The 143,005-nt window shown below is 48.3% G+C and overlaps 4 protein-coding genes across 9 annotated transcripts; 2 read left to right on the top strand and 2 right to left on the bottom strand.

Annotated features, from left to right (window-relative positions):
- The first annotated feature begins 7,761 nt into the window (after positions 1 to 7,761).
- LOC121833525 (translation initiation factor eIF-2B subunit beta-like) lies at positions 7,762 to 13,761 on the top strand. The gene has a single exon (XM_042286911.1). It carries the CDS (start codon positions 8,160 to 8,162, stop codon positions 9,213 to 9,215), a length of 1,056 nt encoding a protein of 351 aa, XP_042142845.1. The 5' UTR covers positions 7,762 to 8,159; the 3' UTR covers positions 9,216 to 13,761.
- On the bottom strand, positions 9,239 to 64,740 carry LOC8031046 (serine/threonine-protein kinase ICK-like). 5 transcript variants are annotated; one of them, XM_040502145.1, is made up of 13 exons: positions 64,310 to 64,740; positions 63,748 to 63,921; positions 59,192 to 59,359; positions 53,459 to 53,513; positions 52,897 to 53,018; positions 51,780 to 51,992; positions 48,806 to 48,977; positions 47,824 to 47,991; positions 44,271 to 44,417; positions 32,450 to 32,556; positions 21,703 to 21,848; positions 16,116 to 16,276; positions 9,239 to 9,328 (listed from the first exon to the last, which is right to left on the bottom strand). In XM_040502145.1, exons 3-12 carry the CDS (start codon positions 59,311 to 59,313, stop codon positions 16,158 to 16,160), a joined length of 1,371 nt encoding a protein of 456 aa, XP_040358079.1. In that variant the 5' UTR covers positions 59,314 to 59,359; positions 63,748 to 63,921; positions 64,310 to 64,740; the 3' UTR covers positions 9,239 to 9,328; positions 16,116 to 16,157. The 5 variants fall into 5 exon arrangements, with proteins under 5 accessions (XP_040358079.1, XP_040069651.1, XP_029822234.2 ...); XM_040213717.2 differs by having other exon boundaries at positions 16,162 to 16,276; XM_029966374.3 differs by having other exon boundaries at positions 64,213 to 64,331.
- Positions 64,741 to 78,346: 13,606 nt separating this feature from the next.
- LOC8031044 (zinc finger protein 358) lies at positions 78,347 to 95,053 on the bottom strand. The gene is made up of 3 exons (XM_029966388.4): positions 94,835 to 95,053; positions 88,553 to 88,868; positions 78,347 to 84,388 (listed from the first exon to the last, which is right to left on the bottom strand). Exons 2-3 carry the CDS (start codon positions 88,745 to 88,747, stop codon positions 83,081 to 83,083), a joined length of 1,503 nt encoding a protein of 500 aa, XP_029822248.2. The 5' UTR covers positions 88,748 to 88,868; positions 94,835 to 95,053; the 3' UTR covers positions 78,347 to 83,080.
- Positions 95,054 to 95,280: 227 nt separating this feature from the next.
- Positions 95,281 to 128,598, top strand: LOC115308443 (carbonyl reductase family member 4). 2 transcript variants are annotated; one of them, XM_029966367.4, is made up of 7 exons: positions 95,281 to 95,446; positions 101,863 to 102,088; positions 110,464 to 110,584; positions 111,093 to 111,239; positions 118,075 to 118,209; positions 128,153 to 128,292; positions 128,350 to 128,598. In XM_029966367.4, the coding sequence occupies exons 2-7, from the start codon at positions 101,939 to 101,941 to the stop codon at positions 128,386 to 128,388; spliced, it is 732 nt and encodes a 243-aa protein (XP_029822227.1). In that variant the 5' UTR covers positions 95,281 to 95,446; positions 101,863 to 101,938; the 3' UTR covers positions 128,389 to 128,598. The 2 variants fall into 2 exon arrangements, with proteins under 2 accessions (XP_029822227.1, XP_029822228.1); XM_029966368.4 differs by lacking the exon at positions 101,863 to 102,088.
- Positions 128,599 to 143,005: the final 14,407 nt, after the last annotated feature.

Raw genomic sequence — 143,005 nt, 5'->3', positions numbered from 1 at the left:
CAATTGATTGAAATATTGAATCCGCATCATGGGAGAAGGTGCGATGTGACAACTGTAGACATCAAGGACTTACGTTACTCTATGGATAAGTCGAATTCTGTTAATAAGGGTCAGGAGGTGGTGTGATGATAATCTAGTGAAGCTGCAGTCTGCCAATGGGATTGATGTAGATAGTTTTATCAGCATTCTGGAGTTTCATTTAGAGTCCACTGCCGTAGACTTTGATGGTTCTCTTTTTATTCAAAAACAGGGTGTGTGTGTCGGGTCGTGAATTGCTCCAGTGTTGTCCGAGATTTTTTTTAAACGAGACTTATGTACACGTTGACACGGTTGTGCGGTCCTTGTCGATTGGACCGCAAAACCCTGCCATCGCAACAGTCAAATTAAATACTTATAGACCTACTGTTGCACACGGAAAAGGGCCTGTGCTGGATGTACGGCAAGGAATCAGCCAAGCTTCTGTTGGCAGCTGAGAGCTGTCACTTGAAAATAGTTAAGAGTGGTGTAATTGCGTCTGCGATGGATAACGCTTGTAAAGAATCCCGTATGTTTTGGGTTGGTGAGGTAGTTGAGTTGCAAAAGATGCGTCGTTTGGAAGCGGGCCATCAAAATGATGTAATTGTCAGAGTTGTGCTCAAGGTGCTGAAGGTTTAATCCGGCTCCCGTGGAAAAACCGGCTGTGAAGAATGTCGTGTGTGTGCCTTACTACCATGGAATCTCTCATAACTTTATATCAGTGGCGATCGGTGTAAATTTAGTTTTCAAAGCTCAGCACAAATTAGAAAGGTCAACCCCCTTTCTGGTGGTCTTCAGGGGCGCCAGAAAAAAAACATAAGAACCCAGATGTAACTTTTCAGGCAGGAGTGGTGTAGGGACCCTCTCATTTCGTCGAAACTCGTTTCGTGGAATTAATTATCGCAGACAACATTTCATGGGCACACGTTTCACGGACGCACGTTTTGGCGAATTGCACGCTGTAGGGACATCTCGTCACGCGTGTATCATATATTAGTAAGGGTTCTGATGGAGTTGCCTGTTATCGCATATATGGCTGGTCAGTCATCAAGCGGGGTCGTCTGGGTGGCAGGTTAGTGTGACCATGAATCTTTTGGATCTGCCTGAATGTCCGGCTTTCAGTGACCTACACTCTAAAAAAAGGGTGTATTCTTACACCTTTTGTCCCATATAAGACACCCTAAAACTTCAGACGTCGATATGACGGTACTAACTTTCACGAGAGGCTTGATAGCCGTGTGGTACAACTTATTAAAATAGCTAATGTACGTTTTACTGACTACAAAAAAAAAATAATAATCGGGGCTGCGAAACATCAGTGTTTTCTTTCTGTGGTCTTTGATACGTACTTTAGCTATTTAATCAGTTATATCGCTCCGTTATCAAGCCCCTTGTAAAACGTGTCGCCGTCTGTGCGCTGTGCGTCAAACTAAAGTTTTGGGGTGCGTTATATGGGACAAAAGGGTGTATGGTGATACCCTTTTTTTTAAAGAGTTCTTTTTTGGTTGTGAGGGCCTTGACGTATATATAAGAGCGTTAATTCCTTATTCAAATAAACTGTTTATTATTTTATTTATTTATCAAAGTACCCTCAGGGCCCGAAGGCATTACAGAGGGGGAGAGCACATACATGAAACAAAGATGTTCGTATACGCGACGCGAAGTCTTACGAGATTTGGTTGTCGGAGAAAAAAGCGATGATTTTGGCACTGGAACGTGTACGTCTTGATAACATATATATAGTAGAATCCAGCTACATATATCTTAATTCTCCACACAAAGGTGGAAATTAGTAATGGTTCGCAAGGAGTCGGACTCTCTTTACTAGAGTTCTTGATGTGAAAACGGGTATAAAACCTGTGTTTGAGACTTGTTGTCTTGTGCGTTATTTTTATCGTTTCGTGTCTCCCGTTACTATGGAAGTTCTTCACCAGCTCGCCTGTGTTTTTAAAGTGTTATAACGGAATGAACGGTTTTGTAGACCGCAAAACGATTTAAATGAAATTTTTGTGAAATAATTTGATACAAAAGGGCTATATTCGCGTCCGTTTTTCAGGCTTCTTTCAAACGTATTTTATTTTGATCCACACGCCTGGCTTGTTCCTGTCACATCGTGTTTCTGGGGGTCCTTCTTTCTCGTTTCCACGCCGGGATCCAGCATCGGGGGTCGAAGTCGAGCCCTCATCCGGTCGAGTCGGGGAGGCTCTCCTTACCGGTCTTTGCCGCCAAAGTATTTGCTTACACTCCCGAGCTCAAAATCCTTGCACCCTCGCACATTTTGTAGATGCTAATACTTCGCAGCGCACAACAGACAACACACCATCAAAACAGATACACACAAAGAAACAACACTCACACAGCGCTGACTGTCAACTCTCGGATATATTAATCTTCGTTCTTATCTTTCACCCTTACGCACTAAAAAAGAAGAAGAAATAAATGTTAACCACGGAAGAACAGCGAAAGAAAAAAATAAAAAGAAAGGGGAAAGATTAATATAGGAAAGAAAGATGGAAAGAAATGGAAGAAAATAAGATCTAGTCCTACTACAGTAAAATTACTGAGGAGGTTTTCCTAAATAATATAACTCTTTTCTTGATAAGCTAATCGACGGGGTACTAACGCATACTCCGTCTAGCAGGTCTATGCTCGCGGCTTCGATGATTTCTCGAGTTAGTTTGTTGTTGCTTCGTCCCAGTACTGTGCAATTGCCCAGAAGGGGGGAACATATCCACAATCTCTACAATGAATGCCCAGATGGCCTGAGTTAGCGTTAATGGCGTTGCAGTTATGTTCCCGGAGCCTGTCATTGAGACAGCGCCCCGTCTGCCCAACGTAACACTTCCCGCACGTAAGAGGGAACGAATATATCACTCCCTCTGCACAGGAAACGAACTTGGTCTTGTGATTTTTCGTGCAGCACTCTGTTCGAATAGGCGGCCCATTCACCCGCTTGCACAGGCTGGAAAGTCTCTGCGGAGCTGAGAAAACCACGTCGACGTTGACTCTGCTAGCTACTTTTTTAAGCTTGTGTGACATGTTGTGAATATAGGGCACTATAACAGGCCTTGTAGTGCGTTCTCTTTTTCGGTAGTTAGAAGCTTCGGCTTGCTTGACCTCCTTAAGTAGGCATTCAGAGACTGAAATTAATATCGACAAAGGGTATCCTGCTGAAACCAAGCGAGTTGTTTGCGTTTTGAAGCTCATGTCGGTCATGTGCACGCAGGATTTCTTGAGGGAGTTTTTTAGGCAAAGTTTTGCAATGCCTCGTTTAACAAGTTTCGAGTGTGCGGAACTATGATGAAGTAGTGGCTTTTTTGCCCTCGGTTCATAAGACCAGCAGATGTGACAGTTTTTAAGGAATAATCGAAGGTCTAAGAATCTTATGGAATGCTCGACCGGAAGTTCGTGGGTAAGTTTTAACGGATCAAGGTATTTCTGGAAGGTAGAAAGAACATCGGCCACCAAGGTGGGGAAGGTGCGACTGTTACTGTCAAGAAAAACCAAGTAGTCATCCACGTAACGAAAAACACGCACTATTTTAGAACTGTCTAAGTTTTGCTGTAAGATTCTGTTGTGGAATGCCAGAAAGAGGTCGCTGAGCACAGGAGCTATACAGGACCCTATACATATTCCTGTTTTTTGTAAATATGTTGATCCATTCCAGGTGGCAAAGGTAGAATGCAAATAGGTCGATATTAGGTCCAGGAAACCCTTAATGGACACCCCTGCTGCATTTTGGAAGGCTATTACACCAAAGGACGTCTGTCCTTTGGTTCTTCAAGAACCAAAGGACAGACGACTCATGGCTTTTTCTATTGATGTAAAGGATCTCTATTATGCCCTACCTCAAGATCGGCTCCTGATGTGCATGGAGGACAGTGTTGACTCCTTTGGTGTAATAGCCTTCCAAAATGCAGCAGGGGTGTCCATTAAGGGTTTCCTGGACCTAATATCGACCTATTTGCATTCTACCTTTGCCACCTGGAATGGATCAACATATTTACAAAAAACAGGAATATGTATAGGGTCCTGTATAGCTCCTGTGCTCAGCGACCTCTTTCTGGCATTCCACAACAGAATCTTACAGCAAAACTTAGACAGTTCTAAAATAGTGCGTGTTTTTCGTTACGTGGATGACTACTTGGTTTTTCTTGACAGTAACAGTCGCACCTTCCCCACCTTGGTGGCCGATGTTCTTTCTACCTTCCAGAAATACCTTGATCCGTTAAAACTTACCCACGAACTTCCGGTCGAGCATTCCATAAGATTCTTAGACCTTCGATTATTCCTTAAAAACTGTCACATCTGCTGGTCTTATGAACCGAGGGCAAAAAAGCCACTACTTCATCATAGTTCCGCACACTCGAAACTTGTTAAACGAGGCATTGCAAAACTTTGCCTAAAAAACTCCCTCAAGAAATCCTGCGTGCACATGACCGACATGAGCTTCAAAACGCAAACAACTCGCTTGGTTTCAGCAGGATACCCTTTGTCGATATTAATTTCAGTCTCTGAATGCCTACTTAAGGAGGTCAAGCAAGCCGAAGCTTCTAACTACCGAAAAAGAGAACGCACTACAAGGCCTGTTATAGTGCCCTATATTCACAACATGTCACACAAGCTTAAAAAAGTAGCTAGCAGAGTCAACGTCGACGTGGTTTTCTCAGCTCCGCAGAGACTTTCCAGCCTGTGCAAGCGGGTGAATGGGCCGCCTATTCGAACAGAGTGCTGCACGAAAAATCACAAGACCAAGTTCGTTTCCTGTGCAGAGGGAGTGATATATTCGTTCCCTCTTACGTGCGGGAAGTGTTACGTTGGGCAGACGGGGCGCTGTCTCAATGACAGGCTCCGGGAACATAACTGCAACGCCATTAACGCTAACTCAGGCCATCTGGGCATTCATTGTAGAGATTGTGGATGTTCCCCCCTTCTGGGCAATTGCACAGTACTGGGACGAAGCAACAACAAACTAACTCGAGAAATCATCGAAGCCGCGAGCATAGACCTGCTAGACGGAGTATGCGTTAGTACCCCGTCGATTAGCTTATCAAGAAAAGAGTTATATTATTTAGGAAAACCTCCTCAGTAATTTTACTGTAGTAGGACTAGATCTTATTTTCTTCCATTTCTTTCCATCTTTCTTTCCTATATTAATCTTTCCCCTTTCTTTTTATTTTTTTCTTTCGCTGTTCTTCCGTGGTTAACATTTATTTCTTCTTCTTTTTTAGTGCGTAAGGGTGAAAGATAAGAACGAAGATTAATATATCCGAGAGTTGACAGTCAGCGCTGTGTGAGTGTTGTTTCTTTGTGTGTATCTGTTTTGATGGTGTGTTGTCTGTTGTGCGCTGCGAAGTATTAGCATGTTTAACCAACTCGCCCAAGCTGAAGTATTGATTTTGTAGATGTTGTCATGATCCTCTGTTATGCGTCTATCCATCGTGGAGGGCAGCGTCGGCGTGATGCGCTTGTAATCGGAAGATCTGCTGCGGAGCAAGGCGAGTTGGTTGAAATCGACGTCAATCGCTGCAGGTTGTTCGTGAAACAAAAAAATAAAAAAAAGAAAGAAAAGAGCTATCGTGCGGCAGCTTGGCGGCAATCCGGTGTGCCTTGCGGGGTAAACCCGGAAATGGTGTAGGTTTGATTGTTCACGTTGGTGATGAATTAAGTGTCCATGGAAAAGCAGGCCAAGTTTCGAGGAAGGAACGCCGTTCGTGTACCATACCCTGTCCCTGACCCTGTATGGAGCATGGTCGATATTTTGCATCGTAGGAACGCTTCATGCTGTGAAGGTAAGCGAGGTTCGCGTTTGCAGCGTCGCAGTTCGCGCGGGACGTCGCCGACCTCGTCGGGAAGCGGGGAAAATTCCATTGCTCGACGTGGGACAAAGTTGAACAGGAGTTCGAACGGTGATGTCTGGAGTCCGGCGTACGGCTGCTGGTTCACTTGAAAGCTGGTTGCCTGGAGATAATCGCTCCAATGGTCGATGTCGCCGTTGACGTTCTTTCGCGCAGACATGGAAGGATTTTTCCGTTGACGCGTTCGACAAAGCCGTTAGCTTCGGGGACGTAAAGTACTGTTAGGGATGCTCTGAATGTGCCTGTCGACGAAGTACCGCGAAGCCGAACGAGAGGTTAGGACCCTGTCGTTGTCGGTGATGACTGCTTGCGGCGTATCAAATGAGAGTACGAGTTCTATAAATCGAAAAACGTGCTCGGTCGACTTGTTAGGCACGGGGCGTGCGACAAGCGCGTGGTGGGGTGGAACGCGGTGATAAAATACCTGTTGTCGTCGGTCATCATCTTGCGAAATATCTTGCGCCGCGGCTGCCAGCCGGTGACATATTCTCTTACAATCTAACAAACGCACTCCTCAAAAAAAAAAAAAAAAAAGCGTGTTCCTTTTTATGGTTATTTGCATCTTGTTTTCCAAATTCAAACGACTCCTTTCTCTCTCTCCTCCTCACTCTCTAATTTACACACCCCTCCTCCCCTCTCTCTTCCACGCCGCGCCGCCGCCGGTCCGTTGATCCCCGCGCCGTCAACACGCCGCCGCCGGAGGTACAAACACCGGCGCGCCGCCGCCGGCGATTTCTGACCGGCGCACAGGTCTAATCAGTGGTCAAACGCGATCCAGCAAATAGACATAGAGATCATGGATGGATGGATGGATGGATAGATGGATATTGGCCTCTGATATTGGCTGTTCCCTTTATATCGGGCGGTAGCTTGCGCCACCTAGCCTTAAAATTTTTAATTAAGAAATTTGTTCTTCCTTTTTTTTTTTTCCCTTCACCTCTCTGCAACTATCACCGGGCGGGTAGAGTACTTCCCAGGAAGACCTTTGGGGGATCGGGCAAAAAAAAATTAAACACCGCCCCCCGCCTCCTCCCCCGGGCGAGGGAGTCGCCAATTTTCCTCTGGTCAACCTCGTCGGTGTTCCTCCTTAAACCACACCCACTGGGGGACAGGTGTGGGACTTTGTGCCGGAGCCACGCGGGAGGGAGTCCCAATATTCCTCTGTCCCTCCTGACCCCCAGCTGTGCTAATTGTTCGTCCTTGTTTCATTTTCCCTAGACTGTATCCACCAGTTTTCCAATCTCCTTTTTGTGATGGTAACCCTTTTTTTCTCCATTCCTCCATCCTCGTGACAACAAACAATGTTGCTATGATTTTTAGGAAGACCGTGAAATCTAGCGGCTGAGGCTAGTTGGTAACCATGTGTGGGACCCAGAAGGTCGTCTGCCTGCATGCTCCGCCGCTTGCGGCAGCCAGAATGCATGGGAAGATGGCGGACCTTTTCCTCTAGAGTTAGTGTATGTACGATCTCAATGGAGATGGTGGACGTCGAAAGTCATAATTGAAACGTTATTGCTCTATTTTATGAACATGGTTTTTGTTCCTTGTTTTAGTTTTGCAATCTATTGATAGAACAATTTGTCGCCAATTCGTTGCAGTAATGAGCGCCTCCAACCACGGAAGCGCTGCTTAGCGTCCAGTTTGCTCAGAAATCGATTTTAATGGCAGTAGCCGGGCACTGGTAGTACGGGTAGTAGTACGTCTCCGACTGGTGTGTTTACCGCCTCCAAAAAAGTGGTCCCTCGATTTCCGCCTGATGACGTCATTAAAATGTCATGTTATCACTGATTGCGAACCTGGCGGCGTCTCAACAGTTGTGCTGGGTATAGCAGACGCCTGTTTTGCTGTAGGTCTCTCTCCACTTTGACAGTCCACAGAAGCTAAAACAGCTGGACGATGGGACGCCGTGACGACAGCAACACTCGCGTTCACTCGTGCTTTTCGCCAGCATTTCTGCGACCAACCGCCAGGATCGCGACAGGCAACAACATGACACTCAAGTTTCTGTGACGTCATTTGTTGCCACTTTGGGACCACTTTTGATGTATGGGCGGGATGGGACGCTCAACACACCAGTCGAAGACGCGCTCCGGGCACCATAGTAGTACACTTGGTACGCTTGGTACACTGTCGACAGACCTTTGCCTTCGCTGTCTGAACGTCGCAGTATTGTAGTAATCACTAATCACAGCGTGCTGCAAGAAATCTGACACCGAGGTAAGCGTCCACGGTTCATTTTGTACGTTCTGCTGGTATGGCCTAGCTGCTGACGTGCGTGAAGACACCATGAGCGACATCTCCGACGTGCAACAGCTGGGCGACCTGCTGAAACAGGACGGCGCCGACCACAGCCTGCTGGACACGTCCAGCCGGGTGGCCCAGTTCACTTTAGCAGTCATGGTGAAGCTAGTCAAAGAACGACCCTGGCAAGTGGCCGAGCAACTCCTCGACCTGCTGCGGCAGGAAGGCAGGGCCCTGATGCAGGTGGACCCCACCGAGACCGCCGTGGGAAACGTGGTCCGCCGCGTGCTCAAGCTGGTTCGTGACGACTACGCGAGCATGTGCTGCGGCCGACAGGTCGAAGGGGACAACAGCGAGTCGTTGCAGAAGCTCGTGTCGGCCAAGGGCGACTCCGTGGACGACTACAGCCGGCCCCAGCCCGAACTTAGGGAGCGGCTGCTCGAGAGCCTGGACGAACTCGAGCGCGAGCTCGCCCTGAGCCGCGAGAACATCGCAGCCCAAGCCCTCGAGCACATCCACTCGGGACAGGTGATCATGACCACGGGGCGCTCCCGGACCGTCGAAGCCTTCCTCCGCCGGGCGGCGGCCCAACGCACCTTCCAGGTCATGGTCGCAGAGTCTGCGCCGTCCTTCTCGGGCCTGGAGCTGGCTAGGGTACTGTCTCGAGCTGGCATCCGGGTCACCGTGGTGCCGGACTCGGCGGTCCTCGCCATCATGCCCCGCGTCAGCAAGGTCATCATCGGCACCCATAGCGTGATGGCCGACGGAGGGCTCAAGGCGCCTTGCGGCGCCCATGCGCTCGCCCTGGCCGCCCGCCAATGTGCCGTGCCGCTCATTGTGGTCGCGCCCGCCTTCAAGCTCACGCCGCAGTACCTGTGCTCCGAGGACCAGGAGGCCTTCCAGCGGTTCGGGTCGCCCGAGCGCGTGGCACCCTTCGAGACGGCCAGCAGCGCCGTGCAGCTCGTGGCGCCGGCCTTCGACTACGTGCCTCCAGACCTGGTACCCCTGCTGGTACTAAACTCCGGCGGCAACGCGCCCTCGTACGTGTACCGGCTCCTCAGCGAGATGTACCACCCCGACGACTTTAAGCTCGGTGCTTGATGTTGGCCAAACATGAGACACCATTTGATAACGACGCTTTATTCTTCTTTTTCTCCACGACCCGGTTCCGTATCCTGCGGACGACGTGGGGCCTGCCCGGTCACTTGAGGTACCTGCACGGAAAGCCCCGGTTAACAAACCCACTTTAACGCAAAAGCACTCTACCAGTATGGCACAGTGGTGTAGCCGGGAATTTTTTTGGGAGGGGTCGAGGTGGCTCGGACGTCCCACTTTTAGGTGCGGGGGGGGGGGGGGTCGGGTCAAAATGCACACATATTTTATGAGGTCGGCTGAATTTTCAAGAGGGGGCCGAAACCCCATAGACTCTCCCCCTGGCCACGCCACTGGAATGGTGCCTGGAGCACATCCCCGACTGGTGTTCACCGCGTGGTCGCCCCGATTTGCACCTTTTTACGTCGCATTGTTCTCCGCCACGGCACTGGCACATGCGTCAGACGCCCGTTCTGCCGCGGGCCCCTTCGCAGCTCGACACTCCCTCGAAAGCTTCGGTAACACGCACATTCTCTCCCGCTTTTTTGTGGGAACTTGTAAGACAAACCGCCAAGATAGATAGATCTCGCCGGCCGTTGGGTGCACGCGTGAAGCCGCCGTAACTTTAGTTTGCAGGAGGCTCCGCGCGTGCCTTCTCACACGGTGAGGTTGTCGCGCGTACGGAGAGACATTCCCTCGATGCGGTGCTGGCATAGGCAAAGTAGCTGGCGAGATATTGGGGCGTCCACCAGAGTGACGCTCCGACTTCTGCAACATCTCTCGTTTTTCCTTTGGGTCAACACTTGGGACGTGCGCCAGTCGGAGACGCCTTCCAAGCAGCCTGGTGTCCCCGGAAAGGGAGCATTTCTTTAACCAAGCTGGGACATCCTCAGCAGTTTGCTCCTTCTCCTCAAGCTTCCCGCCTCCCTAGTCCTCCCGAATGGTCGTCGAGATGCATGTGCCTTCCCGACGTGAAAGTAGCAGTAAGGCTCTTTGCCCGTGTTTAACGATTACTTCAGACCAAGCCCCGTACTGTTGTTCTACGATCTGGACGGGTGGACGGTAGTAGCTATACCCTTTGTAATGGGTGCAGCTTGGGCCACCTAGCCTAACATATTGTAATCTTTTCTCTTTTAAAATTTGTATAAATTTTGTTTTACTCCTCCCCCCCCCCCCCCCCCCCCCTCTTTTTAAAGGGAAACTGAAGCGGTTCTCTATTTGAGAAAAAACATTTCAATGGCCTTCATTCTACCTCCAGGATCAGGAATATCAAGATTATTTTTCAATTTGGTGCACGGAGGCTTCAGAAATTAATTTTTAAAGTACCGCCGAAGCCCCTCCTTCCCGGGGCGTGACGTCACACTAGGAGCGTTCGGAATATCTGCTCTCGCGCATCTTCAGCGCCTGTCAAAGCTATGCACGCGCACTCTTGCTATTTTCAGAAAGGTCAGAAAGAGACGTCACGACTGGTGTCAGTGCGGGGAAATATACCTGGCAAGCTTGCCGTTGCACGCGCTGAACACACGAGCGACACGCGCTTGGCGGCCCGAAGATCCTAGTATGACGTCACGACTGGTCGAATGTTTTTCGCTTTTTCTCGCTTTTAGTTGCATCTTCAGGGAAAACAAAAGTGATATTCAGATCCACGGGATAAAAATACGCCAGAATTCACCTCTAACTTGTTTTTTTCAAGAAGTGTTTCAGCTTCCCTTTAAAGTGTTACTATTGCTTATTTTTATCTGCATTTTTACCCCTCCCTAGATTTTTTCCACCCATCTTCCAATCTCCTACCGCAATTCTTTCCCTATCCATTCGTCCATCCATGTCTGCGAATCCCAGTGCCCCTTCCAGATCCATAGTCATCCCCACGTCCAAGAGGGTGGGACGACGCCCCGTGCACCTCAAAATTGCATGTTTTCTATTTCCTGGAATTTAGCCCTATATGTTTTCGTTCTTAGCACCCTGGTTCTAGCTTCAAACAGCCTCCAACGAGCTCTCCACTGAATTATCATACAAATGTTCCTTCTTTATTTCTTGTTTTTGTGCCCTGTATATTGTTAAGGCTGATTTCCCCTGCATTCTCTCTTCCCACAATTTCCTCACCGTTTCCTTTACTCGCTTCTCTACTTATACGCTCTGATCTTCCCCATCTCGTTGAATATATTTAGATCTCGGCTCGCGGGTTCGGCTTTTCCACTTAGTAGTATTTAGACTTTTCACATATAGATGTACACTTTCGCTGCCCACCGTATATCCTCAATTTCAGCTAGTCTTTGTTCAAAGTTTACTGATCACTTCTCTACTCTCGAAAGATACCCAACCCATATCCCCCTGTACTCCCTCATTTGGTGTCTTCTCATGTGCCCCCAACGCCAACCTGCCCACACTCCTTTGCTGTATCTCTAAACTTGCCTAGATTTATGACCTGATGCACAATACAGCATTCCTAAATGACAGTCCTGGCACCATGACTCCCTTCCATACACCCCTAACGACTTCATACCTATTATAGATTGAAGCCCTGTGTTTCATAACAGCTGAATCTCGTTTCCCCTTCTTTATTAGAAAATCTTCATGTTCTTTTAGACACTTTCTTCCCTCACTTAGCCATACTCCCAGACTTTGTATGTTTCTATGTGTTCTATCACCATGTCCCGTATCTCCAGGGGTTCCCCCTTCTCGTCATTGAAAATTATTATACCCGATTAGCCCCTATTGAATTTTAGGCCTTAACTGTCCCCTTCCCTGCTGCAAATCCTAATCAGCTCCTGCATTGTCTCACGACTTTCTGATACAAGTACAATGTCGTCTGCATACATTAAACCTGGCAATACTTGGTTTACTTTATGTCCTTCCTCCATGTAATCCAGGTGAAAACCTAGGTTGTACTGTTCTAAGCTTTTTTCAATCCCACTGATGTTTATCATAAAGAGCAGGGGAGACAATGGGCAACCCTGTCTAACTCCTCTTTTTATTGCTGCCGGTCTTGTAGTTTCGGCTTCCCATGTTATAACCATGTATTCTCCATATAAACTCGTTTAGAAACTTAACCAACCATGGTTCCCCCTAGCGCATATCCCTTCATTTGGTCCCAGAGTTTTTCCTGATCCGTTGTTATATGCCCCTTTGATGTCCAAAATGCTACCCATAATGGCCCTTGACTTGTCATTGCTATCTCTATGCACTGAGTGATTACGAATAAGTTATCATCTAGTCGTCTACCCGTTCTGAAACCGTTTTGAAGCTCCCCCAGAATCTAATCATCCAGTTGATGGCCATTTTGTTAGGTGCCAGTGCATCCCCTATAGATCGTCATAGCTGCAAAGAGGACTTCTGAAGAGTGCCAGGAGTGACTGGTCCAGATACGTCCATTATATTTAGGGTTCCGCGTTTTCGGTTTCTATTGTTCCGAAATTCGGCATACTTTTTTCGGTGTTTATTATAAAATTCAATTTTCGGTTTCTTTCGGCGTATATTCATGCCCACAAAAGTTAATCGTCTTTTTTCGGTTAATATAAAATAAACACCAACGGACACCGGAGCAGATGATCCTTGCACATCCGCCGAAAGAGACACGGTGCGACGTTTTGAAGCACAACACAAGATGCAGAGCTTGCATCAAGTTAGTCTTCCTTGCAACGAGTTTGAAAACACGCTCGTACATGGCAAAGTCATGGCGCATTTCGGACTTCAGGTTCCGATCGATGATGCGCACAATAAACCAAAACGTCGTGATGGCACCCGTGTATCCAATACGTTCGAACACGTTTCGATAGACACTGTCGTTCCACTTTTTCGCCACGGCTCTGCGGTACTACTGGAAGGTCAAAGTGACCTTTTCCTGTTAAAACTGAATTTAAAAAAAAATGGATTCGACGAAATTTTATCTGTTTTTATCGGTTTAAATAAAAATGCCAAACCTAAAAACTGACCTTTTTCGGTTAAAACCGAATTTCCAAAAATGGATTCGGCGTACTTTTATCGGTTTAAACCGAAAACTCCGAACCCTAACTATATTGTTGAAAGCTCGTGTACTATATGTATTCAAAGTTGGCCAAATAGCAGACCATTTTTTCTGCTAAACTGAGATGTCGGCGGCCTCTGGCATGACATTAGACCCTGCCGCTTCCTCACACAGACCACACCGCAGGTTTGACTTTAAATGGGGTTAGACAGGAACACTGGGCAGCACTCCAATTGGCATTGTTCGGCATCCTCTTCTTCTTGCGCAGATCGTTTTCCTTTTTGCCTGCCCCTACCCCCACTTTGTGACTTGCTGTCCGCCCCCACTGCGTCGACTTCGTGATGACGCGGCCCGCCGCAGCAAAAGGTTTCCGACTCCCGTTTTAGGGTATTGCCCGGGAAACACATATACTGTTTTGTGCACTGCAAGAATAAACGGTGCATTGCAGAAGAAATTCCGGACCCCCAGAATGTTGCACTAAGGGTTTGAATAAGATATGAAAGTTTTGTGACTACACATTACTATTAGAATCAAAAGTTATAAGCAAGTTTTGGAAACCGTCAATAAAAAAATGTTGGGTGGGGCCCACAAGTACACGAAGGTGAATTGAGACGAGTAGCATCTGCCGCCGACAACAGGCCTCGTTTTATCGTCTGGACATTCCAGATATTGTCTGGATGGGAGAGCCTTCAGCAATGTATAGAACACACAAACTGCGTTAACCTGGAGGCAGCCGAAGAGCCGCTCCACGACGTAGCATTCGCTGGAATAGTCCGAGGGAGGAGGCGCTCGAGACCAATATCGAGGCTAGACCGGGGACAATGCACAAATGTTTCCTGCCGGCAATCTACGCTTTTCACCACCCCGTCGCAATATGGTGCATTGGAGGCCGTCGAAATTGAGGTGCCCACGGTCAAGCGTCGATTTTGGCCTCGATCGAGCAGCCTCCCTTGCTTCCACCGAGTGCCACTTCACCGAGCCATTCTTCGACTGGCGCCAGGGTAGCCCCCCCCCCCCCCCCCCCCCCCTTCCCCCCCCCCGAGATAAGACGTGCGGGTTCCATTTACATTTGATGAGCAGTCTACCATTTGGCCAATTCGTCACAGGACGACTCGCACAACACTTCGTCGAAGAGGCCATTTCACAAAACGGAGGGCTGGTTCGAGTCTTGATACCAGCTGCCATGTGGCCTTTACTCCCGCCCTCATCAATTTCACGAATGCGTAAGCCAGATTCAAGGAGTCTGCTTTGGGTACCCCCCCCCCCCTGCAAAGGAGGAGGTCCTTCCGGATTACCCCGAAAGCCGACGTGAACTGCAGAGACAGACTGCGAAATGACCTCCTTTAGGAACACCTGGGAGGGCAGGCAAACGGAAGCATTTTGGACGCAAGGACCACATTCAAGAAGTGCTTTGAATGCGGTGCTTAGTATCAAAACTTTACAAAGTGTTACCGAGCGCCATTCGGTTTAAAAAAAAGGTAGTAAATAAGCGTGTGTGCAATGAAACACAAAGATGTCTTTAGGTGGTGCAGTGATTGTGCTCTTCGTTCATCCGTAGATTTCCGGTAAAATAAAAAGCGAGCAAAATGGGCTACTGGGGGAGAAACAAGGAAGCAAAGCGTCTGGTTGACGCTGCTACTCCTAGATGGCAGCACGTAAAACGCAGGAAAGCTTCTTTGAAACTCGCGACCCCCGACAAGACCTACCACGAAGAAGGCAGGTCACAAACTCGCTCCCTGACACATGAAATCTCGCCACCCCATCCCACCTCCCATCCAAGCCAGATGACTCTAGTCAAGCTAGCTTGGTCTCCTTTCCTCACCTTGGTTGTAGCGTTGGACTACTATTTCAGCTTCTCCGAGAAAACCCTAAAACATATCCAGCAAACCTGAGCGTGCGTTGTGCCATTGTTTCAACACACTGTGTGTTTTATCAGCCATATTCTACCACAAAAACCGTCGCAAACAATTTGTGTCGGTTCTTCGTGATGGACTAGACAGCGCGAGGTCAAGCGATTCCATTAAGCCGCGTATGTCACGAGGTCACGTCGTGCGACCTCGTGATGCAACGCACCGTGTGCTCGACTCATTCGCAACATATTTTGTGCTCCCCGGTCTTTCGGCACGATCGAGTTAGTGGAAAGTTTTTCTCTCTGCATAACACGTTTTCAACGAAGAAACCTATAGTCACTACATTTGAGCACCACTCAAATTCATGGCCCGAATTGAAGCATGCACGCGTTCGTGTCACCTCCTTCCTACCCTTCTCTGCTTCCGCTTCCCCAGATGCTCCGTCCTATATACTGAAGATGTCTCCTGCCATGAGACAAAAGATTTAATGGAACCGTTTATACCGTCGAGACGAGCCGTTTTTCTTCCTTTTAACTTTTACCGCGTGTTTACCTGGCTTTTGAGTTTTTTTTTTTTTTTCCTCGTCCACCAACTAGCACGAGTCTTATTAAACAAATTCGAACAATCGGCCCCTTAAATTCTGCATTCCACGTATTATAGGTAGGATTCCGCGTTACCGGTGTTTGTTTACTGAGGCGCTTATTTTTTCCCTCGGACTGGGTATTTTTGGGCGTCTATTTTGGGTACTGGACAGGCACGTGTGACCACTTTGAACCTTGAAAGAAGGAAGCAGGATGAGGGTTCACCAAGCCTCGCAAAGAGTTGGGTGCAGGCCGAGTTGCCAACGAACACCGAAGAAAGCTCGCGATAAATTTCTTTCCCAAGACCTCGTGTCTTTCTCTGACAGCTTTGATTCAGGGTTTTTTCTATTTTTGATACAACTGGCTCGGGGGTTCGGGGTTTACCGTTAGATACCGGAACCCTAATTATGAAACATTAGAGACAAAGGTCGTCGGCAACGTTTTGTACGACCGAAGGGCGCTCGGTAACGCCCCGTAGAGCGCCGCGTGAGAGCGCCCCTTGCGAGGGCTCAACTGGAAAGCAGCCGGTAGTGAGACGGGGTAGGGAAGCGAGGCTTCACTTGGCGGCCCAGTCGGTGTGCCCCGGCAGGCCGGAGGTGAGCCGCAGGGCGGAGGGGCGCCTCGCCGCCTCGTGGGCCGCCTTGGCCGAGTCCATGCCCAGGTAGGTGTGCGAACCTGCAAAGTGGTGGCCGCCGTTGGTGCGTGTCGCGGGGGGGCCAATTTTGGTCCTTTGTAAAAGCGAGCCTTCTCGGCAGACCTTTCCAGAAAATTCTGCAAGGCCTCTCGTCGACCCCAGGGGCGGTTTGCTCATCTCGCGGCTGCGGTTGCGGCCAACAGGAAAATTTTTACGTCGCGAGACGAGCTCCATGGGGACATGGGAGGTACCTAGCATCCCTGTCTAATGGCAGAGAAATCTGTGTCCCTTCGAGTAGAAAAGTTTAATTTTGCTCGCAGAAACTGACCGCAGAGGCTTTCAACTCGAGTGTAATTAACTGCCCCTTTATACTTTAAAAGTGGCAGGCACCGATCTCAATTTTAGGGAGCTGGATGGCGCATTCAGAAAACGGGTATGAAGCCACCGGAAGTAAGCGGCTTGTCCCCGAAGTAAGCGCCTTGGCAGGCTTTGTCACCCTTCCGAGTAGGGTGCCTACATGCTTCCGAACATGTAGGCCCCCTACTTCCGAGCGCTGATTTGAAAAGCATCAAACTTCCGGAGGCTTCACTTGTGCCCTGTTTGGAGAGCGGCCATGCGCTATCCAGCCCCCTACAATAGAGATCGGTGGTGGCAGGTAAAGTTACGGCCAGAGAAGGTAAATGTGAGCGAAAATAAAAGATTGCGCTAAATAAAAGAGGTGGCAGTTTATTTATATGGATGCAGCAGCGATCCGGCTCGAGACGGGTCGCAGTTAAGAAAGTCAAGTTAAGAAAGCCGCGACTTGTTGTCGCTGTGCAAAACTTTCAAATTCAAAATACCTCTTTTTTTTTATAAATTTTTTATTTTGCACATGTGTCTTTCTTTTTAACTGTGATCCTTTTTACAAATCATACACTTGCTTCGACTGTGCCTTACATGGCTTTTGTTGTTTGTCCCACGTGTTGAATCGATGCGTAAAAAACCAAGATGACAGCATCGCTATGACTTGCTTGCAAACGGGGCCAAAACAAGCATCCATGTTGAATTAACCCCAGACTGGGGTGGAGAAGAAACATCAAAACGCAGGAGAGACAGAAAATAGACAGGACGTCGTCTCTTTTCTGTCTCTTCTACGTTTTGATGTTTCTTTACCCCAGTCTCAGGTTAATTCAACATAGTTATAATATTCCTCGGCCCGCCTGCACCCTTGCCATATTTTCTCAAAGCATCCTTTCCCCAGCAACTACAATTTCATGTTTTTAAATATACAACCCGCTTGGTACAATTCTCTTCAGTCACAGGAGGCGCCTATTTAGTACTGATACACACTGAAGTTGAGTCGATTAGAAAATAAACTTGCACAAAATAAACACAAAAAAAATATAAATTCATAAAGAAAAAAAAAAGCCATGCAATTTGAACTTTGAACTTTCGCCTTGCGACAACAAGTCCCGGCTCTCTTACTTCTCGACTATAGCCGACGGTCTGAGTCAAGTCCCTGGCACAGATATATCAATACACTGCCACCGCTTTTATCTCGTGTGGTTTTTTCTTTATTTTGGCTCCTATTTACCCTCCCTGGCCGTAACTTTGCCTGCCGCTCCTACAGTATAAAGGGGTGGTTAAATGGACTCCAGTTAAAAGCCTCTGTGGTCAGCTTCTGTGAGCAAAATATATACTTTTGTACTCGAAGTGACACAAATTTTTATGCCATTAGGAAGGGACGCTGTCCCCATGTCCCCATGGAGTTTGTAATGTGACATAAAAATCCCTCTCAATCGCAACCCCGGCCGCGAGATGAGCAAACTGCCCCAGATAGCACCGCGCATGGAATTGTACGGCTGTTCTGATGTATGCTCCAGCCAGCTCGTACACTCACAAAGCCTATACGTACACTGTTTTGTTATCCTGCTTTCTTTGCATCCTGAAATTATAAAATGCTGGCACGAACCTCCCATTCATGGGTACTGCTTCATGCGTCAATGTACCAGATGGTCGTAGTGTGCCCATCTCCAGAATGGTCTATTGGACGTTGCAGCTTCCTGCTGGGTGACCGTTACTGACCAATGAAGAATTTTGGCCGGTTATCGCGTCCATGATTGGGTGTCACTTTGGTGAGAACATATCACCTACGCACACATGGCAAAAGACGCCCAACGCACTTGTCCCGAATGCTCCTTCGTTCACCGGTGTATAGTTGCCATACAAATTTGTAAAGGAAGCGCGGGTTGCAGATCGCTTCCAGCGTGAAATAGCCTCACGATTTCGGCATGTCCGACACCGCTGTGCCACGCCACTTCATTTGTGGCAGACAATCAGCATTTTTCTTTTCTTGGTAGACAACAATGTTTTCTAGTTTGCTTTCACCCGCATATTAATTTGGTAGCAGACAAATTGCAATCTTCGCTCGCTTTAGCAGATAAACTGTCCGCAGACGATTATTAAGCTCGATATGTGAAAAGCCGATTGGATCTCGCAGCGACCCACATGGAACCCCAGTCATCGAATCTCGATCGGTGAGAAAGAAACATCTAATTTGCCTCTCACAAAGAGAGGCGACGTTATCAGACTGTCAACTGAGCAAAGAACGCAGGTTTGTCTCCACAAACGAGAAAAACTTAGCAGTTGGACGTCGATCCCCACTGGAGTCCTGATGACAGAGTCTCAAATGGTGTCATTCTCATGATCCTGCACCTCACAGCTTTCCCTGCAATCAACGGCCATCTCAAAACAAGCGCTCTCGTCAAGCTTCGGAGCGTCTGCTGCTCGGGGCGCCTCGGGAATTTACTAACGGCGCAGATGTGCTGTCTCCTATTCTTCTAGGTGGATGGACGGCTGAGCTCTTTCAATCGGGCGACACCTAGCTTTTAATTTCAACAATTGATTCCCATTAAATTTGAAACAAATTAAGAATGACAAAAGTTTCTGTCGCAGCAACTGTGGCCATCTAGCGGGCACTACACAAAACTCGTAAGCGCATGTTTGTTCTGCATCTCTTGCGTCGCCACACTCGATTATTGAAGCACGATAAAGTCCCGGCCAATCTATTAGGTGTGTGGAAAAGACGTCCGAGCTCCACGGTGTTCTGGCTCGAACTGTTCGCTTTTATTCTCGCGCCTCAGGAAGCTCGCGCAGCGAGCTTAGAAAAAGAAGAAAAATTATTTCATATCTCGGAGCTGGCTCCTATAGGGCTCCCCCCTGGCAGCATGGAGCACGGAAATACAAATAAAATTGTAGTTGATCCAATGGTGGCAGCAAGAAGAAGAAGGGTTTTGGGAGTTATGTGGCCCATGAAACAGTTCTTGGTTTCTTGGTTTCCTGGGGTGTTACAAGTTGCTCCGAGTATGAAAGATGAGAATTTGAGTCCTGAAATGCGGGTTTGATTCGGTCCATGGCGACGATTTCTCGATGTCCATGAATGTCAAGAGTCATGGTCTTGTCGGTGCGCTCGAGTATCTTAAAGGGTCCCTCGTAAGGTGGCATGAGACTTTTCTTCTTGACTTCCTTTCGGACGAAGGCGTGGGTGGCAGTTTTCAATTCTTGACTTACGAAGATCTTCTGAGAATGGGGCATCCGAGGTTGTGTGGGCTTAAGTTCTTGCATGAAGTGCCTCAAGTCGTCTAGGTACACTTGGTGTGGAATTGTTGGAGTGCACTTGGTGATATCGAAAAATTCTCCAGGGAGTCGGAGCGGCGATCCATAAACCAATTCAGCCGAGGTGCATTCCAGGTCTTCTTTGAAGGCGGATCGAATGCCGAGAAGGACGTATGGGAGATGGTCAACCCAGTTGAGACGTCCATCTCGTGCTGTGATTGCGGCCTTGAGCTGTCGGTGTAACCTCTCCACCATGCCATTGGCTGACGGGTGGTATGAGGTAGTGTGCACGTGGTGCGTGCCGAGGAGCTGGGCTAAAGCAGCAAACAGCGAGCATTCGAATTGCCGTCCCCGGTCCGTAGTGACGGTGGATGGACATCCGAAGCGGGATATCCAGATGTCGATAAAGTTCTTGGCGACTGTCTCGGCAGTGATGTCGACCAGGGGAGTGGCTTCGGATGTCCATCCACCGTCACTACGGACCGGGGACGGCAATTCGAATGCTCGCGTTCCATGTTGTGGACGGAATAGATGGTGCGACCGACTCCGAGCTTAGGTGAAAACGTTCTGTTTAATCCCCGTGCCGTTGGGCTCGCGCCAAGGAGTTGATTCGTTGTCTTCCTTGGTGGCGACGCTGGACGTATTGACTGCTACAAGGTGTTCAACGTGTTTCTCTGGCAGGTTCAAGCAACGGCCATTTTGAATTCCAGGCGGTCTCCAGCGGGTCGCTCCAAAAATGCGACTCCATCTTCCATTCATCAATTTGGAGCGGGCACCGTGGAGCGGTTTTTCTCGTCCCTCGCAGATTTTGGAAATCGATTTGGATCTATTAGTGGAATTCGCCATAAGCGTTCATCTCGGGGTTAGCCAGCTGTTTACGTTTCTCACCGAGCGCCTTTGCACGGCAGGGAAACATTACCCGCAAAGTTTGCGGCCTCGCGGGTATTGCTTCCCTGCCGCACGCAGGTGGTCTGTGACAAGCACATTTACGGAGATTACTGCGTTCATCATTCATGTTTCTTTTTTTTTTTTTTCTTTTAATTGAAAAATTAATATTTTGTTATAGTAGTAAGCAGATTTATAAGTCCCCTCAATTAGGAAAGCTGCAATAAATTTTTCTTTTAGATGCCACAGTTCATAAATATACTATTGTAATATCCCAAAAGATGCACCACCCCCAAAAGGTAACCCACCCTTATTTCTAAAAAAATACTGAAAGATAGCCCACTTCTAGTAATTGCAGGGCCTTGTCCAATGGTGACCTCGGTAGAAATGGTGTTACTTAGCCACGGCAGCATTTAAGCGAACATTGCTGAGTGGTGAGGACATCCGTCTTTGGTACCTCCCTACAATCGCAAGTCTCGCAGGTAACAAAATGTTAAACTAGCATGTTTTATACTTTGTTTATCGCATACCTCAAGTTAGCACGCTCCTCATTTTCGCCCGATTTGCTTTCGACTTCAGGAGGGCTATCTCTCAAGGTATTACGGTAGTTATAGTAAAATTAATTGAGCTTAGAAGTACACAAGTGCAAGGTTGGGAACAACTTTTAGGAGTTCAGCTCAACTTTCGTTTAGTTAAGCATGGGGCATGGTAGTGAAAGGCTTGGAGACACTATTCAATATTTGATTAAAAAAATATTCGGCCAAAACTACCTACTATTCCCTTTGCATTCCCTTGAAACTCAAAATTCACTATTTGAGCACACATGCCTAAAGTCTTGTATAAGTTAGATACCAAGTTCCATACAGCTCAAGTTAAATCAGGTTACGGTAAGTTAGGGAAGTTTAGTATCGGTTATTTATTTCTTTAGGTTAGGATAGGTCAGACCAGCTTAGGCAAGGTTTGGAGAGTGAATAGAAATGGCACACACCCACGGCCCTGGTGTAGCTGCTCCCGTCTGCACGCAGCAGCAGCTGTGGCTTGTGGCTGGCCAGCATGTAGCGACCCCTGGGCTGGGTGCCGCCCGGCAGCGCGTGGACTCCCTGCGAGGCCTGCAGGCCCCAGCCACGAGCCTTCCTGCACAGCGCAGGCACCTTGCTGTGCACCTCTGCATGGCTGCCACGGTGCCCCAGGGGTCCCATTTCGGGAACCGCGAGAGCAAAGTCTAATCGAGCTCGCATGCAGCAAAACCGTTAGAAGATGGTCTGTCTGCTAATGCGAGCAAAGCAAGCGGAATTGTCTACTACAATGCGTCATTTGCCGACAAAAATAAAATGTGGAAACATTGTATGTCGTTTGCTAACGAAACTGAAAAAAGTTGGATTGTCTGCTACAAAGCAAGTCCCAATGCGAAGTGAGAATGGATGCAGGCTGAAATTGTGATCGTCCACTATTTCGCATTGAAAGTGATTGACAAACCACATTTCCTTGGCAATGTTGAGTTGTTTTGCTGACGTACACAAACTGATATCGACCAGGGGATGAAGGAGCACTCGGGACAAGCTCATCAGAAACCGCGAGACCTCTCTTGCCATTTGTACATTAGTGAGAAGTTCTCAGCAAAATACTCCGCCGATTGTAAACTCATGAACAGGTCGAGCATTTCTCATTGGTCGATTAAGCACGCCCAGCAGAAAGCTGCAATGCCACGTTCAATCGGTGGCCCAGAATGCTCTCATTCTGACCTTAACCAGACCCCAAGGATCCGATGCTCGTCGCCTTGAGAGTCAAATCTAATTTGGCTCTCATGGAGCGAGTTTTATTAGCAGACCCTTCACCTGCTAATCCGAGCAAAGGGTTTGTCTGCTGTCAGGTAAAATATCATTTTTTAACACAACCAAAAATGGGTGGACCGTCTGCTAGGAGCCGAACGATGTGGCAAATTAATATTGTAAAAAGCTGAAATTGGCAGTCTCCTAGTTCTCGCTGCCTCCTTTGCAAATATTAAATCATTTTGCTGCCATATAAACGCTGAAATTCATAGATGAACAAATAAACGCTGGAGACAGACACACCAGAGGCTGTGACACCTCTCTCCCCACCAGGGTGCAGGCGAGAACTTTTCACCAAGGTATTACCCAATCGTGTAGCCTCAAATGGATAAGTTCTCGCTGGTCAGAACGGCGTGAAGTAATGTCCCATTCAATTCGTCAATGGAATGCGCCACGCACGCAGCATTCACTGCCGCGTGCATGGCGGAGTTCGCAATGCACGCGGCTGATATGCGGAGGAGCGGGGTTCGAATTCCGCTTGTCCCGGCGCTTTTATTTCATCGATCAATGGTCTTCCGGAAAGTTCCAGCTCATTCTTGGTTGTCGGCGAGCATTCTGGTTCAGAACATTCCCGAACGTACTGAGTGTACGAGAGCAGCGGTAATGCGCCGCTTTGAGCCAGTCGCCCAGATGCGTGGTACTTTCTTCGCTTGTCATTAAACATTCCTTTTCAGTTTTACATTCGTCATTTTCGCCCCGTGGGGCTGGCTCCTAGAGGATTCCTGTAACGCCAGCTCCAGTGCCAACTCACCTGCTCGCCCGCAGGTGCCTGCACCGTGCCAAAAGCGCACGTATCATTATCTTTCGCGGCCGTCAAGTTGCACTCTGCCGTAGTGACCTCGAAAAAAAAGAGCCACCGCTAAAAGGAGAGGCGTAGAACCTTGTTGATAGATTCTTTGGGGTCCGGGGAAAGCAAACATGCAATCCAGGAAAATCTAAGGAACGAGAACGCCCTTCAGGGGGCGCTAGAGGGGAGACAAAGAGTAACTGTTGCAAAACAATTTACTTTATGCGAACATTCGTAGGTGTAAACTTAAATAAACGTATTGAAAAATTTTGTAAGCCTTCATTGGCATGAACTTGGGTACTTTCAGGAAAAATAAAGATCCATTTCGCCCATGCCATATTGTGTACTCCATAGCCTGCCCGATGGTTGATTGATTACGGGCTTTATGGCGCAAAGCTACTATGGCCATACTGCGCCAAGCTTGTTTAGTTGGGCCATACTCAGGTCTTTTTTATATGAATTATCAAAAAGAGGTTCATATGACAAGGTTAAAATTCATAGAGTTAAAATTACAACTCTAGTAGGAAGCCGGTTTTTCTTAAGTAATTTATGATACGATCAAATGGTACTATAGGAGTCTCGCCAATTAGCAGCGCTGGGTGAAAAGGAATCTGGTGGGAAAAAAACTCGGGGAAATGTGTACGTCGTTCTTGCTCAAGCCCTGGGCACAGCCACAAAATGTGTAAAATTGTCAAACGCTCCCCACATTCATCACACAGGGGTGGGGCTTCCCCCCTGAGCAGATGTTTGTGGGTGAGGAAGGAATGTCCAATTCTAAGACGACACAAAAGAACTTCAAGGCGGCGGGTTTTGTGGGATGCACTCTCCCATATACCAAGAGCTGGTTTAATCCTGTGAAGTTTGTTTTCGCATTCCAGACTCCACTCCGATTGCCATAGCCGGAAAACTGATGATTTCACCAAGGGCTTCATGTCTTGAAATGGAATCTGTGAGGTGGTTGGCAGTAGGTGCTTAGAGCTCGTGGCCAATTCGTCTGCTCTTTCATTACCTAGGATCCCCACATGGCTAGGCACCCAGCAGAATTTTATGTCTCGGCCAAGCCGCAGACCACATTGCACCTTAGATCGGACAAGTTGTGCCAGTCTATTTTTACTTCCCCTTATTGAGCAAAGTGTGGTGAGCACACTTTGAGAGTCCACGAATAAAATAGATTTCATCGTCTTGCTGATGAGGATATATTCCAAGGCCATCAACACTGCATAGAGCTCTGCCGTGTAAATACTTGCACATTCCTTGAGACGCTGAACCTTACTGAATCCTTCAGAGTAAACTGCTGATCCTACAAAATGCAATGATTTAGCACCATCGGTATAAAATTGGGAGTAGTCATCATACTTCTTCTGCACCTCAAGAAATTCTTGTTGAATCACCACAGGGGGGACGTTATGTTTATTAAATCTAGTAAAATACCAATCACAAAAGACGGGCAACGTACTCCACGGAGCTTCATTTTCACCCTTCTGCAAAAGGTCGGTCTCGTCAAGGGTGAGGTCAAGAGATGTACATATGCCCTCAAGGCGAAGACTTAAAGGCGGTACAACCCTGGGCTTATGTTCGAAAAGACGAGCAAACCGAGAATGTTGCAAGGCACCATAAGTTGGGTGATTTGGATAGGACAAAATTCTGGAAGCATAAGTCACAGCAAGATAACGTCGTCTGTGCCTAAGTGACATCTGATTAGATTCAGCGTACAAGCTAGGAATGGGCGATGTGCGGAAGGCACCTGTAGCGAGCCTTAAACCGAGATGATGCACAGGATCCAACATTTTAAGTGCAGAAGGCCTTGCTGAGTCGTAAACTATAGCACCATAGTCCAGACGTGACCGGATAAGGGAGTTGTACAGGCGTAGCAGACATATTCTGTCGGATCCCCATGACTTGTGCGCTAAGACTTTAAGAATATTAGCTGATTTAAGGCACTTCTTCTTCAGGTTCTTCAGGTGGGAAACGAAGTTTAACTTTTTATCAAACGTTATGCCCAAAAATTTATGCTCCGTTTTTACACTAATAGGGACCCTGTTTAGTGTCAGTTCTGGATCTAGAAACAGCCCCCGACGCAGAGAAAATGGCACGCAGATAGTCTTCTCAGCTGAAAACTTAAACCCATTTTGGTCAGCCCACTTACTAATTCTGTTGATGGTAAGCTGCAGTTGCCGCTCACAGCTAGACAAATTACAAGAAGAGGCCGAGATGTGAATATCATCCACATAGAGGGAGTATGAAACGGAAGGTGGAATTACCTTTGACAACGAGTTTATCTTTACGGCAAACAAGGAGACACTCAGTACACCTCCTTGCGGAACACCATTTTCCTGGACATACTGGTCGGATAGTGTGGTGCCGAGTCGAACTTGAAAGGAGCGACCTGTCAGAAAACTGCTTATACACCGCAACATGCGACCACGCACCCCAGAGGCATATAAATCATGAAGGATACCATAGCGCCATGTCGTATCATATGCTTTCTCCAGGTCGAAGAAAACAGAGACACAATGTTGCCTATTTATGAAAGCTTCACGTATTGTTGTTTCCAGGCGGACTATGTGGTCCAAAGTAGAGTGCCCTTCTCGAAAACCACATTGGTTATTAGCAAAGAAGTGGTTATGCTCCAAAATATAAATTAACTGCCTATTAATGAGGCGTTCAAAGGTTTTGCCAAGGCAACTCGTTAACGCGATTGGACGATAACTACGGGGGTCCGAAGGGTCCTTCCCAGCTTTCAGCAAAGGAATTACATGCGCCTGTTTCCACATTTGAGGAAAGTAGCCTGCTTCCCACAGATAGTTAAAAAAATCTAGTAGTGTGTTGAGCGATCCTCGAGACAGTTGACGGAGCATTTCATAGTGGATTCCATCAGGGCCCGGAGCCGACCTCTTCTTGGAGCCCAGAGCCACCTCTAGTTCTTGCATTGTAAAAGGAGTGTTGAATGGCTCAGAGCTACAACCGGACATGGGTATACGGTGACATTCTGCATTTGCTTTAAAACGTTTAAATTCCATCCGATAATTTCGGGAGCTGGAAACATTTTCGAAGTGCTGTCCAAGCACATTAGCAACATCTTTCAGCGAGTTAGCAGGGGAGCTAAATAGAGGAACAACAAAGCAACGGTAATCCCCTTTGATTTTTTTGTACCTATCCCAAACTTCCTTCTCTGAGACAAAACTATTTAGGGAAGAAATATACCTGGTCCAGGACTTCCACTTAGCTTTTCTCATAGTCCATCGGGCCTTTGCTTTTAGTCTTTTAAATTCTATCTTATTTGAAGGAGTAGGGTACCTCCGAAAGGTGTCTCATGCCCTATGCTGCTTTTTCCTTGCGGTGGCACAGTCTTCATTCCACCAAGGCCTACACCTCTTGGGTAAATTTTCGGAGGTGCGAGGAATGGCGTCTTGGGCGGCACTTATGATTTGCTCCGTAACATACACTGTCGCTTCTTCAGGTGACAAATTTGCTAGAACTGACGGGTCAAGCACTGCATCAAGTTTAAAGAGTGCCCAGTCGGCTTTGTCCAGTTTCCACCTAGGGGTTCGTTTTAAAATAGACGGCAGAGGAACGAGGCTTTCAATTACAACCGGGAAATGATCACTCCCAAAAGGGTTCTTTAAAACCTTAAAAGAAAAGCAGGGAAGTAATGAAGGTGATGAAATGGAGAGGTCGATGGATGTGAAGCAATTATGAGTGGAACTATAAAACGTTGGTTCTTTCTTATTTAAAAGACATACGTCTGAGGACAATAAAAATCTTTCTACAACAGTGCCACGAGAGTCAAGGCGCTTACTGCCCCACATGGGACTGTGAGCATTAAAATCACCACAAATTAAAAAAGGCGTTGGGAGTTGCTGAACCAATCCTTGAAGTTCATGAAGATGCAGTTGACGATGAGGTGGCAAATACAAGGACACAACCGTAATGAGACGATCAGCAAGAACACGTACCGCAACAGCTTCTAGTGATGTACGCAAAGGAACTTCCACACATGCTATGCCACTCCGTACAACAATGGCAACACCACCTGAAGAGTGGTCTGAATCCCGATCCTTTCTAAAAACGCGGTGACGATTAAAAACATTTGTATGGGTGTTGTTAAGATATGTCTCCTGCAAGCACACAGCAATGGGCTGTAGCTCATCCAGAAAGAAATGAATGTCATCAATATTTTGCAGAAGACTTCTACAGTTCCACTGTATAAAACTATATGAGTTCATGTTAAAAACGGTTTAAAGTAACAACACAAGAAAAAAGGAAACCTGCCCTAAGTGCCCTGGGGCGGTTTGGGTGGGGTTACTCGCGGATTGAGCTTTTTCTGGGATGACTTTGTAATAAGCCTTGCGTCATCAGGTGGGACCGAACAAGGGGGAGGAGGTTCACCAAGTTCCATCCGCTCCTCCTCAGGCGGAACGGCTGAGGGAGCAGCTGGTACGGGCACCTCCTTACGTGTCGAGGCCTCTCCTAAAGCCTTAAAACGAAAACTACCCTCCTTCTTCTTGGGAGGGGTCCGAGTGACCAAGGCAGGCACATCGTTCGATGGCCCGTCCTTTAGAATGGAAGAGGCACTAGTGCCTTCTCCCTGAGGCTGGTGTTGCCGCCTCTCCTCTTGTCTCCCATCCATTGGCACAGAGGCATCTCTTGCCTCTGCACCATCTGGAGGCCCCTGTGGTTTCTTCGGTTCCAACGACAAACGGAGTCGTGGAGCGAATCTTTGTGAGGCAGGGGGAGGTGGTGGAATCACCAGGTCATTAGGACAGACCTGGATTCCTACCGAAGACTTTGATGGCACACCCCCTGCACGTGCCACCAAAGAGTAAGAACCCTTCTGCAGGAAGGAGAATCGCTTCCTGGCTTCGGGGAATGAGATGTTCTCTTTCACTTTGAGTGTTATAATTTCTTTTTCTTGTTTCCATTTTTTGCACGATCGGGAATAAGCAGGGTGAGGTTCACCACAGTTGATACAGCAAGGTGCATTAGAGTAATTCTCTGCAGGGTGATCATTTTTGCCACACTTGGCACATGTTGTCTTCCCACGGCAGCTCTGGGCGCTATGGCCATATCTCTGGCAATGAAAGCAACGCTGAGGGTTTGGCACATATGGCCGTACTCTACAGTTCAGATATCCGGCTTTCACTGATTCCGGAAGTGCCCTCAGCTCAAAAGTCAGAATGACATGCTTTGTCTTCACCTCTTGGCCGTCCCGTCGAAAAGAAATTCGTTTGGCAGCAATGACTCCTTGGTCACGAAGGCCATCGACAATTTCATCTTTGGGGGATTCTAGCAGGTCATCTTCTGATATTACGCCTTTTATAGTGTTCAAAGTGCGGTGGGGTGATACAGTAACCCTGTAGTCAGACACCACGTTGAGTGCCAGCAGGTCTAAGCTTTGTTGAGCGGTTACAACTTCAACGAGGAGATCTCCAGATGGCATTTTTTTTGCTTTAAAATTTTTTCCGATTACAGATTCAAGAGTCTTAGAGACCAGGAACGGGGATAACTTGGATAAAGGTTTTTCCGTTTCGGAATGCATGACGAGAAATCGGGGAAACTTTTCCACGGGTGCAAATGCTTCTCTGACGTGTACTTCGGTCCGGACCCTTTTCAGGGCCCGATCAGGTTTTTGGTTTAGTTTAGAACCCATAAGAAATGGGAAGGCGTTCGGCATCTGTAGCGCACCACCCACCACGGAGCCCAACATGGGGATAGGTAATGCGCCATAGCAATAAGGGTTTTGCTGACGACATTACGCTATTAGTGCTACCAAGACACTATAACCTAGTGTGGGTCCAGACAAGAGGTCTATTGCCACCCAAGGTTAGCCCTTACCGCCAAAGAGGGAAGAAAAAGGAGCAAGAGAAATGAGAAGGAAAAGAAGGAAACAGGACAGGTAAAAGTGAAAGATCGGAGGGGATAGTAGAAGAAAAGGCGACTAGACTGAATCATCCTGGCCGGGCCTTACCAGGACTCCCGTCTACGAGAAGCAGGGGCCGAAGTGGTGTATTGCCTCACCCGGGGGGCCCCGAAGGGTCCAAACCTACCCCGGGCTCGGCTCAACCACCAGGATGCCCTTTTCCTCGGACACGGGAAAGCCACGCACAGCCAGACATGGGCGGGCGAACCCGCATGGCTCGGGGTCCGTGGAGACGCCACTCTCCAAACACCTGCTTTCACAGGTGCCCCCTGCGGGGAGCCTGCCCGATGGTTCATTTGGTCCTGCGATTCTTGGTCCTGCACACGAGAGAAGCTGCAAGAATTGTTCCCAGCTGAAACGCTGCAGGTTCCTGTCTTCCTCCGGGTCCCTGTCAAGAAGCTTCTGTCAAAGCTCGTCTAGCATGCAGCAATCTTTCCTGCAATTCATCCAGTCTTTCATCAGGCAAGACTAAGGCCCGACAAGGTTTGGCAAGACCTTTTGGTGCCTGTGGTGTACCGAAGTGTTTTGCGCGGGGATGAGGACACCGACAAACACCCCTCCGCAGGCCCAGGACTCCGTTGCTTGTACGCTGAGCCTCCTTGAGCAGGACCATACTTCTGTTAAGCCTCGGGATGGTAAAGCTAGTGGCGCTTCGCACTAAGCCTCTCACAGTGTTCCATCTCGCTCGCTACTTAACATCAGCTCACAACGACTCTTTTTCGTTGTAATGCAGTAGCGCCACGGCCGTAGTGACAAATGCTGCACTCAGTCTCGAACAATAATACCACTAACAACAATACCACTGTATGCTGTTGGCATCTCGCAGAACGATTTGGTCGATCCTAGCTGTCGTCTGCTTGTTTCCTCCTCTGTGTGAATGCGCTTGGCAGGCGAACAATCCGCGAACGTGTCGTCACGTGAACAATCCGTCTGCGGATCGGTCCGCCGTGCTTTCATAAATTGTGAGGCGACGTGACTCTGTCAAAAATCTTGAAAGGTGAAGCGTCCGGCAGTACGATGTCTGTTTGGACACCACCCAACCAACATCACGATTTTCCTCCTTGCTTCCTCCGCTTTTCCGTGACCTCAGTGCTCGTGAGACCTGACGTCACACGCCACTTGCCAACGCTCTCCATTTGTTCTGCCGGGCCCTCGTATCCTTGAACGCGTTCCAAAATTTACTCGATCTTGTACTTTTGCATTCGAAAACCTAACTGCATCCAGCGTTGCTCTATCTGCGTTATCACGTGGCACGACCCGCCGGAGAGTTCGGATCTGGGTAAGATTTTGAACACAGCCCTTCCCTTTCCCGTTTTTAGGACCTGAAGAGGAGTGGAGGACTCGAGCGATTGACCAACAGCCAACAAAGCTTGCGAGTGGCTGGCTGGACCCTCGTGATGAGAGTGCTCAAGGCCCCCGTGGAGGACACCGGCAAAATTTGACAAAAAAAAACTTTCCCCTTGGCAAAAAAAAAAATGGACGGAAGCGGAGTGCCGTATGATTTAAGCCGGAGTCGTATCGCCTCACAATTTTTGCAGTATCCCGTATGGATGGGCCTTGAATAGGCTTGCGCCGTCGACGCTATGTCAGCAACTTTTTGGACGTAAGAAACGGGAGAGAAAATGCACTAAGCAGCAAATTAATAGTTCATTCCTACGTGAGCTAAAATTCCAAAAGTAGCTAAATTCGGAGCTGGATTTAAAAAAAAAGAGACAAATAATTTGGGGGCAGTCACAAATTGGCCACCCCAAACTTCTACTGCCTACTGGGCTTTAAGTCTGCCCCCAAAAATAGTAATTTTTTTTTTTTTTTTTTAAGGGCATCAAGTTTTGTTTTTACGTTAATTCGTGGTTGCGTTACATTCGTGCAAATAAAGTAACATCTCGCATCAACATATAGGTACAGTGCCCCTCAAACTTAACGCCGCCACTCGGTTTCGCAAATATTGATCCATTCAATTTTATTGCATGCTACCCAAACATGAATTGATCGCGGCAGCTGCTGGAATACCTTCTCCTGGTTAAGTTTTCATCGGGGACGCAAATCTTCACCAACCATTTTGACTGCTATGTTCAGGGAAGGGAAGAAAAGGGAAGAAACCGAAGCATCTCGTGGCGGCGTTAAGTTTGAGGCGCACTGTACCTCCTGGCAGGTATTTGGAGCCATAATGGAGCACCAACCTTTTTCATTTTTTTTTCCAAGAGCCATAACAGGCTCGAATTGCTTCGAAAAGGACACTTGACGGCCCAAGACCCAACATGTTGTGTGCAAAGTTCAGATTATTTCCCTTATTTCAATGTGGCGTAGTTTCGCGGGCGTCCGCAAAATTAAATAACTAATGGAATAAGCATTTTCCGACGTGTGGCCAGCTTCGTCTAGCCCTCGTGCCAGATTGCCTCGGTCATCTGTCAAATGCAGCCAAGGTGAGGCGGGACTTGGGGTTTTTAAAGGGATACTGAACTGAAGAATTTAGTATCCATAATAAGTGGCGCACATTCTTTCCACGAGCCAGGAGCTGCCGGTGTGTGCAAGCAACGAAATTGACGTCATAGTCCCCCATTCGCGCTTAAGATGATAGCGAAATGTAAGGGCCTTGGGCCAAAGGAGAATAAAGACAGGCTTTTCATCTCCACAATTGAAAGCTACGTGCTTGCTAGACCAATTGATCGCTTACCTTTCAGAAGAGACTCCACTGTGGAGATGAAAAGCTGGTCTTTATTCTCCTTTACCTCGGAGCCCACACATTTCAGTGTCACCTTAAGTGTGGATGGGGGACTATGACGTCAATTTCGGTGAGTGTGCTCGCTCACATCGGTGGCTGCTAGCTCAAGGAAAGATAGCGCGTCACTTACTATAGACACTGAAATGTTTGGTTCAGGATCCCTTTAATGAACAGCATCCACTTTCTACAGAGAAGATATTTCCCCACTAAATATAGCGAACAACTTGCAACGTGCCGCACATTGGCGTCACGCGACGCCATGACGCGACGTAACAATGTGACGTCACGCGACACGCTGTCGTGCGATATAGTGACAAAATGCGGTTAGGTCAAAGCAAGCAAAAATGGTGCTTGGAAAGTTCCCGTACAAAGCTTCAAAAGTGAACGGAGGTCGCAGGTGGTCTCGTAGGCAGGCATCCCGAAGACGTGTCCCCGGCGCTATAGCGTGCAAAACCAAGAGCGCAGCCAGGGACGCACCTGTCCAGGGAGTCTTCCACCTCGAAGCTGTCGTCCAAGAGTGCGTCACTGTCCTTGTCCCAGAGGGGAGCTCTCGCCCATCGGTGTCCTGCCAGCGCCTTGATGTCCTGTTGGCAGACCCAGAAGTGCCCAATGGTGCCCCTTTAAAACCGGGAGTCTTACGGGTGCTGCAAACGGGGCTCGGGTAACGGCTAAATATCCCGTCAAGAGTCGCTCGAGGATTTGCTAGGCCTTGTCACAGTCCTTAGATGCCTCTCGTCCGGAAGCCTTCCTTCCCACTGCAAGAGAGCTTTCCCTAGGGACGTGCCGAACCGCCGGAGGCACGCTCTCGGCGTTGCGGGCGAACCCGTTGAATAGAACGAGGAGCCTACCGGGGAAGAGCCGTCCGTGCTCCCCTCAAAAACTCGCATTTTAAAGGCCGGCATTCGAAGAGACGGCGTCGAGAGCTTGCACTTAGGCTGGCGCAGTTAGAAATGTGTCTCGGGCTAGCAACGCGCGCGAGATGCCGCCGCTGGGCGAAGCTGTCCAAAGACGGCGAGGCGGGTGTCGGTACTTGCGGCATCGTCCGTCGTCGATCTATAATCATTATTTTGATTTAAATACTTTTTGCCCTAATGCGCGAGTAAAATGCGTTCCAACTGCCACCGACATTGGCATTTAAGGACCGCGATAGTAGTTTACATTCTGCGCATTTTTTATTTATTTTGCGAAGCATGTGTACAGAGCAGAGTTCAGTGCACGAAAGAAGTTGAGTTATTATTTTTCTACGAGAGTAAGATTAAGATTGTTGGAAGATATCAATTTTGTGGGTGTCAAGCTTTATGAAACGCATTTCATGGATTTTTGTGGCAAGGGTTATCTTTCCAATGTTTCAAGCTCCTGGCAGACGCTCACGAAGTGCCAAAAAGACGAGACAGGGACACGGCGCTAACTATCAGCTGGGTGCCTTCAGATAAGATCAAACAACCACATCCAATCAACATTTTGAATTCTTACGAAAAAAATATGTTGTTTGTGTACCCGGAAAAACATATTCAAACTTTTTTTGTGAAAAATAAAATTCATGTTTTGGAACAAAAATTACGAAGTCGCTGTTGGTTAAGTGTGCGTTTTGCAACTTGCGCGAAGTCGGCATTTTGGAAAGTTACAAAACAAAAACTGTTCTTGCTGTAGACTTAATATATTTAGTGCAGAGTGTGGACACACTGTGAAATTAGTAAAAGATTTCTCGTTGTTACGAAGCATTTTAATGTTGTAATAAAAAATTACAAATATGGCACATACGCGAAATTGTCCAAATTCCGAGCTTTGTAGCCCCGCATAAACAAATTCCGGAAACTTTTTTATTACTATTGGGACGCAAGTGTTCGGCATTCGTACAAGTTTTCTTTCAAATTGAAAGCGTGCATTCTTTCCAAAAGATTACTCAAATGTAGGCTGGTTACTCCTTTTGTGAGATTTTGAAAATCACTTAAAAAAAAAGGCCATCTTTTGTTCCACAAATCAGGTCCTTTAAAAACATATGGCAATATTTACGTATTTTTTCAAATTTACGATACCCCCAATACAATTGCATTAGCAGAACTGCCGTTATTGGAGTAGAGAAAGATATTGTATGTGCGTATATATTGTCTTTATTGTAAAAAATAAAATAAATTATACAGAAAGGTGCGGAGCGAGACGCCCATGGTCTTGGAGGAATGGGGAGACAAAGAGGTGTGTGTGTAGGAATTAGGAGGTGGGGATCTAATATTCTACGTACGAGTCAGTGATCTGATGGGGGCACTAGGTCGTATCCCCCGTCGGTCTATATCCCGGCCCGTCATAGAGTGTAGTGTGGGGTTGAGCTATTGACAACTTCAGTTATACAGATGGGCTATGCAAGGTCAGAGCCTGGGTGTGCGATCTGTTGCCTCCAGAAAGTCGATCAGGGCCTTAAGTATGTTAGTCTCTTTCGGCCACTAGCGCGTCGGGAAAAGTGGCGCGTTGGAATCTCCTGGGGATGTGGTAGTTCACGTAGCTCGTCTTATATCTAGCGCGTCGCGGTCCCGGATGATGTGTTGCCTACGTTCGGTCGAGTCGCACGAATTGCATTGTGGTGATTTAAGTTTTCCGATGAGACGGAGTCGCCTGTTTGTAGACAAACAGTTGACTCGTAACCGGTGTAGCGGGGCTCGTTGTTTTCCAGAGAATTTGTTTCATGGAATCGGGAGTGGGACTGGTGCTGCGTTGTATTCAAAATACGGAGGTATGCTTCCTATTGCTGTTGAGATTAGAGATTCTGCTGCATCGTATGGATGAAGTGTGACAAGTATGTAGCGCCCCCCTCCAGTCCGCCCGTCTGCGGCCGCCTGGCTCGGCGGGCAACATTGTTCACCTCGCCCAATAAACGCCGTTGAGCGCACGCGCTCCGGCCAGTCATCGTCCACCTTCACAACCAGGCTGCGTGTCGTCTCTCCTCGGCGGGTGCTTCGGCCCCCTTCGTCCACGTTCGAGAAAGATCGTGACACTGGCGACGAGGATGGGATGGGACTCTGGCGACGAGGAACCGTGGCACTGGAGGCTACCAACGTGCACGGTTCGACCCACGCCGCCGAGAGAGTCGCAACACCGCCGCCCGCTCCTGTCGCCATGCCGCTGTACGGGAGGCTCGAGCCGTTCAAGGGAGATGGGTCCGCCTGGCCGGTCTACGAAGAACAGGTCCACGTGTTCTTCCGGGCGAACGACACGCCCGAGGCGAAACAACGGGACATTTTCCTGGCCAGCTGCGGGACCCGCGTCTTCAGCCTCCTGTTCGACCTCCTCAAGCCGGCCACGCCGCACGTCAAATCGCTGGGTGAGCTGCTCGCCACGCTGCGCTCGCACTTCAGCCCGGCGCCGTCCACGCTTATGGAGCGGTTCCGCTTCAACAACCGGAGCCGCCGGGACGGGGAGACCCTCGGGCAGTTCGTCGCTGCGCTACGAGGGTTAGCGAGCACCTGCGCCTTCGGCGACCAGTTGGACTCATTACTCCGGGACCGGTTCGTCTGCGGCATCAACAACCCCACCATGCAGACGAGACTCCTGGAGCTCCCCGACCCCTCGCTGGACGACGCAGTGAAGGCAGCGCTGGCAATGGAAGCAGCAGCGAAGGACGCCGGCGAGATAGCGCGTACGGCCGGCTCACCGTCGACGGAAGCGGCGGTGAACAAGATGGCGGCAAGGAGCGGTGCCTGCAGCCGCTGCGGTGCTGCCCACTCCCCCTCACAGTGCCAGTTCGTCCAAGCACAATGCTTTACGTGCGGGAGAACTGGGCACCTCGCACGTGTCTGCCGAGGGGGGAGGACGAGTGGCGGCCAGCAGCAGCGGCGGCAGCCTGGTTCAAGCCCGGGTTCCAGCCAAGCCCGCGGCCAGGGTGGTCGTCGCAAGCGAACGCGGCGGGGATGAGCGGCACCAGGTCCGGGTACCTCTTCAGCCAGGGTCCACGTCGTGGCCGAGGACCCGCAGATTTTCGACGTGTGGCACACCAGGAGAATTTCATCGTCTGTGCCACCATACATGGTGTCTGTCGAAATCTGCGGCCACCCCATCACCATGGAGCTGGACACGGGGGCCAGCGTGTCGGTCATGCCCGGGAAGCTGTTCAAGCGGACCTTCCCCGGCGTGTCCATGTCTGACGTCATGCTGCGCAGCTACTCCGGGCAGCTTTCCCAGGTCCAGAATCGGGCCCAAGTCAGCGTTCGCCTTGGCGACAGGGAGGCAATCCTTCCTCTTTACTTAACCAAGGGGTCGTCGCCGACGCTGCTGGGCCGGAACTGGATTCACTCGCTGGGTGTTCGGCTGCCGGAGTACCAAGAAGCTGCGCTGCACGTGGTGAAGGACGTCCCGAGCCTCCTGACCGACTTCCAGTCCCTGTTCCAGCCGGGGGTGGGCACCTTCGCCGGCACGACGGTCGGCATCCACGTTCCCGAGGGAGCCCGGCCTCGGTTCTTCAAGCCGCGTCCGCTGCCATTCGCCCTGAAGGACGGGGTCACCCAGGAGCTGCAACGGCTGCAGCGAGAGGGAATCTTGGTGCCCGTCAAGTCTTCCGAGTGGGCTGCACCGATCGTTCCAGTCCTCAAGCAAGACGGCCGCGTCAGGATCTGCGGGGACTTCAAGGTCACCATCAACCCCGTCGCTACCGTCGAGAAGTACCCGCTGCCTCGGGTAGAAGATCTCTGGTCGGCTCTGTCCGGGGGACAGAAGTTCACCAAGCTCGACCTTCGAGATGCCTACCAGCAGCTGGTGCTCCAGGATGCCGCCCGGAAGTATGTCACCATTTCGACAACCATGGGACTCTTCCAGTACACGCGCCTACCGTTTGGCGTGGCCTCAGCCCCAGCCATCTTTCAGAGAGAGATGGACAACCTCTTCAGGGGCATGAGGCACGTGGCGGTGTACTTGGACGACATCCTGGTTACCGGTACCGACGACGGGGACCACCTGCAGAACCTGCGCAAAGTCCTGACAAGACTACAGGACGCCGGTCTCAAGCTGAGGCTGGACAAGTGCATGTTCCTGAACCCCAGCGTGGAGTACCTGGGACACATCATCTCCCAGGCTGGCCTGGCCCCGGCACCCCGCAAGATTGAGGCCGTGCTCAAGGCGCCGAAGCCCAAGAGCAAGAAGGAGCTTCAGAGCTACCTCGGCCTCATCAACTTCTACAGGAGGTTCCTGCCCAACCTGTCGACGCATCTGGAGCCGCTGCATCGCCTGCTTCGTGACGGGCAGCAGTGGGCCTGGAAGAAGGAGCAGGACTTGGCCTTCCAGCGCAGCAAGGAGCTCGTTGTTAAGGCTCCAGTGCTGGTGCACTTCGATCCGGCCAAGCCTGTAGTCCTCACCATGGATGCGTCGCCGTACGGGGTAGGAGCCGTCCTGTCACACCGGGGTCAGGATGGTCAGGAACGCCCTGTGGCGTTTGCTTCTCGTCGGCTTCATGCGGCGGAGCAACGCTACAGCCAGCTCGACAAGGAAGGCTTGGCCCTCATCTTCGGGGTCCAGCGCTTCCATCAGTACCTGTGGGGCCGGCAGTTCGAGGCAGTCACGGACCACAAGCCGCTGCTGGGGCTGCTGGGACCTGACAAGGCAGTCCCAGTGCAAGCATCGCCTCGTGTGGTACGCTGGGCCTTGACGCTGGCAGCCTACAGGTACAAGCTGGTCTACCGCCCTGGGAAGGACCTGGGACCTGGGACCTGCTGACGCCCTGAGCCGCCTGCGCCTGCCGGAGGTGCCTGCTGCCGTTCCAGAGCCAGCTGACTTGTTCCTGCTGGAGCGGGCCTACCCGGGGGTGCTCACCAGGACTGCGGTGGCGCAGGCGACCAGCCGGGACCCGGTGCTGTCCCAGGTGGTCAAGGCTGACTGGAGGGGGGCGCTACATACTTGTCACATGAAGAAAAATGGTGGGGCAGGGATCCAAGTGGACGAATTCCTTTGCCAGCGAATCTGCGCTCTCGTTTCCAGGTATGCGCATGCGCGATGGAATCCACCGGAATTGTATAGTCGCTCTCTCGGCCGAGGTACGTCTCGTCGGCTGTGCAATAGACTTGGCTAGTGGACAGACTTTCTCGAAATGGATGAGTTGTTGTAAGGCACCACGCGGGTCTGTGAAGATGGCAATTTTCGACGAATGCCGAAAATTGCTGTCTTCACATGGCATATTTAAGTTCAGAGAAGGTGAAATCGTTGTCTATGTTGATTTTGGGGTAGGAAAAAATTGGGGGAATTTTGCTGCACAGCTTTCCTTGAGGAGAGTTTATTGGTCATGAAACTCATCTGAGAAGCAGTCAGCCAGTTCCTGAAGTGATGTCCGATTTTTTAGTGCGATGGTTGCGTAAGGACATTGAGGAGCCACTGGCTCCAGAAAGCATCGTACAGTGGTTCAAGGTCGTCTCAACCCTGTATCTGCGGAGAGACCCTAGCTGTGCTGGTCCCATTGCTGTCTTCCTGGCTTTATGGCGTATCGGCCAAGTGCAGCGTCGACACGTCGGGATTTGATCCCATCTTCGTCTTAATTGTCAGTGCGCCGTGCAATTGAGTGGGCAAGTCTTGCATTGGCACATATTTTTAGGTATGTGAGCTCAGGTACAGGTTTGCTTATTGGAAAGATGATTTGTTTTTTTGCCATATTCGAGGACATGGTTATGGCATTTTCTAGACAGGGAGGCCGTGGGTTATTCATTATTTTGGAGAAGGTGGCTCTGTATAAGTGTCAGTTAGTAATATTGTGAATTCGGGTTCTGGTTCAATGAACCTTTGCCTCGGAAGAATTCATTCTTCCGAGGCAAAGGCGAGGTTAAGAACGCTCGCCTTTTGTAGGTGTGCACGAACGAGTGTCGGAGCTCCGGAATTGAGACAGTGCTGACTGAAGTCTCTGTGACTGCAGTCTCTGGTGGCTTCATGTACTCCAGTTCCTCTTTGAGTTGCGGTATCACTTCCCCATGCGTAGTGATTAGCATTGAAATCTCCGCACCAGATTATAGGGCCTGGGCATCAATCTCGTATCACTCTCATCTGGTCCGGGTCCCAATGTTGAGCTGGTCGAATGTAGATGATAAAATTGTTACAGCTTGTTGAGCGATTCCCAGCTTTATGGCTACATGTTCATTGGCAGTAGTGTTTCGATCCGATAGATCTATTTCTTCCTGCGTAATATGTCTGTTTACTAAAAGGGAAACCCTCGATTTTCTATATGCGTGAGCAGTGATACTACGGTACTCCACGTTTGGGGCAATGCGCTGGGAACCTTTCTGCGAGTACATCTCATGCAAAGCAAGTACGCCTGGTTGGAGTTCAAGGAGTCTGCGACGGAGCTTTGGCAAGCGAGGACGTAACGAGTTTGTGTTTCATTGAATAACAGATGGAAGTTCTTTAAAGGTGTTCTGGTGGTGATTTTTGTTTTCTGGGAGTAGTCTGGACGTTGGACATAGTAGTAGCCGGTATTTAAGTAGCTCAAGTTATCGTAATTGCTTGAGCCTAGCTGACACAAGAGCGGATGAGCGGCTACGTACCCAATGTCAATGATGGTCATGATTGCCCGTGCAATCGGGTGCTTCTGCGTGATAAGGAAGGTACGGAGTAGCGTCGCAAGTGTGCACAGAGCGCTTCCTAATCACTGATATTGGGGATTGTTTGAATCTTGGGCATGAGGTTTCCGGGATTCCTTCCAGTTCAGTCGAGTTTGTCACACTCGAAGAATCGCCCTTTTGTTTATTTGGCGACGCTCCGGATGTGGACGTAGTTGGTGCAGACTCATACCCGAAGGAACTGACTGGAAAGGGGAGGAAAGTTCTCATCATCTAGAAGGGGCACCATAGCCTTCCGTCTTCTTGCTTTGACCTGTCTTGAGAGGTGTATTCTCACTTTCAGCAATTATGGTATGGTTGTCTGCGAGAATAGCGGAGTTCTCTAACAGGTAGCTGACCTTGTGGACTTGTCGGTAGGTTGATATTGGTGTTTCAGTTTTGTAGGAGGGACAGCTTCGTGAAATCGCCCCATGCCTTTTCTTGCAGATGACGCACCAAGGTTGATCGACTTGGCAGTCGGCGCACTTGTGGGAGCCTCCACAAAGGCTGCAGCATTATTTTTTTAACATGCAGTCTCGACATGTCCAAACTGTCGACATTTGGGGCACTGTCGTAACGTCTCGTTGTATGGGAGACAACTCTAAATCGAGTCTGTCCCGCAGAGACGTGTTTGGGCATTGTTTCGGTCGCAGAGACAAGCTTCCCAACCTTGAAGGAGCCGAGCCTCCCAACTTGGACGATTGGCACACTTGTGCCGATAGCTGATCTGAGGTCGGCATCTGTGATCTCCTTATATACGCCGCAGGTAACTCTAACAGCAGAAGCTTGGGGGTTGAGGTTCATAGGTATGTACCTTGATTCCCACTAGACTTGTTCGTGCCACGATGGCCTTTTTTGGAGTCAGAGTCTCGCGTGACAGTGGCAACGAAACTCAACCAGTAATTTGTTCAAATTTGCGCAACGCCACGAGATTTGACGATGTAAAGCTTTTCAGATACAGCCAGAGGATTCATTTTTGTGATGAGTTTGGTTGGATTTTCAGGCTCATTGATAACTGTTAGATCATGATGAGGTGCGTTTATGAGGGTGGATTGGCTCAAAAACGAGGTTCCGGAGGTGTGACATTGTTCCATATTTGGCGTTATCCAACCGGTGACATCAGTCTGAACGCCATTCATCCCGTTGTCGTCGCAGCTGTTTGGTCCGGGTGTGGAGTTGCCCCTAATCATACCTCCTGAACTGTGGGCTTTGTTCAGGGTGACAGCCTTCAAGTTTATGCGAAAACTTCTTAAGTGTTGTCGTCTAAACAGCTATAATGTTAAAAAGAAACTGAATTCACTTTTGAAAGCAAGATTGAGCATACATACAAGAACCCCAAAAACATCACTCATACAGCGGTGTCTCTAGCAGATGGCCATAATTTTAGAAAAGAAGCGTGCGATTCAACATGGCCGACGAGGCCGACGAGACTTCTGACGTCGCAATTCTCATTCCAGTGATGTGATTGGCCTAAGCCGTTTTGGAGCACCTTTTGGAGCAGCCAAAACAGTGTTTTGGAGCAGCAAAAGTGGCCTTTGGAGCAGCCAAAACAGTGTTTTGGAGCAGCAAAAGTGGCTTTTGGAGCAGCCAAAACAGTGTTTCGGAGCAGCAAAAAGTGGTTTTTGGAGCAGATTTTTTTATAAAAACAAAATATTTGTTTTAAGTGCTGGACAAAGGAAGGCACTTTGCTCGACACAATAACCAAATAATGGTCAAGTTAGACGACCTGGGAGTCTTTCAAGTTGTTAACTGAAATGCCAATGACACAACATATTTTGCAATGCTTCAGTTAAATGACATCTATATATGTACCTGCTATATATTAAATTTATTTGAAAATGACCAGTTTAGCAGTAAATATGAAAGCATAAACTTCATTAGTTATATAATATAATAAATTGAAGCAGTATCCAACTGATGAAACACGTAACTACTGCAATACAATACGAAACTGTACACGTGAAAAAGGTGAAGTACGACTGGTGGGTGCTTTTTCTTTTGCTTGTTGCAACTTTCTGCAAGGCTGCTGCAAGCCTCGCTTAGCTTTCGGCAAGTAATGAATGTCCACTTTCAATGTCTCCAAAGAGACGTTGAGACATCCCACAAGTGCACAGTGCTGTAGGCGTTGCCGAGCAATACCAAAACGTCTCCCACCGTTTTACTGGTTCCCGACATGCCAGATTTTTGTCAGAAGCGAGCAAATGTAAAGCAATGGATTGCAAGCGTCCCGGCTGGTACCTCTGTCGTGCAATCATGTTCGCATGCACGTGAGGGCAACTTCGGCAGCTTGCAGTTGCAGGCGCTTCGTTATGCGAGCGGAGACGGCTGTTCGATCGAAACCGAAACTCTGCCACTCCGCTCCGTCGCCATCCCCAAAATTGTATGCAAAATGTAACAATCCAGCATCAAAGAAAAAAAAAGAAAAACAGTCCAGCGGCGCGTGCTTGCCAGGCCAGTATGCGAGGCACAAGCTAATTTAAAAAGTTAAAAAGCGCAAACAAAACAAGGACAATAAAGCTAATCAAAGAAAAAAAAACCTGAGCGCATCAATGCAAGACATCGCGAGTCAGGGTCAAAAAGTTCTTGGAGCGCTTTGTGCAACAACTGAACTCAAAATAAACAAGCGCGCTGTGCGGGTTCAGCGTGCAGACATTGCCATTTTTTTGCTTTAGCTAACTTGTCTTAAACTTTCTTTTGCGACAGACTTTTCACGTACCGGGGTCCCTTTCAGAAGAAATCCCACCTCGAGAAACCTAGGTAAACAGTACTTCGACACAAGAGAGTTTGAGCTAGAGGGATTTTTGTAGTAACGTCTAATTTAAACAAGGACAGGATTGCTGATTACACTGCAGCGGTCCTTACGTTTCATTTTAGAAAGCGCCATATCTGCAGCAATGTGTGGACGGGAACACCCGACGTCATAACCACGGTGACTGGTAGGCAGGGACCAAAAATAGTTTTGCCACGGCCGTTTCTTTCAGAAGCGAGTGCTTCAGATCACAAGTAACTCCCAATGCGCAGAAACGTGGTTTCATTTTACAACATGACGGCATGGCTGGTACCCGGCAAGCTAGCGTCGAGGCGTCGATATACGCTTGCACCTATCGTTAAAATATTTTCAAGAGGATGCGAGACGAGACCCACGAGAGCGCGAAATGAGGAACGGCGGGAAAAGCCATGCGAGACCGGATGGACGATTGATGCAGCATACTTTCTGTCGGGCGGTCGCTTGCGCCCCCTAGCTCACGCATGCTCAATTACGGTACTTAGTTTAGTTTCGGTCTTGAAAGGCGACCAAAATTGCTCCTTTGGCGCAGGCTTGGCGCAGATTACCCATATTTCGGCGAAATGTAGCAGGATGTAGCAGGGTTAGCCCCTTGGCGCAGTTTGGCGCAATTGGCGCAGCAATCACATCACTGTCATTCCCTCTCCTCTTCGCTTTCTCCCCTCGAGCAGCTGAACCAAAGCAAAAAGGAGAGAACAAAATCGCTTCCCCTCATTCTCGACTGTTCCAGGAGAATCATGACGTCAAATTCCTTCCTTGGTCGCGCCCTTTTCCAAAAAATACGGACATTCATTTGAGATATTGATGTATGAGTTATGTTTTGGAGTTCGTAGTGTCCCATGCAATGGTTCCGCGACCTCATTTTGCGAAATCAAAATTTTCGGTTCGGCATTCTTTTAAGCTTGATAGCTGGGCTAGTTGGCGATCACTGAACATACGAGGTAAAATAGCACAAACACAAAAACAAAGATATTTTACCTCGGTATGGTCACATTTTAATTCCTCGAGTCATGCCTAGCAAATGTCTAGTTCTTGCTCACCGTGCAAAGTACTTCCAGAGAGCACCACACTGTGCAGTGAGCCAGAGCAATAGCTCACATTTTCAAAATGCTTCGCAAGGAATTGAGTATATAGCTGGTGCCAAATCGTACGAAACAAGTTCTACCATCCTGTTTGTAATGTTATGTGTTCATGTGAGTCTGTCTCACTTCAATCGTAGCTTTCACTCTTGTCAGTGTCTAACACTGGACTGGTCGTAAGCAAAATAAATGAGCTAAAGCTTAAGAGACAACTTGTAGATTTGTATTCCAAAATGAACGATGTTCGAGCTACAGTAAGTCTTGGTGGGTAAGGGGAGTCTACTCCCCCTTTGCAAGAGTCTCTCAATAAAACCTACGCTTCACATTTATCGCAAGTACCTACGACTATGGCGAGTCACGTACCGCAGGCGAATGCTCCGCCGCCACTTGCCTCCAAGGGTCGCTCATTTCAGTGCTGTGCCGGCACTAGCTTTTAACGGCCACGTGTGCCTCATGCATTGGCGCATTCGGGTAAGACAAACACAAAGACATTGAGGGGCTTTCGAAGAGCCTAAATCTCCTCGATAAAATCCACGCTTAGCAGTTCTCACAAGTACAGACAACCATTGTTGTGCAAATGCACGAAACGCGAGCCACGAGCGAGTGCTCCGCCGCCATTCGCTTCCAAAGTCTGCTCATTTTAGCACCGCGCCACCGTTCATTTTTGAGGGTTACACGAGGGGAAGCCATCGTGCATTGGTGCATCTGATGCTTCCTGCTAGATGAACACAAACGCATCGAGGGAATTAACCGGAGCCAGCTTTCCAGCGCCATCTGGGGAGGGCACGGCCAACCAGGCTCGCCCCTCCCAGCTGGGAGAAGCTGGCCATTACAGAGAGAGTCCAGCCCCCATCCGAGGCAGGCATTGGAGGGCATACCTGGAGGTCGTAGGGTGGCGGAGGACCGGATGGCTCCTTGCCCAGGAACTGGGACTGGAATCCCCGGCCGCTGTCCCCGCGCACGCTGGGGATCGGGGGACCCGCCGTGGCACGCTGGTCGGCCGTGAAGTACGGGTAGCGCAGGGCCTGCACGTGGTGGCCAGAACCACTCGCCCAACGTACTACTGCACTCCATGATAATAAAGATGACGATAACGGCGGCGCTGCTGCCACTAAGGACAATGCTATGGTCTTTAGAAAGACTGGCTAGTCTCCCAATCACACGGCCCTCTCCACGCAGCCAGGAGGCAACACCGTGGATGAAAGGGGGCACTGCACGCAATAGGCGTGCTGTCGTGCGCAGTCGGTTCTCTTAAATGTTACTGGATCTGTTGACAAGCTTCCTAGAATGTCTGGCACATATTCGGGGCGCCCCTTTTTGGTGACGCTCACTACACTATCGGATCGCCTTATGGACACAAGCAGCAGAACAGGTGGAAGGTTAAATGCACATTGCCTGCGGTGCAAAGTCATTCAATTGCGGTTTTTATGGTAAACAAAGTTTGCGCGAAAAGGGTGTCGTTCCAAGACGGTTCTTCTCCGTTGCCCGTGGAGGCGTTGTCACTGATGGCATGGGAATGCCATCCAGTCGTGCCCGCTCATGTGCAGGAAACAGAGAAGAACCGTTTTCAAACAAAGCTCTTCCATGGGGCTTGTCACTGTTCAACTGATAGCTCTAAGAATGTTGGCTTTCCTTGTGTGGCTGCTGCTAGTGGCGCTGTGAATGGGCATGCTCCTTTCAAGTTGGGCTTTTTTTTAGGTCTCGGTTAATAATTCTTTTCGATAAGATAATGGTTGGTTCTGAAACTTTGGGTTCGGAATGCTAGCGCTACACTGGACGGAAACTGAGATAGCCGCATTGCATAGTTTATGCAACAATGCATTAAGTATGCATTGTTGCATAGTTTATTTTTGCATGGCAATTAAACTATGCAACAATGCAGTTTATTTTTGCCATACAAAAAATTACTACTTTTTTTTCTATTTTGGAAACACGCTGCACAGCTGAATGTATGGCGAGGAAAGCCTTGAAAAAGACTCTGGATTGTGCATACTCTTTGGCAACTGAAAGATGTATTGGACGTGGGAGTGACCAAGCTACATTATCCAGGGCACACTTCAATGATGGTTGTTTGATCCACTCATAAAAATCCCTTAGAAAAAAAAAAAACAGTTACTATGCTTGAGGAGTCCACGTTTCTCAGTCTCAATAAAGTTAGTGAGAAGAGTGTTGTGGACGTTTCTGCTTTCTCAGCAAGGGCAAATTTCCTTTGTTAGGCTGTGAGACACATGCCACGGCAATCCCAACAAGCATACTCCAGTCCTCCACCCTCCTTCGTTTCCGGTTTTACACCAAAGCAATGAACAGCGAGAGGGCAGGAAAGCAGCAACAGCTTCTGAAGATGAGGTGAAAGCTATTCAGCTGAAAATTAGGCACTCATTTGTGTCCTCTAGATTTCTTTTCATGGCTTGGTAACTGCCCCGTAAATTGCATACTATGAACGGACAATTACTATTTCTTACGATGTTATGCGTTGCGTGTCCTGTGACTTTGCATATCTTTTTGAAAGTTTGTGCAATGAGTGATGTTAAGCATGCATCATGTGCAGAACCCTTTCACTCATTGTTTGTATCGAATAAAAGCTTGAAAATTGCGGGAGTTGGGATTGCTGCGTAAACAATTCATAGACTGCATGCCAAAGATAGCCAACGGAAATGCTACGTTGATCCGAGGTTACGACTGTCAACATTTGCACACTTTTATACAAATATTTTTTAGAATATATAAAAAATGAAAGAAAACACTGTATACATAACTGCTTATTTTACTAAATCACGTAATATGGGTCTTGGCAGGTTTTCTATCAAGTTTTTAAATGCTGACATATAGCCCTGGTGCAAGAGAAAAAGAGACGGACAAATGCAAAACTCTCGCGTGTGCCTGTCCTTTTTTCCTCTTGCTAAAGGGTTGCTATGTCAGCCCCTAAACTAGGTCACCAGCACTCTCAGTCATTTCAACGTATCATTCCGTCCCGGAAAGTGGTAAGTGCACAGCAGCCCAAGCATAAAGCGAGAAACAATCAGCAAGCGCGTATGGGCAGTGCGCCTGGGACGCTGACTGCTTGCAATGCCGTATGTCTTCATTCCAGGCACCACAGTGACTGGAGAGACTAGCCAGTCTTTCTAGGGACCATAATGACGCTAACGTGGTAGTGGGGTGATGATGATCATGATGGTCATGATGAGAGGGCACCAGAACTTCCTACCGCAGGTGCGAGATGGATCTAACCCACTTCGAATAAATCATCAAAATGAGCTTCCCACGTTGGAACACTGGGTGGTGGATTTTTCATGGAATTTTGAAGGAAACGCTCGCTTCAATATGAAAAGCAAAATTTTTCTAATGGCTCAGTGAGAAGTTAGGCGTTTCTTGAGCGTAGGTGAAAAGATGCTCCTTACAGGTGGCTTCATTGGACAAAAGATCATAAGAGGAAACTCTGACCAATTTTCCACCCTTTTTGTTTTCAGCCATATGTCCTAATGGCCCGCAAGCAATTCCCGGCAATGGATTGGCTGGGATTGCTGAACATGTCCGCTGCAATCCATCGTGAGGAGAGATGAATGGTCACGAGGCTGTTTGTCACCTACTGGCACAGGGCAGATTGCACATGCATCGCGTCAGCACTCACTAAGCAAGTCCCAGCCAAGTGCTGTTGCAGCAGTCACACAATTTAACAACATGACACCGGGATGGTCAATAAAAAAAGCATGGCTGAGCCACTCGGTGCATTTTTTGGTCTTCATCAATCTGATACACTCTTTTGCTTGATAGTTTATGCAGCAATGCTAAGCACACTTGGGCCGCATTTTATGTTTAGAGCAAGCACAGAAGAAATGCGCATTTATTTCCTCAGCCCAAGCAATGTGGGCAAAGCAAAGCGAGCCGCCTGGATCCGCCTTGTCAAGTGGGTGTTTCATATTGTTGGAGACTGTACGGCCACACCATGGCTCGTCAGTTTATTTGGGTGCAACGATCTGCGCCGAGCACCCAGCGAGAAATCGACGAGCCACGGCGAGGATGTACAATTGGCTCAGTCATGCTTTCGTCGACCTAAAGCCCCTCAATAAAGGCATTTTTGACAAGTGCCACCAACAATTGTTGTGGAAATGTGCGAGACATGTGCCACGAGCGCGTGCTCCACCACCATTCGCTTCCAAGGGCCGCTCGAGACATGGGTATTGTGCACTGGCGCATTTGACGCTGCTTGCTAGACAAATGCAAACACATCGAGGGGCTTTATGTCAACCATCCAAGTGGCACCTTCGTGCAGTCACTCGTCTTATTGCATCCACTTTGTGGCCCGCAGCGGCCTCCAGTGGAAGACATAGAAAATCTAGCGCGACGGCCTCTCTCTCTACGAGGTGTCGGACGAGTGCGCGTTTACTTGTCGAGGCCGTGGACGCGCGCTCGAGCCAAAGCCAGCGTCCGTACCAAGAGTGCCATGGGCCGCCGAGCGGGGTTCCAGCGCAGCAGGTCCCTGAGCAGGACCAGGGCATCCCTGCCCGCGTTGGGCACCACGTTGCCCAGGGGCATCTCCGAAAACTGGGGGAAGCGGAAGTTCATGGCCGCCGCCAGCTGATGACCCTCGGACCAGTCCCGCTGTGGGAAAGCCTGCCGTCAGTGATGACGCCCTCCGTCCATCCGTACTAGAGTGCCCGGAATATACGTTCCAAACAGCGGTCCCTTCATTTGCGCTTGTTGCAAAAGTGCCTGCCGCAATCCCGGCAGCGGCACGGCAGCGGGGTGGATGCGGCAGACGTCTGCTGCGGGTAGCTCTCCGGCTCGACAATTAACCCGAGCGATCGGGAGCCGAGACAACGACCACCACCCTCGCGTTCGATTTTTGCCGGAGCCTCAGAGACCAACTGCCTGGACATTCGACAACATGACACACCGGCTGCTGCGACGTAATTTGTTGGGGACTGCTTTTGATGCACGGACGGCGAGGAGTGCTCCATAGCCTCCCCTATACTTACGAAGCCTGGCAGTTCGATGACGGAGCCATAAAGTGCCCAGTTGCAGATTTAGAGCACGAGTATCTGGTAGCACAGAGCATTTTTCGGGGAGTCTGGTATTCAGCGCACAGATTTTGCACCGGCGAGGACCCGAAACATGGCTTTCAAACCTGACGAGAGAAGAAGCGGTAGCCCAAGGAACGCGAGAAGCATGAGCAGACATTCCATCGCTTGGGACAAGAGTGTTTCGGCGTCTCGCCGCAACAGGGTGCCCATTACATGAGTCTTGTCTGCTGCTCTACCTTTTCACTTTCGCCGGCTGCGTCTCATGGCGATCTGCCAGGCTTTGTCAGTATAGAGGAGGCTATGGCTCCACAGACCGAAGAAGCATTCTAGGCACCGTACGCGTATTATGGGCGCCCGAATCGGGGAGCTCGTCCCGGAAGCGGAGGACAGACCTTGTCGGGGGTGCCGAGCACGGAGCAGATGCGGAAGATCTGGTCAACCTCGCTGCGCCCGGGGAAGAGTGGCTGGAGGGAGTACAGCTCGGCCAGGATGCAGCCCACAGCCCACAGGTCAATGGGAGAGCTGTAGCTCGTCGAGCGCAGCAGGATCTCGGGGGCGCGGTACCTGCCAACAGGGACCACGCTGCTGATCGCCGGACGCTCCCGGGGCATCCGGGCACTAGACCCTTTTGTGGAAACGCCATTTAACAGCTGTTGCGCAGTCGAGTCTGCCATTGTTTGGGTGTGTTACCCTGAGGCGTATTGAACTAGAGAGCCATGTCGGCGTTTGGCAGGGACTTGGGTCCCTGCTGAAAAATGATGACCACCAATCTTGCTCGATGGGGTTTTGCGGAGGGCCTATTGCGTTGTTCCTTAAGACGGCGGTCGTCTCCACCGTAGACGAGACATTCGGCCGGTGCAGCGTGACTGCTTGCCCGGGGCGTCTAGCAGGCACTGTAGGGACACACGACTGCAACCGGATCAAAATGGGCGGGAGTGGTGACCGAGTCCGAGATTCCTGGCCCGTGGGGCATAGGCACGCTCGACCACCGATACCCCCAGGAGTTAGAAAAATGCCGAAGACAGCCTCCCACGACATCCTCACTACTGGACTCGCCCCACAGCTCGTGCCTTCATTTGCACTACGCCTGCTGGCTGGCACCGCCTGCCAACAGGCGGCGATGCCAGAAGCGCATGTCTGCCGTTTGGCCACATACTCTGGTCAAGCTTGGGCGTGTCTGTACCTCGGGGATCTACTAACAACCACCTAATGGACAGGCCTGGTAATCTAGACCGGGACACGACAGCCACTCTCCACCAGAATCCACCATTCTATCAGTTACTGCTTTGTAGGAGAGGGTGTTTTCAATAGCAGTGCACGAGCACAGCCGAAAATGAGTTTGCCGCACGACGCGCCACCGACAATCCGGGCACCAGACTGTTCTTGTGCTTTGTTTAGGGCTACTTATCGCTGCCCCCTTTGGTGGCTGGGAACTTTGGCAAGGATGCAAAAGGTGCCACGCCATAATGGCGCTCATCTATACTCCACGTCAACTATTTTGTGCTACATTGTCGAGGCTAGCGTAGCTTCTACTGTGCAACAGCTCCGCACTGCTCCGAGAGCCAAGGCTCTGCCCTTTCCACCTCATTCGCATGCGCAACTAGCTTTGTCAGTGTTCAAGCAGCGAGAAAGCTAAGCTAGCTTTGACGACGTAGCAGAAAATAGCTGACACCGAGTATAGTGCTAGCTAAAAGCCTCTATGTCCCGTAGAAGACAGACGAACCTCGGGTGATGATGCCAATAAACTTTGCGTGACATCTTTGAATTACAAGAACGTTCGTCGGAGGAATCCACTAGAAACCATCTATAAAACACATTCTGTGTTAAACAGATTGACAGTTGTAATTCAGTCTATCCATTAAAGGGATACTTCAACGAAATTTGAAATATTCCCGTCGTGTTCAAAAATAGGTTAAATATGATCCACAATATCCGTAAATGACAATCGCACGTTTGTATTTTGATCCTGTTGGCTGTATTTTTCGTTATAAACGGCCCACTCTGGCAAGCGCTCGGAGAAGGCCCAGCGGAGACCACGTGACATCCAACGCAATCGTGACGTAGGTCGTCTCTAGACGAGCAAAGCTACGGCGAGGCTGACGTCGAGAGGATGGCCTAGTCGTTCCAGCCACCGAAGCGGCTGCTTTTGTACGAATTTTGAGTGACGGCTTAATCTTCTGTAATCTTGTAGGGGGACAATAGCGACTTCTGCGACACACAAAAGGCATTCTCAGGAAGAGGGGAGCTCCTCCTGCCCCTCTTCTCTCGTCGTGGCCGGAGACGAGACAACCTCCGTCTCTAGCTGTCAAGGTTCCTTGACGGGCATTACAAGCGAGGCGTTAGCGACATCCATCAGGTGCTCTTCGCTAATCGTTTAATTGGTTTTAAAATTCCTTTTCGTGACTTTTTTTAACAATATATTGGTATGTTCGATGTGATGCTGCTTTTTTGAACACATATAGACTAAAAAATGAGCGCCGAAATTTCGTTGTAGTATCCCTTTAAATCGTCATATGCATAATAACAAAATACACGAGAAACATTTTTTTTTTATTACATTTTTACGGGCAACTCCGATCAATCGAGCAATATAACGTCAAGCAACCTGATTGCATAACATCACGTTACACCACAATTCAACACCCAATGACCAGATCTATAACGTTGACAGCTTGGCGTCACGTGACACTGCAGCTTCGCACCCTGAACCAACGTTACGTGGCATCAGGCTGCGTGACACGGCACACATGCCACAGACAAACACAAAAACTGAGTTGGGTTTTGTCGGAATGCAGATGCCTTCGAAAGAATTTTGCCTTCAAAAGAATTTGTGGGTCGTATTTTTTACATAGTTGATTCAAGCACTAGTGAGAGACAATGCGCCACCTTCCCCCAAAACACTGCAATTCTGCCGCATAATTGCGAAGGAAAAAAAGCATTATTTCTCGATCTGCAGAGTGTGTGGCGGTCACGGGGCAACACGTCACGGGGAGTGCGCAAGTTTTCGTGCCGCCATTTTATGAAATGAACAAAACCATTCCCTCTCTGCGGCATCTTTCCTCTCGATCGCTCGCCGCAACCTTCGTTAATGTTAAGCAGGTGCTCTATCGTAGCCAGACGTTGATACGTCGACAACCGTGGGCCTCGAGGATAAAATCCAACAAGAAACCACGTGGTACCGACATCCCTGAACTTGACTTGACGAGTACCCTCAGATTTGTTTCATTTTTTAAAATAAAACCTAGTGCACGTGAAAACAAATGATGTTCCTGGTTCTATGGGCGGCACAGATTACTTCCCGCAATTAACCGGCCGAAGTCAGAAAATGGTTGTCCCTTTAAAAGAGGGCAAAGGAGGGGGACCCACCAGCGTGTGGACACGTAGTCCGTGTAGGGTGGCTGGGAGCGGATCTCCCTGGCGAGGCCGAAGTCTGCAATCTTGACCAGCTCGGGTCCCGTGCAGAGCAGGTTCTCGGGCTTGATGTCCCGGTGGAAGAAGCCGTGCTTGTGCATGAACGACAGCCCCTGCAGGATCTGCTGCAGGATGCTGCGGATCACGGGCTCCGCAAATGGCTTCTCCCTGCGTGCCCCCGGGGGATGCCCGTTCTGTAGGGCCGCCACCCGCTCACTGGTCCGCATTAAACTCGCCCTAGCCTAGGGCCAATTCACCCCTTTTCCTCGTGACTCCTATTTGACCTTCTTGTCGACTCGCAATTGCGTTGGTCCAGGAGCGATAGTGACGTGCCTGGGGTCGGCCACCCTCTTTTAAGGCCGTCGGTGATTATGCACCAACATGCGGCTCTGACGTCAAGCGCTGCTGTCGGAACAACGCATGCGCGGACCTGTCGCTCGACGCGCACCTGGTTCGTGTGAATGCGCACTGCCCACACCCGGTGATGCGGGTCTATAGGTAGCTGCGCTCAGCCTTTCATTGTCGACACGACGGCCATTCGTCCATTTCTACCCCGTTTGTCGACGTGCCAGCAGCTCGTGGGTGCCATCACCTAGGTACTTAGAGCCACACGCGCGTCGACACTTTCTCGACTGAAACCTTTAGAGCAGGGGGTGAGAAAATCATTGTTTTGCTCGCAACTGTTTTAACGAACGGGACGGAAAGCACTTCCTGGATTTTTCGTCGTCGACAAAAGCGGCGACTGGCAGCGTTAATTCTAAGCAACGAAATTGTCCTCTAAAGCGTCGCTTATTAACTGGCCCTAGCCTGCAGCGTAAAGTTCATATTAGAACAAGGGGTCTGCGTTTTTTCTCCCACCTTTACTCTCCTGGTGCGGCCCGCGGCAGAGCGGGCATCTGCCACTGCCGCTGGGGTCACGTTGGGCAAGAGCAAGACTTTTACGGTGGCATCGGGCGGGAACGGAGGAACCACATTTGAGGGCGCGGTAAACTCGAAGACGCGTTTCGGGCACCCTACTTTATGCGCATAAAAATGGGTAGAAGATTGGAAAGCAAGGGAAGGCCCAAAGCACCTGTCTTTGATGAGCTGGTACAGGTTCTCCCGCATGTACTCGAAGACGAAGTAGAGGGTGTTGTCCTCTCGGATGACCTCCTTCAGCTTCACCAGGTTGGCGTGGCTCAGCTTCTGAAGGGACTGCACAGGCACGCACACGTCACTCTACGCCCAGTGTAGCCACGATCCATTCCCTGAGCAGGGCCGCAATTTTGTTGCCCAATGCACCTCGACCTTGGGATAGGGTGACGGGAGGCTCAGACAATGTCGTTTTTTGCTCTGTCGTACAGTAAAATATTAAGAGGGCTAGTTGGATAAGCATTTTGTAAATAGTGCAAAGGTCAAGCACACACTGACGAAATAGTGCTTGTTTGTCAGTGTGTACCTAACCTAAGCGGCACTACTTGTAAAAAACTGTCATACACTGTTTCAACGTTTTTGGAAAATGAAAAAAGCATTTCCAGCGATATCGGATCAGTGGTAAGATTGATTATGAGGAACAAGATGGCAGTCGCTACTCTCAGGTGATTTACTGACTTTAGCCCACGCAGCTGGGCTAAGAGTCACCGACTTCTGCTTACCTTCACCTCTCGCAGGTTCATGCACTCGTCCCAGGAGTAGTACTTCTTCTTCATCCTGCAAACGGACATCACATTTAAGGCTTCCTGTTTTGGGGGTTTCTTTTTCTTCTCATTCCTTTTTTTGGGGCCTATTCTTTCCCACATATTGGGGGCTTGCATTTATCGAAGTCTATGTTGAAAAAAAAAGAACCATGGGCACGTCTGTTAACGTCCGTGAAGGACGGTGTCTGTCTGCTACGAGGTGTCGATCCCAGTAAAAAAATAAAATGAGAAGGCGCTAACATTGTCTGCTCACGAAAAAGGGGGAAAAAGGAAAAGTACAGCGTTGGCTAGCGTTGTCTGCTTTTAAAAACAGGAAAAAAAAAATAAAGTGGATTGCTGGTAACAAATTGAGTCCAGCAGACAGAATCAAAAGAGAGCTTAAATTGTGACCGTCCACTGTTTCACGAAGAAAACAATCAACTACGTGTGCTTCCTTTACAAATGACGAGTTGTTTTGTGCCTGTACGGGTGCTAAAAGCTACTGACAGATAAAAGAAATTCTCGAGACGAGCATTTCTTCGGACTCAATCTTGGCCTGAAGAATCTATCTCCGATCTGGAAGTTTTCTCGCTGCATTTCCCTGTATATCGTAAGGATAGAAATGGTTTCGGTGGTGGTGACTTTTTGCTCAATCATGAAAGTTTAAAATGTTGCAAGATAGATTTCAGTCGCTTATCTTGTGAAACTGTCTGGTTCCGCGTCTATCTTAAAATACCGATTATCTTACTAGAGGCTGTTTTTATAGACCTCCGGCAAGTGACGCTAACACAATTTTTTCTGTGAGTAATGCTTTATCTATTATCGGTGATGGTTTTGTTGTGGTTGGAGGCGACTTTAATTTGCACGATGTTCAGTGGTTGGATCGTCAACCCTTGACTGTTAACTCTTTGGGTGTATATTCAGCAGTTCTTAATCTTATTAACGACTAAGATCTGAAGCAGTTTGTTAAGAGCCCATAAGGATTTGTGCCAGTCGATCGAGCATCCTTGACCTTCTTTTTAGCAATCATGATTCGGTGATCTCTGCTGTAATGGTCATTCCCGGTACAAGTGACCATAAGGCAGTGGTTGCGAAGTTGACTTGTTCATTCGAAAGCAATATTTTGCTTCGTCCAAAGAAAGTGTATTTTTTTGATAGAGGTAATTATGCTGGCTTATCTGATAACCTCAGTTCATTCCTTCCTGTTTCTGAAGAAATCAGTATATCGGGTAATGGTAATTTATTGTGGAAGGTTTTTAAAGGTAGGTTATTAACTTTCATTAAAATTTTTGTTTGATCAAGAATGCTTACGTTCAAGTGACGTGAAAACCATGGTTTAATTCTGAGCTACGCAAGCTTACGAATAAAAATAAATGTGCACTGAAACAATATTGCATACGCAATGACTATGTCATATAATAAACAACAAAGGTAGGAGCTATTCTCAAACGTGCAATAGCTTTGTCCCGAGCAAATGATTTCGCGACGCTGAATACCAAGCTAAAACAGAACTCCAAGGAGTTAAGGAAGTTCATTCGGTCTAATCGCAAGGATACTGTGGATGTTCCATCTCTGATCGTAGATAGTAACCTTGTCTCTGAGTACAATTTAAAGGCTGTCACCTTTAATGATTACTTCTTCGGACGTCACTATGTGTAACTACATTTAGTCGGACGTTGCACCTAATCTTATGGTTTGCTTGCCTGAAATTCAATTTAATGTGCAAGGTATCTTTAAACTGCTAACCAAAGTAAAACAGGGTTCAGCGACTGGTCCCGATGATATTCCAAATACTGTGTTAAAGTCTTGCGCTGATATTGTTACTTGTGACTTGGTCATTTTATTTACTGTATCCTTAAAATATGGTTCTTTACCACTTGACTGGAAGTATGCGATTGTTGTGCTGATCTATAAGTCTGGTCCCAAAAGGCTGGTTGAGAATTATAGGCCTACCTCCCTCACGAGCGAATCCCGTAAAACAATGGAGCGCACAATTAACACCAATCTTATGAATCACCTAGCCCTAATTAATTTTTTTTTACTCCAACTCTGCATGGTTTTCGATCCGGGTCATCCTGCACCACGCAACTAGCGAAATTCTATTATGATATAGCACTGTCATTCAATAAAAGTAAGCGGGTCGATTGGATTTTTCTGGACTCTAAAAAAGTGTTTAATATGGTTCCTCATGCTCAAACTTCAGAAACTTAAATTTGATTTTAACATTTTTTTTTGTTGGACAGGTGAGTATTTGAATCCTCGGAAACAGTCCATGGTAATTAAGGGAATCCGGTCCCCGTATGTAAAAAGTTATTTCCGGTGTCCTGCAGGGATCGGTGCTAGGACCACTCCTGCTTTTAATTTATATTATTGATATAGTTGAAAATGTTTTTTCTAGCATAATATAATATGCCAACGACTGTGTTTTATACAGTGACGCCTCTTGTAACACTGATATGTTTGCTCTCCAAAGCTATACTTAGATAAGATTGAAGCTTGGTGTTTTCAATGGAGCATGTCTTGAAATCTATCAAAATGTGTTCACATCAAGTTCACCAGAAAATCAAACTTTTTTCCCCTCATCATGCACTATTTGGTGGGTCGCCGGTTGGACTTTTAACAGAGGCAACAGACATATTGACTATATCACTGCAAAGGCTGGTCGGTCACTAGGTTTCATTAAAAGTAATCTTAGGTTGGCCTCATCGTCACTAAAAGAAACCTTGTATTTCTCGCATGTACGATACATTTGCCTGTACGATCTGGAACCCATATAGGCTTAATCTGGAAGATCATATTGAAAAAATACAGAATCGTGCTTGCAAGTTTGTTACGGGAATAATTTCAGAGTAAGTGTAACTGAACCTCTGGGCTGTCAATGCCTCCGTTTGAAACTTTTAACATTTTTCCTGACAGTAGTTGTATCTGTAAATCAACATATCTCCTGCAGCCTGCTTGCGTGTCTCTTACAATAGATAATTCAAGGAAGATTCATCCATATAAACGTAAAACTGATGTTTTTAAATGTTCTTTTTTTCCATGGTCTATCGATGTCTGGAATAAATTACACAATGACGTTGTAGAAATTACAATGCCGGAGTTGTTCTTTGACAAAATCCAGTTCTTCGTTTAAGTTTATTATATTCTAGTGTCACTGAGTCTTGAATTGTTGTTTTTATGTCTGTATAACAGCGTTTCATTTTGTTTTGTTATAATCTTTTGATCATATATACTGTTTTTTTTTGTGCCCCCCTACAGTCATGCCTTTTTAGGCGATGTAAGGGTTCAAATAAATAAATAAATTTGGTAACCGCAAGGTCTTTCTCATCGTCCGTGTGCGGGCGAAAAAGTTATTGCCAAAACCCTGCTCAATCGTAGACAACTTTAACCAATTGAACTCGTACGATTCCTTCTATAACGAGAATGAAGATTAAAGAAAAAAATTATCGCAAATTTATGAGTTTCAATTACATTTAAATAAAAAAAAGTAAAACCACCTCCATGTCCACTTGATTTTTTTCGCCTTGTAGCGCCGTGATCATTGGCGATTGCAGCCGTGTGAGAGGCCGTTTCCGCAGTGCTGTGGCATTAGCACCTGTCAGATTGTCTCATGAACTGTTCCCGAAGTGCTCGCTATTCTGGTGGAAGGAAATGTTGCTGTGGTGAACGTTCATCCAAAGATGGTTGGTTTCGGAGCAGACGACTCTTGGCTAGCAGACAACAGCCGGTTCCTCTGGGCATCGCACTTCGCAGTTGGCGTGGTGACACAAATGCTCCCGTCACGTCAAGTCACGCCCCTCGCTCCGACGCTCTTATAGGGTCACAGGCCCTAGCCTTCACAGTTCGCCAAGTTATCATGAAACGAAGTAGAGTATAGCGCATAAAAAGCGACGAAAATTAACCGATACTACGGCACAATGTGAACGTGTTCCGACGAGGGAAAGCATGCCATTCCTAGTTCACGGAACACCCTCCGGATGACACTCATTCCTCGAAAAAGCTCCATTAGAGCAACAGAGAGAGGCACATTACAGCTCGAGCGGGGGAAGAGTGTATTTTGAGGGCATACTATCACGCACCTTGCTTCGACGCCCCTCCAACATAATTTCTTTGTGGAGCAACGCCGACAGTGGCCATTTCTTGGGCACAAAGCGCGCCATTAGATCGGAGTCCTCGCCGAGCCCCGACTCAACATTCGTTCTCTGCTCGAGCAAAGTCGAGCACGTTTTTGCGGGGAGCCACCCGAAGAGGCCATGCTTCTGGGATGCAGCTTGGTGACGCAAGCATTGCAGCGGAAGGAATGCTCGGAGAGTACGAGCAATCCCGGTTTGGAGGCAGGTCGAACTACTTCCAAGGATGTTTTGTCATCAAAGCCTGTCGTGTCGATTGCAGAAACAGTTAAATGTGACCACCAATGCCCCTTTGACCGTGTGAACGATGGCGGAGGGAGCTGCCAACATGATGCATGTCCCTCTGCGTACGTTTCCTTTGTGCAAATACTGGTTCAGCGAAGAGGCTCTTAGGAGGACGCCAATCTTCCCAAAAACATGCTAACTTTATCTCTGAATGGTGTAGCTGTTGGTGCATGAAATACTGCTAAATGTAAATACATGCGTGTGTCTCGTCTTAACACAACACGTCCTGTTTATTCCGTTGATAACATTCCTCTTGAATGTGTGCCACCCTACAAGTATCTGGGAGTGCACGTAACAAGTATCCGGGAGTGCACGTAACAAGTATCTGGGAGTGCACGTGCACGTTACCTTTAAAAGAAACATTTTCTCACGCATACGCCATTGAAACTCATCCTTTACAAAACCCTTGTTCGCGATAAGCTTGAATATGCTGCATCTATCTGGGACCATGGTCTTGAATCGCTCATTTCTGAATTGAAGTCTGTCCAAAATCGTTCTTCCCACTCAATCCTTTCGAATTACCATCGTACCACCAGCATAACTGCAATGAAAACCAGCTTATCCTTGCCAAATCTTTCTTTGCGCAGAGAAGTTTCCCGCTTGTGTTTGCTCCATAAAAAATATCACATTAATTCACCTCTCAAGCAAAGGCTTCTAACACAACCCCATTATCTATCAGTACGGAACAATCATATATTCAAAGTTAGTGCTGCAGGCATTCCATCCTGCAGGACTAGCACATATTATCATTCCTTTCTTTCCAGCACCTCTTTATATTGGAATCACCTTCCCATGGATGTTGCCAAAATTGTGGACTGTAAGAGTTTTAGAAATACCTTGACTAACATGTATTGCTTCACAGTGCCACTTTTATAGAGTCCTCCAGCCGTTTTGCTGTTGTGTATTTTTTTCTATGTGTATTTTTTAAAATCCACTCCCCTCTGTATTGCCTCTGGCACCGAAAGTAAAATAAATAAATAAATAAAGTGCCTCGATAGGATGCGAGAAAATAAACCTTCCCCGGAAAAGATAAAAAGCAATAGCGCAACATTTATGTTCTCAGACTCATTTGAGTAATCCCAACACATGCTTTTGTTTTGAGGTCGACGAAATAGAAGGTTTCCAAATCCCTTTCAACTCAATAACTCAACTTTTGCAACGCAAGTATTGCTCTAAAATATATTTTGTTTTCTGACAAAGTTAATTTTGTGGCACATGTTCTTTATCCAGGGACGTAACAAAATGCTTTCTGTGATAAGGTGAGGTGACACACGGGGGGGTGCGGGGCAGGGTGTACCTCTTGACGGCCACCTTCTCGCCCGTGTCGAGGGAGCGTGCCAGCACGACGCTGCCAAAGGTGCCGTCGCCCAGCTGGTGCAGCAGCTGGTACCGCTTCATCGGGGAGTGCCGCCGCTGCATGCCGGGGAGGTGCCGCAGGGGGGGCTCTCAGGGTGCCCTGGCAGGGCTGCCGTGCACAGAGGGTGCCGCCGTTCACTCAGGGGCCACGTGCTGCACTACATTCACGAGCCCCTGCCCCCTCCTCTCCAGCACTCTACTATAAAAAGTCCTGGGAGGATCCTGTACCGCTTGACCCACAACAGAAACAGTGCTCATCCAGTGTGGACTTGACCATAACTTACCGCATTTTCCGGACTATAAATCACACTTCGGTATATCGAGCCATTTTCGGGGAAAAGTTGGTATATAAGTCGCATCTTTGTATAAGTTGCACCTCCTTGCACGGTTCACGCGACGAGCTTTTTTGCGCATCGGTATCGCAAAATCAGAGTTTCGCACAATCGGCTAGATTCTATGTACCATTTGACACGCAACTGAGACGTTTTGACTCGCAAGAAATGCCCATAGCACGGCGCTACCTGGCGGGACAATCGAATGTTTCGCAGCAAAAGGATGTAAAACGCGCAAAATGAGAGGGTTGTGGGCTTTACTCCAGTGTACACATAGTGAGCGAATGAAAGTTTAACGTGCCAGACACTCGTAAACGAAGTTTTGGACCACCAGGCCTAGCCTAGGCCAAGTCAAGGCGACGAAGCGAGTGTCGACGCGCAGGCAGATAGATAAATCTTGACACATTTCTTTCGGTGCCGCTGAAACATCAGCTAGCCGCAATCCTCACTTTTACATGTAGAAACACGGTTCTTTCAGTGTTACTGGACTGAAGCAAGAAAATACAGAACCATGGCTGAATTAGGCAATGTTAATCACATGCTGCAGAAGCTATATTCTCACTGCCTTGCCTATTCACATTGAGCCACTTAACCGTAAAATTTCCCGCTTTCCGAGTCAGTTCTGAAAAGTGAAGAAGAGTGCGGTAACAACATTGCCTCCAGGAAGGGGCAATACCACCTATGGCTACGTAATTACAGGGCGCTACAAAAGATAGCGTGCGGTGCATAAAACAAAATGTGTCGCACCCTAAATTTAAAAAAAAAGAAATGCGTATAAGTCACATTATAGTATAAAATGCACCAAGATAAATGTTATATAAAAAAAGCGACTTATACATCGGAAAACACGGTACCACCGATACAGCACTGTGTTGGCACTGTATAACAAATTTGGGTGAGAAGCCAGTGCCACATCAGCAAGGTCAGTGCTATTTCCAGTGCAGAATTATAGTGCTGATGTAGTACAGTGGTGTATGTATCAACTCCCCTTCATAGGCCTATGCACACATACAACACAGTGCTGATCCAGAGTTTAATTCACAGTTAGAAACAGCATGCACTAACCTTAGCATTGATGCAGCGCTCGCTAACACAGTGCTGCAGGTGGTTTCAATGGCCTCATGTGCAGTATCCGAGACACTGCAAGGATGTGTCACAATGCTCACAATTCTGGTAACTAAAGGCCTGTGCAAACATATGGTGCAGCGCTAAACCAACACTGGGAGCAGCACTGATGCAGCACTGTATCACCTATGTATCGCTAATATAGAGCAAAGTCGGCGGTGAACTAGCAAGGTCAGCGCTATTTTCAGTGCTGACCAATAGCTGTGAGGCAGTGCTGGGGTGTATGAAGGAACAGGCTTTTATAGGTCCTTGCACATATGGTGCAGTGCTGATCCCGCACTAATTCAGCGCTGGCCTCAGAGTCGATGCAGCACTTGCCAACACAGTGCTGTAAGTGGTTTCAATGCATGGTGTCGTCTCATGTGCCGTACTCGAGGCATTGCAGAATGTGTCACAGTGCTTACGGTTTGACTAAAGACCTGTTCACAGATACAGCGCTATAGGCACAGCATTGACTTTAATCTATACGAGTGCCGTAACAGTGCTCCGCTGCATGGGCTTTTTTATGTTTACAGACACACACTGCAGTACTTACTCAGCACCAAGTTTGACGCAGTGTATCTCAGGGCTGCGATGCACGTGTGAGCTGGTCTTTATTCTTTTTTTAAAATGATGGTGTATGCAAAGAATAGTGGCAAAGGCTTTCTCCAATACCATTTGGTCTCGCCTTTCTCAGAACAAAGGCATCTCACTGCAGCAGCAGAAAAAATCAGGCCCTGCCCAAAAAGCATTTCTGTCGCCAGCATGAGATCTTGTGAAATCCATCTCACTGTGGTGAGGTCCTCCTCTATATTGAAACTTGAAAGGAGAAAACCTCAGCAGAGAGAGGAGGAAATAGAGTGCTAAATCAGTGCCACCGTGTTGGAACTGGAAGCCAGTTCCCTGCACCCCCTTGCACCTGACCCCCAGGAAGTGACAATGTGCTCCCAGATGTAACATGCAAACTCCACATTAAAGAGAGTGCAAAACAAATAAACACCAATTAAAAAAATCACTGTATAGGGGAATGAAAGAGTATTGTTAAGGATGTTGTTAAAAAGTACTCACTTTACTTTGAAAGTACATAGTAGCTTACTTCAAGTACATTACACCCAGTGTGCTTACTCCTTTACATAAAGTACATCACCTCTAATTTAGTACTTTGTACTTTAGTTCAATTACTTTTAGTTCTACTTTACCCAACACTGTCCAACCTCTTACTTTGCTCAGGAAAAATGGATTATAACTAGGGTTCTATGTTTTGGGATAAATCCGAAAAACTCCAAAAAAACAGCCACCAGTAAAATTTTTGTCAATTCGGTTTTATCCGATAAACTCTGAATTTTGATGTGGCAGTTCCTTCCCCCCCCCCCCCCCCCCCCCCCCCAAAAAAAAAAAGATGGCATTTTACAATTAAATTAGCGCACAGGGTCAATGGTCCTGGGAAAATGACACAAGTTATCTTTAAAATCTCACACCAATGTCGAAAGGGGCCATACCGCTTATCTCGTAAGGGTTCATCAAGAACAACAGGTAATTGTACTTTTGGGTCACAACAAAAGGCACTGTTTTGGTTTCCATATTGAGCCATACTATTTGTGCTTAAGAGGAGGGAGGGGTTGTGTTTTTGTAACAGTGAAAGCTGGACCATAGGCATAAGATGGGGAAGAGGGGCAACTGAAACTTCCCTATTACATCCTTCAACACTCAACCTTGCGTGGCCGCAGGGTAGGTTGATGGAATAAGATGGGATGAATACGAGCTTCCCGGTGACTGCCTCCGAGAGTTTACTGATTTTAAGATATCGACATGTATTGAAGTAACACTCGCATGCAACTTTTGTAGCGGGACAAATTAGTACTGCCAATGGCAATGGCACCAATGCCAAATGCAGCTGAAGAAAAATTAATTGATACAAGCGCGTTTTATTTTTTGTGTCTAATATATGTTGACACGCGGTTAGTATTTATTTAGTTTTAATAGGAAATACCACGAAATTGAACTCTGAATTTCTGAGAATTGTGAATCAAACAAAAATAAACTTGGATGAGCTTTGTTTATTGGAATTTATTTTTGGGAAAAAATAAACTCTGAAAAACACGCTGCCACTTCACAGTGCACAAACACCACACTATAAAAATACATACACACAAAAACATGCTTCTGCGCTGTGAAGTGCTAGCATGATTCACCAACTCACCCAAGCTAAAGTAGTGACCTGAAAAACACCCTCTAAACTTGATGCAAAAAACTCAGAAAACATGGAATCCTAATTATAAACTCAGCTGAAGCTTGCGCCAAACCTTAACAAAACTGCCAAGGGTTTGGGATGACGGCGGCCGAAGCAATAAGTGTGCACGGAGAGGAACTGTCGACGAAACGTCGTAATGTGTGCCGCTGAAACAAATGCGGGTACCTTTCGATGAAATAACATCCAGATGAAAATGTCGCCTGAACTGACTATCACCGCAACCTTTGGGGCAAGCTCGACAGTGACAGGTGGCATTTGCCCAGTCACTAGGCGCCCGCTCAAAACGTTAGCCCCATCTTCTCCGGCTGCTAACCTCAAGTGGACTATCAGATGCATGTTAGGGTGGTCTTCCCTTTCTGCGGCCCTTACCGGGACTTGTCTATACACCCAACGACAATGCGTGTTGGTTGGAACGGCCCCGTGCATTGATCCGGCTCTTGGCTAATCTGCTAGGGTCTGCCGTGCTGCTCGCCAGCTGCGGCTACCAGAGGCCTTCGTCCACTGTTTGCCAGTATGGACCGACACACCTTCTTTACTAGGACAGTGGACTTGTGGCGCTCCATGCCGTCGGAGGTCACAGCAGCGGACAAAACAGATGCTGCAGGAAGGTGGTGCGGCACCCGTATTTATCTGACTCTTTTTATTCTTATTGTTAAGTTTTACGGGGATTTGTTTTATCTGCTTGTCTTTAACAACGGCATCACAGACGGTATGGGCTACTCGCCTTACTGCGGTGCCGTTAACTCTCCTAGCCGAGTCAAATAATGATCCTAATAATTGTAGAAAGTGGCGGCCAGTTTTTCTTCTCACCGCTTGATGGCCACCTTCTCGCCCGTGTCCAGGCGCTGGCCGAGCACAACCGAGCCGTACGTGCCATCTCCGAGGGGGCCCAGGGTCACATAGCGGTTCATCGTACGGTCCGCGGCGCCGGCAGTAGGTCGGGCCTCATCGCTCCATCCTCGTCGCGCTCTGCTCCGTGCGATGCTGAAAGGAAATGCATCCCGAGGCATCGAGCTCTGCGCCTCCGTGCGGATACGCCGTACTCCCGGAGCTGCATGCGCTCCTGGCTTTGAGACGTGCCTCTCTGGCGCGACCGCTCGTTCTACGGGCGAACGTTTCAGGGTCTCGTGCTCGAAACACGAGCGATCGAAATTACGTGCGGTCGAGGCTTGTTACGTTCATCGCAGCAACGGCCCAGCTCGCCGCCAACTAGACACCGCCGCGGAGCATGCGGTCTATAGTTGGCGACGACAGTTCCCAAGAGATTGTACGTACTGTTTGTAAGTGCCAGGGGGTTGCGTGAATGAAACGTTTCGGCGGTGTGACTACATCAGGACGGTACCATCATCCCTATGTTGACGGCGTTGCTTACCACAGCGTTGCCAGGGCAACCGAGGGGGCAAGATCTGCCGCGCCGATCACGTGCGGCGGGCTGCTCGCGCTGCTGCACACCTGTGCCAAGGTCACCGCGCATCTTTTCCAACTTGACGCGATCGCTTGCAAGGCGCCGCACACCTTTAATTTCCTCAGCCGTTGCTGGCAATCAGTTCACAGACAGATCGTTTCGTCGGCACTCATTGAATTGATTCGGACATACCTTCGAAATTCCGAGCGCTTGCCATCAAAAGATGGCAACAGAAAAACGAAATTTCTCTAATAGCGAGTTCGTTTCACGGCACTCGTGCCCACGCGTGCCCACTCGCAGCGTGGAACGGGTTCGTTTCGGCCGGCACTCCACGAGTGGTTGCACTCTCCGAGTTCGTTTCAGCGCTGACACCCCACGCGTGCATGCACACTCACTGCACCGAGAAAATCGGGAGTGCGCCAAAATGCAATCCCATCATGCCTCGCTCCGGTGGGGCCGGCGAGGAGCGGGAGCAGACGACGAGGGTTCGACTGCTACGATGTGTCGCGGAACCGAACGGGAAAAAAAGTAGATTTTCTCATAGATATCGCGTCCCGCGGGCCATGAAATCAAACGCGAGCTTGAATTGTGAGCGTCTGCTATTTCCCGAAGGAAGCAATTGACAACCCGTGATTTATTTGCAGGTTTTAAATCGCTATGTTGCCGCACAAACGCTGAAATATACCAGTGTGTAAAGAAATGCTCAGAACAAACGCAACAGCGGCCCCCGAGATGTCTATCACCATCCGTGTGCGGGTGAAAAATTTAACAATTTTCGACAAAACTCCCCCAGCAGAAACCTCTGACTGCCCAATGAGCATCAGAGAAAGCTAAAGATGGAGACTTTATCCGAGGATTGGGCAACATCATCATGTTTAACATTTACCTACGTCAGCTAACGTACCCCGTCGTATTTTGTTCGAGAAAGCTCTCATTCTCGACGCCCTCGCCAAGGCTAATATCTAATCCTGACGATCCAAATCGAAAGTCTTAGTTTTGCTGGATATTCCAACAGAATGGTTTTAAGCCGTACCCTTTCAGTGGTTCACGAATAATACCATGCTCAAACGGATCAAGCTTCTGCTCGGACAGCATCATCAGTTTTCTTCAGTGTAAACGGTTATAAGAATTGAAAGATGGCAACCAGCTGCTTTGTAGACAGCTGGTTGCGGAAATTTACGCCGTCTGTAATTATCTCTACGGCAGCCTAGCTGCTTGAAGTCATCGCAACGATAAACTACAGTTTGCAGCGACCAACGTTTGTAGATAAACGTTGGTAGCGACTGCATTCTCGCATTCCCACGCATCACTCCGAGCAGAAAGGCGCTAGTTTCGGTTTGAAGTCGGTACCTTTTCCACAACATAGATGGCGGCAGCGTCAGTCTTGTGCACTCGGTGCATTTGGCGAGTTCGTTTGAGTCCAGTTTTCCGTGCAACACTCTGTGAGTGCGATGCATTCTGGGAGAGAACTCGAACGGTGCCAGTGCGTATGAAACGAACTCGCTATAAAATGACACACACACACACACGATATTTTGACAAGTGTTTTTCGACCAATATGGGCGTTGCGCATGGGCCACATGCGCTCAAAAAGCTCTCCGATTTTTTCCTTCTTTTCATATGGAGGCTGTCGGATATATGATCTCGTGGTCGGATCAAACGTAACGTACATCAATTTATTATCATTAAAATTCAATAGATTTGTAAAAAAAAAAAAAATTGCTTTTTTTTAAATATTTGTTAAACTTATTGGGTATATTGCACCCAAATTAAGAATTGCGGTAATTGCGGGCGAGCGTGGGCACGAGTTCGTTTCACGTCACTCGTGCCCACGCGTGCCCACTCGCAGCGCAGAGCGAGTTCGCTTCGGCAGGCACTTCACGAGTGGTTGCACCCAGAGGTTGCACCTTCCGGGTTCGTTTCAGCACCGACACCCCACGCGTGCATGCACTTCCTGCACCGAGAAAATCGAGCGTGCGGCCAAATGCAATCCCGTCATGCCAGCTCCGGCGAGGAGTGGGAGCCAGGGGGGTAAAAATGGGTGAGGACGAGTGGCAAATCCCGTGCGCCGACACCCGGGGTCCCGAATGAACGATCGCAAAAGAGAGCGACAGAACACGAGAGAAAGAAAGCAACGTTGCCATAGGAAACGCGAAGAGTGAAAACTCTCAGCAATATAAACAGTGATAATTTAACGTTGTAAACTAAATTCTGAGCTATTTTAACGCTTATAAAAAGCAATAAAGTCATTACGCTGCATTAACTTCCCTTCTGTCGAAATCTCGGAAATCTGGTGGTTGCGCAGTTTCGTATTCCTCAACCGCGCCCACCCGCGCCCCACCGGCGAAGCCGGGTATATGGTTTAGTTTAGCGTTAACGCGAGGCTGCGCGCTATGCAAAAAGAAAGCTTCGAAAGGAACGCGAATATGTTTCTACCGGTAAGTTCGTGGATTGTTGAAGTTAACGAAACTGCTCTGATGATGTAACCGTGTTTGGGACCCCGAGGGTCTGCCTGCATGATCCGCCGCTTGCGGCAGCCAGGGCAGCCAGAATGTATGGGAAAATGGCGGACCTTTTCCTCTAGAGTTAGTATGTATGATCTCTATGGTGGGAGCATACGGCAAGGGGTCGTCTGCTACGATGTGTCATCTGTACAGCTACAGTACTGTAGTACAGCGGAACCGAAAGGAAAAGAAGTAGATTTGCTGATAGAAATCGCGTCCCGCAGGCAACAGAATCAAACGCGAGCTTGAATTGTGAGCGTCTGCTATCCCATGAAGGAAGGCATTGACAACCCATGCTTTATTCGCAGGTTTTAAGTCGCTCTGTTGCCGTACAGACGCTGAAATATACAAGTGTGTGAAGAGATGCTTAGAACAAACTACAGAGATGTTTATCACCATCCGTGTGCGGGTGAATAATTGAACATTTGTCGACAAAACTCCCCCAGCAGAAACCTGTGACTGCACAATAAGCATCAGAGAAAGCTAAACAGAGTGATTTTACTCGGGCTTGGGCAACATCATCATGTTTAACATTTACCTACGTCAGCTAACTCCTAGATCTAAATCGAAAGTCCCACGAAAAATTGTGCATGGATATTCAGCCATACCCTTTCAGTGGCTCACCCATACTACAAGGAGGCGCCAGGCTCTTTAAATCGACCGGAAAATTCGGTTTCTTAACCTATCGTGCAGCGTTGACCTCGTTGAGCAACAAACACCTACTCATCTATCAGGCAGGCAGGCACTATGTCAGGCACCACACTGACCACACCACCAGGGGGTGAAGGAAGGTGGGTGACGAGGGTGAGGAGGAGTGGCAAATCCAACAGGCCAATCCCGTGCGCCGACCACAAGCAGGTCAGCCGCCGGGGTCCCGAGCATACCTCGGCAAATTCATTCATGAACTCGCTCATTCACCTTCATTCACATTCACGGCGTGAATCTGAATGGCTCTGAATGAATTCTTGAAATTGAAAAAATCATGATGTGATGGTGAATGACTGTGAATTTAAATGAATTTGTGATGTGATGGTGAATAACTTCGTGAATGTCAATGAATTCGTGATGTGATAGTGAATGAAGTCGTGAATTTGAATGAATTTGTGATGTGATGGTGAATGAAGTCGTGAAGTCCTGATGTGATGGTGAATGACTTCGTGATTTTGAATGAATTTGTGATGTGATGGTGTATGAAGTCGTGATGAGATGGTGAATGACTTCGTGAATTTCAATGAATTCGTTCGTGATGTGATGTTGAATGAAGTCGTGATGAGATGGTGAATGACTTCGTGAACTGAAGAGAATTCATTGTGATGTGAATGACTCAATGAATTCATGACGTGATGGTGAATGGCTCGTGAACACGATTGATTTGTGATGTGAGTGGCTCGTGAAGTTGATAAGTTTGTGATGGGAAGTAATACCATGAACTTAATTCTCGGCGTGATAGTGAATACGGTTATTAATTCAGAATAGGTGGAAAACATGTTACGCAGGTGCTTGTTTGCTTGCTGGTTGTTTTCATCCTTCACCGCAAACGACAGGGACCCATTTGACTTTAGCAGTTTGGACATCAGTCTCGCTGCGTAGCCGTGCGCGCCTCTGCGCAGTGGCTCTTTGTCGAGCACTTTAGAAGTACCAGCTGTTTATAAGGGAAGTGCGGTGGCAGTGGTAATGAAGAGACGAAGACGAAGCCGACGTCATGAGCAGGCGCACCTAATTTGACCTAATCCGGCGCCGAGATAATATCACGTGACCGGCCGTTTCCGCGCGGCGGCGCATGGAACACATTCATGTGATACGATCGCAGCGCGAGATTGGCTGGGTTGGCGCACTATCAATGTGCTTTGAGTTTCGCGCACTCAAAATACCCCACTTCCCCGACGAAGTCAGGTCCTGGTTTCAAGAGGCTGACATGAAAAGTCGCCACAGTCCTATTGCGCAAGAACTGCGAACTCGTGAAGGGCTACCAGCCATGAAGTCAAATTTAGTCAGAATGAACCTGAATGAGTTCGTGAATTATGTGGAATTCATGATGTGATGGCGAATTCCGGTGAATTCGTGTTGGCCGTGATGGTGAATAACTTCGTGAAGTGATGGTGAATTCGGATGAATTCATGATGTGATGGTGAATTCGGATGAATTCGTGATGTGATGGTGAATTCGGATGAATTCATGATGTGATGGTGAATTCCGATAAATTCACGATGGTGAATTCCGATGAATTCGTGGTAATGGTGAATTCCGATAAATTCGTGGTGATGGTGAATGACTTTGTGAATTGGTGATGTGATGGTGAATGACTCCGTGAATTCGGAGGCGGCGGTGCTGTGATGGGGATAAATTCTCGGCGCGGTTAAACGCCGTGATGTGAAGGGGATGAAGTTTTGGCGTGGTTGAACGCCGGGATGTGATGGGCCGTGACTTTGGCAGGTCGGGGTACCTTGTGACGTGAATGCGAATGAATTTGGAGACGTGATTTTGTTCGTGATGTGATGGTGAATAAAGGGGCTCTAAAATGCCGACCTATGGTCCCGAGTGAAATATCGCGAGAGCACTGATAGATCAGTGAAAGAGAGCGACAGAACAGGCGCAGAGAAAGAAACCAATGTTGCCAGCTGATGGACGACAGTCGCAGTGGTAATCGCAAAGACTGAAAACACTCAGTGATATAAACAGTGATAATTTAACGTTGGAAACTAAATTCTGAGCCATTCTAACGCTTATAAAAAGAAATATACTCATTATGCTGCATTAAAGGGATTGTCTGGTTAAAACCGGAAGTACTTAAGGTTTTGCGCTCGTTACGTCGAGGGAGCCTTCATGTAGACAAACATTTTTATTTTGAAATGTGATCTCCCATTATTAATTAAACCCTTCATGAGCGTATGTACGAAACTGCACCCCAAATTTCGCCAATGTCAATGGCTGACATCCGCACTGCTGCGTGACATCACAAAACGCAAAGGTTTGTCGGATGGTCGGGATAACAAGCATTGGTCGATGGATGTCTTGTATTTTGTTTCGAATTATATAATCTCTTAGGCCAGCGATTCTCAAATGGGGGTCCGCGAAGCCCTGCCTCATCTGTCAAACCCGGCAATAAAAGTTCTTTTTTTTTTTTTTTCAGTTTTCGGGCGAGTTATTTTTGTGTGAACGTCAATAAGAAAGGTCTACTTCACACTAGCCCTAAGTTATATCCATTTATTAAATCATTATTATATTTAACCTATACCTTTCCTCTCCTCTCACCACGAACGGGGTTCATCATCATCTCCGCCGATCCACAAGGGGTCTGCGAAACATTGATGGTTGAGAACCACTGTCCTAGGCTGTACTCTACTGAAATACGGTTCCTTTATTGCAGTTCCCAAGCGTGTGGAAAAAAAAGTCACGCCATAAGCTTCGAGCAAACGTATGCCATTTCGCGCAAGCACAACTGCGACGGCCACCGATCGAATTAGGACCGCTTGCAAAGCAAAGGATGCAGATTTCACCTCTGAAGCGGCAACTAGGTACAAGCGGTATCTGGGTGCACATATCGGCGGATCCACTGGATCGGTGATGAGGCTGCGGGTCTTTCCCTCGGAGACGATGACTGCGGGTCGAAGGCAACCGGCGAATCGTTCAAATGCGTGTCGTCACTTGACTTGGACGAGCTTGGTGAATCATAGCCACGCTCTATTTGCACATGCGAGTCAAACATAATTTCGCTGCACGAGTGCTAAATACAACTTCTCGTATCGTTTCAAGGTGGTGTAGCTGTTGGTTTCGGTTTTGCTGCATAAACAAATTGATTGATCCGATCTGGGCGAGGAGTGGATGGGCGTAGTTTAATATCGTTGGCACTGCATCACACCTCAGCTTACGAGCCTTCCGTCCGCTTAGAGCTCAGCTCATAGCTCTCTTCTGTGAGATGATTGCTGCACAAGTGGGATCTCGATCTTGACGGAAACTAGGGATGCCGCGAACTTTTTTCGAATCGAAGTTTCGATGATCGAATCAAGCGGTTCGAAAGGTTCGAAAGATTTCGATTTTTCGAATTGTTTATATCGTAAAATTCGACGGAGGTCGAATTTTCGAACTTGTTAAGCTAAGAAGTTCGACGCTTTTCGAACCGTCGAACTTATTACGCTAAAAAATTCGATCTTTTTCGAACTTATTGCGCTACAAGGTTCGATGCTTGTCGAACTTTCGACTTGACTGACCAAAAAATTCGATGAATTTCGAACTTTCGAACTTATTTATGAAGAGAATTCGAAAAGTTTCGAACTTTCGAATTCTGAAAAGTCGTAAGTTCGACGAACTTCGAACTTTTAGGGTAAAAGTTCGACGTTCGTCGAACTTCGAAAGACCGGCGGACGGTTTCATTTGATTTCAAGTAGTGGGGTACATTCGTAATTTTTCTTTCTCGAACTTTTACACGCGGTGCTGCGTTCCTTACGAAAGACAATGTCGTTTAATTTCAATGTTCTGGCATGCTTAGGTTTAAAGAAATAAATCCCCGAAGGGGCGAGGAAGGACGACGGGTTTTTGACGATTATCGTTTGTGCCAGATTTGAAGCACGCTGCAGCCGGAGCTATTTATGGTAGATATGTTATACTTTTTTTTAAGAATGATCTATGTATAGTTAAGGTAAGTGCCGTCTTAAGATGTGATTATTGTTATTCAACGTGAGTTTCGAAGAAATGTCCAAACATGTATCTACATGCAATTATGACCTAAACTTGATATTTATTTTCGTCTAAGTTGTTTGAGGTATCGCATTTAAATTAACACCACAGACAGTACATATCATTGCCATCTGCAGATTACAAAATAATATATTTATTGTTTTTTTCACGTTAAGGAATAAATTAACTCATGAGAGAAGATTTCTAGTAATGTTCAAGTTCAGCACGTCATCAAAAGAAAACTTTTTTTTTTTTCGCTTCACGTTCCTGGGACGTGTAGTGCCTGTACACATTTTGGTAAAAGAAACTTGTTTCGAAGTTCTGAACCTCTGAATATGCAAGAATAGAACACTTCCGACGAATTCTTGATGGTTTTTTTTTTTTTCTCCTGCTTTTTATTCCCGCATTTATTTTTTATTTTTTTTCTTTTGTCACTATCGGCACAGGTGTTTAGGTCGAAAAGACAGCTTTGAACTTCCGAACCACTAAGCATGCGACGAGCAGTGCCTTCTGACAACGAGTTTCTAATGCATCTACGCAACCTTTTATGCAGTGAAGAGCGACGTTAGCTATACATATGCATAAATAATTTCAGATTAAAATAAGCTCGACCACGCCCTCTTTCCCCGTATTGTTTTCTTTAACAGTCCGAAATACCTGCAAGGGGGAGAAGAAGGCTAAAGCCCCCCCCCCCCCCCCCCCCCCCCCGCCCCGCTACCCTCTTTCCCCCCATTTTTCCTCTTCCGACTCCACTTGTATGGTAGAACGCTCCTCGACCTCGAGTTGTGTCGGCTTTTGTGCTTTTTGCGAGGCGATTCCTCCGTCCCAGAAAATAAACCTCCAGGACAATTATAAACTTCACCGGATCGGATTACTACCAGCGTGCAAGGGGTGGCGAGCTAGTTTGCCAGGTCGCTTCAAGGTTTTTCTGAGCCTCAACCTCCTGCTCGCCCCTGGCAGTTTCGAACTGGATGAGTCTCGTAAAACAGTGTGTTCGTGCAATCACTACTGCGTGATGCAGGTTAAAAACCCCCCTCGCCCCCCCCCCCCCCCCCCCTTGGGGCTGGCGGTCAGAATTCTGCACTGGCAAATATTCTAGCACGTCCGGGACACTCGTCGTCTCATTTAATTGCCTGACCAACTTCGCAGAATCTAGATATCACACCTAACTTTTCTAAACTTGATTTTGTGAAAACCAGTGAGTCGTTAAAACGTTATTTGAAACTGAAACTGTGGAAAAACTTGAAAATCGGACTTCGAACTTTGAAAACTTGGATTAGAAAGAAATTCAAAATCTTCAAAGATTTTTTTTTTTAATTTAGCGTTAAAAGAGTATCGAAACCTTCGAACTTTTCGAACTTTATGCAAAAGGAAATTCGAAATCTTCGAATTGTTCGAACTTTATGTCTATAAAAATTCGAAGCGTTCGAAGTTTTCGAATTTTTTTTTACAAAGAATTTCGAAATCTTCGAATTTATCGAACCTGAAGTAAAAAAATATTCGAAATATTCGAATTCGAAATTTTAGAAACCGTGAAAGCTTCGAAATTTTCGAATTCGAAACTCTGCTGTGGACAAAAGTTGCGAATTTTTCGAAATCGAACCTCAGTCGGTACGAAAATATCGAAATTTTTCGAAATCGAACCTCAGTTCGCTTCGCAAATATCGAAACCTTTCGAAATCGAACCTAGGGTGGTTCGCGACATCCCTAACGGAAACCCAGTCCCTACGCAAGGCGACGATCCATTTTGCTCGTCACTGCACGTCTCGTGGAAAAGTGTGGAACGTCATGTCTTGGGTCGCATGTGCTGCCCGGTAATTGTGGCACCCAACCGCGCAACAAAAATCTCACCCAACCATGAAACAAGCCGAGCACAACAACAAAAACGAAGCACGCTGAGGCCGCTGAGGCGTACACTCGCAGTCGCAGATAAACAATGCAGATAAACGACGAGACCGACGAGACAGAAATGCTCGCTTTGTGTTGTGTGACGTCAGCATGTTGCCACTGAAAACAGTGTTTACGCTAGAGTGCGATTGGAGCAGTATAAATTCAATTACTCAAGCAGAGGGGCATATACAATTCAGATATTGCACGTACGATGTGTCTCGAGGCAATAACAATGATATTCAATTGTTTTCTCGAATACAAAATCTGACCGGACAATCCCTTTAACTTCCCTTCTGTCGAAATCTGGGAAATTTGGTGGTTGCGCGGTTTCGTATTCCTAGGGCGCGCCCACTCGCGCCCCACCTGCGAAGCCGCTCATCTGGTTTCGTTTTGCGTTGACGCGAGGTCGTACATCTGCGCGCGATGCAAAAAGAAAGGAACGAAATGTATTTCCACCGGTAAGTTCACGGATTGCTGAAGTTCATGAAACTGCTCTGATGATATAATTATATTCGTGAAATTGAAGGCAGTTGGTAACAATGTGTGGGACCCCGAAGGTCTGCCTGCATGCTCTGCCGCTTGCGGCAGCCAGTTTTCCTCTAAAGTTAGTGTGTATGATCTCTATGCACACCACGATCCCCACTCCGCAAGTGCGGCCACCGGACGGCCATCTTGCATGCCTTTTTATTCGTGCTAGCGTTGCAGAGGACGGCGGCAGCATGCTAGACACGTTTTCTACTCGTTTGTCATCATTCGCTGAAGACATTCTTTAAAGAGTAACTGCAAAGAAAAAAAATATTTTTTTTAAACAGCCTAATTGGGACAAGCATGTCACAAAACAAATGTTCCGCGAAAAAAATGATTTTTTTTATCAATATTTACGCCACAGGACGTAATTTAGTAGAGTCAGAACCTCTCCACATTTGAAACTCCCGCTCTTTCGACCCCCGCGGAAGAGGAGTACGCCCCGCCCCTCACTCTCCTTGCGTTGCGGAGTTGAACTGGTTGAACGACGCAGCGTCGCAGCGTCTCGACTTCCGGCAAGACCTGGCAACTACGCCAGGCCGCGGTATTGTTTTGGTTTGACGCGGTTTGCGAGCACATGTAGCGAAGACGTGACCGGAGAAGTGCCCCTGTGATGTTCCCGGAAGACGAAAAGTATCGTTCGTAATCGTCGTGCGCGCTTTGAAAGCGAAGGGAGTCACAGAATCCACGAGTGCGCAACCACAAGCCAAGGTTTACGACAGCGCTGCGTTGGTTTCGGCGATCTCGTTCTGTTTGGTGCAACACGGCGATGCGACAGAGCTGAAACGTTCGTGGTGTGTGTAATGGGGTGCTAACACGGAGCGCAAATTGGTTGTTTTGGGGTTGACGTTCAACCAGTTAAGTCCCGCCGTCGTCAGCTGATCCAGTCAAACTGGTCCGGGAGGACGCTGGGAGCGTTTTTAAAAGTAAATCTGCCTCGTTCTGTTTCAAAATGTGGAAGTTTCCCGACGCATACCGTGAGTAAAAAGCTGCGGGCGTTTTCAACAAAATTCCGTCGCTTTAATTGAACAATGGACTCCGAATTGTTGTCCTAAATCTGCCGTTTTTATGCTTCGTGTTGGACTGCGTTTGCACAGCGGCGTGTTGCATCGTGCGGTGTGAATAAATTTGGGCACGATTTTGTACCTGCCTACAGATGCATGAACTGAGACCATTTTTACGTAGTGGACATAGTACTTTTTGATTTTCTGTCTAGTCGCGGACGTTAGGTGCACACGGGGCGAATCTCGACGGCCTCCAGAGCGATATGACGAGAACGTAACTAGACACGTTGGTCGCAACGCGAACGCCCGATTGCCTCCAGCCAAATAGCATTCCTTTCGGGGCGACATGGCTGCTGGAAGGCTCACTGTCGGGATCACGCATCTGACATCTCCGAAAAGTCAGCATTTGCACGCGCAAACAAGCAAAAAAAAAAAAAAAAAAACAAAAAAAAACAAAAAAAAACACGCTAAGCAAGCAAAGAGGAAAACGAAAGAACCGCGCTATGAAAGCCAAAACCCCGCGTCGCTTCCTATCACTAACACCTGCGACAGATGCTAAACACACACTACTTTAAGAAGTCTCACTCAAGCACCTGGGTCAGCACGGAACGACGAAACACTGATCACTTCGGCGAAACGATTAGTCGAGGTAGGCGAGACAGGCGGGAGCAGAGACTTCGGCGGCCATGAAAGAAGGGCGAAGCTTTTGTTTGTATGAATCCAAACGGAAGTGCCCGTCTTGTAAACCTTTTCTAAAGAAGAATAACTCTCATCACATGGGTTATTCTTTAAACGTAAAAATATGCCGCTCAAAAGAAAATTGCAACATATAACAAATGTTTAACAAACAAGATCTAAGCTGTCAATCAAACTCTTAGCCAATGAGAACCTTTTGGGATTGACGTCACATAATCACAACTTCGTGGCGCGCGATTTAAAACGGACGAAATAGCCGCAAACTAAAATGCGTCTCACGCAATTAATATTGCTGTAAAAAATGTTTTTTCTCCCGGAAAAATTGTTTTTTGACATGCTTGTCCCAATTAGGCTATTTAAAAAAAAAAACTTTTTTTTCTTTGCAGTTACCCTTTAACATTCTGTGTGAGCCGTGATACTTGCCGTTGAGAACACGTGAAAATTTTTTTGAAAGCGCAGTGCTGCAGGTAAAAGGTGCAACTCGTCGAAAGCAAGTTTCGCTGATCTTGGGGCGTTTTTCAAAGCTTCCTTGGCACGCCAAAGTGCTGTGTCTGTGCCTTCGCACGCTTGAATACCGATCAAGAATCGGCGCCATGTGGATGTGTTTTGAGAGTACAGGTTAGATACAGGTTAAAGGGGCGGTGCAACAATTTGTGGACTTTGGCTAATTAATTGCGGGAATTGATCCCGGCCACATATAAAACGAAGGGCCGAAAACTATTCTTTCCTGCTTGCCCTAGTTTTCATTAAAAAAAAATAAAAAAAATTGGTATCTCTGGCACCCCTCAACTCAACATTGAAGCGGCACCAGCTTCGCCTGTGACGTCATTCGGAGTGGCGTCGGTTTCCGGTTGGGTGCTTCTGGCTTCCGTTTCCCCAGCGCTCGCCGGCTCGCCGGCTAACCCGCCGATTCCCGACCAACATGGCGGCATGGGCGGACGGCCTGAGCGACGTCGAGCGCAAGATCTTGGACTTGTGCGGCGGGCAGTCGAAGTCGAAGTCGAGGTCGAGACACCAGGAACAATAATGATACCACGATACTACGGACCACGACCAACGCACTCCGTCGAGCGAGGGAAAGACAAAACGTCCAACTTGCTCGTGTAGCCGCCGTAGGCGCCTCGGGCGTCGACGGATGACGGCGACGGCAGGTTTTGTTGACTTGCGGTAGATGGCGCCACAAATAATTCATACCCTTTTAGCGGCAATATTAGGCTTCTGAAGCGTTTCTGCATGCCTAAACAACAAGATTTTTTAAACTTAACCTTAAATCAAGCTTACAATTGCCTAACGCTATCACTTACAAAAACCACTCCGAATGACGACACACCACAGGTTCCATTTGCGGCCACCATGTGGCCGCAGGTTGGGCAAAAAAAACGTTTTTTATTTTGCGATTACGCAGCGAAATAGAGGTATTTTGGGATATGGTGGCACTTTTTCTCTTACTTATGCCGAAGTAAACAATATAAAAAATACAAGGTGCACATTCGTTCAGTGTTAAAATCATTGCACCGCCCCTTTAAGGATGAATGAAATAAATGTTAGCTATACAAGCTCTTTTTTTTTTTTTTTTTTTTGTGCTGCGTTTTTTCTGGCACAAGCTTGCCGATCACACCTTTATTTTCAGTTCTACGCTTGTCGGTTTTTTTCCATCCGCGAGAATATGTAGATGTACCTTAGATTAGATTTATTTCACCAGGACATACTTGTTTCAAGTGCCAAAATCATCGTTACTTCCTCTACGAGTGCTATGTATTCAGGCGTAAAAACTTTGAGCCAATGAAACAAGTACAATTCAAGTTTTTGCAAAGGTTTTCCAGGTGGTGCATTTATGTTACCAACACAATCGTAAATGTGTTTAAAAAAAAAAAAAAGAATTTTTTTTTTTTTAGTAAAGGGGGGAAAATAATTTGTCTGGTTGACATGCTACTCACTAGTGGGACGGAAAAGGTGCTTCTTTGAGATAAAACATGTAGCAGACCCAAGCCTGCTGCACCATCAGCAGCATCAACCAGATGCTTTGTTTCCATTTTCCTCCCTCTGCATAGGAATAGCACGGTATTTGAGGCTAGATTTTTTTCAAGAGCATATCTTCCGGTCTACAAGCTGCACCGTCATACAAGTTACAAAAGGGCCGTTTTCACCAATATAAAGGTCACACTAATATATCTGTACGATAGCGTGACAGAACTGCACCGATAAGCTTGCATCATAATAATAATAATAGACTTTTATTTCCATCGCAAAATGATAGCAACGAGGAAAAATGCTGCATAGGCAGCTTGACATGTCCTTGATTGCCTACGGTGTACAGCATATGTATTGTGACCCCAATCTGTGCAAGCAGAGTCCAGGTTCAATATCCTTGCAAACGAATTAGAGAAATATTACCCCACGGCAAATTTGCTTAGTTAAGGAATGTACTTGTACAAAAAGTGTGTACAAGTCGCACCACCCATGGCAAACTTACTTGTAGCAAAAAGTGTATACAAGTCGCACCACTGCTGAAAACCTAGGCAAATTTTGAAAAAACAAAAAAAAACACCGACTTCTACGAGGAAAAATAAAGTACTCGTAAAATTTGAGTACGATGAAATCACCATTTAAAAACCCATTCACTGGCTCGTTTGCGCCAGTCTTTTCACGGCCGAATGGCGCTCTCGGGAACGTAGAGCAACGCCAGGACCCGCAAAGGAAGGGAGGCAGCGTGAATTGTCATACCTTTATTCTGTTATTTGTTCCGAGGTCTATTGGTGGTTGCCACATGCCTCCATGTACAACACATGTTAAAAAACTGCCCAACCAAAGCTGGCTGGACTGAACTTGTCATACAAAAAATATATGTGTACACACACATCAAAATGCATTGTAGTTTTCTTTTTCCTCTTGTAAATCTATACCACGGTATCAAACACGATTGTGGCAAACTGTGTCTGTAGGTGTATATATAATATGTATATATAACTTCAGGTATACAATATATTTCAATATTTTATACCAAACAAATATGCAATAGAGACGAGTATGATAAAAATAACCTTTTCATGACCATGTCTATATGGATATCTAAAAAGTACCATGAAGATGGCAGAAAGTATACTAAGGATGAGTTCTTCGGTTAAAAACAAGTTACGAAACAAGGAAAAAAACGAGAAAACATGAACAGTGCACTTGTGATAGGTAAAAACAAAGAGTTATGGTGTGGCAACAATAAATATATATTTACACGGTGGAATAAACAAAAACAGTGGCTCCTTTGACAAGTAAAAAATGCCAAGCAAAAACTCTTCACATAGCGTTATGACCCTGAGAACACAGTCTCCTCTTTTACGCAACGAGGGAAAAGAAACAAAATGGTGTTTGCTCCAAGACACAGAGGGAGTATTGGGAAGAAACAGCGTGCACAAGGCAGAACCCGAGCTTTGTTCGGACAGACAACAAACCTTTGTGCGGGAAACACCATTTTGATTCCTTCGACGGCAAGACCGACCAACCACAGCACGAGAACAAACAGCCAGTACAGCCTGGCACCAACAGGTCTGCGCCCAACGCCACTCAACAACGATGGCCCCCGCCCTACAGGGGGCAGGGGCCGAACACGACACGCAGAGCAGACAACAGCCACAACTCTCGTTCACGCCAAACACTGTACAGAGGCTCGCCACCGTCTCACCGGACCTCAATCCCCCTCCTCCGAGAGCACCAGAGCGCACCAGGGCACACCAGAGTGCACTATGCCGACCTCCCCCAGGGCATGCCCGGAGACCCCTCCCCCGTAACCAAGCTTCTCAGACCCCTTCAAAACCAAGCACCGCTCGTCCCAACGCCATTGCTGTCGTCCGCCTCCACTCCGTCGGCCCAAAAACAAGAATCAACGGAAACAAATACAAAAATTTGTCGATAATTCGAAACTTCAATCTCAGGTACTGTGCGCGTAAGGAAAAAAAAAAAACGCGCCGCGTGTGGCCGCACGTGCCAGACTAGACGTCTGGGGATGTGGTGCCTTTTTTTTTTTTTTTTTTTTCTTCTCTATTTTCGCTCTTGCGGCCTCAAAATAAACTGTGTGCCTGGCTCTCTCTCTGCATATCTACACATGTGTATATATATCTCGATGCGCGTGTGCGGATGAAAATAAAAGAGAAATTGTCATTTGGCTGAACACTCCCGTTCGACTAGAAAAAAAAAAAAGCAACTGAAAATCCCCGAAAAAAACTGATGGAAGGCATACTTTGCTGAAAGAGGACAAAAAGAGCTGTGCACCAAGACAGTAATGAAGGCCGGCTCCGAGGATGTGCTCTCAATAAATAATGCCCCTCTCGGTATTAGAAAGCACACCAGGACGCCGCAAAGCAACACAGAACAGCTCCAACCGAAGAACAGCGGACAACTTTGTTCTTTCGCAGAGATTCAGCATACCCGAACGACAGAAAAATAAGGTTTTTCGCTAGCCAGAAGTGCACGTCAACAAAACCCAAGGGCCGTTAGAGGACAGAGGCCCCTCCCCACAAAACACAGTCGCGGGTGTACGGCCCAGGGTGGCCGTGGCACCTGCCGCCCACGACCCCCCGACACACAGCAACGGGGCCGGCACCCAACGGTAATGACGGCAACATTCCCACGCTCCATCTCGAAGGCTTTGTGCGGCAGAAACAGCGGCCGTTTCCAGACGATCTGGTAGAAAGAGTGCAAACAAAGACCGGAAGCCTTACGGCACGTCGGCAGCGATTATCTCTCTCAATAGATGGAACGTAGGAATGCATCTATCCTCTTGGAAGTTGCCACTCCTCGCTGAAGTTTGTGCTCCTCGTTGTCCAAAGGCAGTCGTTGCCAATTTCAGCTATCTTGAAGATGATGCGTTGCCCCAATTCCGCCACGAACCCCCGGCATTTTAAGTCGCTTTTTGCGGCATTCGATTCTTTCAATCCAAACGGTGCGAGAAGGCAGTTCTGCAGTACAGGGGCTACGGTGCAAACCAAATTTCAAAGACCTCCCAGGTGAATAAGCATTCTCCGAAAATTTTAGCACCTGCCGCTGCAGGCGCGTCGGCCGATTGCATTTTATCTTCACAAAGACCAAAGCTGACATACTCCAATATATCAGTCACCAGTTAAAGTGCAATGATATCGGGTAGCATATTTTCTACACTTGCAGAATACAGCAAGCCACTATTGTGGTCCAAGCAGGAGTGGATGTAATGTTTACAGAGGCCTAGAATAGCAGGTGTTACGGGCGAAATATTTTTAACTTAATGCAAGCTTACTGGCAGTAGTATTGCACGCAACGCCACTGACCGGGAAGTTTCCCGTAGCGTAATTTCGAGGATTAAAGCAAACATCTCGTTGGGCCTCTCCTTTGCAGAACTCCATAGCGTAGCAACGGGAATTACGCTACGACGACAATATTCAAATGCATCTTAGACTGGACACGAGCACTGCGTGAACGCTTGGTTTTGGCTCACGACAGTCGATGAGGGTACTGGCTCGTGTCAAAAAGCCTCAGTGACGTAAACAGCAATGACGGCTTTGCCAATGACAGATCATGGCAATGATCAACACTGGCAACACATACTGCAAAACCCTCCCATTTTTCCCCAATCAGACAGCGGGGTCATAGTCGTGACCATTAAATTTTGTCAAATATAAAGGCTGTCATTCGCCCCTCCAAACAAGAGAAATATTAGCGCACCCTAAAGTTTGCACGCTTTCCAAGTCGTGAAATTCAGGCCTCGCAAACATTAGGGGTTTTACAGTAATCGGCACCGCAAAGTGCGGCTGCAAGTTGAACAGGCGAGGGCTGCTTGTTTTTTTTTTCAAATCTTTTTTTGCGGCTGCCATCGTATGGGGAGAACAGAACTAACGCATGCTTTATGAGTCACGAACCTCGACGATTATCTTTAGGCGTTATTCAGTGAAAGTGGGAGGATTGCTGCACCACCCTTTTAAGGAAACCCGAGCAAATTAGCAGCCCCATTTGCTGCACAAAGTTCCGTTCCACTAGAAAAGTTATCAAGAATCGAGTCTAAAAACAAGGTGCACAAAGTTCCACGAGCAATGGCGCTCCAAGCGGAGACGGAAAAGACCTTGGAGCAGCAACGGAACCTGTCGCCAGCATCGCATTGCGTCACCAGGGCCGTGCCCCCGCAGCCCACAACCAACCCCACTTCCCTACCAACGGAACGAAGACCCGGAGTGAACAAACGCCGTTATTGCTCTGCCAGACCTCAAATGCAGATGCGTAACGAAACCGAGCGATGAAGAACTCGCGAAATCTGGACGGCCAAACCTTTTAGCTCTAAACCGAAACCCCACCATCAAAAAATGTAGTCGCTCAGAGGGGCCCAACAGAGAAGTGGACCCCTCTGGGAGGTGCCCAACAGGGATATTTGGCACTTGTAGAGGGCACTGGGACTCCCGTTTTGTGAAAGCTGATGTGATGCGCCAGAAACAAGACTAGCCTGGGGGCCCCCAAACAACGATCGTCGGCGAGGACAGAGATTACGAAGAGGGGACGACCTCCGTGCGTGGGGAACGTAAAAGCTCTGTCATAAATGTAACCTTCATCGATCAACAAAAAAAGTCTCGCCCCGAGCGGCAACGGGGAAAGGCGTCCGTGACGCAAGCAGAAATCGCTCGTGTGGCGAGGCGCTTCACGGATAGCTGGACGCGCGAGAGAGACGTTGAGGATCTTTGGTAGGAATTCCTGATGAGCAGACTCGTAATTGAGGCGAAATTCAAAAGGAGTGGAAACGGACGAAGCAGACCGATTTGGTGCTGCCGGTTTTCAAAGCGGAGTATTCCTGTGGGACCCGTAACGCCCCAGACGGAGCGACGCAGGGCCACAATGCCTGGAACGACCCCGCGGCAAGCGCCCGACAATTACGGCCATTGCCCTCCGGCTGCCCTTCCCAAAGAGCTCGAACCAGAAAGAGCCGTCGTCCCAAGCGAAAACCCTAACTGCGACAAAGCGCAAACCGAGTTTCTCAACAACGAGGGTGATCTTTGTACTGCGAAGTTTGAAAAGGATGGAGAAATGGTGATGCGTCGGAAGACTAGGAGATTGTTCTCCCCTGCCAGCGACATTCATTGACCCACACCTTGCTTCAACGCTGCCCTCTCCCCCGAATTCCCCACTGTTTAAGACCTGACAGTACCGCCCCCAAGGGCGAAATACGTCTGCTACTCCGCAACAACTCAAGCGCTCTCGACCAGCCGTCCGGCTCTCAAACCGAGGCACACTTGGCTCTGAGCAGACCGAGAAATCTTCAAACAAGGAGTCCGGCAGACCGGAGTTCGACGGAGTGCCACCATAAAAGAACTGGAGTGCGGCAGACCCGGATTCGGCAAACTGGCACTCGGCGAATTTGCGCCGCCGGGCTCGAATTGCGGCAGGAATCTCTCCCAGAGTCGTCTGCCTCAGAGGGCGTCCGGGCGGCCGAGCAGGCGTCACAGCCCGATGCGGGCGGACACGTGGAGCCCGTTGAGGCGGTTCTTGAGCAGCGAGTCCGGGGCCAGGACGGGCACGCCCAGCACGGGGCTGGGCTCGTCGCCGTCCGGAGCCACCAGGGGGATGACCCCCAGCAGCTGAGGCCCCAGGGCGCCCCGGGCGGCCTCGATGTCCACCACGGGCAGGCAGAGCGGGGGCGGGGCCGGGCCGGGGCAGTGGCGGGCGTGACTGGCCAGCAGGCAGCGGTAGCTGAACAGGCGGCCGCAGCGGGGACAGCGCAGCCGCCGCAGGTGGCACTGACGCGTGTGCTGGAGCAGCTGGGGCTTGCGGGCAAAGCGCAGCCGGCACTGGGGGCAGCGGAAGGCCCCCTGCACCGCGAGGTGCAGCTGGGCGTGGTAGCGGTACAATGCCTTGGACCCGAACAGCTTGCCGCACTCCACGCACATGAGCTGGCGCCGCCCCTGCCCCCGCTGCTCCCCGCCCCGCTCCCCGTCCCGGGCCCGGCCGCCCCCCCGGGCCTCCGTCAGGTCCAGGGGCCCCACGCAGTCGTCCGGGGGGCGGGGCTCCGCCAGCACGCTCTGCACGTGCGTCTTGACGTGCCACTCAAAGTCGTCCTCGCTCCCAAACTCCATCTGGCACGGGATGCAGCTGAAGGTGACGTCCGAGCGGGCGTCCTCTCCGCGGGGGGGCCGGGGGGGGCTGGCTCCCGGCTGGGGCCCCCCGCCGCTCTCGTGGAAGTCGCGCAGGTGCCCGGCGAGCTCGGCGGGCGAGCCCATTCTGCGGGGGCACAGGGGGCAGTCCAGGTAGGCCGCGGGGGGCGGGTCCTCCACGTGCTGCAGCAGGTGGGACCGGCACACGTCCGGGTCGTGCACGCTCTCGAAGGCACAGAAGGGGCACTGCCAGGGGGCGGGGGGTCCCGGGGGCAGGGAGCCCCCCGCCAGGTGCAGGGGGGGCACCGGGTTGCCCGAGAACAGCGGGGGCATGCTCTGCTGCCGCTCCGAGATTCGCAGGATGATGGACGGGTCCTGGTCGGCGGGGGGCGGGGGCTCTGGGGGGCTCAGGGGGGGCAGGCACACCGAGCCCATGGAGGGGGGCGGCAGCGGGGGCGGGTAGGGGGCGGTGCTCGGGGGCAGGGCCTCCATCAGGCCCCCTCCTGCATTGTTGTTCTTGATGTGGCAACGCCGCCGGTCCAGCACGTCCGTCGACACCTTGTGCCGATTGCGCAGGTGGTGCAGGAACACATTCTTCTGGCGGTAGCTCTTGTCGCACAGGCCGCAGCGGTACGACGGCGTCTGGCTGTGGATCGCCTGCAAGCGGGGCACCAGTCAGGCTTCCAGAGGCTACGCTCTGCCTTCGCGTAGAAAAGAATCCCAGTTTTGTGAGGCACGGCCTCCCGACGGGCGATACGAGCCGTCAAGCGGCAGCTTGCATTGGCCAGCCAAGAACGGCAGAGGCAACAACGGGCTTTCAGCTATCGAATCGTGTGGCACAAGCTGTTTCCTGCGGCGACTAAAGAAACGACTCGCCACCATGGCCGAGCGTGTTAGGGTGCAGCTGCTCGGAGACTGAGCAGGAAACGTTTAGCGCCGCAGAAAACACGAGTCGTTTCTGGGCTTAATCCCCGGCTCTGCCCACTTATCTGTACGAGTGTCGTGTGCGGTCATGTATTTCGAAAGCGCGATGTACGTCAGAAAACCCGGGTCGACAATTATATTGCACTTGCTAAACGGCCCTTCTAGAGTGGAGGCACCCCACGCCACAAGAAGGGCGACCAACTTCCTGTCGTCTAAATGTCCGAGCGACAAATTCTACTTTTAGGTGAAGGAGCAGCATTGCAAAATGGCATCGTGCCATGTTTACAATCTTCAGTTTTGGCAAAAGAAAAAAAAAAAAAAAAGAAGAAACTTTGAGAATTTTGTTGCAGAAACTAGATAGTTCGGAAACGGCGCGAAATCAAATTTGAAGGGAATTTTTTCTCGTCGCCAATCAGTATGTTTTCTGAAAATTCTTCAACATGTCAAGATCTTAAAACTTAGTTTAGCTTACCGTAACATACCGAGCATGCACCCTCACTTGAGCAAGCGCCAAGTGCCCCCCCCCCCCCCCCCCCACACATCTTCCAGAAATTTCCCATTTCTGTACACAACCGAGCAAGCACCCCCCTCCCGCTGCCGCCTGTCCCGAAGGCATCTTTTTTAGCTTTGTTCTGGGCTTTTCGGCTGTTCCAGTGTACAAAGTCAATATTGAATCCAATCCAATCCACGTGGTTGCTAGAACGCACCACCAGCCATTACCGCCATTTCCTTAGTGCCTGCATAGGGAGCGGCGAGGAGGACGATCTTCATGAACGGCTGTCAGACGTCGGTGCTGTTGTTCCCAAGAACCCAGACGAGCTGCGGAGCATGGACCTAGACCTCATTTTGAGATCCGATTCTGAGGAATCGCTTTGTGGCTTTGATGGCGACTGAGGCAAATACCAGAATTTCCGTTTTCCGAACTGAATATTGCTTGGAGTGTCCGTAAATAAATGTTTTTAATAAAGCAGTCCTTAATGCTTTCTTTTTTTCACATTTACTAGCCGCCATTTTGTGGCCGCCATCTTGAATTTCGGGCCTGATCCGAGTAAGGGCCCCCTCTATTCGCAACTCCAACGCCCTATAGGTGGCGGGGTAATAGTTCCAAGACGGCGGAAGAGACGGGGATAGATTTTCCAGGATATCCCGCGCGCCTGATCGCTGACGCTGTTCAGCGCGCTTTAAAAGGACTTATTTGTCTACAAATGCGAAGCGGTTAGGGAGGGATCATATTACAGGTGACGGAGATGCCGATGCACGTTAGGAAAACGAACATGCTGATATTTAAAAGTTGCAGAAACCTCCCATTGCGAAGCTTTGCGGTAAGCGAGTGCGTTTTAGGCACCGTCCACGTTACTGTGCGTGGCAGAATATTTTTGAGGGTGATGAAGATATGTTTGCGCTTTGCCTAGCCATCAGTGCCCTAAAAAGAGAGCCGCGAACAGTGACCGTCAAGCTTCGGAAGAGCAGCGTTCACAGTATGGGTGTCTTTGCGTCCCAGCCTTGCAACTCGCTGCTCACCGTCTCGGTTTTAGTGTATTGCAACACGTAATCCAACTGCTCTATGGTTATTGATAGAAAGATTGTCACCACAGGCTACCGAGCGCTGTAGCATTATAACCGCAAGCTCGCGCTGCGCCTTTGAAGCACAATTTTCAGTGCGCGCCAAAAGCGTTGCCGTGCTCATCATTCTTAAAAAAAAAAAAATGTTGTAGTCCTTACACCTCTTGTTACATATACGACACTCCAAAACTTCAGTTCGCCGTGCAGCCCTCCGACGTCAAACTGACGGCCCCAACTTTTTCGAGAGGCTTGATGGCGGCGCAATTTAAGATATTAAGCAGCTAAAGTACGCATTAAAGAGTACAAAAAAACAAAACAAAAAAACACCGAGGTTTCGCAGTAGGGCCAAGAAAACCCCGATTACTTTTTTTTTTACGGTCATTTACACTTATGTAAGCTATTTTAATAAATTGCACAAGCTGCTCGTGAAAGTTGGTAGCGCTGGTTTAACGTCAGTGCGCTGTACGTCCAACTGAAGTTTAGGGGTGTCGTACGCTATGCAAACACTGCCTATTAACATAATCGCAGTGTTTAGGGGTTTCATTTATTCCTCTATCAAGAATAAATAATTTAATACACCGTACTTTTTTTGTACCGTGTTATTTGCAACATTGCGGTCCCTCTGGCCAAAACTGTGCGTTCTAAGCTCTCCTCACGAACGGCTGGCTAACACAGACGCGCTTGAAATGCTTCGAGCATTTCTTTATTTGCTTCGTAATTACCTGAAAGCAAGTACGGGTATTCTGTCTTCTTAAAGTGCTTGGAATAAATGGTCATGTTCCTTGTAACGGCCTTAAAACGCGAACCCATTCCCGATTTGCATTGCGCGACATACCGTTGCGCGACGAGTTTTCTCCTACTTATGGCAAAGAATAGACTTTTCGTAGACCGTACTATAGAGTTCTTCATTATTAGCGGTAGCGTTTTCCGTCACGTTGAGCACAGATTGAGCTGGCGGCCATGCACAAGACCAGAAATCCGCAGCGCATGCGATACACGAAAAATCCCCAATGAAATTAGACATCCCGGTCCTTCGTGCAATGCTGTTGCAAGGCGGAGCACATAAATTCCTTTTTTAACGCGCTCACTTTTTTCGTTAAAGCAGCTTCATACATGAAGGCCGACAGTCCCTGCCACTGTTTCCGCGCCGCCGCTGCCACTGCCGTCCCCACTCCTCTGGTTCTCCGTTTGTCCGCGGGAGGGCGAGCGGCGCGCTGGAGTTGCGAATATCTAGGCGAATTACCTCCAAATATCAGGGGGGGGGGGGGGGGGGGGGCGCTTGCTCGGTATTTTACGGTAGTGACTGAACGGAGCATTTTCTCATTGTGGCGTCTTGCACAGCAGCAACTAGCACAATAGGGTATTTGGATTGGGCACACTTTGAAAATTGCTTTGGCTGGCCCAATCGTGTTCGAGTTGAAAGTTCAATTTCTCGCCACATTCCTGAGCAGCTCATGAAGCAGGATACTAAAAAAATACCCCATGACCATCAAAAGCAACATTTGCAGTAAGCGGCAGTTAAAGTTTATTAACGGGTAAAAACCCAGGCTGTCCCGGGCTTTACTAGATGGACAGACACACTTTTTTAAGTGTCTTCCAAGAGCCGAGTGGCAAACACGGCGGTGCACCATCCCCCCAAAAAAACACAAATAAAGGCGGGATATGCAGAACATGAAAAAATGCCCTTGTTCATAAACGAGGCGTTATAGCTCTGTTGCAAGCGTGTCCAGGTGGCCCCACCAGCATAAAACGTGTATCAGCAACTGGAGGATCGAGACACTCGTTTCATTGCTGTCCCTCGAAATTTCGGGCATCCAACGCCACTTCCAAACACACTGCTGAGCAGCATGTTCGAAAACTATGAATTTCAAGATCAGTAAGCCATCTGCGGCCCTACCGGTGGCACCTTACGCTATTTTTCCTATCAGCGCACACTCTAACGATTCTTGGTTAATGTTGTTTTTGGTATTGGTAAAACGCAGCAAAAAGCAGACAGCCCAACATAAGTACAATCGGGGATGTATTTGGGATGCTTAAACCCAAGCTTACCCCATCTTTTCTTCTGCCGGGGCCATTTTTCGAGCGCTCACTTCGTTTGAGGTTCGACTGAAGACCGGAATGTATGAAAATTGACTAACAGTTGAGGCACCTTTATGTTCCCTACGACTTTGGCCGGTGCTGCCGGTCACGACGCGAAACAGCTCGAGCGGTCGGAAAACGCTTCCTCCGCACATAAAAAGACAGAGCGGACACAGGATGAAAGCAGACGGGTGTCCCGTGCAAGCGGCTCATGGTAAAAGTGGCTCCCCAAATGTGCACACCACATAGGCGTACCTTGTGGCGCATGAGGGTGCCCTTCTGACGGAAGCACCTCCCGCAAAACTGGCACTTGTAGGGCTTGAGTCCCTGGTGGATGAGGAAGTGCATCTCCAGGGAAAATTTCCGGCTGAAAACCTTCAAGCAGATGGGGCACTGCACATCCTTCAGGGCCAGCTGCTGCTGCTGCGACTGGGGTGGCCCGCCCCCCATGGCCCCCCCCCGGCGCCGGCACCAGGGCCAGCCCCGGCGGCGGCGGCACCCCCACGGGCACCGGGGAGGTCCCGGCCACCGCGCCCCCGGGCTTGGCCAGCTCGCTCCCCGCACTCGAGTCCTGGAAGGCCAGAGAGGGGGCATCGCATGAGGCCCAGAGAAACTAAGTACGCTGGAATGGAGCACTCCCTGTCCTTTTGCCACCCACTCCTCACTGGCAGAGAGAGAGGCACGTGCGCCAAATGTGTGCAAAGCACTTGGAAGGAAGCCTCGCCAAGCGCAGAGTTTGCTAGCGGGATATATTTCTCGCTTCGCGTCCATGATTGTTAGTACGACGAGCAACAAGCTTTGTGAACCTTTGTACATTGGCTGTGCTACTTAGAACTACATTTATTTTCATAACGCAAGTGCTCTTTCAAAATGACGGCAATGACGCAGCAGACGTACACATGCTTCCGGGAGACAAGGTCGACGCCGGTGCACGCATTGCGACAAAATTTACTTAGGGCGGAACATATATTTTGCCTCGTAAAATATAGATCTTACAGTGAAGTTTGACGACAGTCACGTTTGGGAGTTTTATGTGCCAAACTAAAGAAGGGCACCTAGCATGCTTTGGCAGAGAACTGAGGATTAAGTTCCACCACCCGGGGATCTCTCGAAGGGCAATCGAAAGCTCGGTTACACGTCGCCTTCTCCGCAATAAGCCTCCGTCAGACTGCAGGCACCTTGGCCGGAATTCGAGGCCGCCACCCGGTGATCCGTAGGCCGGAACTTTGCCTCGGAGCCACCGAGGCCAGCTCGAGGTCCGAAGAGGCCTCTTAAACCTTTCAACGTAGTGCTTGCCAAGAGAACATTGCCTAATTGCATTTTTTACAATGCCGGATAAATTTTGGAACACCGACGCAGCAGACGACGGGAAAAGACGAGTTTCTCAGCTGCCGAGGCTGAACTGGGAGACGCAAAAGGGCACTTGCATAGCACATCGCCGCTCTATGTTCCTAACACTTCAGGTTCAGAACGCTTCCTCCTTGTCAGACTTCACTGCAAGACCTACATTTGAACAAATATTAAGCAAAAAATATGCTCTGTGAGGCTCTGTGGTACTTTAGATATTGCATACGATTCCTTTTCTGCTAATTAGGAGGCGAGACTCCAACTTGGTGCAAGCGCGTTTCCAGTGTATTCCAGTGGACTCAAAGTATTCTCCAAAAATGGGTTCAAGCTGCCTCAAAGACTAGCTCGTGTCAAGGCCAGAAACAACCTGAAAACACCCCAGTGCCAACCTACCAAACCAACAAAGGCAAGCACCAGCGAAGAGCTCAGGAATAATCTGGGCCACCTGTAAACCTTTGCAAGTACACCTACAATCTCAGTTAGACTTCGATGCAGTAAGCCTCAGTTAAATCACTAGGGATAACAACTTTATCTCACCTCACATGTACAGAGAGGGAGGCATTTGCACTTCAGTTCGTCGCTCGCTGCCCTTTCCCTCCAGGGGGGGGGGGTTGAAGACCTCAATATCCCAGCTGCCAAGCCATAAGATCATCCCAACTTTTGGGAAGCAGACTCCTAACTCAAGTGTCAAGCGTCGTTGAGACCAGGGACTCAAACCAAAAAAATATAACATTACGGTTACCATTTCCTGTTGACATCAAATTCATTTGTTTTTTACGGTTTTAGTTTTTACGGTTTCGGTTATATGTTCCTAAAACCCACTTATTTCGGTTTCTCCAATAATTTGCTTTATTGAAATGCTAGATATCCGTTTTATAATAAACAGCTTCAAGTAGTCCCATATATCCAATGACGGGACATTCAGAATAACAAGAACTCAAACACGTCTTAGTGCTTCTAATTTGTAAAACTTTGCACACGTTTCTAGCTCCTAGACTTGTTCACTGGATCACTCGTATCGTCCGTCTGTTGTAAAGCGAAATGAAGCACCACACCCTTTCACCGACGCAAAATCGTCTAGTACACACGCGTGAATCCTTTTTATTTGCTTCATTCTCCACGTCGCTGCTATCACCGCCGCCGCCACTTTCGCGAAAAGTAAAATGGACCTGCGACTGCCGGTCGCACCGGTCCACATTTTATTTCGGCAAAATTCCCAATGAAGCCGTAACTGCCACATGAAACTGTTGTTTCGTTCCGGTACGGATTCAATAATGAATGTTTAATTTTGGTTTTGCTCCGGTTGACTCAAAAATAACAATTTAGATCCCGTTTTCGGTTTGGTTCAACACACTACTCGAAAAAGAGCCATTTTACAATTGGAGGGTTTTCAAGGACCTACATTAACTCTATAGGTAAATACGACATGTAACCCCCCCCCCCCCCCCCCCCCTCCCCTTAAAAAAATCCAGGCAAAATTTTCTTTTAACTTTTTTTTCTTAAAAAAAAAAAAAAAAAAAAAAAAAACTGAAATGAACAGAACGTAAGGGTGCAAGTGATCTGGTGTATATCAAACATTTTAGTGAAAAACGCGAGACTGAGGTATTGTCAGACGACGACAAGGAAGAGAAGGAGAACATCAATAAAAAAGTAATCTTCTTTTGTTCTTCTAAATAACACAAACATAAAAAAAAAATATTCAGGTAGAGGTAGCCCCGGCTCTTGGCCCAGCCCATACTAAAAGACGCTTAGCTAGCTGAGCTGTTTCCTGGCTCTCATTGGTTGGAGAGATTATTGACGTGTAGAATGTTTATTGTAAAATTGTTTCTCTTTTATTTAATATCCATTGATGTTTAAGAGATAAATAATATAGAGTCATGATTTTTTTTTTAAATATACCACGATTGCCCTTTCCACTTCAATTTGGTGTCTGCTGCGAGCAGTTTCTCACACCGCCTAACTCGTTGAGTTTGTCTATTTTTATGAATGTGAGTTATATCGCATTCACCAAGATGTTCAGAGGAAGAACTGAAGCGACCAAGTTTGCAGCAAACAACTGTCGCGGGACTGACGTAAACCTAGCATTCCGATTCAACTACTTTGCTCCATCTGGCTCGATTTGTTTGTTTGCACATTTTGAGGCCTAATGAACGGGTCGGTCCGTGTAAAAGTGGCCCCTCCGCTCTAATAATGGAAAGAACACAAAACACAAGGACGGCCTTCTCCAGTTTATATAAAAACATTTCCATTTCCCATAGATCTATTGCTGCAGCACCCATAAAAAGGCTATAAAAATCTAACACTGCGCCATCAAACCCAGCAGGTGTGCCTTTCATTCTGTGTGGCAAATGATAATCACTGCCCTTCCAGTTAAAAGGCATCAAAAACCAGAATGGCAAGATCAAGTATAATGTCCTTGATCATCATATTAAAGACCTTTCCTCCAAAGACATTACAGGTAACTCGAAATAAACAAAAACAAAGGTGCTCACGAGGCCCAACGAATTGAACCAATGAAGAATGACGCTCTTAACACCAGCATTGTCCATTACTGTGACTAGAGTCACTGAATGTTCCCAGAGTACCGAAACTCTCCAGCTTCGCTTCAGAACCGAGTCAAGGCGCAGCAGTTGCAATCTCTAATATGGTGCTACCCTGTGCAGTCCAGGCGAAGTGCGTACAGTATAGCCGTTAATTCTCGTACAAGCTCTTCAATCCACGTTACTGGCCTGTAGCTATGCCTGTTTGTTTATATTAAAGTTATTTCCTTTGTACGAGCAGTGCGTGGCTTGCTCCTCGCCGTCTCGCCTCTCTCACCTCAAAGCAGATGGAAGTCGAGTGTTAGGCTTAGCGCCCGAGGCCTAGAGTTTGAAATGCAGCCCTAGCAGAACCGGAGCAAGCAAACACATTCTCCTTTGACAAACCAGATTAATGGCTACTTCATATAAAAAGGTCAAAAGAAAATCAACACCGTCCGGTTCTAACTCATAGACACCCAGAGCTCGCACCCGTGCGTACCCACCGTAGCCGTGGTAACCCGCAAACATTGCAAATACATTTTTTGTTGTTTTGGGCCTGGCTCTAAAATGGCTGACTGATAACTTCCACCACGGGTTAAACCAGTCAATCAGAACTGGACCCTGCGGGGATCGACTACCAGTAAGTGGACTGAACGGAATTCGGTACTCTGGGAACATTCAGCGACTCTGTGACAATAAGTACAGCAAGACGATTTTCGACAATGTAAGAAACAAAACAATGCGAGACAATCTGCTGAAACCTCGATGGACCTTTCGCTCAACAATTAGAACACCAAGGAGCATGCTGGGTTTGCACGTGAATGCGCTGCACGCCTGAAGGAAAGATCCAAAGAAAATGACGAAAATAATGCAAAAACAAATTCACGTACTAAAGTGCCACTTGTTTGATTTGTGCCTAAAAACCTGCTGCTGCAGATGCCACCAAATGCAGTGTGTGTAACTACAAACCCAGCGTGCCCTTTCCTGCTGCAACTTTGCGACAGATCTATGAATACTGTGTTGTTACCGTATTTTCCGGACTATAGACCGCAAGGGCAAAACTGGGGTCAAAAATGAAAGTTCCCCTTAGATAGCCCGCACCCAGCACATAGTCCAGACTTTGCGCTTAATCCAAATGCAAAGATTATGATACACAGCACACCTTGACAGATGCCTGCTGTATTAGTTCACAAAGAAGCTTGTATCATACACAAATTACCATTAATATACTTTGCTATTCATAAAATTCCACTAATCTTGTTACAGTGATCTAGAGAAAAAAAAAAAACAAAAAAACCCTCGTATATTTTGCATTTGTAGATAGTTCACATCAGGTAAAATTTCAGCTTTTAAACATACATAGTTTGTGAACTATAGTCTGGAAAATACGGCACATGCATATAACGATACTAATACGTCAGCACGGTGAATCATACGCAGATCTTCACTCTATATGGTACTATATTTTTGTTAAAAAATGACTGAACTAGAAAGGAAAGGGAATCTGCGCTTTATTAAATTTAAAATCGCCTTCGTAATATTTTTTTAAATTTTCTTACGATACTATTTAGCGCGTTGTTTTGCAACTGAGTCGCACGAATTACATCACTAGCTAAGATAAAATACCGCGGAAAACCCGCCAGCTGTTTGTTGCTGTTTTTTCGCGCCAAACGGGACAGTAGAAAATTAAAAAAAAAGGATAAAAAATGAGAGGAGCGTGCAGATTCATGAAACGTGCAAAACATCTCTCCACAAACACAGCAAAGAAAAAAAAAAAAAAAAAAAGACTCGTGATTTTATTAACACGCAGTTGTAGGAACTTTCAGCGAGTGTCGCAAACTACGTGCAAAGAGCGGCAGGAAACAATTTGGTCGAGCGAAAGAGAGCTGAGTCCAGCCTCGCATCTTAAAAAGAGAGAGACGCGAGCGTAGACCAGCTGCCCTGCCGCCGAGGCGACGTGCCAGGCACGCCCATGCGCTCAATGAAGCCACCGCACGCGCCATGGCAGCGAGCAAAGCTACCCAAAGAGGATCGACCAGCGTCTCAAGCCCCAGCTCGAGGGCCAGCGCCGCGAACGCAGTCCCATCGGCCGCCTGTAATTGCGTTCTCATCGGCGGCGCCGCTTTGTTTTGCCCGAAGTGGGTCAAAGGCCAACGGGGAAGTGGGCTACGCAACCGGAAATTCCGATCCGCGTACGCACACTGGCGCTTATGCAACTGTTGACAAGGCGAGTGTCACGAGGTGTGCGCGAACCCGAGGGGGCCCGTTTCGGGGGCCCCGTCGAGCGGGCAGGCGACGAGGGGCCCCCCAGGGGCCGATCGGACGGAGGCCCACCCCGAGGGCCCCCAAATCGCGTCGGGAACGACCGATTGCGAAAAGGCGCGCCTAGGCCTAGGCAGCGCCGTGCAGCGCACAGCGCGATCGGGGAAGCCCCCGCCAGTCGGACACTTTGGAGCCGCTCAAGTGCGTCGTTCGGACAGCGTTCCGAGGCCCCGATATTGGAGATCGGTGGGCGACGGCTCGAGCTCGGCTCCGCGACCCGATTGAAGCGCAGTAGCGCGCCCAGGGATCGGCGCACTTACGTCGTCAACAAAAACAAACTGCCGTCACGCGCACCACTGGTGAAGTGTAGCAACACTAGGGTAAGCCTAAAACAAAAACAAAACACTACCTTGTCGACTCGCTCCATCACATCACATCTCCGGGCTCCAGCAGCGTCGAGGAAGGGCACACTGGGCGCCGCTCATGTGTCCGTGCCCGTGGCCGACTCATCGGCGTCGGTCATTCTCGCGTCCACTTATTTCACCGACGCCCTTCGACTCCGCAGCTAACGACGCCATTTATTTTTTCCCTCAAGTTCGGGCCTTCCTCGGCCTCTGCCAACGTTACCTCTGCGCACCGTCACCCGGGCTAGTTTCGTAAGCGCGCTGGACGCGGATACCGACTCGGAAACGACTCGCGATTAAAATTAAAAATAATAATTTCTATTTTTTGCAACGTTTAGGAAAGGAACGAATGGCGCAAAATGTTCCGCGCTGATTTAATGCGATGCTGATTTGTTGCCAAAGGCGTAAGAGAAACTTCAAACAGTCGAGACGAGTCGGAATCGAAGCCGGAACGAGCGTCTGCTCCCGAGACCACGGCCGAGACTCACGTGCTGTTTGGAGCTGTTCGCTGCGGCGTTTTCCTCTCGGCTCCTCGGAGCGGTGCGTGGGCCGTTCATTCTGCGGTGCAGAGTGCCTGCCCACCTGACGGCTGCCAGGCGCCCAATCGTCGGCCGCAGGTACACACGAGCGCGCGTGCACTGGTTTATTCTAATTTACGGCAGTCCGCAGCTGCGTTTCCCAGTTAATATAAATGGCAGTACTGCGCCTATTGCCGCGCGCCTTGTCGTATTTCTCGCGGACTGATGCGGGCTGGAAACATGCGTCTGATGCAAGTCACGATGGCTCGGAAAGAAAGAGGCCAGAAAGAGAAAAAAAGCGGCAGCAGAAGCCGACGACCAACTTGCATTGCGACCGAGCCCCGGGCTCACGACTCGAGTCCGTGCACAAAACGGCCTCCGCTGCCGCGGGCGTTTTTACGAGCGCTGTGCTCCCTTCGCGCCCCGGATTAATTAGACTCGTGACCGCTCCGAACACAAAGGCGTCGCAAGGTGCCTTGTGGGCGATAAAAGCGCTCAAAAGTACCAACAACACAGAACACAGGACGAGCGCTATCAACTCAAATTTTATTCAGCTCTGCGCGCTTCATGAACCTGCATCGTTTCGTTAAGTAGGAGAATAACGTAAACTTGGCCGAGTCGGTGATGCATAGCGAGGTGAAAACCGTGCAAAACAACAAAAGGACAACTCGAAGATACGGCGCTGATTTACAAGCACGCTTCATACGAAGGAAAAAAATGAAAAAAAAAATAGACAGGAACTCGGAAAAACACAAGCATATATCACTTGACACTGACAATCACTCAGAGTATGAAATGATTGGCTCATTACACTACAGTCGGTGACAGGTCAACAGTCCTGGGGAAGCTACCTCTTTCCAGTTCAGCAGAGTGGATGCTGGAAAGGAGGCCTTTCCAGCGTCTGCTCCGCGAAAGTGTAAAGAGGTGGGAGGAGTTTCAGCCCGTCACCAACTGTAGTGTAGTGTAGTCTGTTGCAGGTTGAGGAAAGCGGGACGAGCCAGCCCTCCCTTTAACAGAGTGAACTCTGGAGACGAGGGGAGAGGGGTCCACGCGCCTCCTCTACAGCGTTCTGCTAAAGTGAGTTGAGGGCTTTGTGGGAGCAGCCTGTCTCGCTTTTCTGAGCCTGCAACAGACACGTCTGCAGCTCCATGCAATGCAGCGGAAACAGGAAGGTAGGCCTTAGGCACGTGGGTTCCTTAATTGTCCCGCTCGGCGGGCACGGCAGAACCGCTCGCAATCGTGGCTCGCAGACAGCCATTTCTGAAAGCAAAGAGCACTCTTCACTGTATGGGAGTAGGCTTTACCGTTTCATCAGTTTTCCGGCGAAATGTGTTGCAGTGAACAGACGGCGTAAGCGAGTGGGCATTCCTTCAAACTGGAACCGTTGGAATTGGCAAATGGACTTTTTTTTTGATTTTTTTTATGAATTTGATTGAGCCCTTTGGATCGGGCGGTAGCTTACGCCACCTAGCCATTTTGTTTTACCATTTAAGCTTAGAATACTTAAATGTGAAATCTATATTCACTCCGCACTGCAAAGAAAGTGAGACTATAAAACCCCCTTGCCATCAGTTAATAAGAAAATTCCTAGTTTTCTCTCGCTTTCTGCCACCATTCACTTAATCTTAGCTTGGTAATCTCTACAGTCTTGAAATCCACTCTCCCTTCGCTGTCTTTAAAACCCAATGACTTTATTAAATCTATGTTGTTTATTAAATCTATGTATTAAACCATGGATGGATGGATGGATGAATACGGCTGAGCCCTTTGGATCGGGCGGTAGCTTACGCCACCTAGCCATTTTGTTTTACCATTTAAGCTTAGAATATTTAAATGTGAACTCTATATTCACTCCGCAGTGCAAAGAAAGTGAGGCTATGAAACCCCCTTGCCATCAGTGAATAAGAAAATACCTAGTTTTCTCTCGATTTCTGCCACCATTCACTTAATCTTTGCTTGGTAATCTCTACAGTCTTGAAATCCACTCTCCCTTCGCTGTCTCTAAAACCCAATGACTTTATTAAATCTATGTTGTCTCCGGTAGGCATAGGGTGAAGCCCTTTACAGTAGAGTATCAAGTGCTCAGCCGTCTCGTCCTCCTCTCCACAAGCAGTGCACACTGTATCAATTTCCTGGTACTTCACTCTGTATGTTCTGGTTCGCAGAACACCCGTTCTTGCCTCAAACAGCAATGAGCTTCCCCTAGAATTGTCATAAATGCTTTCTTTGGCAATAACTGTTTTGTTTAATCTATAGCATAGAAATAATGGAAACAGCGCACAAACGACAAGGACGGGAGGAAAAGGAGTACACAGGACGAGCGCTGAACTGACAACTGAATATTTATTGAAAAGGACCCAACGACGAAAACACCCACAAAAAACACACTCGCATCAACACGTGTCCATGAAAGTAATCTCCTTCTTATGTAAATACACAGAAGTTTGACTCACGCAGTGCTGTTCCCCCTCCTTCTTTATTCCATACGCTTCTAAAATTTCCCTGGCTGTTTTATCTGCTCCCCTCCCCATGATTGTGATCTTATTGAAATCAGGATGACATTTGCATGTTCCGCAGTGCAGGGGCAAATGCCCTCCTGCTGTTGAACTAAGCGACCAGTCATGTTCGCGTGCCCTTTCATTTATGCAACGGCCCGTTTGCCCGATGTAAACTCTTCCACAGCTTAACGGGATCCTGTACACCACTCCGATCGCACAATCCACGTACTTCTTTCTGTGGTTTACAGTGCATTGGTTCCCACCCCCCCTCCTCTCGGCTACTTTAGAACAAAGGTGTGCCAGCTCACGAGGCGCCGAAAACACGACAGGGACATCAAACCTCCCCGCCACCTTTTTCAGGTTGTGGGAAATTCTGTGCTGATACGGGATAACCTGAGGTCTCTTGCTAGGTCTATCCAGCCGCTGATGAGGTCCCCCCTTAATCTTCTTCAACAGCGTTTCCGCTACCGCCAGCAAAACAGAAGAAGGGTATCCCCCTGCTGCAAGCCGCACTGTCTGCTGTTCAAAGCTCTCTGCCATAGAATGGGGACAGGACTTATCAAGGGCAGCCTGCATACACGAAGACGCTATGCTTCGTTTGACGAGCTTTGAGTGGGCGGAGTCGAAGGGCAGAAGTCCCTTTTTTGTACGAGGATGGTAGGCCCAACATACGTGACTTCCTGTGAACTGCAGTTCTAAATCTAAATGCTGGAGGCAGAACCCATCTTGGAGTTCATGAGTAAACCTCAGTCCCCCAGAGTTTTTTGCAAAAACTTCCATCACCTTTTTGACAACCTGATCCTCGAGGACCCCCCCAGACGATTTAGTGAGCACGAGGTAATCGTCCACATACCTGAACACTTTCCTAACGCTGTTTCCGTCCAAATTTTCTACAATAGCTTGATCGCACATGGCCAAATAAATGTCGCAGAGAATGGGCGCTACACTTGAGCCTATACATATTCCTTCGTTCTGCAAATAGTAACCACCGTCAAACAGGACAAACGTCGATTGTAAATAAAACTCCAACAGTTCCAGAAAGCCATCAACCCCCACCCCACTTGCGTTCTATACATATTCCTTCGTTCTTGCAGAACGAAGGAATATGTATGGGCTCAAGTGTAGCGCCCATTCTCTGCGACATTTATTTGGCCATGTGCGATTGAGCTATTGTAGAAAATTTGGACGGAAACAGCGTTAGGAAAGTGTTCAGGTATGTGGACGATTACCTCGTGCTCACTAAATCGTCTGGGGGGGTCCTCGAGGATCAGGTTGTCAAAAAGGTGATGGAGGTTTTTGCAAAAAACTCTGGGGGACTGAGGTTTACTCATGAACTCCAAGATGGGTTCTGCCTCCAGTATTTAGATTTAAAACTGCAGTTCACAGGAAGTCACGTATGTTGGGCCTACCATCCTCGTACGAAAAAGGGACTTCTGCCCTTCGACTCCGCCCACTCAAAGCTCGTCAAACGAAGCATAGCGTCTTCGTGTATGCAGGCTGCCCTTGATAAGTCCTGTCCCCATTCTATGGCAGAGAGCTTTGAACAGCAGACAGTGCGGCTTGCAGCAGGGGGATACCCTTCTTCTGTTTTGCTGGCGGTAGCGGAAACGCTGTTGAAGAAGATTAAGGGGGGACCTCATCAGCGGCTGGATAGACCTAGCAAGAGACCTCAGGTTATCCCGTATCAGCACAGAATTTCCCACAACCTGAAAAAGGTGGCGGGGAGGTTTGATGTCCCTGTCGTGTTTTCGGCGCCTCGTAAGCTGGCACACCTTTGTTCTAAAGTAGCCGAGAGGAGGGGGGGGTGGGAACCAATGCACTGTAAACCACAGAAAGAAGTACGTGGATTGTGCGATCGGAGTGGTGTACAGGATCCCGTTAAGCTGTGGAAGAGTTTACATCGGGCAAACGGGCCGTTGCATAAATGAAAGGGCACGCGAACATGACTGGTCGCTTAGTTCAATAGCAGGAGGGCATTTGCCCCTGCACTGCGGAACATGCAAATGTCATCCTGATTTCAATAAGATCACAATCATGGGGAGGGGAGCAGATAAAACAGCCAGGGAAATTTTAGAAGCGTATGGAATAAAGAAGGAGGGGGAACAGAACTGCGTGAGTCAAACTTCTGTGTATTTACATAAGAAGGAGATTACTTTCATGGACACGTGTTGATGCGAGTGTGTTTTTTGTGGGTGTTTTCTTCGTTGGGTCCTTTTCAATAAATATTCAGTTGTCAGTTCAGTGCTCGTCCTGTGTACTCCTTTTCCTCCCGTCCTTGTCGTTTGCGCGCTGTTTCCATTATTTCTAAGCATGAACCAGCTCGCCCACATCGCTACTCTGATTTAATCTATAGCTTTCCAGAGCCGTCTTTGTCTGCATTCTCTCTAGCCACCGATCTCTTTCTGTGGCCTTAACTTTCTTCTTAACTGAGACTTGCTCTTCCGTATCTTCGCTATAGCCCAAAAACTTTCCTCTTAATTTCCTAGTGTGCTGTCTCCACTTTGTGTCTACACTCCTCATGTATAAATAGCTGAAAACATTTCGTGCCCATTGCTCCCCGTCCATTTGCCTCAACCTATCCTCAAATTCTACCTTGCTCACCGCTTCCCTGCTCTCAAATGATGCCCATCCCATGTCTCCTTGTACTCCCTGGTTTGGCGTTTTGCAATGTGCCCCCAAAGCCAGTCTACCTACTCCGCGCTGTTTTATTTCTAGTCTCGCATGCACTTCGGATTTCATGCATAGCACTGCGTTTCCAAAAGTCAAGCCAGGCACCATGACCCCTTTCCAAATCTCTCTCACCACCTCATACCTGTTGTAATTCCAAAGTGCTCTATTTTTCATTACAGCTGCATTTCTGTTGCCCTTACCTATTATATACTTTTCATGGTCTCTGAGATATTCTGCACCATCACATATCCATACTCCTAGATACTTGTATTTACTAGCTCTCTCAACTGTAATATTCTGTATCTTCAGCCTCTCAACTTCATCCTCGTTAAAAATCATGACTGCCGATTTTTCGCTACTGAATTCTAAACCTAATTCCTCTCCTTCCCTAGCACAGATGCTCATTAATTCCTGCAACTCTGTCCTGTTGTTAGCCATTAGTACAATATCATCCGCATACATCAATCCCGGTAAGGATTGCTGAATTTTTTGGCCTAGCTTACTGTAAGAAAGTTTGAACCCAAGCCCACTCTTCTCTAGTCTATCCTCCAATCCTCTCAGATACAACATAAACAGCAAAGGCGACCATTTTTGAGTTGTGAGCACCATCTGGGGAGTTGTCTGCAAACTACAAATAGAGTGCAGCCCAACGTGCCTCTGCCCGTAAGAACAGATTGGCCTTGTGCTGTCGTATCGGTTTTCGGCGCTGTTTATACCCCACACTACCGATACTAAAAAATGAAGCGTCAAAATAGACTAAAGACACGCGAAGATAGATACTGACAATGATGGTGCCCTGCGAAAATGGCAACAGTGGGTAGATAGGCCTAGGGAGAGAGTATATGCGTGTGGAGAAGCTTAATGGAGAAAGGTCTATCAATTGTGCGTAAAAATGAAAGAAAATAAATGTTCCAAGTAGTTTTGTAATTAAATTATCGAAATCCACCTTTTGTCTTTCGGGGGCATTTGGTCCAGAAGGATTGGTGGCGAATTTTGAGATTTTTCCAATTGTCAAAAGTTGCGTATTTGATATCACCATATGCTTTACCCACAGTTAATGTCAATTTAGGTTGCTTTCTTATGCTAGCTAGAATGTTTTCGATGATTCTACACTATTTTAAATTTATAACTGGTTAATTTTACATGCTGGAATTGACACTAATGATGATATTTTGCCGAATTTGGATTGCCATGGCAGTCCGCTCATTTGAAATTACCATATTTTTCGGTGTATATTCTGCAAACTATACTTATTTCAAAAGTAATATTTTGTGCTGTGCGGACTGTATACTGTGTTTTTTCTGCACTTTGAGCATTTTCTCGTTAACACGTGCCGCGACATTACAGAGACTCGAGCAACGCCGTCCGAACGGTCCACGTTGGTCCAATTTCGAAGGAACAAGTGCAAAGCCGGGGAGGTGCCATGGCGCGCGTGGCCTGCGTCTTTGGCGGCACGGGGGGCATTGGCGCTTGCGTGGCCAAGAGGTTCCTGCTGGGGGGCTGCGCCGTGGCAGTGTTCTCCCGGCGGGCCGACAGCGTGGCCGCCACCCTGGCCCAGCTGCAGCCTTTTGCCGTAAGGCCGTAGGTTGGCGGGGGACCGGGTAGCCCCGTGAGGCGCCCGGGTGGAAGCGGCCACGCGTTGCCACTTTGCGCCAATAAAAGGCCGGTGCAGAGGCGTGCGGAGGGAGACGCGAGCTTGGACGACGGTGAATTAACGTTTGTGTGTGGAGCGTCGTGTCCTTCTCCGGGGCAGGTGGCAGCGAGGGAAACGACCCTGGTCTCTGGTTTCCTTCTCTACGCTCGCCTCCTCCGACGCATAGTGCTCTACGGGAGCCTAGAGGCTCGCTTTTGATAACCCGCGACCGAGCATAGCTTCCTGGGTTTTTAAGCTCATTTCCCGTCGGAAAACCTTGTACTTGAACGCAAAGATGAAAGAAATAAGCCTACCATGTTGTGCCCATTGTACAGTCTCCGTCAATACGAAAGACCCTTTCACTGAGGCAGTTTATGTGGCAGCGTGCGTGTTGGCCAGAGACATTTTACTTTTGGAGAGAGTACGGGTGGGGGGGGGGGTGGGGGGGGGTGATCGTCTCTAAAGGAAGGCCCAGAAATAATAAAAGGTGGCTTAAATGTGCCGCGCTTGAGACGAGGGAATGCTTGTGGCCCTGGACCGGCGGGCCCACCGACCGAGGAAAGGTACATTGACGCCCGTCGGAGGAACGAACGTGACTTATGTATTTACGGCGTGTACGAGGCCTCCGGGAACGGTGGGTGCCACTGTCGGACACGCGGCATCGTCTTGTTGCAGCATCGCCCACTATGAACTGCCGTCTGGTGTATTGATATCACACTACAAAGGGCGCATTTATTTTCTGGCCCTGAGCAGTGCGGGCCTTACCAAAGCAAATCCCGCGCAGTCGCCTGGGACTGCCTCGTCAAATGGGTTGTCTTTCTGAAGAGTGCCTCTTGTTTAAACGGGAGCTTTAATCTGACCCGCCAGTCAGAACGGAATCACATATCCAGAATCAAAAGAAAAGAGCGCATGCAGGCCCTTCGAAAGCACGAGATCATCTTCTTCCACCGTGGGTCATGAAATGGTGGCGTGTTTTTGTTATATTAGAGCACAGCTCTTAGGGGCCCGTTTCCGGCTTGAGCGGCGTCGGCGTCGGCGTAACTGCGCGGTGCATCATGGGAAATGTCCCATAATGCACCGCGCGAGCCCCCCACCGGGGTCACGTGACCTCGGGGGGGGGGGCACGTGACCCCCCCGAGGTCACGTGACCCCTCGAAGTCACGTGACTCCCCTGAGGTCCCGTGACCCCTGCCGATGTCGCGTGACCCCCAATGACGTCATCGTCACTGATGACGTCACCGGCATCCACATCGTCATCGTCATCATCACTGATGACGTCATTATCACTGATGACGTCACTGGCATCCACATCGTCATCATCACTGATGACATCACCGGCATCCACATCGTCATCGTCATCATCACTGATGACGTTACCGACATCCGCATCGTCATCGTCATCATCGCTGATGACGTCATCAGTGACGTCACTGATGTCGTCACCGGCATCCACATCGTCATCGTCATCGTCACTGATGACGTCACCGGCATCCGCATCTTCATCCTCATCATCACTGATGACGTCACCGGCATCCGCATCGTCATCGTCATCATCACTGGTGAAGTCATCAGTGACGTCACTAATGACGTCATCGGTTCCCGCATCGTCATCGTCACTGATGACGTCATCAGTGACGTCAGTGATGACATCATCGGCATTGGGGGTCACGTGACCCCCAAGGTCACGTGACCCCCCAAGGTCACGTGACTCCCCCCCCCCCCCCCCCCCCCCCGGGTCAGTTGAACTCCCCCCCCCCTCAGTACCCTTCTCTCTTCCTCCTCAAGAGCTGCGCTCTAATTCGGCGTTACAGGGAGTTGTAAGCAGCTTTCACTTTTTTAACAAGCTGCCACCCGGAGCTTGTTGCAGTTTTCTAGCGGGTAGGAAGCTCGACAAGTCGTCTCAAGATTAGTGTATTTGCGAGTCAAACTTCGCAGTAACAAATGATCTTGTCCTGTCTAGGATGAACTCGAATAATTCGTCTTACCTTCCACATTGTTCTTGGTCGTCTTGCATCACGAACAATTACGTTGTCTCTGACGAGGTGCTATTTGCAGTCCAATTTACCGGCTTCTACACTCAACACCACCACGGATGAAGTTAGCGAGCTCTACATTTGACAGCAAATAGTTTAACGGCAAACCGTTATTCGAGACAAACTGATTCACTGCTAAACCAGCATTGTTTGTGCCGCCCGAGCATCCCTCCCTCTCTCCGCTGCATAGCTGACGTCATAGTGCCGCATCGCAACAGCCTGTCGGTTTAGTCGCTTAAGGCATATGTGTGAATGCCCTTTTAGAATAGTATACACCAACTCATGTTTACAAACAAACCGGAGCGCCCGGAGCGCCCCTAGCGGATGCCACCGGCGCCGCGCATGCGCGGTGGGGGTGTGGGCAAGAAGCTCGCCGTCGCCCATAAACAAACCATTGAAATGCGATGTTGTCGGCGTCGGTGTGAGTCCCCCTGCCCTTTTTCGCGTTCGAATTGTTGGTTTTACGTCTACCTGGCGATGTCTAACTACCTTGAGCGGCGTCAGCGAAATTACCGAGGCTCGTTACACCGCAAAACTTCGCGTGAATAATGTGACATGTGGCAATTCATTCCGCGTGAACGCCGCAGATTGCACGCTAAAGCCTGATTCGCATGATGAGATTTCGCTCAAAATTTTCAGTCACGACGCCGCTCGGGCTGCGAAAGCGTGAACCGTAGCTGAGATGGTCGACGACGATACTGAAAATCGCAAGCAGAATCGGACCAACTGAATTAGGCATAACAAGTCGGTGTTGGTCACTGGTAACAATGACCAACATCTCCTTGTATCTTCTGTTTACATCGAGCTTGCTTACCAACCTTCAAATTTAAGTCTTTTGAGGCCTGCACTCACTTCTTATCGCAAGTACCGGGCCAACATTTGGTCTACGGACCGGCGTAAGAGAGCAGACGACAAGCAGAAACGTTTGAAAGAGCAGACGACAATTCGAACAATCAGGCGGCCGTTTGAACTTGAAGACGCACTGAACGTAGACAGGTGGTCCGCACAACTTGAGTTATCTGGCGTTCATGTTGGAACAAAACAAATAAATCTGATGACCACACATACCCGTGAATTCAGCCCAAAGTGCTTCCCGCCCAAGCAATCATTGTCCGGCGGCGTCTGCTTTTCCCTTTTAACGGCACATATCCAGATTCTCGGACGAACCGAACACGTGAAAACTGACCGTCAAACCTTTCTCGACACTTTTGGTACGGCCACAGTCGCGGCGTTTTGACGAGAAGGCAGGTTTTTGTCTGGTTCCTTTCAAAACAACGCAGGAATACACGTCTGGCATGGGGACTTCTGCCCACAGCCCCAGACTGGAAGTGCGATCGACGCGCCACCACCGCGCCGTGACGTCACAGAGATGAGTTGGTGTATAACCTAGTTCAGTGGTTCTCAAATAGGGGTCCGCGGACCCTTTAGGGTCCGTGAAGGCATTCTAGAGGTCCGTGAATCCCTGCCTCATTAGTCAAGCCGGGCAATAAGAGTTGTCTTTGTTCAGGTCGAGAAGAAACGTTTCATTTTTCGGGCGAGTTTTCTCGTGTGTATGTCAATAACAAAGGTCTACTTCACACTCGGCCTTAGTTATACTAATCTATTAAATCATAATAATTAACCTATATCTTTCCCCTCCCTTCACCACGAACGGGGTTCTCCCTCATCTCCACCGATCCACAAGGGGTCTGCGAAACATCGATGGTTGAGAACCACTGACCTGGTTGATCAACTTCTTTGTCTTTTTTTTCTTTGGGGGTGCGACCTGGTATCCCTTCGGAGCTTACGGAGCTCACAGCTATTTCGGGATAGTCCTACTTTATGCTGAGGAGGGATCAACAAGAAACAATCTTTTGGAGGTTTGTGTGTCAAGGCCCAGCCTTTTTTGACATTGGGTTTGGACTGTTTGAATTGTCCAAAATGTGCTTCCACTTCTCAACGTGGCGGGGCATTGTCAAGTTCTTATCAGAGCCAATGACAAGATTCAAGCCTTGCAAGCGGAGTTTCGTGAATCGAAGAAAGTGTGCGGAGCTTTGAAATGTAGTACCAGTGTTACCCGCATTTGTCTGATTTGTCAGCTTGAGCTACCGTAGTACAGTCAAACCTGTTTATAACGAACAGCAGGAAATGCTACTATCAGTTCAGTATAGCTAGTAATTCCATATAGCAGAAACCATTTACAACGAACTTCCACGATGCATTCGTTGTAAGGGTAGAGCTTCTCTTTCTCTCTCATCTCTTCACTTCCGCCTTGTAACAACGGCCTGGAATTTTTTTTATTTTTTTGCACGCGTGCAGACTTTGTTTTTTTTTTAGCTTATCTCCCCTTCTGAAACATTCTCTTCGTAGACAACCGCTTTGGGATGAAAAGTTTTTTTGTTTTTTTTTCGTGTCCGTGCAGAGTGTTTTTTTAGTTTTCTCTCCTTCTGAATCACTTCTCTTCGCTCAATTTCGTTTGTGGCTTGAGCTTCTGAAATTTTCTTTTTTCTTTCCTACTTTTTTGGGGGGGAAAGGGACAGGCTAGAAGACAATTGTTTACGTTTTTTTGGAAGCCTTCCCGGGGGAAAAAGTTTGATATAGCCAGTGTGTTGTTCGTTATAAAAAGTACTTTTTAGATGCATTTTTATTTAACTTTCCTGTGAGTTCGATATCGGCAATAAATTGTTGTAGGTGGGTTCGTTTTAAACGGGTTTCACTGTACTTCGCATCAGAAGCTTGTCAGTTTCGATCCTACCTAAATGCACGGCCGCTCGTACGGAAAGGGAGCTTCGAGTGGGCGTTGCGCGAGCAGTCTTCCCCAAACCTGACTCTTATGAACAAAAAATAATGGATGTGCATAAAAATAGGAAATTTCGAGGCTACATTGGTCGATTACAATCGTATCAAGTAATTTCTCTCTGGAATACCACTGCAACTCGAGGTTCCTGTTCACCCTGGGTAGGGCAGATGTCAATATCTGCCTCATCTGTACTTGTCTGCTTAGGTTTTCCAAAATTATTTTAGTGTTCTACGCATTACTGGGACAGATTGTGCTTGTTAGTTATGCTATTACATAACATTACACTACAGATTATGCTATTACACAAATTTGTCTCATTAAAATTTGGGCCAAATCACATAGGTTGCAAATTTTCACCGTTCATATGGCCCGTTTTTTAAATTCAGTCCGGCAACTATCATTGTCTCAGTATATGCATCTGTGCCCAACTAATAGACCCTTTCCAAAAGTGCACACTCTGAGCATGTATGGAACTCAAGGGCTGCGTCAGCTTTGGGCGTCAACTAGGCTCGTATTCAAAACGAATTCTGCGTCCTCATTGGGCGAGGACTCGGATCCAGTCACGCGCTTGGCGTCCAAGCGGTGGCGACCGCCAATGTTGCTCGATGGACTTTGGAAGAGGTCCCATTGCGGCCTACTTGGAAGTTGAAGAAGCTACCGAGCGGAGGATTTGCGAGGCCCGCACGTTGAGACGTCGGTACAACGAGACGCACCAATTGGATACGACTTATCGGGTGATCCGAGAACTAACTCACCTTCCATTGACGTGCGAAAGTGACGGTGCTCGATTGTTTGACCGCCATTAGTTTCTCGAACGAGAAACTGCTTTTCTGAGCCAGCAGATGGCAATGAATTTGAAAAGGGTCTATTGTGAACTCCCTCTGAGAGCGCTGTGCTAAATGCAATCATTCGTAAATATTCGCCCAGTACTAACAGAAAGACACGCAAACGAAGGACCATATATATGCTTTTGGACTGAAGACACGCGAACTTCAATATGTAAGAATTATATATGAAAAAAAACTTTCTTGTTAAAAACCGGAAAAAGTACTGTAAAACCCTTAATTGTTGCGAATTGAAAAATTTGTGAAATTTAAGGGCACATCAAAATTTCGGTTCTTAAGAGTTTCAGTTCAGATGCCTGGAATTCGTGAAATTTAGTGGCCGCAATTATGTCCTTTGTGACTGATTGGCGAAAATGGGGGCCGCAAAAATAAAGAGTTTTACGGTATGTTGAATCTGGAAATAATGAAAACCAACAACACAAAACCCTAAGTATAGTTTTTTGTCTGAAGCAGATTCATTGCTAAAGATCTTGTAAAAAAATCTTTAACCTAGCAACTTTTTGTCTAGCCTCGAAAGATTTCAGTCCATATTTATGTATCGCGTCAGATACTTCAAAATGTTTCACATTGTATGTGGGTGCTCGTACGCATCAATATTTAGCTGCCCCAACAATTCTAAACACGAAATGTATGCGCTTTATCCGTTGGTTTAGACTCGACGTCGGAAGGTATTACACCTTCAGCGATAATGCTGAAAACATGCGAAGATTAGATAGACTCGCCAATTCCACGCTCCAACTTGGCAACTCAAAGGAGCACCGGAAGCTCTAGAGATGTAGATTTGTAATGTCTATGGCCAATTTTCTGCCTTCCCTTAAAGGGACACTGACAGGGTATTTATGCTCGCCGAGGTTTTTAGTTGTACGCGACATATGAGAGCTCAACTACCCAGAACAGCATACAGAATTTGCGGCTCGAAATTCGTTTTTTTTTTCCGCCCGAAAACCGCCAATCGAGAACTGGCCGGTTTGAGTCGCGCTCACTCTTTTTTCCATGGTCACTGGCCATTTTTCGAAGGTTTTTTTATTTTTTAAAATTTAATTAAAGTCGTGGGTCATTGAAGGCACACAGTCAGTACTAAAAATATAAAAAAAATGAAGCCCATTTTTTGTGGCTTGTAGCTCAGTGGGAAGACGTCCGCTTCACATGCAGCGGGCATGAGTTCGATCCCTAGTGTGGGCGTACCATCTTTTTTTTTTTCAAACATTTTGCAATGTTTACGTTTCTTTTTTTGTTTTTTTTGCTACAATTATTGCTGAAATAAACAATTGTTGTGGACGATACATCGCCAAACTAAGTGGTATGAGTTTCCATTTTTGACACCTGCGAACTGAATGTAGTTCCTTTCTACACAATGCAAGGAGCATATGAATCGGGTAGCGCCCGCTTTCCGAGCTTCCCGTAACTGTTCTACAGGAATTGGAGCCAGCCATCGATCCCGACCCGTTGATCTTTCGGAAACTTGTGCACTCTGCTGCACAATGCCACTCTCAGATGCAGGACATGGGAGGCAGCTCTCCATGCAACATCTTGGGAGTATTCTTTTCGGAGCCGATCACGGGAATTCAGCACGGGCACTCACTACTCATCTCCCAACTCCTCAATGTACAAAACAACTCATCTTGAAGTACAGAACAGCGAGCGGAACAAACATAATTCTGCAAAGGAATCGCACGGCGAACGGATCGTGCTGCGCAAGGAAGAAAAAAAAAAAATCGTACGGTTGGGTGCAGCCACGTGATTTCCGCCACTCACTCTCTCCTCTCCACTTCTCCGTGCGGTGCGGGGGCTTCGGCTTCGGTTTCAGTTTCAAGCAGTTGCGTTTTTTGGCTTTATTAAAAAAATATGTGACTCTGTAGCAAAATAATTAAAGGGATAGTATTCCGACACCATAATAAATTGCCTGGCAAAAAATGAAAACCAAATTTTTGGGGTGTGTTCGTGTCCCTTTAATGGAACTTTTTTTTTTTTAAATTTCCGCGGGTTTTAGAACATTTTTCTGCATAACCCCACCCTCGTGCAATCTCCTCGAGGTCCTCGAGGTGACTGATATAAATAATTTGTGGCTGCCAAATCGTCATATGCAGATTTGCATTTCACGAGTTCTTGTCTAACATTGAAATGCACAAAATCTGCGGAGAAAAGAAAACGAACCCCGAACAAACAGCCTCGAATTTGAAGTAAAATAAACCTTGAAGACGGGCAACCCTCCCTGTCTATGCCACCAGGAGCCGTAGCATGCGGTGCTCCGAGAATGTTTTGTAGCGTGAGCTACACTGGCTAAGGTTGAGCAGTTTCGTGTGATTCGCATAATGAGCTGTGCTCCGTGCTGCGCTTGCGCGAAGAGCAGTGATGTCACACAACATACTAGAGCCGCCGCCGCCGCGCTTGCCTCGCCGGTCTGCGGATTCCAGAGGAGTGACGTCATACCCGCGGCAGGTGCACTGGTGCCACAACGTGCCCAGCTGTGCGCTTTCATTGCACAGTAGCCAAGTCTGACGCTGCACCGGAGCAGCTTGATAGCGTCTCTCATTTTGTGTGCATGAGCTCACGCTACGTATATCCTGCCGTAACCGAGCCAAGCCACCGCAATTTTTCTTTTTTTCTTCAATCCCTTGTCGGAGAAAGTGAATGCTGACATTGCTGCTTGCCCTGCAGGGACAACATGCCCCGGTCAAAGGCATGTGCTGCGACGTGCGGGAGGAAGACAGCGTTCGCGAGGTTGTCGGCTGGACGGAGCAGAACGTCGGCCCCATCAGGTACCTGGTAAACTGCTCAGGCAAGTCGGCTGGGAGAGGCACTCGAGCTCCCGTTTGGTCGCCATCAGAGCGAGTTCTAGTGTCACGGAGAGCGAACCAAGATATCGCAGCTAACTACTCGCAAAACCGAAAGAAAAGCCGGGTCATCCGCTACAAATCGAGTACTGCAGGTGACGCGATCGAACGAGTGTTTAAGTTGGGGAACGTCCGCTATTTTACGAAGGAAGCGATCGACAACCCGCGCTTCCTTCGCAAATCTCGAGCCATCTTGGTGCCGTACACGAGCCGACGTCCGACGGTGGACAAAGAAACGCTCGGGACAATCGCGTGGGCAACCACGAAACCTCTCTCTCTGTCCATCTGTGGATGAGAAGTTCTCACCGAAATACTGCCCATCGTGAACTCGCAAACGGATAAAACATCTCTTGTCGTAGATAATGTTTGTCTAATGAGCGGTTGAGAACTTTGGCTCTCCCAGGGAAGGGGATGGGACATCGGTTGATTGTGCAGCGCCTACACTCCCTGCAGGCGTTGTTGTCGACAAGCTTCTGCTGCAGACGACTGAGGCCGACATGCGTCGTCTGCTCGACACCAACCTGATGGGGGCCATCTTCTGCTCCAAGGCGGCTCTGAAGCACATGCTGAGGCGGCGGGAAGGCAGCATCGTCAACATAGGTGACGTTTTTGCCAGTGAGGCCGTCTGCTTTGATAGTGGAAGTGATGAAATGTAGAGAAACTGACTCCAAAGACCGAGGGCCGTGAACGAATACCCAGCTGCTTTGCTGCGACTTTATTCGTGTACAAACATAATGGAAATGGGGTGCCCTCTTGGTGAGTACCGTATTTACCCGAAAATAGGTCGACCACGAAAATAGGTCGACCCCTATTTATTGAGCCCACCGAGAATAAAAAAAAATAATTCAAATATAGGTCGACCTTTTGTATTTAAGGAACAGGGGAAAGTTAGGGCAAAAGAAACAAACCTTTATTTACAGCACTCTCAGCTAAATCACAGGGCGATGTCAAAAACTTATTCATCGTCAGAACTTCCGGACATATCATCGTCCGAAGCTTCGACAGCTTGGTAAACATCCTCGAAAATTCCCAACAATACCTCACTGACACCGTTGTAAAATGACGACAAGAAGAAACGAAAGAAGGTGGAGACGGGCGAGCAACGAAAGACCAAATACAAAGACATGAGCAACGCAGCGAGCCCCGTGAGCAACACGCGACCCGCCGAAAAAAAAAAAAAAAAAAAAAAAAAAAACTAAAGTACCTCCGTTTTTTTTTTTTTTTTGTGTGTGTGTGCGCGTTTGCGAGGGAGAGAGGAATGGAGCGCATAGGAGGGCAAAGTGCATGGCGCATTGCGTTCCTCTCCCTCCCCTTCCCCCTTGCCCAGCGAGGGGAACGCTACAGGCGTGATAGCGAAACTCGACGCCGAGGGAATGTGCGCGAGAGCCATGGCCGGCGGACACGGGCTGTCGGCTGCTGCTGTTCGGTTGTTTTTGTGCATCAAAAGCTTTTTGAAACAAGAAGCCGCGCGGCTCTACCGCGACGTTTCAAATTTTGGTCGCGAATTAGGTCGAAATTTTTTGGTCACGATTATAGGTCGACCCTTAATTTTTGACAACATTTCCGAAAAAAAAAGGTCGACCTATATTCGAATAAATACGGTAGTTTTGAGCATTAGCTGTAGAGGGTGCTAATGTAGCGACCAAATTGTATCTAAATTGTGGTGTCTGCTTTCAGTGATGATTTTATTTATAAACGCCACGCGTAATAAAAGGGTTTTTTTTTTGATCGGCTCACTTGGCTGGCGGTTCTCCTCACTCTCGACCGCCCCGGCCGCTCGCCCCTGAGCCCCGTGCTTTCGGAACTGCGCCTCGCTTCTACGCGACCACTTCATGGTGTCGGAAGCATGGTCCAAAGTGACTCACGATGCCAGACACCCTGGGAACTTTCGCTGTCTCGCCGCTCCTGCCAACAGCCGCTGCCTTCTCGCTCCGGTCCCCGCCGCCGTTCCTGTTTGACGAAGCCAGCCGGTGGCCTGCCTGGCTTCAGCAATTTGAAGATCACTCCTTGGCATCGGGCCTGTCCGCCGCGTCCGAAGAAACCAAGGTGCGCACCCTCCTATACTGCAGGGGTCGCCAAGCTCGTGTAGTACTTTCGTCTATCATGCTGGACGACGAGGCCTACCGCTCGTACGCCGACGTCTCAGCAAAGCTCACGGGCTAGTTTGTGCACCTTGTCAACGAGGTGTACGAGTCGAGTCGCTTCCACGAGCGCCCACAGTTGTTGGCGGGCGAGACCGTCGACGTGTTCTTCACGGCGTTGCGTAACCTTGTTAAACAGTGCAACTATCCGGCACCGGCGGTGGAGGACCGCATCGTACGAGACCGGTGCGTCGTCGGGCTGTGAGACTTTCGCCTAAACGTCGAGCAAAGGCTTCGCAGTCAAGTCCCCTGAACGTTGACGGTGCATCGAGGGAGCCAGCCAAGATGGCACTCGCCTCCAGAGTTGTAGATCCTTCTCGAAGCCGGGGCCACGGCCGGGACAGCCAGCCTCGCGGGTTGAAGGCGTCGTGCGACTACTGCGGCAACGCACGTAACTCACGTTCCGAGTGTCCAGCCGGGAGAGCTGCGTGTAACCATTGTCAAAAAAAGCAATATTTTGCGTCTGTTTGCCGATTGAAAATGGATTTACTATGGTTTATCGAACGCCCTTTCATCTAAACACGTTTAGAGAATGGGCACGTTTTATTAAAGCTCGGTTTAGAGAAAGCAGAGGCTCAGTTTAGAGAAACACCATTTAACGAAAAGGAACGCGCTTTAATAAAAGGCTTCCTGACTTCGTACATGTACCACTGGAGCGTGTGTTCGCCCACCCGCTGCCGCGCATTTAGGCCGCTTCGCGGCAACAGTCTGCGGCGGGTCATTACAAAAATTTTAACCGACCCGACCTATCCCCACAAGCAGCTTCGCGGAGGCCAAATTCGCTAAAAGGAGGCTCATCGCCATTTTCTCCAAACTAGGTTTTTCTATAAAGGAATTCGATAAACTGGGGTCGGTAAAACGACATTCTTTAAAAAGAGCTTCTCTAAACTGCATGTTTCCGCTTAAAAACAAAGCGCCTCGGCCACATCCAGCTGCACTCCAAGGAATCATTGCAAGAGCCCGGCCGGAACACCGTTGGAAACGTCAACAGCTGCCCCCTCCGGTGCAAGCTGGACTCTGGCGCAGACGTTTCTGTCGTCACCCGCTCTTTTCCGGGATGTGCTGCCTCGTTGGACCAACCCACGGGCGAGCAACTCGTCGGTCCGGGAAGCTGCCGGCTCGACCTTCTCGGGACGTTTCCGTCTACCCTGACATGTTGAGGTCGAGCAGTACACCAGAAGCTGTATGTCGCTGTCGGCGTAGACAACTCCTCCGCTAGGCTACGTTGGATTAGTAGGTGTTGGGGTCGTCCACTTCGTCGTCTTCGTAACAGACGCCGACCTGCCGAAGACGACTTCATTGCTGCCCGCTCCAACGCCGCCTGCAGCCGCCGCTCCACTCCTCGCGGGACTTTGCAGAACGAAGAACACGGGACAAGAAAACACACAGACGGGGCAGCGCCCTGCCTGCATGTCTTCTCGCTGTGTTCCTACGTCTTTTAGCGCTGTTCCCACCGAACAAGGGATAAATGAGTACAAGTACAGAACGGGCGAGAGGGGGGTGTTGGAGTTTGCTGTAATGCAGATTGAAGTGCTGGCGAAAGAGTCCATGGTGGTTGGGAGAGACTCAGTGAGTCGGCGATCCTTATCCACTACACTCGTTATCTTGAACGTTAGACCACGGCCACTGGATGCATGCGCGAGGTGCGGCCAGCCGTGTTTGCCGAAAACGGCGTTAGGCGCCTAGTTCGCTGCGCCGCCGCTGCGGCGCTACTGCTCCGGGCTGGGCAGGGCTCGCAAGGGAGCTCCGCACGGGGAGCGCGGCGGCCGCCTGACCAAACACGTGCGTTAACGTGCATTTATCGCCTCGACATTGCACACGAATGTGCGTGGGGAATGTTTTGTATTGGCTATTTTCAGGATACAAGAGCTGTACTTGATACGCGGAGCACAAATGAAATTTATTCAGTATGGGTTTAAACATATCTGCCGGCACACACGGTCAGCTTGCCGCACAGGGATAATCACCAGAATGGCCCACCATAGCGGCGGCTTTCATCGCTCAGGTCATTCATTGATGTTCACTTTCATGGAGGATCCATGTGTCATATTATTTGCTTACAAAAAATACTGTCTTTTATCGAATATGTTTGACCACTTACGGTCAGTCACATAAACAGCATTTTGAATATTTAGTTTTCTTCCGCTAATATTAATGATAATTGTATAGGGTCAGCTGAGCAGTTACTTGGGAATTAAAAACAGCTCGAAAAGACGAGAATTAGACAAAGTAGTGACACGGACGTAGCGCTGTCCGTGTCACTTCTTTGTCTTGTCCTTGTCTTTTCGCGCTGTTTTTAATTCCCAAGTATGTACTAACTCGCCCAAGCCTCAACTTTACCATTGAACAGTTCGAAATTAGAAAAACCGTGAGAGGAGAAGACATACACGTGGCTGACTATCAACATGCTTCCTTTACTACTCCTTCGTCTTCCTTTTTCTTTTTCACTAGAGGCAGTGATAAAAGCCATCCCCCATGTCCGCGCGCTGCACCCAATAGGGTGTTATGCGGCTCTTGGCACGTCTCGCGTCTTTTGCGTAGATTGTGATAGACAGGGTGCTCACGCACATTTGACCACCGTCTTCGATGGTGGTCAAATGAGCTACATAGTTGATACATAATTGAATAGGGTCAGCTGAACAATCTGTAATTGTTCAGCTGACCCTATTCAATTATGTACCAACTAGCTCAAGTAAAACCTGTAGTAGAGTTTATGATAATCTTTGTCGGCGCTTACTTTTACAATTTATCGCAATCAACTTTATAGCTTATCAACTGCCTGTTCAGTAGCACCCAGACGCAATTAAGAATAATAAGCCGGACCAACCAACTCAGGATGCCTTCAGAGTAGACCGGTTTCTTGTTGCTGAAGCTGGTGATTTAATAAACGAAGCAGTCTTATCACCTTCCTCGGCAGCTTCCAACAACAGCCTGAAGTCTTGGATCTGCTTGTCGTCCTCATAACCTCGAAGCTGCTCCTTGATCTCGTCGTGCTTGGCTTGGGGTTTTTGAAGCGCGCTCTTCTGAAGTGCGATTTGCACTTTGAGTCGGTGCTCTGTTTTCTTTAGCTCGTCCGTCATGTGTGCAAGGCTAGCGAGGTTTGGCATGCCTCGTCACCAAGCGAAGCATTCTCGCTCCACACTTCTATGCAGGCATCAGGAGCTGGAGTTTTCCTTTCATCGCGACCGGAAAGCAGGTGAGCTTCATTTATAGTTGGGCTTTCTGCTAAGTCTTCGGGTTTGGCAGCCGCCCCTTTTACCAAGCTGCCATCACTGTGGTTGCCTCGAGGGTGTTTCCTTTCCCATGTACTGCGGATAGTTGGGAAACTGGGTCGGAACTACGGACGGAAGCAGGACCCACAGTTTCGCCGTCTTTTTGTAATCGTCCTCAGTAAAATGTGGGGCACAAACCAGAGACCTGTTTTTTGGCTCCCACTGGCTTCCCTTTCCACCTGGTCCTTCTCGAGAAATGTTCTTTAGCCATGCTAGCCGACGTTCCGGGTCACAGGGAAACTCAAGATACCCGATACCGGGATCTTTTCTAGTGGCTGTGCCACACAAGGGCACACAACAGTTTCGCGGCATTGCGTTACGCACAAGAAACACACCTTCCAAAGCCTTGGCAACTGGCGCACACTTGCAGGGGCAAATTCGTAACAAATAAATCGCAAACATGCCCGATTTACTCACTCCGCTGCACGCGTCCCGGCGTGGGCGAGTCTTCCCCGACTGCCGGCGCTGCCCGGACAGCAGCGCCCCCGCGAAAATAACGGCCGCGACTGGAAACTCCAGCCTCCCGCTCTCGCCCGTGTAGGGAGGCTTGACGCGGCTGGCCGCACCTTGTGCGTGCATCGAGTGGCCGTGGTTAGACCTAGAATGTTCAAGAGTGAGCTAGGGTGAGGCTGACTAGGCATTCTGGCCTCCTGATCTTTTACGTTCGGGGTAAGAGAAAACACGAATCTTCTAGATGTACGAAGGAGCGTTCCTTCTCGGTCATGCACGCGGCAATATGTTAATCTCATTCGGCTTCGTTTTCATTCTAATGGGACGTCTCCATTCGTAAGAGGTTTGCTCACTACCTCCCTCTATACGGCTTCAGATTTTGTGCCTGACAGCACGTAAGGTCCCCTTATACCGAAGGTAGTGCCTCTTCTCTGAGCATTAACGAGCGGACTAGAGTGGACGTCCTGGCTGCTCCGACGTCCCAGCTCGTAGCTACCTGTAACCATTGCGGATGGTGCGCATTGAATCGGAGACACGTGCCCTTGCTCGGTGATGGCGACGGATCCCGGCAGCAAGCCCCGCGGGCTTGGGGGAAGGGTCACGTGTCAAGAGCTCCAGGAAGAAGTAGCCCTAAAGAGAGAAGGAATTCCTTCCCTCGTAAACGCCCTGCCGTCCCAAGTTGCCGCCAAGGTGAGAATGGCAGGGAGCAGCTTTAATTGGCCCTCAATGATGCTTGGAAAGACATGCCCTTCTCTCTCGGTCACTTGGCCCAGTAGCCTAGCATAGATAGGCTTCAAATAATAAGCTCCTTTTTATTTTAGAATCCATTTTGACTCATGCGTGAATGTTTGGCGAGAAAATTTTCCCACTAAATTTACCGGGGAAATATTTTCTCTAAATTCAGCGGGAAAATTTTTGCTAAATTTTCCCACTAAATTTAGCAAGAAATTTTCTCGCTAAATTTACCGGGGAAATTTTCGCTAAATTTCACACTAAATGTAGTGGAAAAATGTTTGCTGAATTTCCCGCTAAATTTAGCACAGAAATTTTAACTAAATTTAGCAAAATATTTAGCGAAAATTTCCCTCTAAATGGGAAGGAAGCAGGTGAGGAGGAGGGGCACACCCTCCCCTCCTCCTCTAGAGCTGCGCTCTAATTCGGCATTACAGAGAATTGTAAACGTCTTTAATATTTTTCTATTAGGCAAAAATCGGAACCCCCCGTAGTCCCGAGTTTGGAATGCACTCGTGATTGGGAATCTATCCGCCAACCGGTTGGTCCCATAACAGCTCCCAGCTGGCAATTGCTTGTTCCCCAACTGGGAATGGTAAAGCAATTGGAATGGTGGCATCCGGTTAAGCCCCCAACTGGTCACGGTTCACATCTCAGATGGTCCCAGTTGGTCCCCGTCGGGACCAGTTGACTCCCAGTGGGGATTCCAACCGGTCAGGCATTTTTCCCTGTTCTCTCTGGGTGCCCACAAAAGTGCGAAGAGGCATGTAGAATGCCCATTGAGGAGTGGCAAAAAGAAAGCCAGCTGGGTATTTTATCCGGTGGTGTTAAATACTGCAGGCAGCGTGGTGGGTGACCGAGGCAATGCGGGTCAGGTGGTGTACGGCGCCAGCAAGGCCGCCCTGGTGGGCTTCACGCGCTCGCTGGCCAAGGAAGTGGCCTCCCGCAACATCACCGTCAACCTCCTGGTGCCAGGTAACGCCATGGTATTTCTATATGGACACTTCCCTCGTTGCCATTATTGTAGATGTGGTGCAACATCTGTCGCTACTTATAATTTTTGTTTAGATGTACGTATATTAGTGTTGTGCGAACATTCAACGTTTCGAATTGTATGCTATTTGATGTTCGCTTCGAGATAATCCTTGATATTCATATTTTTCAAAGTGCCGGAGAAGCGTGCAAATGCTTCTCCGGCCGTCCCATTCGTGCGGAGAGGGCGTAATGGGAAAAAGTGAAGGAGACGGCGTCTCTCCGCGGAAAGGCGCTCTCAACCCACTCGTTGACAGCACGGCACGAGGCAGAAGAGTCCAAGAAAAAGTCTTGTTACGTCGAGTTCCTGTTACTTCTACATACAGATTTTTATGTATTGTGGTAGAACGGTGAACAACTGCTCTGGGCAAACAGATAAGTTGCGATGCTTATTTAATTTGAGATATTCATCTGGACATGTGGCGGCTAGCGCTACAAGCGCGCCTTTTGATATATTTGACTGCAATCTGTAGTGCGTGTAAAAATGTCCAGAAAAAAATTAGCTCTGTACATAAAAAAATTGGATTTCCCTAAATAAAAATGATCCTGTTGCACTTCTTTTTTATCTCTGCACGTTGTTTGACGTAGCTTTTTGAGCCTGAGCAAGAGGTTTGATACTATATAGTGCAATCCGTGTTGTCCTTTTAATATTTTTAATATTTATTACGCAATTTTTGCGGGTCATATTGCGGTGTTTGCTTGTACCAGAAATATCTAAGCCCGGGTCACACTGCGTATACATTATACAAACGACAGTGTGCAGATATCAGTCACCACGATATCCGTGGTTCAAATGCCGCCTGCCAAGTGTCTCCTGGACTCGTTGCCTTGCGGCATTCGAAGCTCAGATCTCGTGGTGACTCGACTTTGAATCGGTTTGCAGACTGTTTTTTGTATGATGCATAAACAGTGTGACCCCAGCTTTGGAGAAAAAGCTGTGGCAACGAGATACAGCCACCTTGCAATGATTTCACCCTTTTTTCTTTTATGAACTATGTGATAATTGTAAGTACTGATTCAAAAGGTGGGGCGTTGTCTTATAAACGTCTAGTTTTTGGCAGATGTAGCACAGACCACCGCATCTCGTTATGCACCTTGGGCCCTAATCTGGACACTTGGCGAAAAAGTCGGCGAGAAATCCCACGGCTCTGATTGGCCGGCGCCAAGGTCAAGGGCGGCGTTGGCCAATCACGCCCGCCAGATTTCTCGTCAAGTGTCCAGATTAGGGCCCCTTGTGATGTAACTTAATTGATATGCAAACAGACAATGGGATCTCAAGAAAAAGAACTCTGGTTTATTTATAAATTCCAACCTTGTTCCAACCTGGTTTATTCGGTATTTCAACCCGGTATATTTACAGATTCCAAGCCTTGAATTTTTAGTTTAGACACAAAGTACTTTGCAATGCAGTGGCTTCAAGCAGTTTCTTTCGCTACCCTGTCTGTCATAGTCATGCCTATGTTGACCAGGAAGGGCTCTACAAACTTCTTTATTACAAGCGTAGAATGTTTTGTCTCATAGTCATCTCTTGTAGCGCAAATAAAACACCTAAAAATATTTTGCTTCGTACAGAAAAAAAAAAAAAAAAATTCCATGAGTACAAATAACTAGGGGTGTGCGAATACCGAATAGCAGTTTTCGAATCGAATCAAGAAAAAAAAAAGGCGAATATTGAATTGAATATTGAATAGTACGTGATTGTTTTGTAGGAATTTTTCAAAGTGTGCTGCGAATGAGATTATTATATGTGTAGAGTATGCGCCTGGTGCAGAATATGCATCTTGTGCTGAACAAAAGCTAAAAAATAAAAAAGTTCTGGTGAAAAAAAGAATCCAGTTGCTGTTGGACGTTGGGCGCTAAAGATCCAATTTTATGGCGCAAACATAATCTATCTGCCCTAAACGTCACAAAAAAACCAAAGTTACAGCCACGCATGCCTTTTTTTTTTTCTCAATAAAAGCACAACCTAACACCGTGACTTTTTTTTATATCTGTATATTTAAGAAACGGGGCGTTTTGCGATACTTGGTCTCTATTTTAAGGGAAAAAAAGGGCACCCGGGATTTTCTTTCACATAAATAAACAAATAGGTGTTAAATCTGAGTGAACAGGCTTAAAGGGATGCTGAACCAAAATCTGGATTCCCCAAAACACGCGGCAAAAGCGTGCAGCGGGATGCTACGAACACCAAAACATCACTCATACAGCAATATCTCCAACGGATGACCGTATTTTTTTAAAAAAAAAGGGGCGCATTTGGCAGGAATATTGACGTCATGTTTTTCCGAGAAGGAGAGGGAACGGCCTCGCGTCTTCTCCGCCTCGCGGCCTTCAGGGAGTGAAGCGAAGAGAGGAGGAAACAAGATATCTCTACGTCACGCTCTCGTCGGCCTCGTTCAACCTCGACTTTGTTTTCCAAAAATACGGCCGTCTATTTGAGATATCGCCTTACTAGTAGTGTTGTAGGGATTGTAGCGTTCAACCTACATCTCTAGCATTGTTTTTTTTAAATCCAAATTTCAGTTCATCATCCCTTTAAGGAGGGACACTACCCAAAACAGTAAATTTTTGAACCACTTGTCGGATTTAAATTATATTTACACTGCTTGTTTCTGTTGATGTTGAGAACATTTCTGCCAATTTTTGTTAACCTGGGTGAAGTACGAAAAAAATTGCGAACGTTCAAAGACAAAAGTGGGCGTGTCTGCTTATTAAAAACTATCGTTTTGAAATTACTTATAAATTTGTTGTTTTCATGTGTTACATTGCATTAGGACAGTTCAGAGCAGATAACTATGGAGCTATATTTCTATGTTATACCATCTTTCATGACAAAAAAGCCACATAAACACAAATACAGTTTTTTAGATTTCCATCCTTTGTCCAAACTTTTAGTTCTTGAACATGAAAAATGACAAAAATAAAAAATACAAGCTCATAGTTATCTTCCCCTTAAAAGTTCACCCCAGAAAAACTAAAAAAAAATGAATCCAAGTTGCGTAATAACAAAACAATAGTTTTCCTAAAGTGAAATTTATGCCAAAAAGTGGAATGGAGAAAAATGTGTTCAAAGTGCTCCAACCTCTACCTTTTCTTTAGCATCGGAGGACCGAAAATAATTTATAAAAAATTAACTATGCAGTGTAAACTAATGAAACTTTCTGGGAATACTCTCTAGATGTTGGTGGATGTAAATATGACATTTTTCAAAATCAACTTTTTTTTGCAGAAATTGTTTTTTCTGGGTAGTGTCCCCCCTTAAACAATATAATTCGAAGTAAGAAAACAAAATGTGGTTAGGTGGCGCTAGTCACCGTCTAACTGCCGCTATGCATTCATTTTTCCGTCTATCTATCCTGCTTTAGAGAGCCTAGCTTTAAAAGGGGGAGCAAGCGAAACTAAAACCACGGAGACGGCTCCTGCGCAGATTGGTCGTAAGTGCACAAGTGTTGTATTGTCGCGTAGGAAGAAGGCGAGCCGCGAGCAAACGTAAGAGGCTCGACGTTTGCCCAATCGGCGCTTTCGTGTTTTCGTCACCTTCTCGCAGTTCGTAATTTAAACGTGGCTATCGAACGGTTGGAAGCCCTCTCAAATCTAGGCACACTATTTTTCCGTTCCGTTTCGTTCCGAATTGGAATTTGCGGCTTGCGTCGCTTGCGGTTCCAAAAGAACGCCGGTGATAACTCGGCTGCTTTCATCGGCGTGGCTAACGTGGTTTTCTTTCTGTGATCGTGCAGTTGCCGATTTCTGTGAGTGCAGCAAGAGTGTTTTGCATCGGCACTTCAATTTGGAGCGAGGGGCTTTACTCGTGAAAAGAATTAGGCATGGCGCGGAATTCCGGCTTCCCAACAATTCCTCTCTGGAGGCGGCGCAAACGGGATGTTTCGGTTGTGATTCAAGGATAGATTGTGTCACGATCGTGAGTAAATCGGTGTGCTATAAAGTTTCTGGCGTTCGTTACTTTTCTTTTTTCTAACCTGCGCGTTAGATTTTTGTGAAGTGGTAGGACCAAGAGGTGTTTCTCGCATGGTCTGTCTAACATCACGGCGCTTACGTCGGGAGAAAAAACGGCTTTTTTGCCAGCTCCGCGCCGACCGCGCGTCTTTGGCCGAATATATCGAATATTCGAGTAACCGAATACTAGAAATTCGATTCGTGAATCGAATTATTCGGGGACTTTCTATTCGATTCGAATTTGTATATTCGAGTATTCGCACACCCCTACAAATAACCATGCTATACTTTTTTTTCTTTTTTTTTTCTTGATCTCTGCACATTGTTTGACGTAGCTTTTCGATCCTGAGCATATGATTTGATACGACAAATGTTCAATTCTCGTATCATCCTTCTTTTCATATTTTGTTATTATTTATTACGTAAATTATGTAGGTGATATTGTTGTTTGCCTGTACTATAAGCACATTTAGGGCAAATATTATGGCGGTAAGATACAACCGCCTCGCAATGATTTTGCCATACTTTTTTATAAACTTCTTGATATTCGTACATACTGATTCAATTGGTAGATAGTTCTCTAGTAACTCTCTAGCTTTGGGCACATGTAGCACAAACCATCACATCCTGTTATGTAGCTGGCACTTTGTGATCTAACTTGGTATGCAAAGAGAATGAGAGGATGTACTCCGGTTTTTGAACGATGCACGGTCATCAGTAAACAAAAAGATAAACTGACACGTGAGATTATAGAAGCCCGCGCCATTGGACAATCGGGCTCTGAGTGTGTTAGTGCCCCGTCACTTGCCTTGACGGAAAAGGAGTGTATTTTTCTACTCAGATCGGAGAGCAACGGCGCCTGCAGATGACTCTAGGAACACGTGTAGTCCTCCTCTTGTGTTTCTTTTCTTGGCTTTTGGGCAGGGCAAATTGTGTATTTATACAGGTTGTCAGTGCCAATAAAGCTCAGTTGTAAGTCAGCGCTGTGTGTGTCTACCGCCTTCTACTCTGTCCTTGTCCTTGCGCTGTTTGTTTTCCGCTAATATGAGATATAAGAAAACATAATTCTGGTTCATTTATAAATCCTAACCTTGTTCCAACCTGGTTTATTTGTCAATCGAACCTTCAACCTCGTTTAAATGCAGATTCCAAACCTTAAATCTGTAAGTTTTTTTTTTTTTGCTGCTAATGTTAGTTGGAAAAATCTGCAGGCTTAGGCACCTTGTTAAGAAAAATCACCTTGCTTTTCCTTTTCTGCGACCAAATCCGTGCGGAAAGGACAGAAATACAAAAATGACGAGTAGGAGTAAACAAAATCATGTCATAGTTGAAAAGAAAGGAAAAAGTCGCGACGAGCTTTGGACAAAACACGGACAAAATTCTAAATTGCCCACTCACTGCGTCCAACCTAAAATAAATATAAAACAATATTGCCGTCTTTTGCGGTGGTCTGCAAGAAATTGTTCAGGAAAAGCATCTCGGGGGAACCTCTTCACCCGCACTCTTATGTACAGATGGTTTACGCCGGCGAGGGTGCGCATTGTGTAGGCGTGTATGTGCAGGGGGTGCTGCCGGGGACGAAAAGGAACGCCGCACCGCAAGTCCTCTAGACGAGCATTCGTTGCACGCACACCGAAACATACAAAAACATACACGCACACGCACATTCTTCAGCACCTGTCTCTCCCCCACTGTGGGCTCCTCTCTCAAACCTCCAAACACGCTACCCAAAAACATGTTGCTTTGGCTTGGCTTGTAGACTTCAATGCAAGGCCCGTACGCGGCCCGGGCCCACGGGCTGGGCCGGCCCGTGGCCTGCGGGTTCGCTTGTACCTGTGCAGATCTCTACATGCGACGCCGACGACTCGCTGACGGTTCGCCACCTAGTGACGAGCGACGGAGTTAGCGAAATTACACTCCTAGTGCCGGGGAGCAAGTAAAATAACTGGAGAAGCCGTCGCATGCGCGCTTCGGGATCTCGGAGTTCATTCACCCGTTTATAGAGTTCGCAACGTTGCCATGGGATGGCGCCACAGCCCTAGCAACCGTAAAGCGAGCTATAATCACCGGCGAAGTGGGGGAAGGCGGGTGTATTGGGTGTATCGGTGGGGCGCGTGTCAACCTCTCCCCCCGGGTTGCATATTTGTAAATGGTGTGTAAGTGTGTAGGCGTTGTAACCGTAGATTAAGGGGGAACGGTGGGCGATACGCGACATACCAACGGCGTTCGCCCCGGATTGGCTGCTCCACGAACAGGACGCTGCGTCGTCACCATAGTGGAGGAAATACATTTAGGTGATGACTGTTTGTCCAACACAGCGACCACATTATGTTCGGCGCACCGAGTGCGCTTCACTCGCACGGGGACAGATGGCACCCATGTATACATGGGCTTGTGAAGGCTTGTATGGAGGGCTTGGGAAGGAAATTGTGCATTCTTTACTCGGTCCCTGTCTACTGTGTGGTGAAATGATGAATTTATGTTGGCACATTGGCACTGATTGCCTTTTCCCCCGTGCGGTGGCTGTTTTCTAAACGAGAACATTCCGATGATGACTCAATGTGACAAAAATACACATAAATATAAAACTTCCCGACACAATCTACTGGGCTTTCAATAATTTAGAGTAATTTAAAATTATTCCGTTAAACAGTTGGGTCGTGCTCGCATGTTTTGTCCGGCAGCATGTTTGGTAACAGTTCCGTAAACTGTTTGCGCACATTGCGTGGCGTTATAGGAGGTTGAGGGATTTTTTCCGCCCTGCTCCTGCCTTCTTATTGAAAAAAAATAAATTATAATAATGTTACATAGTCAAACCTAAATAATTCTTTACGTGTGCGGAAAGGTATTAGCATTACAAATGGTTTATACATACAATGTCAACTGGTGCTGTGGTACATACAAACCATGTGAGTAGAAAACACTTTTATTTATGATGACAGTGGCTGAAATGATGACACAGTATGATGACATACTGACTGAAATGATGACAAAGTGACTTAAAGTCAAACAGTAGTAGCGGTTATAGGACATCAATCACTTTTAATCTATACACACAATATTGTGTCACCCTGTCTCACAGGTAAAAAAAATGCCTGACAAATATTTTTACTCTAAAATGTACACAGAAGCTGAATTCACTGCATTAGAGTGACCACCTGTCCTGCAACTCGCAGGACTGTCCCGCATTGAGGGCTTGTGTCCCGTGTCCCACGAGAAATTCCCAAATCTTCAAAATGTCTCACATTTCACTCTCGTAAAATTCACTCTGCAACTCGTGGTGCTGTCGAACAACGGGGCACGGCCGGGGAAGCGCGGAGGTCGCTGGGAATCGCAATGGTCCGCCATTTTCGATCCAAGCATTGCGGGAAGCGACCGTTTTTCTTGCAGGAGATACGAAGCGCATGCGCCGTTGTGCCTCTCCCCTTGGTGGCAAAATATTGTAAGAAAAAAATTGCCCCCCAGAAGTTGAAATATAAATTATTGTTATTATTTTCGTATCGTAGTGTCAATGCAAAAGGGTTGCTGTGGAAATCTTTTTTTCTTTTTCTTTAGTTAAGACAGCTACGTTAGGTGAAAAGCCTCAACTGTCGAAAAAGAAAATAATGTTAAAAATGTGTGTAGGACCATGTTGATAAAAGTAAGCGTTGACAGGAAACAATAACCTGAAAAAGGTTTACTCGATGCATTGAGTTCTGCTGCAGATGATTTTTATGCTGTCAACTTCGACACATTTAATAACATAAAAATATATCCCTGGGAGTGAAAATGATTTTAGCTTAATTGCTGCAATGCAATATGCAGGTGTATAAACAGCACAGGATATTAAACGTGTTAACAGAGCTTCGGTTCGTGGTGTGCGTGTTCGTAAATCTCCCTCCTCCCGCGTGTCCCGCATTTCGCTAGCAGGAGGGTGGTCACCCTACACTGCATACTACCAAAGAGTGCCACTACCTACATCCTGTGTTTCTCGCCCGCACTCCTAAACTCAGACGAGCACTGCTTTGCTGATTTCTTCTTTTCTTGAGCTTTTTTGTTAATACTCATGGTAATATGCTTACAGTGTTGTCGCATTCGCATGCTGATGTAGTAGTGGAGCAACTGGGCAATTGTTTCTTCTTTGTGTTCAGCGCAGGACAACGTTATTGTGGATGTGTCAAGAGCACTGTCGATTGTGTCCCACTAGACACTCTGGTGGCTTTTGTATTCCGCGAAGAGCTGTTCCGCTTTCTTCAGTAGCTGGAAAAGGTTCCTGTTGGGGTGTTTAGGGCCTCCTCTGTTCTTCACGTTTGTTAGTACTGCTTCAGCAGAAGTGTTCCTCTCGATGCTGAAAACAGATCGGCATGCAGGCCAGCGTGTAGCTTTTTTTTCTCCATCTTTACACTCAAAAACCCCGTTACATAATATGCAGTCCACAGCCTTGGTTCCTTCAGCCTTTTCTGTCCAGACATCTTCCCATTCCCAGTCTTCGACAGAATTTAGACTGTTAAGCTTGGTCTTCACTTGGTCAACGATATGAGAAGACAACGGGCTTTTATCGTCCATTCTGATCAGGGCTTTGAGATTTGACACGTCATGTAGTAACCTCTCCCTTTCATTTACTCTACAGTTGCCGAACTTTGGAGGCTTCAGGATAGAGTGGAAGAAACACCCCAAATTGCAGTTGGTAGTGAAGCACGTCTTTCTTAGCCGTATACAGCATTAATTCCTCTTCGGGTTCAGGCTCGCCTTTGTGCACGATGGTGGCACCTGTGATTGACACAGCACCAAAGCAAAACACGAGGCCAGCCGCTGGCCGCACACCACCACCACAACACCACACCGGGAAAAAGGCAAGCACGCTACGCCGCCGACACCGTGGCCTACGAGGAGGGACTTCATACCCATGGGGCTCATAGCTCAGCGCCCTCCGCGGCGGTGCGGAACGAACTACTCCTGGTTCGAGACTAGCTCCGAACACGACCTGGTCGCTCCTCCTCGGGGGAGGAGCGGCCAGAGTCATCACATAAATGTATTTCTTCCACCGTGGTCGTCACACGCACAGCAACGCCCACTTGCTGCGTCGGCCGTCAGTGGGCGTTGCGCGTATATCACTGATAGCTAGAGTTGCGTGTCTTTTTCCAGATGCTGCTGCGCTGCTGTTCGCTGAGATCTGATCACGTGACGAGCAGACTCAAATGCCGTGCAGGAAAGTAGACGTTGCACGCACCCCGCCCCCTGCTTTCGAGCACGCCGCACACGTCGAACGCATGGCGCCACTATTCGCCGAATTCAGTCACGTGGGGAGCAGGCTCCAAGTGCCGCGCAGGAAAGACGGCGCTATGGGGATGAACGCGCTACTCTGGCTCTTGTAGGGATTCTATACAAGAACTCTAATCACTCGGATCACTAGGGTCTGTGGCGGCTCATTCACGCGCCCGAATGGCACACGCGCAACATTGCCGCCAAGCACCGTGAACAGGGCGTCCCAGTGATACACATGCAACGCCTGCGGGCCGACGCAGCTAGAGTAACTCTGGTTGCAGAAAGCGGAGCATATACAGTTACTTTAGGTGCAGCAAGTGCGTCCTCTTTGAGGGGCAGCCAATCCGACGCAAGCGGCTTTGCCATGCCGCACATCGCCTAGCGCCTACCTCTAGTGAGAGGTGCATGCCACGATCGTGGTGTGCACGTGCGTTCTCTGCCCAGACGTCTCGAGGCTCAAACTGACTATTTACGAAAAAGCTGGATTACAATAAATACAATTACTGGGACTCTGCAAGTAAACAAAGCACGTAAATAGTGAACAAATGGCATAGGCACAAGAAACGCGACTCCTCTGTGCCAGGCGATCTTCCTGCGTTGTAGCTCTAGGCTCAGAAGGAGCCATAAATCTCACATTCAGTGCAAAAGACAAGATTGGGCGGGCAATTTTTTTTTCTTTCTGTCGCAGGATTCATCGCAACACAGATGACGACGCCCGAACACTTGGAACGGGTGGGTCCTCACATCCCCCTTGGAAGGGCCGGAAGCGCGGACGAGGTGGCCGAAGTGGTCCACTTCCTCGCGGGCGCCAGCTACATGACCGGCCAGGTGGGACCCGCAGCACGTTCGCCGATGCGAGTCGTGGCATCGCTCTTTCTTTCGCAGGCGGTTTCTGTCGACGGGGGATTGCAGCTGAACTTCTGACCAAGCCCCAAGGAGGACGGAAATGAACTTGCGGCACGTTTTTTGTGTCAATAGGCGTGGTGGCTTTCATGATGTGACACTCCACTCGGCGGCAACCAGGAGACAATAGAGTCCACAGGCGCAATATCAAAAGAAAACAAGACACTGTCATAAAGGTCGCGGTAGCCGCTGATGGCAAGGAACGGAGGAAATAAAAATTTTCTCATCGTGTGAAGGAACACTGTTCTCACTTTTAAAACAAGCAACAAAAAGCGGGGGGTGCAAAGTTAAAGCAGTCCTTCTACGTGGATCCGGGGGCGTCTCACTGGGTACCTGTGGGAGTGGGACAAACCTGTTAGACAAATCGCGTGGAGGAGTAGCCCCTGCCCAGCATTCTCGCAGCAGTTCCGTGGCTTGTCTTGTCTGTCTTGCAGGCTGCAGGAATCCACACTTGTGGGCAGAGGCCATTCCTCTTGCGGCAAAGGTACCTACCATCCCCGAGACGCTGGCACACTTCTCTCTTGAGCTTTTTGGTCCGCCGCTTTGTGCCGAGTGTGGACGAGCCTCTTGCAGGATCTTCCTCGCGGTAGTAGCCTCGCTGTCCGGCGTTCTTGGAGTAACCACTTGCGCAGCTATGGGGCTTCACGAGAGCCGGGCTTGTATTTGGCACGAAGACCGTGTGCCCTTGCACCAGGTAGCCGGGCAGTTTTGCGGTGCACGGGTAGCCTGGAGGAGGCGGCAGGCTGCAATTCGGAAGCACCAGGACGGGGGTCGGCGGGTAGCCCGGTGCAGGTTGGCATCCCGTCGCCTGGCCGGCTGCCGACCAGCCGGCAGAGGACGAAAGCGGAGGGCGGTGCCTCCTGGTCTGACGACGGGAACGACCGCCTGCACCGCTCTTCGGTGATGATGTCTCGGGGCGCCGACTTCGAGATCTGGGGTCCTGGAAAGAAATTGTAAAGCTGATTTGTCTGGTCGGTGCTTATGGAGTTGAACCCCGTGACACTAAAAATACTGATATGGCTCCTTCACTTCTAAACGAGAGGCTTGCAGTTTTGATATTGACGTGGGAGTGGGCGAGTTGGCAGCGCACGCGGCTCCCACACAGAATAGCCGGGTTAAGCGCGAAACACATGTACGACGAAAACCTTCCGATCCGACGTGCGGACTGCCGGAATGACCTTGGGGGAAAAGGGTTTTCGTAGCATCGGAGAGCGTTGAAAACCCTCGCCTCCGACCGTCGTATTGCGCGGTCGGACGTCGGTTCGGACGGTTTCGTCGTACATGTGTTTCGCGCTTTAAGCGCGATCTAAACCAACGCTTCTTTTTGCGCCTGTAGGTCGTGCGGCTGCGGATGTGACGCATTTCGTGGCGTTTTTGCTGTTTCCGGGCGCTCTTTCTGATAGCATCCTCGATCATCTGCACCGGTGCGCACCGGGGCACTGAGGTGCGCCCCTTCATCTTCGATCAAGTGCACCGGTGCGCACCGTACGTCCTCGATCAACGAAGCGCACCCTCCCGGTGCGGCTTTTCGTTGCCCCAACGCGCACCAAGAAAGTCGGTGGTGCGCCGGGGGGGCAGTCCCATCAGGCATTGCGGCCAGGAGCAGGAATCGAGAAGATGGCGGGAGTAGCAGACGCGCAGACTATCGAGATGGCGATCTTGCAAAAACGAACACGTCTCGCAGCTGCACTAGATGATTTCCTCGGGTCTTCTGTCGGTGAGACGACGAGCTTCTCGCCATCGCCGCGATTACTGGCGATTGCTGCGGTGGCGAGGAGCGCCCGGAAAGCACGAACTTCGTGGAAAGCGGCGCGAGGCATTTCGATGACAGCGAGGTACAGCTATTATCTGGTGTTTCGTTTTCTTGAACCAATAATGATGGCCAACATATACATGTGGAATTGTCACCCGCTTCTTTACCCCATCGGCATGCAATCACGTCCACGATGTTTATTTCTGTGGGACCGTCAAATCCGCGAGTAAAAGAGTAGAAGGGATTGACAGCAGACGGGCACCGTGCGCTGACCTGCGCAAGAAAAAACGAACAAAACGTGAAGTGACGCAAGGTGGAGCTCGCCGCGGTGCACCGGCGCGGCGCAGTTTGTCCTCGATGTTGCACCGACGTCGCGCTGCACGATCGAGGAGCGCTGTGCACTGTGCTGGTTTCAGGGCGATTCCGGTGCGAGTTGATCGAAGATGCTATGAGTCAGAACCGTGCGCTTTGGTTTGGACGGGCGAAACTTCGGCACGAGCGCACAAGCAAAGTGCAACTGCGACAGACTGGCCGGCCAGACGGCGAGAGAAAGAGAGAGAGAGAGATCGCGTTGTCATGTTGGAAGAGAATAAAAGGGGGGGGGGAGGAAAGGGCAGCCAGACGGCGAGAAACGCGGAGCCGGAACTAGCTTGCCCTCCACCGATTGGCCGGGACACAGGAGTGTCCTACTACGTCACCGCGCGTTTTTGTGCGCGTTGAGAAGAAGTTGAAATTATCCAACTTTCTTGTGCGTGCCCGGAAGGAGCGAAGTGGCGCGACGTCACGAAAATACGTCACATCCGCAGCCGCACGACCTACAGGCGCAAAAAGAAGCGTTGGTTTGGATCGCGCTTTAGAATCCCGCCAGTCTAGTTTTTCATATCGTTCCTCTGGAGGTTTCCAGTTCATTCCCCTTATTTGTTTTATGTCCACTATCAGAATATTCCATGACACGGAGCCGGCATAAAAGCGCTGCATCGAGCCAGTCTTTCGCCAGCGCTCGATCCTGCTGCTACACCAACATTGGTCCGCAACGCCACTTGTATGTTTCTTTTTTTTTTTTTTGCACAAGTTCGCCTTTAGTTTTTACAGTTTCACCTGCCTCGTCACCGGTAGGATATGTAGTCGACCTGAATACTGGAAATATATTCCCCTAGTTCGGAATATTTGTAGACATCCCAGCTACCAGCCCGTCGGCGAACCCCTTCTGCTTTGACGGTCCTGTTTTCCCCTCATTTTGGGCTCTTGTTTATTGTTCCCCTTGTAATGGGTGCAGTTTTCTATAAACAAATTGCAGTTGTCAGTTCCCCTAAAAGGTCCCATCTGTCACGCTGGTCATGTACTGAAAAACGACTTGGTAGAGAGTCCAATGCACTTCTAGCAAACTCGGGAAATGTCGAGTGAAAAAAAAAAAAAAAAGGTAATTTGCCCCTTTTCTAGTACGCGCATGCCTGCACGCTCTCCACCTTGCTTCCCACCATTTCTGGAGGGTATCGCCCCGGACGACCAGCAATGTCGGCATTTTATGCGTGTTTTTTCCTTCACAATTTTTTTTTTCGCATTGGCAGTATGCATAATTAGTGGAAACAGATACAATGCTACAAAGCCAATGTGTCCTGACTCGCAGAGGCACGCTGGGCTGCCCCTCATTTATAGGGGCCCTGCAATCATATTTTAGCGTCTACCTTTTTTGCGGTTTCCACGTCTCTTGGGGTTCGGGCAAGCCAGCGGGCACGGAGAGAGTAACTAAATATCAGTGCGTCATATTTTAACCGGACGACGCGGAAACCTCCTCCACCGACGAGGGCGACCCGCGGTACCGAAAGCGCGCAAAATGTGACGTCTTTGGTCCTGGGCTACTACTGGTCAGAGCCGCTAAATGCTTATTTTTTGGTCAAAATACAAAATATAAGTGGCGCGAACCGTTTCAATTACTTATAAAAGTAGTTTTTGTTCAGTATTTCAGATCAAAAAGGAAACGAATGCAGTTCATAAAGTACGGACACAAGAAATGACCCGCCGACATTCCCGCCACCAAGCGGTGGAAAAGGCGGCGCATACTAGAAAGGAGTAGTGGGATCTGGCGCCGACACGGAAAGGTCGCGGATGTACGCGGCGGCGCTGCGGTCGTCTGGGCAGGAGGATCCGACCGGCTCCCAGCGTTCCAAAGGCCTTCGGCGAGAAGCTTTGTCTTGCGGTTTGGCCGTTTCGCGGTATGGAAGCGCAAAGTAGCTCCCATTCTGAACTGATCTTTACCCCGCGTTTGCTGTCGTTTGTGGCCAATGAAGTGTCATGCCGAATTAGTATTTATTCGCGCAGCAAATGCAATGAGAGCCGCTCTGGCTGCCCGCTGCATACAGCCTATCCAGAACATGCTTCAATGGCGCCTTCTCGCGCCGTCGACTCGGAGTGCGGCAGCCGTGAGCGCTCAAAAAGCTGACTACCCCTTCTCTAGTTCATGGCCACTCTCAAGCAACCAAGGACGTCATGAGAGAGGTTATTTTATGCTTGTTTTTGTAATTTTAATTTGCCTATAACTTTTAAAATAAAGGGAATTTCGAGAAAAGAAAAGTTTCACTAAGTTACTACGTTCAGTGCGCTCAGGTTCGGTGCAAATTAAAAATTAGTAAAAAAAGTCATTGCAGGGCCCCTTTAAAGGGCAACTCCGCTCAATTCCGAAAAATTTAGGCTTCCATGTGATTCAAATTCACAAAGCACTACTAAACAACTCTACGTCTTCGGATTCGCGAAATGTGGAATATTATTTGTGTAATCCTAATTTAAACATCAGCAGATACCGAAACCGAAACTTCGGTTGAGTCAGGCAACATTGGTCTCGGGTCGTCAGAGTCATGGCCACGTCACGTCGAACCACATGGTCTTGTGACGTTCGGGAGGGAGCGAGAAACAGGACACGCGACGCGGGCACGTCTTTTTTTTTTGGACACGGGCAGGTTGCTTTGCATGGCGTGGACGGTGAGGGCCCGGGGGAGAGGGGGAAGGGGAGAAGACGAAAGAGGAGAAGGGGAGCGGAGAAACAGACCGATAAGCGCGCAGGGCAGCGCAAACTAGCGCATCCGTGTTACGGTGATCACGTGAACGCCCGGTCAGCCAACACCGGGAGGAGAAACTCATGACGTCATCATTCAATTTCGCTCTGAGAAGTAAAAACAAGCAAAACGTGAAAATGACGTAGTCACGCCTCTGACGTAGTGGCTCAACGTTAGCCGCTCCAACTCCGTCGCATTGACTGCGCTGATGATTGCGCCTCGCGCCGCACGCTAGAGTTGGCAGATTTCGGCGACTTGGCTCGTTTGAAGGTTTGCTGGCCAGTTTATTAAATATATAAACGGAATTAGGTCGTAATATTTGACATGGGCTCTTCCTATATGATTCTGAAGAGGGCTACATAGTTTTCTAAATATCAGAAATGAAGCGGAGTTACCCTTTAATGAATTTTAGGCTGGGATAAATTGGATTTTACTAATCACGTATCGTTAGTGCGCCAAAAGAAAACTAGCTCACGAAGGTAGAAAACCAACAGCCTGCTTCTCAGTACGAAAATTTAAAAATGTTGCAGACTATTTCTGACCTCATTTTTGTTCTAAAGGTTTTCACTGTGATGTATACGCGGTGCCCAAGTATGTCAGCCGACCCCAGATCACGCACTGGACACTAGCACGTACTGCGTTACTCAGACGTATGCGCTCGTCAATAATCAATCCGTTGGCGAATATATAGATTCGCGTTCGATGCCAATGAGTGCCTTGACGGAACTTATCACTTTCGATTAACAAGTTCCATGGTATGCTTAAAAGCACGGCGGAAGCTCGTGGTCATTGCCTCCGGTGCCCGACACGTCACGACGACGTGATTTCTCATTTCGCTTTTCAGTTGAGGATGAAGCTAAGGAGGGAGAAGTTGAAAAAATTAAAGGAGGATCCATTGGTGGATTCTTAGGGAATGTGTTTGCATGTCCCTTGGGAAACGCTAATGCTGACTCTCCATTTTCTGTTGGCTTTTTCTTTTTGCTTCCTCTATTTCTTTGCTGCCCCTTTTTGGCCTCGTTACGGGGTCAGTGTTAGGGCTTCCCAAATGGAGACGTGTGTGACGTTTCCCAAGGGCCATGCTAACGCATTTCCTAAGTATCCATTGATGAATCTTCCTTTCACTGTTTCCACACTTTTTTTGTACTCTGCCTGTCAGAGTATGTCGACGCCCTTGGATACGGTCATCCATATTACTCGTGGGAAGAACCACATCCATACCACTCGTGGAAGGACCGCATCCATATCACTCGTGGAGGGAACCGCATCCATCTTTTCAACTACACACACAGATCACAGCCCACGCACCGCTACTACGGAAACCCAGGGCGAAAAACATCCAACGCCGGCAGAGCGGCAACTGAGCACGCCCGTATTCCACCGCGGCGCCCCCTCCTCTCAGGCTCTGCGCCAGCTGTGCGACGGTTCTTTGACCACAATGAAAACGCTTGTTTTGACGAGAACTCGGTGGTGTCTGTCAAATGTCAGCGCCCGGGAAAGAGGGAGAGGGTGGCGCGAGCTTACGTCAGCGCTTCAGACGAGTGGGATCATCGCGTCACCTTCCACCTTTGTTTTTTCTCTCCTTGGCGCTGACAAACTGACAGACACCGGGTTTTCGTCAAAACGAACGTTCTAATGCGAACAGATTAAAATCATTTCGTGGTCTTTCTAAGGCCTGTTATTCGTTCTATCTATCCCCCACCCCTCCTCTTTGGCCCTCGTCTCGTGGAGTCAGTAAAGGCACCACCGTCGCCACGTGTATGAGGAGCGGGGTCAGGCTTGGGGGTCTGCGAAGAGACCTGACGCCACGGACATATGCTACGCCATCGACGGATGTGACGTCACGGGCGATGCGTTGCCCAGATCTATTTGTTCATATAATATTTGTCACTTCACCAAAATAAAAGGAGATCGCAACTCCCCAGGCCCCATGCCTTTCCAGTGCCAATGTTTTTGTCCGACTGCTCAGGAACCCCAGGACGGATTGACGTTAAAATGGTTTCATTAAAAATGTAAAAAAAAAAACTAGTTTGTAACTATTCTAGTATTTGGGCTACAAATTTTCTAGAAAGCTTGAATTCCTTCAAACTTGCCCCTTTTTCAACCTGCTATTCATGTGCACTTCTGAAGAAAACGGAGTCACCAAAAACATTTTCTGACAATGCACTACGCAAGGTAATTCCTTTCTTAGCATATCTCCAACGAGATCTTCGTTCCATGTATTTCAATAAAAATACATGGAACGAAGGAGGATCAAGTTTGCACGCCGGTGAAAGCCTGAAAATTTCATTTTCCCGAGCAATTGTGTTATCTAGATATTTGATTCTAAGTCCCTTTTCATGTAAATCAACCGGCACGGCAATACAACTAAGCTACAAGAGCGAGCTCTTTGCTCAAGGAGGCATCTTGGCTTCATGAAGTCTCGCTCAGCACGAGCAACTGTTAAAGTTAAAGCTATGAGCACAGGCTTCTAACTGTCTGACAGTACCTTTAAAACGCTGTTGTAAAAATCGCCAGGAAAGCAAAAACTTCTGTATGAAGAGTTGTTTTCAACGCTTGTCGAGTCTAATAAATTCTGCGACAGGGCAACGGCGGTGTGCTTGTTCTCGTTTTATTGAAAACTGCCTGTACGTGGTGTTTTAAATCGTGATATAATATCAAGTGCAGCCCAAAGTAATCCTTTCTCAAGAAAATCTCTGTTGTCTCTGGTACAGTCGGCTGCTTTGCAACGTGACCCCCCCCCCCCCCCCCCTTGGCCTTCGGCCTTTCGGGGGTGGGCTATCGGGCCCACAGACGCGAATGAGTTCGAGACACCTGGGCTAGAGAGACCGCCAGGGCACCAGCGGCGGGCGTGTTGAGTGGGAAGGGAAAATACGCACATTAGTCCCCACGAGCGGTAGAGGAAAAAAAAAGAAGCCTTTGTGGGATTTTGAAGTGGCTTCGAGTGGGCGAATACAACAAAAGGAACTGCTTCTTGAAGGGGTACTGACACCTAAAAGGTCGTGCTTTTTTGTTGTCGAAAACGATGCAAGTTGTAATCATAACACGTAAAAAAAAAAAAAAAAAAAGTGAAAGCCGTTTACAACTTCCTGTAATGCCGAATTGGAGCGCAGCTCTTGAGGAGGAGGAGTGGAGGGTATATTCCTCCTCCCTCGTGATCATGCCTGCTAGTCCTCCTCCCCTCCTGCTCCCCCTCCCTCTCCTTTACCACCTTTACCGGGCGGGGGAGGAGGGTACTGAGGGCCACGTGTTCTCAGGGGGGGTCACGTGACCCCCCCGAGGGCACGTGACCTTGGTGGGGTCACGTGGGGGCAAACACGTGCCCCCTCAGAGGTCACGTGACCTCGGGAGGGGGTCACGTGACTCCCCAGGTCACGTGACCCCCGGGTCACGTGACCAAAATTTTTCCGCTAGATTTAGCGGGGAAATTTTTTCCGCTAGATTTAGCGGGGAAGTTTTCCGCTAGATTTAGCGGGGAAATTTTTTCCGCTAGATTTAGCGGGGAAAGTTTTTGCGCTAGATTTAGTGGGGAAAGTTTTCCGCTAGATTTAGCGGGAAAATTTTTCCGCTAGATTTAGCGGGGAAATTTTTTCCGCGTTAGCGGGGAAATTTTTTCCGCTAGATTTAGCGGGGAAAGTTTACCGCTAGATTTCGCGGGGAAATTTTTTCCGCTAGATTTAGCGGGGAATTTTTTTCCGCTAGATTTAGCGGGGAAATTTTTTCCGCTAGATTTAGCGGGGAAATATTTTCCGCTAGATTTAGCGGGGAAATTTTTCCGCTAGATTTAGCGGGGAAATGTTTTCCGCTAGATTTAGCGGGGAAATTTTCCGCTAGATTTAGCGGGGAAATTTTCCGCTAGATTTAGCGGGGAAATTTACCCATAATGCACCGCGCGGTTACGCCGACGGCGACGGCGACGCCGCTCAAGCCGGAAACGGGCGCCTAAGAGCTGCGCTCTAAAAAGTGAAAGCCGTTTACAACTTCCTGTAACGCCGAATTGGAGCGCAGCTCTTGAGGAGGAGGAGTGGAGGGTATATTCCTCCTCCTCCCTCGTGATCATGCCTGCTATTCCTCCTCCCCTCCTGCTCCCCCTCCCTCTCCTTTACCACCTCCTCGTCCTTCAAGCTCCTCCCCTCCCCTCGCCTCCGCCTGCTCGTCTCTCCTCCCCCCCTCCTCCACCTTCGTACTGCTTTCCTCCTCGCCGCTGAAGTCATGTGACCCCCTCCCCCCGAGGTCACGTGACCCCCCGAACCAGACAATGAGGGGAGGAGGAGGAGGGGGAGGAGGAGGAGGGCAGAGGTCCGGGGGGTCACGTGACCTCGAGGGGACGGGATCACATGACCTTGGGCGGGCCGTCACGTGACTTCGACGGGGGAAGGGGAGTCACCCCCCGGGGTCACGTGACCTGGGCGGGGAGGAGGGGGAGGAGAAGGAACGGAGGGGGAGGAGGAGGAGGGGGAGGGGCGACGCCAACGCCGACGCCGCACAGGCTGGAAACGGGTCATGTGACCCCCTCCCCCCGAGGTCACGTGACCCGCCCGGACCATACTACACAATGAGGGGAGGAGGAGAAGGAGGGGGAGGAAGAGGAGGAGGAGGGGAGGAGGAGGGGAGGAGGAGGAGAGAAGGGGCGCGGTTACGCCGACGCCGACGCCGATGCCGCTCAGGCTGGAAACGGGCCCCTAAGAGCTGCGCTCTAAAAAAAGTGAAAGCCGCTTACAACTCCCTGTAACGCCGAATTAGAGCGCATCTCTTGAGGAGGAGGAGGGAAGGGCGCTGGGGGGGGGGGGGTTAGACTAACCAGGAGGGGGTCACGTGACCCCCAATGCCGATGATGTCATCACTGACGTCACTGATGATGTCATCAGTGACGATGACGATGCGGTACCGATGACGTCATTAGTGACGTCACTGATGACTTCACCAGTGATGATGACGATGACGATGCGAATGTCGGTGATGTCATCAGTGACGTCGCTGACGACGTCATCAGTGATGATGACGATGACGATGCGGATGCCGGTGACGACATCAGTGACGTCACTGATGACGTCATCAGTGATGATGACGTCACCGGCATCCACATTGTCATCGTCATCATCACTGATGACGTCCCCGGCATCCGCATCGTCATCGTCATCATCACTGATGACGTCACCGGCATCCACATCGTCATCATCAGTGATGACGTCACCGGCATCCACATCGTCATCGTCATCATCACTGATGACGTCACCGGCATCCACATCCTCATCGTCATCATCACTGATGACGTCACCGGCATCACATCGTCATCGTCACTGATGACGTCATCATCATTGATGACGTCATCATCACTGATGACGTCACCGGCATCCAGATCGTCATCGTCATCATCACTGATGACGTCACCGGCATCCACATCGTCATCGTCATCATCACTGATGTTGTCACCGGCATCCGCATCGTCATCGTCATCATCACCGATGATGACGTCATCAGTGATGATGACGATGACGATGTGGATGCCGGTGACGTCATCAGTGTCGATGACGTCATCGGGGGGTCACGCGACATCGGCGGGGGTCACGTGACCTCGGGGGTCACGTGACCTCGAGGAGGGGGTCACGTGACCTCAGGGGAGTCATGTAACTTCGGGGGGTCACGTGACCTCGGGGGGGTCACGTGCCCCCCACGAAGTCACGTGACCTCGGTGGGGGGCTCGCGCGGTGCATTATGGGACATTTCCCATGATGCACCGCGCGGTTACGCCGACGCCGACGCCGACGCCGACGGCGACGGCGACTCCGACGCCGCTCAAGCCGGAAACGGGCCCCTAAGAGCTGCGCTCTAAGAAAGGGGGAATTGGAGATGTTGGCTGCCGTGAAGGCATGGCCGGCTACTCCACATTCAGTTACTTGGTAAGAAAAAAAAATTAGTACATCCCACATGACCCCGTATACATTCTCCCCCCTCCCCCCCCCCCCCCCCCCCCACACACACACACAAGGGTTTTCCTGCAAACAAAAAACAGTCAATTATTTGGTTACATTGAGTCCACTTGAAATGTCACACGATCAGTCAAACAAGTTCGGTCTTTTACATGTCATATTATCCTTATCACACCACAATTTTCTACGAGCATGTAAAGTTATTCAATATCTTTCACTTGAACAGATATACATATGTATTGCATTATACAATACATCCCACTTTAGTAATTATTTACAATATCAGTCTCTTCCAGGAATTGTCTGATTGCCGAAAAGGCTTGTTTCTCTGATCCATGGTTAGGCCACGGTCCTAGTATCTTGTTGAGAGAAAATGGTCGGTTGTCAATGATGTCCAGTCGTACTTTCAGTCGTGATCGATTCTGGTCGAACCGAGGGCAATCGATGAAAATATGTTCTATTGTTTCTGTCTTGTGCACAGAATCACAGCTAGGGTCATTTATTCGGTTAATTTTGTACAAAAAATCATTCGTGTATGCTACTCCCAAACGTAAGCGGTGTATTAACGTTTCGATCTTTCTTGGAAAGCCATTTTGAACTGGAAAAAGGATATTTGGGTCTACTTGATATAATATAGAGTTTCTACCTCGATCATTAAACCATATATCTCATGATATCTCTTTGGAGTGATTCTCTATCATAGATTTTATGTCGGTATTTGCATAAGGTATCATTTGGACCCTGTCACAAGTGTGTGCGTTTGTAGCAAGCTTGTCCGCCTCCATATTTCCTTGGATGCCGCTATGGCCTGGAATCCATTGTAACTTTATTGTTTGTCCAGAATTTAGGCAATCATTGATAGCTTCTATAATTCTATAAACGAGTGATAAGTTTGGGCATTGAGGGCTCATTGCATTGATAGTTTTAAGTGCTGCCTGTGATTCTGGACATATGAGCCATTTGTTTGAACCGCTTGTCTCTCCTATATGCTCTACTGAAGAGAGGATAGCGTGTAGCTCTGCCGTTGTTGATGTTCTGTGGGAGAGTCGGTATGAGTTTTGGACTTGAAGTGTTGGTATAATATATGCCGCTGTTGATCCGTTTTCCTTTGTGGATCCATCGGTGTATACATGTGAATGATCAGGATATGCTTCCTCTATATAAGTAAGGGCGCTTTGAGCAATAACCAACGCGGGGGTTGTTGCTTTTTATTTGAAGTCTAGTAGATCTATTTTGATTTCTGGAGTCTGGTATATCCAGGGTGGTTTGTTAGGTTGTTGCACCCACACCGTGTAGTCGGGTAGATGAAAAGTTGATGTTGCAAGCGCATAGCTAGTGCAGGATTCGCTTCGAGTCAGTAATGCGTCAGCAAGCGGGTGGTTACAGTGCTGCGTCAATATTCGCAGGAAATTGCGCAGTAGTTCCCGTTCACGTAATGATACTGGTAATTGCTTGGCCTCTGCTAATACAAGGGTTCCCGACGTCGGACGCGGTACGCCGAGACAAACTCGCAAACTTCGAGCCAGCATGAAATGTAGTCTATTCTCTTGAGTAGCTGATAAACCAGATAGTGCTGGGATTGAGTAAGCAATTGTTTGTCGTACCAGAGCTAAGTGCAACATTAACTGGGACTTTGTTGAGCCTCCCCAGTTTTGCCCAGGAAAATGACGAATGGTGTTTATTGTTCTTTTTATTTTGTCGACCAACATGTCCACATGTTTGACCCATGTAAGACATTGATCCATGATTACACCAAGGAATCGGTGGCATTTTACATGTTCAAGGGTCTGTCCCTTCATTGAGAGTTGAAGTCCTTTAAGCTGTTTCCTGGTGAAAGGGAGCACCACTGATTTGGTAGGGGCTATGTCCATTCCTCGTTCATTTAAATATTGCTCAATGATGTTGAGTCCAGCTTGAAGTTGTCTTCGCAATGTTTCGACACAACTATCTGAAATCCATATACAAATATCATCTGCATATATTGTGACGTTAATCGGTGATGGAAGACGACTTGGTAGTTCAGCCATGACCGTATTAAACAATGTTGGATTGAGAACACTTCCCTGGGGAACGCTGTGTTTGAGAACGTGTCGTCTTGTCTCTCCATTTGTTGTCTGCATAAATATAGTCCTATTTGTAAGGAAGTTTTGAATCCATCGTAAAACACGGCCTCTAACTCAGAGCTTCAGAAGGCTGTGTATAACGTGTACGTGACTAACAGTGTCGTATGCTCGCTTAATATCTAAAAATACGGCAACTGTAATTTTTCCAAGCTTACGTTCGTGTTCCACCGAAGTGACTAAGTCTAGAATGCAGTCCATTGTGCAGAGTTTTGAACGAAACCCGGCTAATGAATCCGGAAGGCTTTTGTTAGTTTCAAGCCACCATTGTAAGCGTTGATTAATTATTTTTTCAAACAGTTTACCAACGCAGCTAGTGAGGCTGACTGGCCGGAACGAAGCTAGTTCCATCGGGGTCTTTCCTGGTTTCAGGAGAGCCGTGACTTTGGCTGTCTTCCACTGTTCAGGCGCAGCTGCGCCAATCCAGATAGAGTTAAACATTTTGAGAAGGTTGCTAGTGGCAGTCGGACCGAGGTTCGCCAGTATTTCCCATGTTATCAAGTCGGGACCGGGTGATTTCCGTTTGCGAGTTGATTGTAGGGCGCATTGCATTTCTCGAAGCAGTAAGGGGCGATCCATTTGTGTATCGGAGCCATGTAAATCGCAGTCAATGGCATTCTGGGCTATTACACACGATGCACGGTACCTTAAAGTCTGAGCTACATTGCTAGAGTTTACCAGTAATTCACAAAATTTATCTGCGAGTACCAATTCTGATACTCCTCTTGATAACGCCATTGTGCGGTGAACGGAGTGCTTTGTCTATGTTCCATTGCCCTGTGAGATCTCTCACAGTTGCCATCTTGGCACAAAGTTGTCGCCACCGATGCCTGGATAGCTGTTTCAGCTTGCGGCGGATAAGGTCGTGTACGTGCTGAGCTTTTCTATATTCCTCTATCATCCCCGACCTTCGATATTTTCTTTCTGCTCTACGACGTATCGCCCCAAGTTTCTCATATGATGCACCTATTCCCGCATACCCTTCGGGGGCAAATATTGATCGAGTTACACGATCAAAATTTGCCTTCACAATCGAGGTAAACTCTTCTAACGTATCCATATTTTTGCAGTTCATTGTATTCAGTCGCCGGAAGCTACGCCAATTTGTCATATTGATCTTTCTTTGTTTCCGGTTTAAAGAATTTGCTTTTGAATACTGTATAAGAATGGGAAGGTGGTCACTCCCGTGCGTTTCAACGTCTATGTGCCATACCATATCAGAAAAAGAATCTTGTGAGCAAATTGTTAGGTCCAGAACGCTTGAATAACTGATTCCTCGAATGAAGGTTTGTGAGCCATCGTTTAACACACATAGATTATTTTTGTCAATTATGTCTTCTATTATTTTACCGCGCTTGTCGCATTGCATACTTCCCCACAGTGTATTATGTGCGTTAAAATTGCCACACATAACGAACGGACTGTTAACAGCATCTAAGATGGACGGGATATCTTTTTCGGTAATAGCTATGGCTGGTTCAATATTGTCACGGGTGGTGACCAATAAACAATAAAATAAACAGAAATAAATAAATGTTTAATGTGGCGAACTTGTGCCAAAAATAAAAGGGTACAAAAGATAATAATGGAGCGTCGCGGGCGTCGAAGTCGGCGTAGCAGCAGAGTCGAACGCTGGGCGAAAACTGACTCCGCTCGCCTTGCGGAATCCCTTATGTACCCTCGTGGCTTTCTGGATCGTTCTGCTTAGAAGGTTCGGCGCGTGGAACATTCTAACCTCGAATCAGCAAGACGGTTCACGAATTCACCAGAACATCACATTGCAGAGTC

This window comes from Ixodes scapularis, unplaced genomic scaffold (genome assembly GCF_016920785.2).
Source record: "Ixodes scapularis isolate PalLabHiFi unplaced genomic scaffold, ASM1692078v2 PGA_scaffold8__174_contigs__length_109621045, whole genome shotgun sequence".
Taxonomy (NCBI): domain Eukaryota; kingdom Metazoa; phylum Arthropoda; class Arachnida; order Ixodida; family Ixodidae; genus Ixodes; species Ixodes scapularis.
This window is presented reverse-complemented; position numbering and strand designations above follow the sequence as displayed.

What these genes read in the sequence shown, in the direction of transcription:
- LOC121833525 (XM_042286911.1), top strand. Translation starts at nt 8,160, where the DNA reads ATGAGCGACATCTCCGACGTGCAACAGCTGGGCGACCTGCTGAAACAG.
- LOC8031046 (XM_040213717.2), bottom strand. Translation starts at nt 59,313, where the DNA reads ATGCAGCGGCGGCACTCCCCGATGAAGCGGTACCAGCTGCTGCACCAG. An exon ending in GACTACGTGTCCACACGCTG is followed by an intron (nt 48,978 to 51,779) that starts GTGGGTCCCCCT and finishes CCCTGTTGGCAG; the next exon opens with GTACCGCGCCCCCGAGATCC. An exon ending in CGCCACCCTACGACCTCCAG is followed by an intron (nt 32,557 to 44,270) that starts GTATGCCCTCCA and finishes GTCTGCCAACAG; the next exon opens with GACATCAAGGCGCTGGCAGG.
- LOC8031044 (XM_029966388.4), bottom strand. Translation starts at nt 88,747, where the DNA reads ATGGGGGGCGGGCCACCCCAGTCGCAGCAGCAGCAGCTGGCCCTGAAG. An exon ending in GCACCCTCATGCGCCACAAG is followed by an intron (nt 84,389 to 88,552) that starts GTACGCCTATGT and finishes CCCCGCTTGCAG; the next exon opens with GCGATCCACAGCCAGACGCC.
- LOC115308443 (XM_029966367.4), top strand. Translation starts at nt 101,939, where the DNA reads ATGGCGCGCGTGGCCTGCGTCTTTGGCGGCACGGGGGGCATTGGCGCT. An exon ending in AGGCAGCATCGTCAACATAG is followed by an intron (nt 111,240 to 118,074) that starts GTGACGTTTTTG and finishes TAAATACTGCAG; the next exon opens with GCAGCGTGGTGGGTGACCGA. An exon ending in CGTCAACCTCCTGGTGCCAG is followed by an intron (nt 118,210 to 128,152) that starts GTAACGCCATGG and finishes TTTCTGTCGCAG; the next exon opens with GATTCATCGCAACACAGATG.